The sequence below is a fragment of the Schistocerca gregaria genome, chromosome 1 (genome assembly GCF_023897955.1).
Source record: "Schistocerca gregaria isolate iqSchGreg1 chromosome 1, iqSchGreg1.2, whole genome shotgun sequence".
NCBI classification, from domain to species: domain Eukaryota; kingdom Metazoa; phylum Arthropoda; class Insecta; order Orthoptera; family Acrididae; genus Schistocerca; species Schistocerca gregaria.
In genome coordinates this window covers 523511481-523655659 of record NC_064920.1, presented here as the reverse complement: position 1 = coordinate 523655659, position 144179 = coordinate 523511481, and the positions used below count along the sequence as shown (strand labels likewise).

General features: G+C 41.8%; 1 protein-coding gene across 1 annotated transcript; it reads right to left on the bottom strand.

Annotated features, from left to right (window-relative positions):
* Window positions 1-30955: 30955 nt before the first annotated feature.
* Window positions 30956-123482, bottom strand: LOC126356315 (uncharacterized). The gene is made up of 7 exons (XM_050007320.1): window positions 123228-123482; window positions 118281-118430; window positions 87550-88031; window positions 73035-73134; window positions 60837-60950; window positions 33946-34101; window positions 30956-31015 (listed from the first exon to the last, which is right to left on the bottom strand). The coding sequence occupies exons 1-7, from the start codon at window positions 123480-123482 to the stop codon at window positions 30956-30958; spliced, it is 1317 nt and encodes a 438-aa protein (XP_049863277.1).
* Between the last annotated feature and the right edge of the window lie 20697 nt (window positions 123483-144179).

The window sequence follows — 144179 nt, the reverse complement described above, 5'->3', positions numbered from 1 at the left end:
CGTCCTCCAGAGACATACCGTGCCTAATTCCGTCCAACTGGCATGCCATATAGTTAAAATCTCCAGCTGGTTTAGGCCGCCCTACCCATAGTACTTCAAACGTTCTAAGTTGGGGAGAGACTCGAAGGCGTTGCTGGACACGGCAGGGTTTGTAAAACACGAAGCCCAACAGTAGAAGCTCTCACCGTGTTCAGGCAGGCATTATCTTGCTGAAAAATAAACGCAGGATGGCTTTTCCTCAAAGACGGCAAAATTGGGCGAGGAATATCGTCGACGTTCTGCTGTGTCCCAAGTGTGGTGCAGATTACAACCAAAGGGGTCCTGCTCTGAAATGAAATGGCGCCACAGACCATCACTCCTGGTCATCGGACAGTATGGTGGGTGACAATCGTGTTGGTATCTCACCTCTGCCCCCAGATTAAATCTCACTGACTGCAATACTTCTGTATTCAGTGATGACTCCCGCTTCGAAATGAGTCCCGATGACTATCAGATAAGTGTGATGCTGTCGTTAGCAGTGTTCCATTATGCGCCATGAGTTTTTGCCATAGCTTTATCACGCTTTCGTACCTTGAGACGATGCCAATCATGGCTGTAGATTTTATTTTCCTCTTTTGTTAACTTCAAGAAGACGTATCAGTCTGAAGGTGATTATTACAACTGCAGCAATTACTCAATAAAACATTGCTACCGATGACAGATTGCTGTGGTTTTTAAATAAATGCATTTACATACGTACGGCGTCTACAAATTTTATTTCTCATGTATTACGATTCAAAACATTATTAAAAAGTGTAGTAAAATAATAAAGTATCTACTTACAGCGCACGATGACCACAAAATAATACACCTCTTTCGTTCATTTCAACATGACGTGTACATACTTCGCATCTTTTCACGGTTTCATGAAATACAATTCGCAGGTGTTATGGTGTGATTAGGGACACAGCGCCACGGATTTCAGCTGTCAGCTCATCAATGTTAGCCACGTTTCTAGTGCAGTCTGTTGATTTAATAAATCCCTTTACAAAAAAGTGTAAGGGGGTATTGTCTGGGGACCTGGCCACCTCGTCGTATCCACCGGTTGGGAAACACTCCATTCAGAAAGTCCCTAACCGTTATTGCATAGTGGCAAGGGGTACAATCATGGTGGTAAACAACTGTGTCTAAGATACCGTCTTTTGTTAGTTGTGGACGCAGAAATTCCGTCAGCATATCCAAGTAACCGAGAACATTAACGGCTTTCTCTTTGAAAAAGAATGGTCAATAGATCTTTGTCCGTGTGACTCCCAACCACACACTGGTCTATGGAGTGTCGATGATACGTTCAAGGAACTAAGTTGGAGGTTTTATGCAACTGTTTTCCAGTTAATGTGTTCACTAAACAACACGTGTGAAAGTAAGTTATTAGTCTCCACGTACTCTAACAAATCCATGCACATCGCCATGGGTTCCATTACAATTACCAAATAAGCAGCAACCAGTAGCAAGATCATGTTCTCTTTACTTACTTTTGCAAAATATCATGTTTTCTTTATTTACTTTTGCAAAAGTAGATAAAGAAAACATGATCGTGTGACTGGTTGCAGCTTATTTGGTAATTTTATCGTTTACGGTCGCTGCACAACTTGGGAACCATATGGAGCCCACCATTCAGCCACGCGTTCCGTCATGGAGTTGGTGCAACAGTTGCAAATGGCATGCAAGCTTCTTCTAGGTGAAGTTCAGCATTCTGAACACTGTTGACCTCAGAATTTGCAGTTGACGTGAAATACAACGACAGATTTGGGACACCGTTCAATAGACTCCCGTATGGCGTGAATGTAGGCAGCCCTTGCGGAAGGCCAACCTGTTCGAGACTAGTCAGCAGCAGTGCCTATTCGATAAAACTTATTCAACAGTTTCTGTATACTTTCATTCTCTGGCCCATCATTCCTAAATTTCCGTTGAAACCGTCATCCCAACTCTTCGTTCGGAACACACTGCAGACACAATACGACAACGGCAATATTTTCAGGAAACGTCAATATACTACTCCGTGATCAACTTTTAAGAGAAAGATAGTTATTAAGTTATTGGTAACACGAAATAGTTATATTTACTATAAAAACGGTGACTGTTTTGGGCCACAACTGTCGTCATCTTCAGACCTACAAGTCAAATACAAAGTTTGATCAGAGGGCTACATACATTAAAGGAAATATATAAAGGTACAAAGTTATAAAACGATGAATTACCAACGAGCAAGAACCTCCTTCTGGTGGTAAATCGCTACTGGAGAAACCAGTGCACGTCTTACTATATATACTGGAGGCTCCGCCCGCTTCTAATAGAATGATGTCATCGCTAACCAATGGGTTATAGGTCGATTAACAAGGTAAAATTTCTTAGTTAAGGAGGTTCTTGCTCTTGCTCATTGGTAATTCATCGCTTTCTAACTTTGTAGCTTTATATATTTTTCTTTGTATTATTTGACTTGTAGGTCTGCAGATGACCACAGGTGTGGTCACAACCGGTCACCGGAATAAATAATTTGTGATCAAATAATAAATATTAGTAATGATATTGATCACTGTTTGCTCCCACAATGTATTCAAAAGTAACGAAATAGTTAGTTACTATCTGAACACCCTGCACTATTTTTAAACTACACTTAAAATGACTTCCCACGAAGCAGTAACGAAATTCATCTCACATCAGCGACTAACAATTAACAAGTGTTGTTACATAAGAACGCAGCTTTTAAAACCAAACACAGGAACGATACCTAAGGAAAAATTATACGAAACGTAATGTTTAGCAAAATATATGAGTGTTGAAAATATAGGAAAATAATCATTTACAGACCTTCTTCCCCGCATTTGTTTTAAACAGTCCCGTAACTATTTTATGGGTGTCTGCTAGGGAAGATCATCACATGTCTGCTAAGGAAGATCATCACATTCTTTTTAAAAAAAAACTTGTCATTATTTTAAGGAAGACCAATAATCATTAAGTATTATTACACAGAAGCCCCCCCCCTCCAAAAAAACTGGTATAGGTATGCGTATTCAAATACGGAGATACGTAAACAGGCAGAATACGGCGCTGCGATCGGCAACACCTATGCAAGATAGGTGTATGCCGCTATTGTTACATAAGTTACTGCTGCTACAATGGCAAGTTATCAAGAGCATCTCCGAGTGTGAATTTTCCCGTACGACCATTTCACGAGTGTGCCGTGAATATCAGGAGTTAGGAAAAACATCAAATCTCCGACATCGCTGCGACCGGAAAAAGATTTTGTAAGAACGAGACTGAAAAGAATTGTTCAACGTGACAGAAGTACAGACCTTCGCCAAATTGCTGCAGATTTCGATACAAGTGCAAGCATGCGAACCATTCACCGAAACATTATCGATATGTGCCTTCTTGACTTGATGACTGTGCGACACAAATCTATACGGCTCGCCTGGGCCGTCAACGCCAACATTGATCTCCTGATAATGGGATCATGTTGGCTGGTCGGACGAGTCTCGTTTCAAATTGTTTCTAGCTGATGGACGTGTATGAGTATGGAGACAAATTCATGAATCCTTGGACCCTGCATGTCAGCAGAGGACTGTTCAAAGAGGCAGAGGGTGTGTAATGGTGTTGGGTGCGTATAGTTGGAGTGATATGGGACCCTTGATACGTCTAGATGTGACTCTAACAGGTGATATGTACATTTGCTTCCTGTCTGATCACCAGCATCCATTCATGTCCATTGAGCGTTCCCACCGACTTGGGGAATTCCAGCAGGACAATGCGACACCACACAAGTCATGATTACTACAGAGTGGCTCCAGGAACATTCTTCTGTTTTGAACACTTCCGCTGGCCACCAAACTCCTCAGACCCTCCCATTACTGAGCATACCTGGGATGCCTTGCAACGTATTGTTCAGAAGAGACTGCCGCCCATTCATACTCTTACAGATTTATGGACATTCTTGCAGGATTCATGATGTCAGTTCCCTCCAGCATTACTTCAGACATTAGTTGAGTCCATGCAGAGATTATTTTGTTTGTAAGCAAAAAGTAAATGCTTAAACTAAAATACCTTAGAATTTCTTGTATGCAAAATGTGAACACAAATTACATCGCACTATTTTATTTCAGATATTTAGGTCATTTGCAGATGTCCCTCGTTATTAAAGCCAAACAGGAACTCAGTTCACCACACATACCTGAGGTCTTATTTTGACGTGTACACCACACGCACTTTTTTATAGACACAGTGTCTATAACAACATTAAATTATGTAATAATACCTATCATATTAAGCTATCTATTCAGATAAAATTCTTCCACCTGCCTGTTGGTAGCACTATTGTTGACAAGTATGTTAGTGTAACAGTTATCACTGTAGCTCCCTTGTACTAAAGACTCAATCTTATCTTCTATCAAATTTCAATAAGTGTTGCTATTGCAATTACTTGGCCTTAACAAATTGATCCAGCTCATTTAATTCCAAGAACAGAAGAGTGTTGTCAAACATCAGATATTAACTTGCTACCTGAATTTCTTCCATCACACGACTTTTGTGTAACACTGATATATTCAGTTCCTGAAATTTGTTCAGTAATCTAATAAACAATTTAATGCTGTAGGATTAATTGCGACTGAACTGTCTGCACTTCTTTCTCTTCATAGTGCTATTTTAGTTTCCTGAATGACAACAGAATAGATGGTTTACACTGGTTGAATAAGCTCGTTTTTCGCATATGTCAGCACTGTTTCATTCTTCAGATTGTTCATGAATGTTATCATATCATGTGTGACTGTTTTCATTTAAGGATTTATTTGTTCCATTTGCATGTGTTTTATCTAGGTTTTTGTTCATTTGTTTCAAATGCTGCATAATTAAATAATTGCTATCAGCAAGTATAACAGTAGACTATCTCATTATGAGCTCTGGATTCATAATCCAAGAATTTGACTTCATATTCTTCATTGTCAGCGAGTTTCATAGTTCAGTATTGTTGCCAATGTCACCTGTTGCATGTCAAATATCTGGTCTAGTTTATTAACTGTTACCTCCTCTTTCAACTATTGAAACACTGCTAACAAATTTGTCATCAATTGTACACTAGTACTTCACACAGGAAAATGTACAAAATTATATAATTATAAAATCGTTTATAGTTCATCCAGCTAAAGTTCACAGTATTCTCAGTTTTATTACCTTCAACATTATGAAAGATGCTTTTCAAAGCCCCACAGTAAATTTTAATTCAAATTAACTGTATCTTCCTGTTGGAGATTGGACGATGATTATGAGTATTTTTTTTCTTAATCTGTAGCCTATAGCCAGCAGTGGCATATGTAACATTGCTATGAAGACATTTGTGGCAGAGTGACATATACTACTCCTCCCCATGTCTTCTGATATGGCAGTCTCTGATCAGCTAATCAAATATGTCCCTTCAGCAACTTATTACAAAACAGACAATAAAAGATTTAATCTAAAACAGTTAATGATGGATAATTTTTGTCACTGGAACTGTTTCGTATTCGAAAACCAGTTTATGCTACACTTTGATTTATAAGAACACTGTAGGCAACAATGCATAATGAATTTCTTCACACTGCAACTTCAGATATAATGAAGATGATGTGTGCAACATTAAACCAAATATAATCTACAGATAGATGCAATTGCATTCTGGTTAAACACAAAATATAGTGGAAGGGTGTAAGCCATGGGCACATTTTCAATGGGCCACTCCAGTAGGATGCCAGAATTGGGTTTTCGATGTACTTATTGAGGCATTGCATTACTGGCCTATTTCCTGTCAAATGAATCACAATACGTTATCAGTTACTAATAATAATATTAAAAGCCAAATCATAGACATAATTTTTCCTAGATGTAATGGATAAAAATACAATGTGGTCTTCTACCATAGGACACAGCTTAAAATAAGTGGACAATTAATATACTATGAACAGACCTCACTGAACATAGACACAGGTATAATGAACTGAACAGCCAATAAACATACATAAAAGAATATTTTCTGGTTAACAAATTAGTCCTAATATTCATTTTAATAAACATTTAAAACTAACGTATTACTATTCATCTTTCGGATTTGCAGTGCTCATATTTCTTCTATTCTTGCAATTAAAATTATTGAACATAGTTTCCACCATTTTTTGCAAAACAATGATTTTTTGTTACCCAACCCACTGGTTTTGTTTATTGGACAAGTCTAAAAGTAAACATATTTTAGGTTATACCTTACCTAACAAAATAAGGCTTAAAAAAGTTTTTCTTTATTTCTGTTCTTACCTTGATTTTACATTGTATGGTTTTGCAGGATATTCTGTATGATGTCCTGCGCTAATACCTTCTCAGCTGCAAACAGTATTCTGCAAATGTGAATTTTATCAGCGACTTCACCTATCCCTAGATTTTTAAAAACGTGATTTTGGTGTGGCAACATGTTTTGTGTATATATTAGTGGTTACTCTCGTTTTGTTGTAACTGATCCTTCTTATCTCTCTTTCTGTGGGCAATGCACACCCACATTAAGTGTACATTGTGTATTTTCGGTTTCGAAAACGCGTTGTACACGATGTTGTTGCGTGTCCTAACCCCACCTGTGTTCATTTATTCCTGAGTGAATTTGGCAGGGAATTTGAAATTTGTTACTTCTATCTCTCTTCTTCTGTGTGTGTGTGTGTGAGTGTGTGTGTGTGTGTTACATAAAGAAATAAAAAATTTACACCCAAAAATTTTCTTAACAATGCCAACAGAAACAGACAATACACTAAATTTTCCTGATCTCACGATTTTTTGATTGTTTCTTGCAAGAAAATAAGTTACTTAGCAGATGTTACATCAATTATGGTGCAGCGAATTTCATTGTTCCAGTATTTAAAATCTAAAGTGTAACTTTCTATCAAACACCATTATTTATATGATCAGGAATCTTTACAGTTCTCTTTCTTCTTCTTTCAGCTCCCCCACTATTTGGTGCCACAGCTATGAGTATATTATTCAAGAATCAAAATTTCAATGTCTCTTTCTTTGATCAATCAGTAAGGCTGATTCCATTCTGTATTAAAATTTACATTGAATCTTTAGATGCGCAACGTTTTTGTTTAATTTTACCAGGATTTTTGTTGGTTGATGTATTTTTTGTCATAAGACATAGAAAATGTAGTAGTTTAGAACATTAGGAACAGTTTCCACTATATTTTAAATTATGTTAACCTGTATGAACTAATCACACATTTACAGTGAATATGGATGTTGTTACAAAAACATATTATGAATCAGCAATAATAATAATTTCTGTATCAGCAAGTATTAAGGACATTACCTTGTCAAGAACACTTTAAATAACTAAATTTAAGTTCAATTTCCTGTTGTTGTAAGCATTGATGTTGATTTTATTGTTTCCAATTGGGCAACTAACAAAACTATTATTAGTAAATTCTTTTCTTTCTATTATCTTCTAAAATGTTAATTACGTTATTGCATAATTCGATTGTTTACTTTCTATAGTAAAAACATTTGTAAATATAAGAAATGTTAATTGTTGGTACACTTTACTAACATGTTTGACTACAATTAATGCATGGTTAAAATCTAATTTGCAGTTGTCTGTGTTGGATTAAATTTAACATTTTATCGCTCAACATTTCTTAGGATTGGTTTCTATACCTCAAGAATATTAAGATTATCTTTATACTTATAGCTCAATAAATATATTTGAATTGGATTAATAACTTAAATTGATGAGAATATCATATCAAGTATTAAGATGACACAGAACAGTTACAGACAAAACAATCATATTTGCCACCAATATAAATAAATATGTGTGTTAGAATACTGTAGTATCGTTTCCTGCCCCACCACAGTATCAACAGTCACATCTCTCTGGAGCATAGAGAATATGATAAATGTAAAACGGAGTTAGAGCTCTACATTGGATGCCATATGTAATTACCACAATCGGTTCCTGCAACTTCGAAAACTCGTGCATTTTCTTGAAAACTGGTCAAACAGTGCACTACAAAAGTTGTGTACTTTACAGCAATTTCAACACATCTACGAAAAGTGGGATTACCACATTCAATTGTTGCAGTGTCTAGATAACAGTGAGTGACACCATGATGCTTGTCGAAACGAATAATGTGGACTTGATCCAAAATCAACGACTAGTCCAATTCAGAGACCTAAATGTTATGAGTACGTGAAATTTACCTATGGAAGTACTTCGGTTCACATGCCTTGTCCAGAGATCAACAGCTATGTCTGCTGTGAAATGGTTACACATGTACTCGTAAAAATTAGTAGCATTTGTTGGATGCAATAATGCTAATAGCGGGAGCCTGTGCCGACAATCAAAACAACGTTAACAGTGATTTGGTGTGATTTAGGTACTAGTAATAGAAGAGAGTGACTAACCAGCATGGAAAGAGATTTCAGAGTACTGCAAGTAGACCATGTGGCTGAGTTACTGTTTATAATTTACATCTACTGTTCTATCAAGACACTTGTGATCAGTCCAGCCCACATCAACGTCCTTGACTGGTAGAATACGTTGGTATCTTTACCAGATATTTGTTGTCGCAACTGTGTGTATGCTCCCTTAACCTAATTAGTGAACTTATGTCAAAGTAGCGTGCAAGTCACCGACAAGAAATTCGAAGAACGCATTACTGGCATTGTGCCAGAAGAAAATGCTTGCATACGCCATGTGGATGAACTGTGAGAAGACGTAAGCAAAAGACGATCACTTGTTAGTAATGTCAAGGAGGAATTCGTGTAATAAATGAAGAACAAAATGGAAACTCTATTACGAGTGTGGAGAAGGGGATATGCGGGAGGAGTTAACAGGAAGCAACTTGTTAGGAACGCAAAATCAACAAAGTCATTATCGATATTAGGAATTTTATAAAATTTGCTACAAATGGAAGACGAAAGCACATAGATTACTTAGATCAATTCAAAGCTATGCAACCTGAACTATGGAACGTACAACGGTAAATCTACTTCGTTGCATTTATAATTGAGGATGAAGTTGGTACTTGGAGGAAAATGAGTGGAAAAATATCGGAAATGCGAGATTTATTCTCATTATGAAAAGTAATTCTTAAGGCAGTATTATCCACTATGAAGCAGAACGACCGTCAGAACATTTCTTACGAAGGCGGAAGATTCGATAGAGGACGCGACCGAAGTTTAAAGTCCTTCCGAAGTTACTACGAAAGGAACTTTTACTTTTGGACGAACTAATCAGAACAGAGCCGATAGTATCTTTGATCAAACGTAAACTGACGGTATCAGGTCAGGAAATGTTATTGACGATACCCAAGAGCAATCTGAAAGAGATAAAGTTTGGGCAACTGGATAAGTTGTATGAGTAATGCGGAACCGAAGAGTCAGAGTATGTTCAAGGACGTCAGGAAAAAACCAGAGGAATACTGGTACATGACTACATAATGATTGGTGGTACAATGGCCAATAATAGAATCGAGAAGACGGCAAAAGGTTAGAATTTAGTAAAACACGTCGCAGAAACCACGGTACGAATTGCGGCACAACATAGGACGTTGAGCCACCTCACAAGGTACAGAACGTAAACTACGACCCTGGAATGCTGCGGCGTGACTGAAGTAAGCAACACTAGGCCGAGTTCCGGATGAGGTCTGGTTGGCAAGAGATGAGACAGAACAACTGGTTATGACAGTACGCAAGGTAGAAAGCGCAACTGCTCTAACTGACAATTTGGAGAGCCGCCTGGGGTTACGCAGTTTTTAAGAGGTGTCCACTCATTCCGATTAATGCTATGTCGCATACACATGTGGCTGGACCAGGAAGAAAGATATCACGACTTCCAGTGAATGGTGCATGTCTTACGGGGGCTGTTGATATAAAGAACAATATTAGTAACGTCCAGATATTGCTTGGAATAAGTCTGAGAGGAGAAGAATTCTATATTGACGATAGTTGTAACTAGGCCAGGACCGCCAATAATATTACGCACTGATTTGTTTAAGGAGAAGAATGCTAGTCTGAATTTGGAACAGTTTGTATAGAGAGGTTCAGAAGAAAACAAATGAAGCCATTACTGAATTTAACGGAGAGTATACAGGGTGGTCCATTGATCGTGACCGGGTCAAATATCTCAAGAAATAAGCGTCAAACAAAAAAAACAACGAAGAACGAAACTTGTCTATCTTGAACGGAGAAACCAGTAGGCGCTATAGTTGGCCGCTAGAAGGCGCTGCCATAGGTCTAATGGATATCAACTGCATTTTTTTAAAAATTGGAACCCCCATTTTTTATTACATATCCGTGTAGTACGTAAAGAAATATGAATGTTTTAGTTGGATCACTTATTTCGCTTCGTGATAGATGGCGCTCCAATAGTCACAAACATATGGCTCACAATTTTAGACGAACTGTTGGTAACAGGTAGGTTTTTTAAATTAAAATACAGAACGTAGGTACGTTTGAACATTTTATTGTGGTAGTTCCAATGTGATACAAATACCTTTGTGAACTTTTCATTTCTGAGAATGTATGCCGTTACAGCGTGATTATCTGTACATACTCATTAATGCAATAAATGCTCAAACTGCTGTCCGGCAACCTCAATGCATTTGGCAATACGTGTAACGACATTCCTCTCAACAGCGAGTAGTTCGCCTTTCATAATATTCACACATGCATTGACAATGCGCTGACGCATGTTGTCAGGCGTTGTCGGTGGATGATAATAGCAAATATCCTTCAACTTTCACCACAAAAAGAAATCCCGGGAAGTCAGATCCGGTGAACGTGCGGGTCATGGTACGGTGCTTCGACGAACAATCCAACTGTCATGAAACATGCTTTTGAATACCGCTTCAACCGTACGCGAGCTATGTGGCGGACATCCATCATGTTGGAAGTGAAACATCTTGTAGTAACATCGGTAGAACATTATGTAGGAAATCAGCATACATTGCACCATTTAGACTGCCATCTATAAAATTGGGGCCAATTATCCTTCCTGCCATAATGTCGCACCATACATTAACCCGCCAAGGTCGCTGATGTTCCACTTGTCGCAGCCATCGTGGATTTTCCGTTGCCCAATAGTGCGTATTATGCCGGTTTACGTTACCGATGTTGCTGAATAACGCTTCGTCGCTAAATAAAACGCATGCAAAAAAATCTGTCATCGTCCCGTAATTTCTCTTGTGCCTAGTGGCAGAAATGTACACGACGTTCAAAGTCGTCGCCATGCTATTCCTGGTGCATAGAAATAAGGTACGGGTGCAATCGATGTTGATGTAGCATTCTCAACACAGACGTTTTTGAGATTCCCGATTCTCACGCAGTTTGTCTGCTACTGATGTGCGGATTAGCCGCGACAGCAGCTAAAACACCTACTTGGGAATCATCATTTGTTGCAGGTCGTGTTTGACGATTCACATATGGTTGAACACCTTCTGCTTGCTTAAATAACGTAACTATACGGCGAACGGTCCGGACACTTGGATGATGTCGTCCAGGATACCGAGCAGCATACATAGCACACGCCCGTTGGGCATTTTGATCACAACAGCCATACATCAACACGATACCGATCTTTCCCGCAATTGGTAAACGGTTCATTTTAACACGGGTAATGTACCACGAAGCAAATACCGTCTGGCGGAATGTTACGTGACACCACGTACTTATAAGTTAGTGACTATTATAGCGCCATCTATCACAAAGCGAAAAAAGTGGTCCAACTAAAACATTCATATTTCTTTACGTACCTCACGAATATGTAATAAAAATGGGGGTTCCTATTTTAAAAAACGCAGTTCATATCTGTTTGACCTATGGCAGCGCCATCTGGTTTCCCCCTTCAAGCTAGACGAGTTTCATTCTTTGTAGTTTTTTCGTTTGATGATTATTTCGTGAGATATTTGGCCCGGTCACTATCAATGGACCACCCTGTATATTATGGAGGTATCAATAGTAATTAAGTTTTAATCATGATAGAATACCGCAAAGCCAGACGGAGCAGCATTATGCAAGAACCAGAGGAGATGGGGAGGAAAGGTGGACATAGACTAGAACGGAAAAACCAAGAAGTAATGAAGGGTCTGACAGAAATTCTGCGACGGCATAAACAAGTTTTCTATAGTGATACCGCAGTGTTAAATATGGCACATAGCCCACTCCTCTCAAGTAACACCAAGGGGACCGCAGAGCTTAATGTCACCATTACACGAATGGATCACCATCAACAGTGCCACAAGCCCTCATTTCAAGAGAGACTGCAGGGAAATCTGGAATTTAATCCAGGATATTGGCGCAAGAACTGATGAACAGGGGCTTTAAGCCGCCTTATCTTCTGTCCTCTGTGCCATAAAGACAAAGGGAAAATTGTCAGCAGAGCATGATATACCCTGCGGTCTCCCATCAGAACCTGGTCAGGTCCGATGATGCTTAACTTCTGTCTGACAGGAACTGTGTATTCACCTTGGGCACCCATTTACAGTAACTGTGGTGTTAATTGGACAATAAAAATTTGTCTTTTCATCTTGCAAGTTAATTACTGCACAGACGCCTTACTAGATGGGTAGGTGCCTTGCAGGTGTATCAGTTTAGCGTTATTTACTGACCTGGGAGCTAGAGAAGGCTTGCCAGAGGGCCGTATGAGGATCCTGCCATAAACACTAAATTAGTACGAAAGAAACTGAGAATTAATCTGCTAATAGGGGTCCCATACAGACATATGTGATGAAATTGTTTACTAATATCCTAAGAGAACAATATGAAGGTTAAAGCGTAGTACAGATATGAAGAAGAAAAGAAACAGAGGAGATATTATTACATCTTCAAAACATTCCTTAGCGATTGATGAATGAATCAACACAGCAGCAGATTGTACATTCTAGGACCTGCAATTGAAAAATTGGTGTGGTACACACATTTCAATAACGCCTACTTCGATGCATAAATTTTACAGAAGCTCAGAAGAGAATGTATATTTTTTGGTGTGAGTAAAAAGATTCGTAGTATGATGTGATGTATGCCAAAATATGAAGACAGCAAGGACCTATGAACTCAATAGCACCTAACGGCATCAAGGATACTGTGGCTTTAAATTTATTTAATCCTTTACCTAAATTTCATGGAAATTTGGCACATATCATGGTGGTACTGGATGTTTGTACGAAATATGTGAAATTCTATTGTCTGAGGTGAACTAATAGCAAGATGTCGTCAACAAACTTGGAAAAACCATTGCATCACAAATGTATACTAGACTAAACAACTTTAACTGGCAATACTGTACACTTTATTTCAAGAGACTGAAAACAGATGCTACAGGTGAACAACAAATAACAAATTTTGATAGGAGAAAATCAGAGTGCCTCTAATACAAGCGTGGGAACTAGGAAGGAAATGAACTGCATGCATCGGCTATGTTGGCACAACATACCCAGCATGTATAAGGAATGTTTAGAAGTCTTTGTAGGTGTGATCAACAGCATACAACACACACCAACGAGAATCGAACTACGTGAAATTCTGCTTAATCAGCACATGAAAGTATGTTCATAGAGGTCTCGAGTAATACTCCCACTATAGATAGAAAATGGGAGGGAATTTCCAGGAAAGTGGGACAACTGGCCCTCTTTAAGCGCTCCCGCCACCCCATTCCCCTTGAAAATGTCAGTGGTTAGCACTGTCTTCGTCAAGAATTACCTGTAAAAGTTTTGAAAGCAAATACGTGACTTTTTATTTAATTACTCACTTGGAGGCCTTTTGTTGTGCCCTTTGTTTGTTTTACTTGTCGTATTGATAAGAAAATTGATTAAAGTTGCAATAGTTGTATTTCTTACGGTGGGCTGCGCTATAGGTATACTGCTGCTATGGAAACATTAAGTGAGCAGACCCAATGGAGAAACGCAGTACTGGCTAGTGCAGCCCATTAAATATGCTTTAGGGGACCATGTGTTAACTAAAATTCGTAATCACATGAGCAACGTGAATGAAGAGTTACAGAATTTCAGCATGAGTACAAGGGTCCATATCATATTATAAGCATCGAGTGCGCGAGTACAGTGTTACACCTCCACCAAGATTAAGTTTCATATTAATTGACGAGCTTCAATAAAAATAGATACAGAATCATCATTAGACAATTTACATATGCGGCGGGTCGTTATACACGATGGTTTCTCAATAAAGAAATTAGCAGACGCATCACTATTCACTATGAGTCAACTTCTCACTGAGTAATCAAAAAGGCCGTGTAAATTAGAAAATCGAGTGACGGCAAAATCTCCAGATCTGTAAGAATAGGTCTTAGGGTAGCATCTATACGAACAATACCAACAATCAACCAAGCTTGTCCAGGATGGATGTCAATACCTGTCAAAGCAAAGTCGAATCGTCGACCACGAAAAATAATCTGTCAATGCAAAACATCAATAAGAATAGCAGCATCCACATTTCTATTATACTCTGGCTTAACTGTAAAGAAAGTCTCGTACATAATACATCTGCAGACACGATGTATACTAGTACGTTGGAACAGCATGTCGAAGACTGAGAGCCGTCTCAATAGCGTCATTACTTATACAGCATTGTGCAAATAGCTTAGCCATCATTTGGAGAACATTAAGGCATAATGACTATAATGTTCGTTTGCTATAAATATATAGTGTTCACAAATATTTTGTTCACAAGGCATTTGCTTTTCTTACAACTAGTGGGTTAGTATTTATTACTATCCTCGAGACAAGGACATGCGAATAGAGCGCTATTTTATTTTTACTTATAAATTTGTCTTGCCCTAGGTACTCTGATTACTGATTGTATTTTTTGTTTACATATATAAGATATATTTCATATACGTATGTTGTTTTGAGGGAGCCAGATCGTTGGAGTTCACATGGCACTTAATATTTTACAGTATTTATGTACTTTAGTTATTACTTCTTCGATATATAGATTAATTATTATTGTATTTTGTATAATGATTCAGATATGCGGTGCACCCAGGTTAATTTGATAATTTTCTTATGCTATTATATTTCTTGTGTTCATACCTAAAAATTTCTGAAATACAATATAATGGTAACTACAGCCGGACGTAAGCTAGTAATATGATGTGCAGGCTGGGCGTAGGTCTGTACTAATGAGGTACGACACGCTTTTCGTAAACACCATAGGCGGACTACTGTGAAGCAGAGATGCCCATCTGATGAGTGGATGTTGCAACTGCAGAATGCTGTAGCAGTTCCTACTGAGTCAGAACCCAGCATTTGTATTATTTGCATTACGCAACATTTTGTAGAAGTTGATAGGTCTTAGCTGGATTTTGTTTCACTTGTCGTATTGAAAAGAAAACTGATTAATGCTATAATGATTGTGTTTGTTATGATGGGGCGTACTAAAGGTATACCTCATTACATGAATGAATTCTATTAACATAGATTATATTTTTACATTTTTGTATCTCTTGTGTAATTTTCGTGGTACGACATTGTGGTCATTATTCAGGCACAATGGCATACGTAGGACCACATATCCAACCTCCACATTTTCATTACCACAAGGACTGTGATTTCTTGTTTTCGCAGTTCTCTTCGATAATTCGGAAATATTTCTGCATGATAAGTAAACGTATCGTAACATAATTGCCTGCCTCACAGTAATGACATTCGCCTCTTCCTAGAGACTGAAGAGCAGCAGAATTAAATAAAAACAAGAAAGAAAAAAACAGAGTGTTGTGAGTGAAGTTGGCCATTGATGCCACGTGGGTTGCAGAAGCAAAAATTGGTTCCTTTTTTCGTGAATAATTGTCAAGTATTTCACACTAGGAGTTGTGCGCAATGCAGCAGTTTCAACAGAATCCGTAGCAGTGAAATATTATGAAAAGTGTAATTTCCTCTCTTGTGTTTCGTGTTGTCAAGATAACTATCAGCTGCCTCGTGATGGTTCTGGAACCAACAACGGTGGACATTACGCAGAGTCAGTGATCATACTAAGTCAGAGATATTTATAATATGAGTAGTTAGAGTTTACAGAAGGTATACTTTGGTCCATACGTCTTTTTCAGAGACCAACAGCCATTCGGACTTCCACTCGTGAAAAACTAGGAGCATCGTTGGAATGAACTAATGTTAGTTACGAGAAACTGTGATCACCATCACAACTCTCTGAACTCTGAGTTTTTGTGATTTTCATACTAGCAATCGAGGACAGTGACTAGCCAGCAGGAAAATAGGTTTGAGCGTACTGTAGGTAGAACGTGTTTTTGAAGTACTGATTATAAGTTACAACATTTGTGTTGTCAGTCCAGTTGCAAACAGTGTAGCCTACATTGCCTTTGTTATTGGTAGAAATTTTCTGGAATTGTACCAGATATTTGTTGTCCTCATTGAGCACATGCTCCCCACCCTTAAGCGAAATGGTGAACAATTCCGGGAGGATATCTTAGCTAGTGGCTGGAGCGTCAGGCCGATAAATACAGATAGGAAGTACTTGCGACCAAGGCACGCAGTCGTAAATATTGTGATCCACTCGCCTTTGCTGCGTAAAGTTACAGTAGATGCAGCAGTTGCATGTGAAAGTGTAAGGTGTTTAAGCCCTCTCCCTCTGCAAATGAAATAGGCGACAGAGTAAAGTGTTACCCCACACTGATCTATAATTATTTTTTCCTACAAATTGTCAAGCTATTTCTTTACCTATGTAATCTGCCACATGAATAAGAAAATTGTTAATAAGCACTAACAATTGTTTATTTATAACTTTGTCCCCACTATTGAAGGTTACGACAATGGACAACCACAGAAATTTTCCAGCAGAGTGGCAAGGCTCTATAATAGTCTTCATCAACAATTACCTGAAAAGTTTTGAGAGGCAATATGCGGCTTTTACTACCTTAATTCAGAGACTAATATACTGTTGTTGTTGTGGTCTTCAGTCCTGAAACTGGTTTGATGCAGCTCTCCATGCTACTCTATCCTGTGCAAGCTTCTTCATCTCCCAGTACCTACTGCAACCTACATCCTTCTGAATATGCTTAGTGTAGTCATCTCTTGGTCTCCCTCTATGATTTTTACCCTCCACACTGCCCTCCAATACTAAATTGGTGATCCCTTGATGCCTCAGAACATGTCCTACCAACCGATCCCTGCTTCTTGTCAAGTTGTGCCACAAACTTCTCTTCTCCCCAATCCGATTCAATACTTCCTCATTACTTATGTGATCTACCCATATAATCTTCAGCATTCTTCTGTAGCACCACTTTTCGAAAGCTTCTATTCTCTTCTTGTCCAAACTATTTATCGTCCATGATTCACTTCCATACATGGCTACACTCCATACAAATACTTTCAGAAACGACTTCCTGACACTTAAATCTATACTCGATGTTAACAAAGGTCTCTTCTACAGAAACGCTTCCTTCCCATTGCCAGTCTACATTTTATATCCTCTCTACTTCGACCATCATCAGTTATATTGCTCCCCAAATAGCAAAACTCCTTTACTACTTTAAGTGTCTCATTTCCTAATTTAATTCCTTCAGCATCACCCGACTTAATTCGACTACATTCCATTATCCTTGTTTTGCTTTTGTTGATGTTCATCTCATATCCTCCTTTCAAGACACTGTCCATTCCATTCAACTGCTCTTCCTAGTCCTTTGCTGACTCTGACAGAATTACAATGTCATCGGCGAACCTCAAAGTTTTTATTTCTTCTCCATTTTTAATACCTACTCTGAATTTTTCTTTTGATTACTTCACTGCTTTCTCAATATACAGTTTGAATAACATCGGGGATAGACTACAGCCCTGTCTCACTCCCTTCCCAACCACTGCTTCCCTTTCATGTCCCTCGACTCTTATAACTGCCATCTGGTTTCTGTACAAATTGTAAATAGCCTTTCGGTCCCTGTATTTTACCCCTGCCACCTTTAGAATTTGAAACAGAGTATTCCAGTCAATATTGTCAAAAGCTTTCTCTAAGTCTACAAATGCTAGAAACGTAGATTTACATTTCCTTAATCTAGCTTCTAAGATATGTCGTAGAGTCAGTATTGACTTTCATGTTCCAATATTTCTACGGAATCCAAACTGATCTTCCCCGAGGTCAGCTGCTACCAGTTTTTCCTTTCGTCTATAGTGAATACGATTTAGTATTTTGCATCTGTGACTTAATCAACTGATTGTTCGTCAATTTTCACATCTGTCAACACCTGCTTTCTTTGGGGTTGTAATAATTTATTCTTCCTGAAGTCTGACGGTATTTCGCCTGTCTCATACATCTTGCTCACCAGATGGTAGAGTTTTGTCAGGACTGGCTCTCCCAAGGCCGTCATTAGTTCCAATGGAATGTTGTCTACTCCAGGGGCCTTGTTTCGACTCAGGTCTTTCAGTGCTCTTCACGCAGTATCGTATCTCCCATTTCATCTTCATCTACATCCTCTTCCATTTCCATAATATTGTCCTTAAGTACATCGCCCTTGTATAGACCCTCTATATACTCCTTCCACCTTTCTGCTTTCCCTTCTTTGGTTAGAACTGGGTTTCCATCTGAGCTCTTAATATTCATACAAGTGGTCCTCTTTTCTCCAAAGGTCTCTTTAATTTTCCTGTAGGCAGTATCTATCTTACCCCTAGCGAGATAAGCCTCTACATCCTTACATTTGGCCTCTAGCCATCCCTGCTTAGCCATTTTGCACTTCCTGTCGATCTCATTTTTGAGACGTTTGTATTCCTTTTTGCCTGCTTCATTTACTGCATTTTTATATTTTCTCCTTTCATCAATTTAATTCAATATTTTTTCGGTTATCCAAGGTTTTCTACTAGCCCTCGTCTTTTTACCTACTTGATCCTCTGCTGCCTTCATTACTTCATCCCTCAAAGCTACCCATTCTTCTTCTATTGTATTTCTTTCCCCTATTCCTTTCAATTGCTCCCTTATGCTCTCCTTGAAACTCCGTACAACCTCTGGTTCTTTTAGTTTATCCAGGTCCCATCTCCTCAAATTCCCACCTTTTTGCAGTTTCTTCAGTTTTAATCTACTGGTCATAACCAACAGATTGTGGTCAGAGTCCACATCTGCCCCTGGAAATGTCTTACAATTTAAAACTTGGTTCCTAAATCTCTGTCGTACCATTATATAATCTATCTGAAGCTTGTCAGTATATCCAGGCTTCTTCCATGTATACAGTCTTCTTTTATGATTCTTGAACCAAGTGTTACCTATGATTAAGCTGTGCTCTGTGCAAAATTCTACCAGGCGGCTTCCTCTTTCATTTCTTTGCCCCAGTCCATATTCACCTACTACGTTTCCTTCTCTCCCTTTTCCTACTACCAAATTCCAGTCACCCATGACTATTAAATTTTCGTCACCCTTCACTATCTGAATAATTTCTTTTATTTGATCATACATTTCTTCAATTTCTTTGTCATCTGCAGAGCTAGTTGGCATATAAACTTGTACTACTGTAGAAGGTGTGGGCTTCGTTTCTATCTTGGCCACAATAATGCGTTCACTATGTTGTTTGTAGTAGCTTACCCGCATTGCTATTTTTCTATTCATTATTGAACCTACTCCTGCATTACCCCTATTTGATTTTGTGTTTATAACCCTTTAGTCACCTGACCAGATGTCTTGTTCCTCCTCCCACCGAACTTCACTAATTCCCACTATATCTAACTTTAACCTATCCATTTCCCTTTTTTATTTTCTAACCTACCTGCCCAATTAAGGGATCTGACATTCCACGCTCCGATCCAAAGAACGCCAGTTTTCTTTCTCCTGATAACGGCGTCCTCTTGAGTAGTCCCCGCCCAAAGATCCGAATGGGGGACTATTTTACCTCCGGAATATTTTACCCAAGAGGATGCCATCATCATTTAATCATACAGTAAAGCTGCATGCCCTCGGGAAAAAATACGGCTGTAGTTTCCCCTTGCTTTCAGCCGTTCGCAGTACCAGCACAACAAGGCTGTTTTGGTTATTGTTAAAAGGCCAGATCAGTCAATCATCCAGACTGTTGCCCCTGCAACTACTGAAAATGCTGCTGCCCCTCTTCAGGAACCACACGTTTGTCTGGCCTCTCAACAGATACCCCTCCGTTGTGGCACCTACGGTACGGCTATCTGTATCGCTGAGGCACGCAAGCCTCCCCACCAACGGCAAGGTCCATGGTTCATGGGGGGGACGAATATACTATAGACGCTAAAAGTAAACAAATAATGAAGAGTTATACTAAAGTTGAGAGATAACCATGGCAGCCTTCCTATTGTGACTGAGAGCAACCATTTCAGGCTTACTATTGTGACTGAATTGAAACAGCAAATGTTTGCAAACTTCGTTTACTTTCGTATCAGAAAATAGAATACTGGAAAACCAAAACTTCACACATGAACGAGATACTATTCAAAACAGATAAAATGTGATTTTTGTTGATTGTAGTCACAACACTCATTTCCTCCATTATTCACATGAAGGCTCTCAAAAGTAGTAAAGGTTTATGGGAGGTATGTACCAAGCAACCTTTTTTCTTGTTGATTGGCTGTGGTTAGTTATATTATGGTGGCAGCAGTTGCCTACCTTTTTGTTTTTTAATGAAACGTTGAAAATATCATATTTTGTAACTGTCACCTGCCACCCACTACTCTTTCAGTGGCTCTATATTGTTCTCCTTCCCAAAAACAAATACAAACAAGCGTTTGTAGAGACGCAAAAGTAGATAAAAATAGTGCCATGCTACAACTTTTAAGTTAACGTCAAAACAATGCTGACACTCAAATACGTTTCCTATAGATGTGTTTCTTGTTACAAGTTAAAACGAACAAGCGGCTATAACAGCTTTGTATGAATACATTATATATTAGTCTACGTTAAATTTATTTTCAACAACATTAAGGAACTCATCAAAATTTTAACATAAGTTACGGTAAACGTTTTCAGAGTAAAGTAATGACAATAAAATACTAAGGCACGCTTGGGTATTTTAAGATCTGACGAATTTTTTGGTTCGTATCAGGGTCTCTATAACTTTCATAAGAAAAAAATGGCCACTCCTGTCACCAATATCTAAGTAAGGCGTCCTTGTTGACACTGTGTTATAGCACTATTTTCATCCGAGGAAAAAAACGTAAATGTGTTAACGCATAACAAAGCACATAGCTTACATATGAGACGTTGTTGTTGTTGTGGTCTTCAGTCCTGAGACTGGTTTGATGCAGCTCTCCATGCTACTCTATCCTGTGCAAGCTTCTTCATCTCCCAGTACTTAATGCAACCTATATTCTTCTGAATCAGTTTAGGTATTCATCTCTTGGTCTCCCTCTACGATTTTTACCCTCCTCACTGCCCTCCAATACTAAATTGGTAATCTCTTGATGCCTCAGAACATGTCCTATCAACCTATCCCTTCATCTAGTTAAGTTGTGCCACCAGCTTCTCTTTTCCCCAATCCTATTCAATACCTCATCATTAGTTATATGATCTACCCATCTAATCTTCAGCATTCTTCTGTAGCACCACTTTTCGAAAGCTTCTATTCTCTTCTTGTCCAAACTATTTATCGTCCATGATTCACTTCCATACATGGCTACACTCCATACAAATACTTTCAGAAACGACTTCCTGACACTTAAATCTATACTCGATGTTAACAAAGGTCTCTTCTACAGAAACGCTTCCTTCCCATTGCCAGTCTACATTTTATATCCTCTCTACTTCGACCATCATCAGTTATATTGCTCCCCAAATAGCAAAACTCCTTTACTACTTTAAGTGTCTCATTTCCTAATTTAATTCCTTCAGCATCACCCGACTTAATTCGACTACATTCCATTATCCTTGTTTTGCTTTTGTTGATGTTCATCTCATATCCTCCTCTCAAGAGACTGTCCATTCCATTCAACTGCTCTTCCTAGTCCTTTGCTGTCTCTGACAGAATTACAATGTCATCGGCGAACCTCAAAGTTTTTATTTCTTCTCCATTTTTAATACCTACTCTGAATTTTTCTTTTGATTACTTCACTGCTTTCTCAATATACAGATTGAATAACATCAGGGAGTAGCTACAACCCTGTCTAACTCCCTTCCCAACCACTGCTTCCCTTTCATGTCCCTCGACTCTTATAACTGCCATCTGGTTTCTGTACAAATTGTAAATAGCTCTTCGCTCCCTGTATTTTACCCCTGCCACCTTTAGAATTTGAAACAGAGTATTCCAGTCAATATTGTCAAAAGCTTTCTCTAAGTCTACAAATGCTAGAAACGTAGATTTACATTTCCTTAATCTAGCTTCTAAGATATGTCGTAGAGTCAGTATTGACTTTCATGTTCCAATATTTCTACGGAATCCAAACTGATCTTCCCCGAGGTCAGCTGCTACCAGTTTTTCCTTTCGTCTATAGTGAATACGATTTAGTATTTTGCATCTGTGACTTAATCAACTGATTGTTCGTCAATTTTCACATCTGTCAACACCTGCTTTCTTTGGGGTTGTAATAATTTATTCTTCCTGAAGTCTGACGGTATTTCGCCTGTCTCATACATCTTGCTCACCAGATGGTAGAGTTTTGTCAGGACTGGCTCTCCCAAGGCTGTCAGTAGTTCTTCTGGAATGTTGTCTACCCCGGGGCCTTGTTTCTACTCTCTTTCAGTGCTCTGTCAAACTCTTCACGCAGCATCGTATCTCCCATTTCATCTTCATCTACATTCATTTCCATAATATTGTCCTCAAGTACATTGCCCTTGTATAAGCCCTCTATATACTCCATCCACCTTCCTGCTTTCCCTTCTTTGGTTAGAACTGGGTTTCCGTCTGAGCTCTTGATATTCATACAAGTGGTTCTTTTTTTCTCCAAAGGTCTCTTTAATTTTCCTGTAGGCAGTATCTATTTTACCCCTAGTGAGATAAGGCTCTACATCCTTACATTTGTCCTCTAGCCATCTCTGCTTAGCCATTTTACATTTCCTGTCGATCTTGTTTTTGAGACGTTTGTATTCGTTTTTGCCTGCTTCATTTACTGTATTTTTATATTTTATCCTTTCATCAATTAAATTTATTATTTATTCTGTTACCCAAGGATTTCTACTAGCCCTCGTCTTTTACCTACTAGGTCCTCTGCTGCCTTCACTGCTTCATCTCTCAAAGCTACCCATTCTTCTTTTACTGTATTTCTTTCCCCCATTCCTGTCAATTGTTTCCCGATGCTCTCCCTGTAACTCTGTACAATCTCTGGCTCTTTCAGTTTATCCAGGTCCCACCTTCTTAAATTCCAACATTTTTGCAGTTTCTTCAGTTTTAATCTGCAGTTCATAACCAATAGATTGTGGTCAGAGTCCACATCTACCCCTGGAAATGTCTTACAATTTAAAACCTGGTTCCTAAATCTCTGTCTTACCATTATGTAATCTGTCTTAAACCTGTCAGTATCTCCAGGCTTCTGCCATGTGTACAACCTTCTTTTATGGTTCTTGAACCAGGTGTTACCTATGATTCAGTTGTGCTCTGTGCAAAATTCTATCAGGCGGTTTCCTCTTTCATTTCTTAGCCCTAATCCATATTCACCTACTATGTTTCCTTCTCTCCCTTTTCCTACTACCGAATTCCAGTTACCCATGACTATTAAATTTTCGTCACCCTTCACTATCCGAATAATGTCTTTTGTTTCATCATACATTTCTTCAATTTCTTCGTCATCTGCAGAGCTAGTTGGCATATAAACTTGTACTACTGTAGGTGGCGTGGGCTTCGTGTCTATCTTGGCCGCAATAATGCGTTCACTGTGCTGTTTATAGTAGCTTACCCGCACTCCTACTTTTTTATTCATTATTAAACCGACTCCTGCATTACACCTATTTGGTTTGGTATTCATAACACTCTATTTACCTGACCAGAAGTCTTGTTCCTCCTGCCACCGAACTTCACTAATTCCCACTATATCTAACTTTAGCCTATCCATTCCCCTTTTTCAATTTTCTAACCTACCTGCTGGATTAAGGAATCTGACATTCCACGCTCTGATCCGTGAACGCCAGTTTTTTTCCTCCTGATAACGATGTCCTCTTGAGTGGTCCCCGTCCGGAGATCCGAATGGGGGACTATTTTACTTCCGGAATATTTTACCCAAGAGGACGCCATCATCATTTAATCATACAGTAAAACTGCATGCCCTCTGGAAAAATTACGGCCGTAGTTTCCCACTGCTTTCAGCAGTTCGCAGTACCACTACAGCAAGGCCGTTTTGGATATGTTACATGGCCAGATCAGTCAATCATCCTGACTGTTGCCCCTGTAACTACTGAAAAGGCTGCTGCCCCTCTTCAGGAACCACTCGTTTGTCTGGCCTCTCAACAGATACCCCACCGTTGTGATTGCACCTACGGTACGGCTATCTGTATCGGTGAGGCACGCAAGCCTCCCCACCGACGGCAAGGTCCATGGCTCTTGGGGGAGATATGGCACGTATGGTAGCTTAAACCATGCCAGACAGCGTGATCAGACTGATCCGCATTTAGTTGAGGGTTATAACGTTCTTCCTTCGAGCCCTTCAATTACGTGATTCTTACATGTAAATAAAACAAAGTATAAGAAAACACAAAACGCTTTTGTTTACTCGACAGTGTGAATGAATTCGCCCGAAGAGTGACAGATAGCCAGACGTAGCTTGGCGTGCTACACATCGTATTTATGCTGGTGTGGCAATTTCCTGTCATATGAACCCTCTGGAAGAAGAGATGAGCATCTGTTGCAGGTAAGCCACAATAAGATAAAAGTAGGTGGACAACAGATACAAACCTTATTTTGAACAATACATATTTAAATAATCATCATGATTGTATACAAGTTTCAGTAGTTGTCCCACCTTAGAGACAGTTCAGTACAAGGAACACACCGAAGACATTTTTGTTTTCAGAATCTTATCTGGCACTGCCTTGCGATTATTGAGCTTCTGTTCCTACTGACATTGCGAAAAAATATTAGTACTTTTCCACAATATTATATCTCAAATTCTATTCCATTTCGTTGATAATAATGACTTTGGCCACGTAACTGGGAGCTGTGGTACGCAATGACAAAAAACATTTCTAAATATTTCAGTACATTTTATACATTTCATTTTAAATGAATTTTCAGAACTAAGAACGGAGTGAGTTGCGTACTATTAACAGAGGTTACTCCCAGTGTGGAGGAAGGGAATACAGATCCTTGTCCCACCATCCTCTTCGATTCTTGCCAAGATCACTTAAAGCTATTGTCGTGAACTGCACGAATGGTTTCCGTCAGTATACTTGCTCTATCCGTGATTGTAACGTTTCTGTAATGACTTTATCATCTAGAGAACATTAAATTGGAATATGTACTCTTTCTCTTTTCCAGAAACAAGAAATAGTTTTTTAGTGAGTTAAATTAAATTGCGTGCATGTATAGAGTTTGCTAAGTAACAATACGCCTTTGATGCTATGTACCCATGCGCGTTGTTGACACATATGGTGAGTGTAACGTGAAAAATTATTCCGTTACATATGATTTATAGGTGTAAATGGGGAGACTATTTTCAACTTTTTGTGCATCATCATATATGGTATTTGTAGCATACTGCACACTAGTCTAATATACGGTGCCTATAAAGCTGTTTTCTCGGGACGCTAGACAACAATTCAAGCAAATCGTATCAATGGAGTTTATGACAGTAAGTTGAATTGGCAATACGTAACTTTACATGTTCACATTGGTGTGTCGCAAGCAAATGGCGACATGCAAATAAGCAATGTCTCTTCGGTATATACAGTTTAAATGCAATCAAAACAATTCAGTTGATAAATCACTGTTGTAGTGTTCGTACGACGGCTCTTGTTCCAAGGCGCCCTCGGCTACGCTGGGTGGCACTTACGCACCTTTTGTGTAGATGCCGCTCCAGTCGTGGCGTCGTCCTAGTCAGCGGCGAGAGTTTCTTTTGCTTGTCTTCTTGTTTTCCAAGTCCCACCTTGGCGGCAAGGTTGCGGATTCTTGCTAGTTGGGAACATTTGGAGCATTATGGACAGAGCTCTACAACCAGCTCGGGATTTTGACGATCTAACACAGGTGGAAAGAACTCTGCCGCCATATCCCACAGGAGCACATCCACCAACTCTGTTAATCATTGATGGATGGGATAATACCGTTGAGTAACAGCCTCGTGGTGTTGTTCGTGTGCGGGAGGAATGCTCACACAATGAAATACTCGGTTGCAGGCCACGTGCGCTAATCTGTTCCGCTGTACATTCTGCAAGATAATACAGAATCTAGCCGATGACGGATTGAGTCATTGCGTTTCGATGAATGCCCCTTTTATTGTCCTGCATCCCGTATTCACGTAAGTTCAGTACTGGATAATGTCGTGAGGACTGCCTGCGTATTGAACACTGGTCGATCCACGTTGTGTGGGCTATGGACGGCTGCTCGGTAGTTATAAGACAAAGAAGCTGCCAAACACTCACCTAAAGTTGTTGATATTAGGCGGTAGCAAGAGCCCGCAGTCACCATACCAGGGAGGGATGCTATACATAACTGTCCAGTAACCTTTATTGTAACTACTCATCTGTGTGAATAATAGCTTCAATATAGTGTATAATTGTAAGGTGACGGATCTGTAGACACAAGCTTTATTTCTATCAACAGAATTTGAACTGTCATAAATAAGTGTGAATTATGATAAGGTATTATAGTGTTATCGCTTTGTTCTAGTGATACGAATATTTAGTGGTGAAATGGCAACAAACTAAAACTTCACAGAATTTTATTCATTAATCATGTTCGATTTGTCAATATTTCACAGGACCATGTAGGTGGTTTGCCAGATTTGAACAACCAAGAAGACTGCCATGCATGTTGTAACCAAAAGGACACAGCTGATATCATTCTTACTGCTTTACTCCAGTCTTTCTAGACTTACATAGTTAAAGCAGCATGTATTCCTCGCAAAGCATCCTTCTTATCTACGTGACACTGCTTTTAAAATGATACTGTGACACAATTTTAATTTTTAATGAATCCTAATCCTCCTATATTTTTTGCTGAAGTCAGTGAAGGGCTAATGAGAGCAATCACACTCCTGCTCCACCTGCCGTGGACTATCATTTTAGTTACTTATTTAAAATTAAAAAAACAAACTTAAAAATGTTTTCTCTTCCAATACTTGGTACGGAAATGTTAAAAACACTATTAAGTAATAGACTAGTTGATGAGCTCTAAATTAGTGCATATCAAACAACGTGTCGATAAGAAACGAGAATACCGTAAAAAAAGAAATCGGAGGCTGGTATTTCACGACGGTATTTGAACTTACGTCCAGTGGTATAATCTACTTCATGTAGCTGTACAACTTTTATGACCAATGTAAAGAGGGTGTTACTATATTCGTTCCCCGAATATTATTTCACCTGGCAAACGGTTTGGAGCAATCTTTTCATTTCTTCTTTATCTGTAGTGTACGATGTTTTGTCTTATTTGGAGAAAATGACAAAAAAGCTGATGAAAATTAGAAGAAAACTTGAGGATTTGATATCTGATCTGGCTTTGAATTGTTGTCTCCGACTTAATACACGAAAGGAAGAAGCGGTTGGCTACAGACTGGTGTTGCAATTGTCGTCGTTGGAAAGCTGGACAGGATCAGAAATGATTAGCAAGCAAGTTAACACAGTAAACAGAAGATTTACCCAACCTTTATCTCTCCAAGCTTGTAAGGACTCATTACAGATAACGCAGCAAGAAACAGAGTCAAGTTCTCTGTGCCCAATAAGGAAAGGAAGAGTCTCCCTGCAGTACAGCATGAACGATGTCTGCTTAGCATTGTGTAGCAAAGAGGCTCCAAGTGCGCCGGGCCATCTGGCTTCCGTCGGCCCTCCTATAAAGTGGTGGTAGTGGCCGCTTATTGTACAGAGCTGCTGAAGGAGTGGCTCAGTGAACTCGCACCACAGGGTCTGCCACATCCTGCACAATCTCTATTGGCCTCTGACAGACATTTGCAGTTCCCTTGCCAATTTTCTGAAGCTATGTGGTGGTATCGATACGTGATAGTACAGGAATGCTACTAAATTTCTCCAGAGAAAAAGTAATAAACGGAAGTTTCAGTAGGAAATGTGTTTTTACCCTGCTTTTAAATCTGTTAGAATCGACTATAGTAATTGCTACTGCTAGTAATTATTGTTTCTCGTATTCGGAGACGTTGATGAAATGTGGACTACATTGTTGTAGAGAGCCTGCTTCTTTTGTGTTAGCGGTGAAACTACTTGTGTCCTTAGCAAACTGGTGACAATAGAGGAAAGAAAATTCTCAGTATTGTGTCCAATAAGTGAAATAAAATTTATTCTTGTCAAATTTTGTTCAATAAACAGTTGTCAACTAACTAATGAAGTAATTTTGTACCAGTGAGAGGTATCAGTTGTGAACACATAAACATGTTCTATGTGATATTTCACTTCTCGAGTTCAGTACGATTTCCTTTAGCCCATAACTAGAGCAGTTCAGGTCCTATAGGCACTATAACTTTCCCTGACACGAGCAAACGCCGGTTAAATATTTCTGTTATTTTACTAGGAAATTGTCGCACTGCTGATCCATCGCTCATTCAGCGCTTGTCTTCCATAGTATTTGTTTTGCTATTACTTGCATCAGCACACATTTTCGGACACCATCGCTGTAGCCTGAAAATTAACGATACTCCCAAATCATTGTCATTGTGGTTAAAAACAAGAACAACAACACAGTTTTACCATAACCATTCCATTTGGTACTTATTGGTGTTTTAGAGCTATGTTCTGAAATAACGTGCACACGTTGTCTCCTCTGGTCGTGATAAATAGTTGGGGTGTGACACCCAAGTGTTTTATTACGTGCTCCTTCCAGTCGCAGAGTGTGCGGAACAACTACGCTGCAGAACACTGTAAACACAACACAACCAGAACGGTGATGCTGAGGTAGGATTTCGTCTGACCTTTCGGCGCCCCAAACTGCAGCGCACGAAGGGCTTAGTTGCGTATCTTCTCACAGAACTGCAGCACATTTGTATTTCCGTAAGGCGTTAATGCAGTTGATAGCATCGTGGTAACACAAATATATACGTTGTACATACTATTGGTTATTTCTCTAACACACGACTGAGCTTTTTCGGATATATTAGTACCCATTCATCTATTTTTACCCCAAACGAAGACTCTCAGTTACCTTACTGCGAAACCTGAGGCGAAAGTTTGCAGGGCTGTTGAATGCACGCCTTCTATTCCGTCAGCGTTCAGGAAGTTTCAGTTATTGCGGTCTTCGTCTCCCTGGCTTATATTTCGCGCATGTAGGTCTGCTTTACAAACCAAAGAGGCACACATACTAAAATGAAAATATTTACAAAACACTGATTTCTAATTACGTCTTGCTTAATGCCTCTATGAAACATCAGTGTTTGAAACTATTTCCTGAAAAGGCAACTTTTCGTTACTTTAACTGCCTCACACACAGATATCGATGACATACCTATGGACGCAGAATACGTAAAATAATACGGAAATACACAGAAGAGCCGAAGAAACTGGTACACCCGCCTAATATCAGGCAGGGCCGCTACGGGCACGCAGAAGTGTAGCAACATTACGTAGAATGGACTCGACTGACGTCTGAATTAGTGCTGTAGGGAAATGGCACAATGAACCTTACAGGGCTGTCCATAATTGCGTAAGAGTACGAGTAGGCGGCGATCTCTTCTGAACAGCACGTCGCAAGCCATCCCAGATATGCTAAATAATGTTCATGTCGAGGGAGTGTTTAAACTCAGAAGACTGTTCCTGGAGACACTCTATAGCAATTCTGGACAGAAATTGCTCCAATCTGTTGGAATGGACAATCGGCATCAATGGATGCAAGTGATCAGACAGGATGCATACTTACGTGTCACCTCTCAAGACTCGTATCTAGACGTATCAGGGTTCCCATATCACTGCAACTGCACACACGCCACACCACTACAGAGCCTTCACCAGCTTGAACAGTCCGCTGCTGACGTGCAGGGTCCATGGATTCATGAGGTACACGTCTATCCACTCAATACAATCTGAAGTGAGACTCATCCGACCAGGCAACACGCTTCCAGACATCAACAGTCCAATGTCGGTGTTGCCGCACCCACGCGAGGCATGAAGCTTTCTGTCGTGCAGCCATCAAAGGTACACTAGTGCGCCTTCGGCGCCGAAAGCCCATATCAATGACGTTTCGTTGAATGGTTCGCACGTTGACACTTGTTGATGGTCCTGCATTGAAATCTGCAGCAATTTGGCGAAGGGCTGCACTTCTGTCAAGCTGAACGATTCTCTAGAGTCGTCGTTCGTCCCGTTCTTACAGTATCTTTTTCCAGCCAAAGGGATATCGGAGATTTTATGTTTTACAGGAATCCTGATATTCACGGTCACTCGTGAAATTGTCGTACGGGAAAACCCAAGTTCATCGCCACCTCGGATATGTTGTGTTCCATCGCTCGTGCGCCGACTATAGTACCACGTTCAAACTCACTGAAATCTTGATAACCGATTTAACATCTCCGCCAGAAACTTATCTTATATAGGCGTTGCCGACTGCAGCGACTTATTCTGCCTCTTTACGTACCTCTGTATTTGAATACGTATGCCTATACCAGTTTCTTTGGCGCTCCAGTGTACATTTCACATATGAACCATATGCTTCGATTTCATATTAATTAAATAATCCTAATCAGTAGTTCAGAAGACTATGATACAAGGATTGAGTGATATCTATCAACAGAGACTTGCTTTACGATCTGTTATTAACAGAAGCTTGCTTTTTGTTTATAGTTAACGTTAAATTATGCCAGTACAACTCTTTCTGCAGGTTTCTTGAAATGGGCAGGGTACTCGGAGTGTTCTTCAAATTTGTCTCTTCGGTGCCGCTTCATTCGCTTCTATGCACGTGATAGAGCATATTCAATAAACCATACGTTCCGTTCAAGACCTGTAAAGAAAGCAAATTAATTGATATATTGCTATCATCACGTGACTCATACATGAAACCCGAAAAACAATTGGTCTTTATTATATCTATGTTCGTTACGAAACAAACGGTACAAGCTTTCAACCTTCTTAAAACCATACTTATGTCACCAACGTACCCAGAACCTTCAAGTAAGAAAACGATTGTCTCTGGTAAGTGCACTTCAAACGCTAGAGGACATTTAGGAATTTTAAATTAAGCCATTTATATTTGCTAAATTTTACTGGAACGTGACTGTATCAATAACTCATCTATGTGCACTTAAACAATATCGAAATGTTTCATACACAGCATGTTGCTGATGTCAGGTTTACTATTTCTACGAACGTGTAGGGACCGTAGTTAGTCCGTTCGGTACTGATTTGAGTGGAAGTAGTTCAGGAGGTGAACCGTTACACGTTTACAGGTAGATGTGTCCACTTCACCGTTTCTTCGGCGAATGAGTGATAACAATCTACTGTGAGTGTGACAATTACACTACCGGAAAAAAATTAGTACACCATTTTAGAAGTTTCCAATTAATTCAGATTCATTATTGCAACAGTACATATGGAGTACACGAAATTATTACGTTTACGGATCAATACCATAACCGGTTCTGAGGCACCACTTATCGATCCATGTTGAAACACCCACATCAGTACGTGTTTTAGCCTCCACGGTAGGCAATACAGGAGCTGACTTTGGCATCCACAGGTCGTACAGATGGTGCATACTACCCTGGGCCACGTCATGCATCACCTGCTCTACCTGTTCACGTAGTTCTGTAAGATCTGTTGGTTGACGAGTCGCGCGCTTCTCGTCCCATTGTATGCTGCAGTTCTGGACTGAAAGTCTGGAGATCGTGCTGGCCAGTGAAGTCGCTGTATGCCTTGCAGAACACGTTGAGTTTCACTTTCAGTGTGTATTATCCTGCTGGAACAACACTTGTTGCTGCAAGAGTGGCAAAACATCGTGTCTAGCAACATACTGCATGTACCTAGCGCTACTTAGCACGGGTTTGCGTCCCTTCCAGAAACACCAAAGAGTTCTAAATTAGCGCACCCTATACCATAATGTGTGGGTGGGGCAAGAGCGTCTTGGACGATCGCACTATACGAGACAGCGCTCATCAGGTCTACGTCGTACGCGTAAACGACATCACTTGCGTGAAGGCTCCCGTCTGGGGATACGCTGCGCCCACACGCCTACACCGTCTGCAGCTCATACAGAACAAAGTACTCAGAATCATACCCAATGCTCCGCGATATACACGCAACGCGGATCTTCACAGGGAATATAGGCTAGATAATATCTTGCAGGTATTCCAAAAACTCTCCACATGACGAGACACTCGAGTAACCCGTTTGTGCATTCTCTGGGTAACTACGACCACAACCATAGATGGAAACATAACAGACCAAAGAACTATTAGCAAGATGCTAAACATCTATGGCCCACAGCACGCTAACACGACAGTACTGGCAAGCCCTGCAAAATAGCTACTCGATCCGTCGAAAACCAGGCAATAGCAGGGAAACCGTACTGTACACAGCACGCAAACCAGCCACACACACCCCCTACACCGTGATCTGATCTATGACCGATCACCCACTAATGTATGACGACCTGAACTGTTGCAGGGGCGCAGCAGCTGCAGCAGGCCCTACAACGAGCACCCGCAACGACAAAGGTAACGATGCACGATACCTCGCACTAACATAACCACACCTTGCAATGCACTGTCGTAGCTAGCAAGCCGCTACTGCCCTTACTGCTCGTCCTATTGTCGCAGAGGTTTTTTTCCCTTAGCGATTGCCTTGGCACTTTTTCCCCTCTGCCCTTACAAACCGCTCCCCTTCGATCGCTTTCGTCCACTTTCTGTCTCCTGATGGACCATGTCAATGAGTAATCCTACCCAGACGCATGGACAACATCACAGCCAGCATCCTGTGACTCATAATTTGAAAACTAGCGTGTTATACGTAGGTGACAGTAGAACTTTTTGTTTCGTCACCACATTGATGTGGGCGTGGTGGGGCCCCATACTATTGATATTGACTGCGTTAAGGCAGAATCTGCCTTCATCGCTGAAGACCATAACACTCCATTCAATCTTCCAAGCGATCCTCTGACGGCACCAGTGGAATTGTGTATGTCGATCCCGTGATGTGAGTGGAAGACAGCTATAGGTATGCGTGTCTTAGTCCCACTGCTAACAATCGGTTTGCAACAGTTCGTGTTGACACGTCTGGGGTTAGAAGCCCTCTTCTCTGTGCTGTGGTAGCTGTATGACCTGGCACTGCTGATCTAACAATACCGCGCTCCTGGCGGACATCTGTCTAGATCCTCGTCTACAGGTGTCGTTGCTGCATGTCCAACAGATGAGGCAATTCTGCAAAAGGACCATCCCACTATTCGGAAGGCAACAATCTGACCCCCTCCAAACTCGCTCAGTTGGCAATAGGAGGCACGTCTGCGTGGCATGATTGCTTGCCTGCTTCACATATTTGCACCACACAGAGCCTTCTGGATGTGAGCACTGCCTATAAAAAGTAGACACACATGGCGCTCTGGTAGTTATGCCATTAGGCAATCTGTCGGCGGACGACGTCTACTATGCTCCAGGTGGCATAAGACGTCATCGGAGCAAAATCTACACCGTCTTTCCAGGTGTAACTAAGGCTTTTCCGGCAGTGTACTACCCCTTTGACGCACTAACTAATATGGTGCCTATGACCAGTGCTGCCATGCAGTTTCCACGAATTATACACACTCGGCGTCTTTTCTTCCGCTGATGGTCCGCATCGCGTTCAGCTATAACAAGTGTTACTATTCACCGTATCAGTAATTTCGCTGTAAACAGCTGTAATCGACAGTTTTTACTAGATCTACGTTAGTTCTTGACTCACCTGAAGCAACATCTGCTTGGACAGCTTACACGTCTTGCCCACCGTTATCGCCACCGGACGCACAGTAACCATCATGAAGATGACCATGCTACGTTTGAAACGAGCGTCACCATCGACCCAGCCGCTGCTGAAAGCGGAGTAGACCAGCCTCTCGCTCTGGAACAGGTTCGTTAATCCTGTTGCGAATAGCAACGACTATACAAGGAATATTACACTTCCATGTCTTTGCAAAAGGGGTGCAAACACTGTAAGCTCTATCATTGTGACGCCTATTCTCAACAAAGGGTAACAAAATAAAACAAATCTGGAAGGTTTGAGACAACGTCATCTAAAAGAAAGGCAGTGTTATAAATCGTGACAGCATAATAATATGTGAAAGTGTTGCACCTCATTTTACTGTATGGCAAACAAAGTTGTCGGTAACGAGGAAATTCGCTACATATCGGCCAGAAGTAGACTCCAGATGAAGTGGGTCTTTTAGGAAGATATTTTCTATCGCACGAGCTTTCCAGGTAACTGTCATCTAAGGTTGGCCAATGCCCTTGCTGATGTTACAGTTGCATTGTGCGGAGTCTATGGAACTCAATTAAGAAATATGGTGCCGAGTGCAGCAAATTTTTCCTTGTGGGAAAGCTGCGGTTGAGAGGGCCTAGAAAAGGCGACTGCCAATGGGTAGCCCCATGGTGGTACTCTTTCACATATGGTACGTGTCTCCAAGTACTCTCTGCGCAAAACTGAGGCGTTCGTGCGGCCAGCAAGATCCACAGATCTGTCCCCGGTAGAAATGTGGGGGAAAATCTCGGACATCAACTTCCATTACCAGTATCGAGGACATCAAGAACCAGCTATGGCAGTCGTGGTCCAGCTTGTCTCAGGAGAGGGCACAACGGCTTTATGACATCCTCTCCAGCAGACTCAGCACATGTATGCAACCTAGAGAAAGAGCAGCGTCATACTGATAAGTGGGCTCTTCCTGCCAAGTTCTCTGTACGGCTGACACGATTTTGTAATCACTGAACTAATATCGCGTAACCTCTCAAGCTTTTTAGTTCCGTTTCCGCCTCTCCCTCTGAATGATTCTTTTTTTTTTTTTGTCAGACTGTGTAATTAGGAAGTGAGCAGCAAACGTGATTGAAAACAAACTGAATTTTCGATAACATATTGGAGAGGGGCTTATTAGCGCTGAAATATGTTTCTAGATGACGGACAGCCTTAGTAAAAGTGGTGCATACTGAAGTAACTTACCAACTGGACGCTAGTCCATTTATAGGAACTGAATAAATGTTGTGCAGTTGTTCTATTACCATTCATGCGTTCATGAGTTTCGTTCCAGTAGTTGGTTTACCCCAGTGTTTTAAGCTTTTGTCCATGGTTCTTCTTTTTTCCAACTGATAACCTGCCTGTATTTCACTGATACAGAGAACGATCTTAGATTTTCGTGTTCATGATAGTGTGTCGTGTCCACAATAATCTGAAGGCCAAAGAAAGGTTTGGAAGGGGATAAGCCTTGCTCAAGAGGTTTTCAAGAGGCTGTCGAATCTTCATTAAAGGAGAATGTATCAAAGGCTGCCTTACAGTAGATTTCTGATGCCTTCGACTTATCGCGCGAAGTGGAGGTAATGTTCGAGAGAGAATACGATGTGGTAGGGAAGGTATACACTCCTGGAAATTGAAATAAGAACACCGTGAATTCATTGTCCCAGGAAGGGGAAACTTTATTGACACATTCCTGGGGTCAGATACATCACATGATCACACTGACGGTTCCACAGGCACATAGACGCAGGCAACAGAGCATGCACAATGTCGGCACTAGTACAGTGTATATCCACCTTTCGCAGCAATGCAGGCTGCTATTCTCCCATGGAGACGATCGTAGAGATGCTGGATGTAGTCCTGTGGAACGGCTTGCCATGCCATTTCCACCTGGCGCCTCAGTTGGACCAGCGTTCGTGCTGGACGTGCACACCGCGTGAGACGACGCTTCATCCAGTCCCAAACATGGTGAATGGGGGACAGATCAGGAGATCTTGCTGGCCAGGGTAGTTGACTTACACCTTCTAGAGCACGTTGGGTGGCACGGGATACATGCGGACATGCATTCTCCTGTTGGAACAGCAAGTTCCCTTGCCGGTCTAGGAATGGTAGAACGATGGGTTCGATGACGGTTTGGATGTACCGTGCACTATTCAGTGTTCCCTCGATGATCACCAGAGGTGTACGGCCAGTGTAGGAGATCGCTCCCCACACCATGATGCCGGGTGTTGGCCCTGTGTGCCTCGGTCGTATGCAGTCCTGATTGTGGCGCTCACATGCGCGGCGCCAAACACGCATACCACCATCATTGGCAACAAGGCAGAAGTGACTCTCATCACTGAAGACGACACGTCTCCATTCGTCCTTCCATTCACGCCTGTCGCGACACCACTGGAGGCGGGCTGCACGATGTTGGTGCGTGAGCGGAAGACGGCCTAACGGTGTGCGGGACCGTAGCCCAGCTTCATGGAGACGGTTGCGAATGGTCCTCGCCGATACCCCAGGAGCAACAGTGTCCCTAATTTGCTGGGAAGTGGCGGTGCGGTCCCCTACGGCACTGCGTAGGATCCTACGGTCTTGGCGTGCGTCCGTGCGTCACTGCGGTCCGGTCCCAGGTCGACGGGCACGTGCACCTTCCGCCGACCACTGGCGACAACATCGATGTACTGTGGACACCTCAGGCCCCACGTGTTGAGCAATTCGGCGGTACGTCCACCCGGCCTCCCGCATGCCCACTATACGCCCTCGCTCAAAGTCCGTCAACTGCACATACGGTTCACGTCCACGCTGTCGCGGCATGCTACCAGTGTTAAAAGACTGCGATGGAGCTCCGTATGCCACGGCAAACTGGCTGACACTGACGGCGGCGGTGCACAAATGCTGCGCAGCTAGCGCCATTCGACGGCCAACACCGCGGTTCCTGGTGTGTCCGCTATGCCGTGCGTGTGATCATTGCTTGTACAGCCCTCTCGCAGTGTCCGGAGCAAGTATGGTGGGTCTGACACACCGGTGTCAATGTGTTCTTTTTTCCATTTCCAGGAGTGTATAATACAAGAACAGAATGTTCAGACGCTTGACCACGCTAGCATCGCAAGCGCAGACATGTACCAATATCTATCTTTTATTGTCAGAGTTACCACACTTTTTAGCTTTTATTACCTATGTAGAAATGCTCTTTTGATACACTTTTGGCTCTTGAAATAACTGCAACCAGTTAATTGTAGGTGCAGTGAGATTATTCATTTTTATAGCTAATCGTTTTGAACTACAGGTCGACAAATAACACTTCGTCGATGTTTCAGTAAAGATATACATTTTTTTAAGCTAATGAACCGTATATGGAACGTAATCCACGTAAACAGCTGAAACCCTTTGATATTTTAATCAATGATCATGTCAGCCTCCAGCTGAAAGTGGTTGGTGCAGTCGGTGACAAACTTTGCAATCTCGCTCACCTCAGTGTTAAGCGCAACTGCACAGTTGTACCGGCTAATAACACATCATAACTTGCAAGAACAGCTACCAACATATCGTCTATAGATGTGTTCAATAAACTAGCGAGAAAACGCTATTTAGAATGTACAGTACCAATACAAATTACTTAAAACTTAAAACTTATTATGATAACGTTATCAGGAAGGACTTTTTTAATAAAACAAAGTACCCCAAATTCCACCAATCATCAGTTTCGGCATCGAAACGGTCTGTCTCTGCATTCAGTCGACATTCACACTGAAGTAGCGTTACAGGACAACCAAGAAAGTATGAAAACGTAGATACATAACAAAATTGAGTTAACAAATATTTCAGTGCCACAATAATGTCAGTACAAATGACAAAAGTACAAAAAGCAGACACCAAGAAGTGAACAGTTCAGCAAGTTTTTCACCTTTAGATCAACTGACTACAGAACCACGGTAACGGTAAAAATGTTGTCTTAGGTCTTCTTTACAGATTTTCGATGTCTTGCTAGTGGTTTTTTCACAGAAGAGGTGAAAAAAAATGTCTCCAGCCAGATGAGAACGGAAAACGAATCTACTTTTCCGCTTGTAAGGTTAACAAAAAAAAAGAATGGTTCAAATGGCTCTGAGCACTATGGGACTTAACATCTATGCTCATCAGTCCCCTAGAACTTAGAACTACTGAAACCTAACTAACCTAAGGACAACACACAACACCAAGCCATCACGAGGCAGTGAAAATCCCTGTAAGGTCAACACTTTACCACTATGTATACAACCAGAGTTAACTGCCGTCCCTTATTGACCCAATGATAGCCAAGACAGAGAATTGGTAAGGTAAGTGGTGAAGTACTCCGTAGTTTCTATTGGAACGAGCTTCCTGGACTGAAACCATATATTTACTACCTGTATGTCATCCTTCAAATGAGGACAGTTCAGAATATTTAATCTGAATGACAAGAATATTGTGCATGAATTTAGCCGGGTTGTTCCGAACCAAATAAGGAAGGAAATTGACGATCACATAGTCACCAGACGTATTCTATTGTTTTACCAATACTCCAGACGACCACTGAAAGGCAGCTCACGGCTTCTAGGGCGACGTGAATCTTAATCTGGTTAGCATCGGTGGAGCTCGCCCCTCGAAGACGGTGTCGGTGGCTGCCACTGCATTGACAGGGGGCACAAATACCTAATATGGGGCATACGATAAAGCCAAGTGGACAAATAGGCATGGAGATTAGACACCTCAATGTTTAAACCACTGTGGAATAAAATCAAAATTCAGGTATTGGTAAGGCAATGAATTTAAATGAAATGAGCTTGATGAAATAAATTAAACATTTGGAAATTAATCCTTAATGATGTTAATAGCATGTTCAAATCCCATCTTATGATTTTTTTTCTTTTTTTGTCATTTAAGTATGTGTGATCAATGACATCAATATTTTTGCGGCATCGAGAAATGCAATGGAATAAGCAGTTTAAACATTATTAAATTTAAATTTTACAATCACAAATCTTATGTAACCTATGTAACTAATAGTAACTGCAAACGAGAAACATAGAAATTCTAGAACATAAATTTTTCCTTTTAATGTTATACTTCGACAGAGCCATTGTACTCCACAGGGTGGTATCTATCATAAAAACGCTCAAGGCATAAGAAGTCGAAGCACCACCAACAACGTGCGAATTCACGTACGCTACAGTCACATTTTTTAATGTGAATATTATTAGAAAAAGTCACTTCGTTAAAGCTCTGAATACCTCGAAATTTCGTGATAATTATATCAAAGCATTTTCTCGAAATCTGAAACTGCAGTTTATTATATTAATTTCATCACTTCTGCTTATGGTTGCAGTTTTCTGTGTGATGAGAACTGGTCAGTTTTGTTTTGTAAAGGGCGATTGTATTTCTTCACCTTCCAGTAAAAGTATATATTATAGTATTGCCAGAATGACATACTCTTTGACGGAATTGCTTTTAAAGAAACACGTCGATATTCCGCTTTCATCGATAATCGGAGCATAATATAAGGGTGGATAAGCTTTCGCCAGTCCATGAGTCGATAATATAGAGAATGTCGTTATTTCACCTATGAGCTGATTCGTTGCCTTACCACTGCTTGAAATTTCTATGCCCATTTGCTCTTTTTTTCTTTACTGTGATTTCATTTCCCTGCCCCATATGGGCAGGGGAGTGCTGGCAGCGGCACAATCCGCCGCTCTTCAGCCAAGTGATACAGTTAATAAAAGAGAGGAAACACGAGACATATAAAAGGCGATGAAGGGGGACATCAGAACAAAGTAAGATGAGACTTTGGGGTTACAATATACACATACACAGAGACTGTCACGTGGGACAGTTAAAAATAAGGTACACATAAAGTCAAAAAATACAGTGAGCGATGTGTGTAGCATATAAAAAAGCAGTGAGAAAGTCACATGCACAAATTAAAAGTGAGCCACAGTATTAAAACACTCCAGAACGATGGCACATAAAAACCACTGTACGAGACAGACCACATACTTTGAAGAATAAATACTTCCAGGAGAGATATGCGAAGAGTGAGGGGGCCCGAGAGGAGAAAAAAAGGGGAGAGGAATGTGAGGCAGTGGAGGGGGGCTGTAAAGAGTGGGATGAAAAGGAATGGGGCAGCAGGGAGCTCTTCAAAGGGCAGGAGACAGACGGTGTGGGAGAGAGAAGGCAGGTCAGAAGACAGTGCAGAGACACAGAAGGGGCGCACTGGAAATGGATGGGGGTGGAGAAGGGAGAAAAAACCACTCAGAAGAAGGGGAGGAGTGAGAGGGGTAAGAAGGTGTTTGAGTTGTTAGGAGGGCTAGATATCAGGGCAAAGCTCAGCATCTGGGAGGGGTAGGTGCTGGAAGTTGCATTGGGAGAGGAGGTGGAGAGTGTGGAGATGAAGAGAGAGTGGGACAAAACATTAAAGGCGTGGCATGGGCTTGGGGTTGAGAGGATACAAGATACCAGGGGGTGAGGGGGATCGGATATGCAGATGATGTACAGGGTGTGGATGTGATCCAAGAAAAGGAGAAGATGTGGGGAGGGGATGAGGCCATAGACGATCCATGTGGGGGATGGGAGGCGCATACAGAATGCATGGCTTTCAAGGATTGGGAGGGCTTTACAGAGTCTGGGAGGGGCAGATATTTGTCCTTTTAGTTTTATCCTATTTACGTGGCACTCAAAATTTTAGTTAAGCAAGAGCCGATAGGAGATATGATGATATGCAAACTGTACTTTCGTACTTCTGGATCAGTATAGGGTAATGTCGCCAGCAGCACAAAATGGTATAATGGGAGGAGGACTCCTTACGAACGTGAAGGTAGGGGAAAAAATTGTAACAGTGAACAGTTAAGTGATAGGGCTATTCTTATCAGAATTGTCAGAAAACCAACACAACGATAGTTCAGGTATACATGCCAACGTCACAAGCTGAAGGCGAGAGAGAGAATAGCATATGATGAAATTGAAAGGGTAATTATTCCTCCATGACTACTAGATTTTCATCTCTCTGTACATACATCTAATAGGCATGGGGGACTGGAATGCAGTCGTAAGGGAAAGAGTGGAAGAAATGGTTACAGGAGAATATGGGCTTGCAACAAGGAAGCAGAGAGGAGAAAGGCTAATTGAGTTCTGTAACAAGTTTCAGCTAGTAACAGCGTACTCTCTCTTCAAGAATCACAAGAGGAGGAGGTAAACTTGGAAAAGACAGGGTAATACATGACCAGTTACATTACATTGTAGTCAGATAGAGGTTCCTAAATCAGATACTGGATTGTAAGGTGTACCCAGCAGGAAATACAGACTCAGATCACAATGCAGTAGTGACGAAGACTAGGCTGAAGCTTAAGAGATTAGTCAGCAACAATCAATAAGCAAAGATATACTAAGACATACTAAGAAATGACGATATACGCTTGAAGTTCTTTAAAGCTATAAGGAATAGCAATAAGGAATAACTCAGTAGGCAGTGCAGTTGAACAGGAATGTACATCTGCAAAAAGGAGGATCACTGAAGTTGGAAAGAAAACCATAGGTGCAAAGAAGGTAATTGCAAAGAATCCATGCATAAGAGAAGAAGTACTTCACTTGATTAACAAAAGAAATAAATAAAAAAATGTTCAGGAAAATTTAGGAACACGGAAATAGAAGTGGGTGACAAATAAAATAGATTGGAAGTGCAGGAAACATAAGACGAAACGTCTGTATGAAAAATGTGAAGAACAGAGAAATAAATGATCGTCAGAAGGACTGACTCAGCATATAGGAAAGTCAAAACAACCTTCGGTGAAATTAAAAACATGGGTGGTAACATTAAGAGCGCAATGAAAATCCCACTGATAAATGCAGAGGAGACAGTGGATAGGTGGAAAGGAAGACTTGTCTGATGTGCTAGAAGAAGAAACAGTAGTCGATTTAGAAGAGATAAGGATCCATTATTAGAATCAAAATTTAAAATTTTCAGGATTTAAGATCAGATAAGGCAGAATAGATAGATGATATTACATCAAAATTTTTAAAATCATTGAGTCCGGTGGCATACCATCTGGCTTTCGGAAAAATATAATCCACACAATTTCTAAGACAGCAAGAGCTGAAAAATGCGAGAATTATCACACAATAGCTCATGAATCTAAGTTGCTTGCAAGAATAATATACAGGAGACTGGAAAACAAAATTGGGAATGTGTTATATGACAATCGGTTACGCTGTAGGAGAGGTAAAGGCGCCAGAGAGGCAATTCTGACGTTACGCTTGATAATGAAAACAAAGCTAAAGAGAAATCAACAGAGCTTCACAGGATTTGTCGACGTGGAAAATGCGTGCGTAATTAGTGCAAGATGTTCGAAATTCAGAGAAAAAAATAGGGGTGACATGGGTAATATACAATATGTGCAAGAGTGAAGAGGGAATAGTAAGAGTGGACTACCAAGAACGAAGTGCTTGGATTAAAAAGGGTGTAAGAGAGGGATGTTGTCTGTCGCCCCTACTGTTCAATCTGCACATCGAAGAAGCCATGATGTAAATAAAAGAAAGGTTCAGGAGTGGAATTAAGATTCAAGGTGAAAGGATATCAATGATATATTTCACTGATGAGATTGCTATCCTGAGACAAAGTGAATAACAATGACATGACCTGCTGAATGGAATGAACAGTCTAATGAGTACAGAATGTGGACTGTGAGTAAATCGAAAGAAGACGAAAGTAATGGGAACAGCGAGAAACTTAACATCAGCACTGATGGTCATGAAGTGGATGAAGTTAAGGAATTCTTCCACCTAGACAGCAAAATAACCAATTACGAGAGGAGCAAGGAGAACATCAAAAGTATACTAACACTGACAAAAAGGGCGTTCCTCGCCAAGAGAAGTCTACTGGTATCAAACATAGGCCTTGATCTGAGGAAGAAATTTCTGAGAATGTACGTTTAGAGCACAGCATTGTGTGGTAGTGAAACAAGGACTGTGGAAAAACCGCAATAGAAGAAACTCCAAGCATTTGAGATGTGAAGTTACATACGAGTGTTGAAAATTAGATGGACGAATAAGGTATGGAATGAGGAGGTTCTGCGCAGAAACGGAGAGGAAAACACTGACCAGGAGAAGGAACAGGATAAGACACAGGGAATAACTTCCATGGTATTAGACGGAGCTGTAGAGGGTAAAAACTGTGGAGGAAGACAGAGATTGAAACACGTCTTGCAAATAATTGAGCACGTAATTTGCATGTGCTATTCTGATATGAAGAAGTTGAGACAGGAGAGCAATGCATCAAATCAGGCAGAAGACTGATGACTCCACACAGTTGATTTTAAACTATGTCAACCATTAGCTTAGAGATTTGAACTTTCAACATAGCTTAGTAGCGGATCACAATGCAATATTAATTTGGTTTCTTGTCGTCTGTGTGGCGGAGGGTAGTTTGTGTACCTCTGTTATTCCCCCTTTTCCTATCCCAGTCGCGAATGCTTTGCTTTAAGAACGATTGATGCTATCCCTCCAAGTTACCTCTAATTTCTCTAGTTTTTCCCATCACACTCGTTTCATGACAGGGTATATACGTAGTAGGATGGTATGTATTGATTGGCTTGGATGAAAAAAAAACTAGAAAGTTACTAGATCTCTCTATCACAATGTCATCAGAATGTCTGAAATCAGTTGACAAAATTGCACACACACAAGAGCAAAAACCATAAAATAATTATTTAAATTAAATTTGTTGTTGTCAGAAGTTGTTGTAGTCCTTTCTTCTGCATTCCTGCAATATGAAGACCTGTCTTGACACGCCGGTCCATTTCAAACTTTTTTTTTTACGAAACGTTGCTCTTGCAAATTCGACAGTATAAAACAATTCCTTCATATGTAAATGTGTCAGGAACGTCAGCTATCCACGAAACGACGTTTCTTTTTTCAGGTGGCATGGTGTACAACACGTTACAAGCTACACGTCTTAAACACGTTCAACCGTGTCCAAGTTAATAGAAAGCTTAGGAAGCTAAACTTAAACAATGGACGGGCGACTAAAACCTTGCGTAGTTTAATTTGATTGATGCCGACGCTTACGGTATGACAGTGGAGGGAATTAACCGGGAGCGCGGGCGCAGGAGCATTGACTCTGTCTGCCTGTTCCTGCACCTCTTCTGCAATGACTTCGCTAGGCAGTGGCCTCTCGGATAGATAGCACGCAGTTCTTGGTGGCGGTCAATCTGTCAGACATCAATACTAGATCGAGCTAGGGAACACCCGTCTAAATTTTGAAATATTGTAAACATAAAGCGAAAATATCCATCGACACTAGTTTTTAGTTAAAATATGCAATAACCGGTGAAAAGGAGCCATATATGCAAATGTATATGCAACTTGTAAATGCATTTAATCCGGTCTCTAGTTATAGCAATACTTGTAAAATTTAAAACGGAAAATGTGGGGCACATGCAACAGATAATAGTACGGAGCGTAGAGAGTAGCTGTCGTTGAGAAAAATCACACTACAATTGATATCATTTCCAGTGCAAAAAAAATGGTTAGTTACTTAGGTGAGGTATTCATGTTCCAATTATCTATTACATTCGCTGCATGTTTTTCTCTTTAATTGGTGCTGTCATACCAATTAAAAAATTACAAGAACAAATTTTCAGGATTATCTGTATGGGTTTAGGAATCTGTGTAGGACTAGGGGAAATTACTACACTTTTAACCTATTTTAAAAACGTGTTATGAACAATTCTAAATACAAGAAGTACACAACACTCTGTAGGCTTGGATAAATGTAATTAATTATTCTCACGCTGAAAAGTTAGGTCCCTGTCAGCAGCTGAAGGAATTTTGCAGAAACCGAGCATTTTTTAAGGTTCACAAAAAACTTTATTACTACGCTCTCAATTTTACCACATAGAATATTTTACACTGGAGTACGCGAATCATATTAGCTTAATTTTTGGGTTGTATTTAATCGCCCTATTACTATTGCAGTAAGTGAATAACGCCAGAAATTAGGCTTCGAATTTTGTTTACAGTATTCAGCTTAGGTATTACTTCAGAGCAGAGAAGCGCGTCTTTAACATTTCAGTTTTAACAGTTGTGTGGCAAAGTTTCGTATAATTTCTGTAGCACCTTCGAGCATTAATTCCTAATAGTGACTAATAATACATATATACATGTAACACATAAGACCCTTAATCCTTCAGATATCAACTGAAATGTCACCTCTGCCAGTTTGCAGAACCACCTATTTTAATTATGCTGGTAAATCTTAAACTGTGGTTCATGGTGTGGGTTCCTGTAGTCATGTCCTAGTTCATGAACCACGGGCAACATATGTGTGGCCAAGTAAGTGGTTCCGACAGTCGGGATACCAGTTACTTTGGAATAAGGCAGGGCATCTCGGGCATTTTCTGAGTCGTGGTCACCTTTGTGCTCATACGGCAAAGACTACCAAATCCACCGGTTAGTCCCTCAACCGTTAGGGGTAATACCCAATGGGACTCGGGGCAAGTAAGGCTAGCAACCTGCTTCCCTGATACTTTAAATATGATGCTGGCAACAATCAGAGCAAAATGCCTCGGACCTTTGGAGGTGACGGAGTCCCACCTGTAACTGACAAACAAGGGACTCCTAAGATACGACGTGGCAAACAAATGGTAATGAGATGGGGGGATACACTCCTGGAAATGGCAAAAAGAACACATTGACACCGGTGTGTCAGACCCACCATACTTGCTCCGGACACTGCGAGAGGGCTGCACAAGCAATGATCACACGCACGGCACAGCGGACACACCAGGAACCGCGGTGTTGGCCGTCGAATGGCGCTAGCTGCGCAGCATTTGTGCACCACCGCCGTCGGTGTCAGCCAGTTTGCCGTAGCAAACGGAGCTCCATCGCAGTCTTTAACACTGGTAGCATGCCGCGACAGCATGGACGTGAACAGTATGTGCAGTTGACGGACTTTGAGCGAGGGCGTATAGTGGGCATGCGGGAGGCCGGGTGGACGTACCGCCGAATTGCTCAACACGTGGGGCCTGAGGTCTCCACAGTACATCGATGTTGTCACCAGTGGTCGGGGAAGGTGCACGTGCCCGTCGACCTGGGACCGGACCGCAGCGACGCACGGATGCACGCCAAGACCGTGGGATCCTACGCAGTGCCGTAGGGGACCGCACCGCCACTTCCCAGCAAATTAGGGACACTGTTGCTCCTGGGGTATCGGCGAGGACCATTCGCAACCGTCTCCATGAAGCTGGGCTACGGTCCCGCACACCGTTAGGCCGTCTTCCGCTAACGCCCCAACATCGTGCAGCCCGCCTCCAGTTGTGTCGCGACAGGCGTGAATGGAGGGACGAATGGAGACGTGTCGTCTTCAGCGATGAGAGTCGCTTCTGCCTTGGTGCCAATGATGGTCGTATGCGTGTTTGGCGCCGTGCAGGTGAGCGCCACAATCAGGACTGCATACGACCGAGGCACACAGGACCAACTCCCGGCATCATGGTGTGGGGAGCGATCTCCTACACTGGCCGTACACCTCTGGTGATCGTCGAGGGGACACTGAATAGTGCACGGTACATCCAAACTGTCATCGAACCCATCGTTCTACCACTCCTAGACCGGCAAGGGAACTTGCTGTTCCAACAGGACAATGCACGTCCGCATGTATCCCGTGCCACCCAACGTGCTCTAGAAGGTGTAAGTCAACTACCCTGGCCAGCAAGATCTCCGGATCTGTCCCCCATTGAACATGTTTGGGACTGGATGAAGCGTCGTCTCACGCGGTGTGCACGTCCAGCACGAACGCTGGTCCAACTGAGGCGCCAGGTGGAAATGGCATGGCAAGCGGTTCCACAGGACTACATCCAGCATCTCTACGATCGTCTCCATGGGAGAATAGCAGCCTGCATTGCTGCGAAAGGTGGATATACACTGCACTAGTGCCGACATTGTGCATGCTCTGTTGCCTGTGTCTATGTGCCTGTGGTTCTGTCAGTGTGATCATGTGATGTATCTGACCCCAGGAATGTGTCAATAAAGTTTCCCCTTCCTGGGACAATGAATTCACGGTGTTCTTATTTCAATTTCCAGGAGTGTATTAATATCAATGGGGGCTACTCTGGAAAGACGTTAGAGCTGGCAGAGGCTGCAAGTAAGATGGGGCTGGACATTTTAGCTGTTAGTGAGATTCGGGTAAGGGGTGAGAAAGAAGAGGAAGTGGGAGAATACAAGGTCTACTTGTCAGAAGTCAAAGCAGAAATAGCACAATGGAGTGTAGGGCTTTACATCAGGAAAGAAATGGAACCCAGCGTAGTTGCAATAAGGTATGTAAACGAACGACTGATGTGGATAGATTTGACAGTGTCAAGCAAGTAATTAGGATTGTGTCAGTATATTCGCATTGTGAAGGGACAGATCAAGATAAGATGGATAGTTTTTATGAGGCACTCAGTGATGTAGTTGTTAGAGTAAAGGACAAGGACAGTGTTCATGGGTGATTTTAACGCCAGGATTGGAAATCGAACAGAAGGGTATGAAAAAATTATGGGTAAATTTTGAGAGGATATGGAGGCCAACAGGAACAGGAAACAACTCTTGGATTTCTGTGACGGTATGGGCTTAGTAACCACTAACTCCTTTTTTAAACATAAGAACATACTTGGGAAGGCAGGGGAACCAGGTCTGTCATTGACTAGATAGTAACAGATCAGGAATTCCGGAAGGCTGTGAGGGACACACGTGTATTCAGGGGATTCTTTGATGACACTGATCACTATTTAATCTGCAATGAAATTGGGATTGTGAGGCCAAAAGTGCAGGTGGTCAGGTCCATATGTAGGAGGTTAAGAGTGGGGTAACTTCAGGATAAGGAAATCAGGCACAAGTACATAACAGCGATCTCAGAAATGTACCAGTTAATTGAATGTAGTCAATTACAGTCATTGGAAAAGGAATGGACAAGGTACAGGGACACAGTTCTAGAAGTGGCTAAAGAATGTCTTGGAACAGTAGTGTGTAAAAGTAGGAAGCAAACAAAACTAACGGGGTTCCATTAAAAAAACGTAGGTTTATGTTAAAAAACATACTTCCGTGCATTTTTTATGGTTTGTATTAACCAATTACACTAACCCCACTCCTCACGTTCGGTCTGTGGAATCGATTCGTCAGTATTTGATGTGGTTTACGAAATATATCCAGCGGTAATGTTAGGTGACTCACCCTGTATAAAATACAATAAAAATAACATCTGAAAACTTCAGTTAACAAAAAAATGGGTTCATTACGAACGAGGTTTGACGAAACGTAGAAGTTCAATATTAAGCCGTTAAGGACTTAACTATGAAAGAAACACTTTGGTATCCATCATTGCTTTGCCTGTACAGGATTTGAATCCATAATGAAAAACATGTCTTCATTGAACTGGCCGAGTGTGATACTGGACGCCTCCAATCCTAATACACTGAAGCGCCAAAGAATCTGGTATAGGCACGCATATTCAAATAGAGAGATACCTAAGGCAAGCAGAATAAAGCACTTCGGTCGGCAACGCCTATGTAAGACAATTCTGGCGGACTGTTAGATCCGTTAGTGTTGCTACAATGGCAGCTTATCAAGATTTAAGTGAGTTCGAACGTGGTGCTATAGTCGGCGCACGAGATAGCGATGAAGTTGGGATTTTCCAGTACGGCCATTTCACGAGTATATCGTGAATATCCTTCCCATGAACAATGGGTCTTGCTGTTGGTGGGGAGGCTTGCGTGCCTCAGTGATACAGATGGCCGTACCGTAGGTGCAAACCACAACGGTGGGGTATCTGTTAAGAGGCCCGAAAAGGGGCAGCAGCCTTTTCAGTAGTTTCAGGGACAACAGTCTTGATGATTGACTGATCTGGCCTTGTAACGCTAACCAAAACGGCCTTGCTGTGCTGGTACTGCGATCAGCTGAAAGTAAGGGGAAACTACAGCCGTAATCTTTCCCGAGGGCATGCAGCTTTACTGTATGGTTAAATGATGATTGCATCCTCTTGGGTAAAATATTCCGGAGGTAAAATAGTCCCCCATTCGGATCTCTGGGTGGGGACTACTCAAGATGACGTCGTTATCAGGAGAAAGAAAACTGGCTTTCTACGGATCGGAGTCTGGAATGTCAGATGCCTTAATCGCGTAGGTAGGTTAGAAAATTTAAAAAGGGAAATGGATAGGTTAAAGTTAGATATAGTGGGAATTAGTGAAGTTCGGTGGCAGGAGGAACAAGACTCTTTGTCAGGTAAATACAGCGTTATAAATACAAAATCAAATAGGGGTAATGCAGGAGTAGGTTTAATAATGAAGAAAAAAATAGGACTGCGGGTGAGCTACTACAAACATCATAGTGAACACATTAATGTGGCCAAGATAGACACGAAGCCCATGCCTACTACAGTAGTAAACGTTTATATGCCAACTAGCTCTGCAGATGATGAAGAAATTAATGAAATGTATGATGAGATAAAAGAAATTATTCAGGTAGTGAAGGGAAACGAAAATTTAATAGTCATGGGTGACTGGAATTCGAGAGTAGGAAAAGAGAGAGAAGGAAACATAGTAGGTGAATATGGATTGCGGATAAGAAATGGAAGAGGAAGCCGTCTGGTAGAATTTTTCACAGAGCATAACTTAATAGCTAACACTTGGTTCAAGAATCATAAACGAAGGTTGTACACATGGAAGAATCCTGGAGATACTAGAAGGTATCAGATAGATTATACAATGGTAAGACAGAGATTCAGGGACCAGATTTCAAATTGTAGGACATTTTCAGGGGCAGATGTGGACTCTGACCACAATCTATTGGTTATGAACTGTAGATTAAAACTTAAGAAACAGCAAAAAGTTGGGAATTTAAGGAGATGGGACGTGGATAAACTGACTAAACCATAGGTTGCGCAGAGTTTCAGGGAGAGCATAAGGGAGCAATTGACAGGAAAGAAATACAGTAGAAGAAGAATGGGTGGCTTTGAGAGATGAAGTAGTGAAGGCAGCAGAGGATCAAGTAGATAAAAAGACGAGGGCTAGTAGAAATCCTTGGGTAACAGAAGAAATATTGAATTTAATTGATGAAAGGAGAAAATATAAAAATGCAGTAAATGATGCAAGAAAAAAGGAATACAAATGTCTCAAAAATGAGATCGACAGGAAGTGCAAAATGGCTAAGCAGGGATGGCTAGAGAAAAAATTTAAGGATGTAGAGGCTTCTTATTTCACTAGGGGTAAGATAGATACTGCCTACAGGAAAATTAAAAAGTCCTTTGGAGAAAAGAGAACCATTTGTATGAATATCAAGAGTTCAGATGGAAACTCAGTTCTAAGCAAAGAAGGGAAAGCAGAAAGGTGGAAGGACCATATAGAGGATCTTTACAAGGGTGATGTACTTGAGGACAATATTATGGAAATGGAAGAGAATGTAGATGAAGGTAAAATAGGAGATACGATACTGCGTGAAGAGTCTGACAGAACACTGAAAGACCTGATTCGAAACAAGGCCCCGGGTGTAGACAACATTCCATTAGAGCTAATGACGGCCTTGGGAGAGCCAGTCCTGACAAAACTCTACCATTTGGTGAGCAAGATGTATGAGACAGGCGAAATATCCTCAGACTTCAAGAAGAGTGTAAAAATTCCAATCCCAAAGAACGCAGCTGTTGACAGCTGTGAAAATTACCGAACTATCAGTTTAATAAGTCACAGCTGCAAAATACTAACACGAATTCTTTACAGAAAAATGGAAAAACTGTTAGAAGCCGACCTCTGGGAAGACCAGTTTGGATTCAGTAGAAAAGATGGAACACGTGAGACAATACTGACCTTACGACTTATCTTAGAAGAAAGATTAAGGAAAGTCAAACCTACATTTCTAGCATTTGTAGACTTAGAGAATGCTTTTGACAATTTTGACTGGAATACTCTCTTTCAACTTCTAAGGTTGCAGGGGTAAAACACCGGGAGCGAAAGGCTATTTACAATTTGTACTGTAACCAGATGGCAGTTATAAGAGTCGAGGAGCATGAAAGGGAAACAGTGGTTGGGAAGGTACTGAGACAGGGTTGTAGCCTCTCCCCGATGTTATTCAATCTGCATACTGAGCAAGCAGTAAAGGAAACAAAAGAAAAATTTGGAGTAGGTATTAAAATCCATGGAGAAGAAATAAAACTTTGAGGTTCACCGATGACATTGCAATTCTGTCAGAGAAAGCAAGGGACTTGGAAAAGCAGTTGAGCGGAATGGACAGTGACCTCAAAGGAGGATATAAGATGAACATCAACAAAAGCAAAACTAGTATAATGGAATGTAGTCGATGCTGAGGGAATTACATTAGGCAATGTGTCGCTTAAAGTAGTAAAGGAGGTTTGCTACTTGGGGAGCAAAATAACTGATGATGGTCGAAGTAGAGAGGATATAAAATGTAGACTGGCAATGGCAAGGAAAGTGTTTCTGAAGAAGAGAAATTTGTTAAAATCCTGTATAGATTTAAGTGACTTGAAGTCGTTTCTGAAAGTATTTGTATGGAGTGTAGCCATGAATGGAAGTGAAACATGGACGATAAATAGTTTAGACAAGAAAAGTATAGAAGTTTTGGAAATGTCGTGCTACAGTAGAATGCTGAAGACTCGATGGGTAGATCACGTAACTAATGAGGAGGTTTTGAATAAAATTTGGGAGAAGATGAATTTGTGGCGCAACTTGACAAGAAGAAGGGACCGGTTGGTAGGACATGTTCTCAGGCACCAAGGGATCACAAATTCAGCTTTGGAGGGCATCGTGGAGGGTAAAAATCGTAGAAGGAGATCAAGAGATGAATAGGCTAAGCAGATTCAGAAGGATGTAGGTTGCAGTAGGTACTGGGAGATGAACAAGCTTGCACAGGATTGAGTAGCATGGAGAGCTGCATCAAATCAGTCTCAGGACTGAAGACCACAGCAACAACAACATCGGCAACATCAGGAATCCGATAAAACATCAAATCTCCGACATAGCTGCGGCCGGAAAAAGATCCTGCAAGAACGGTACCAACGACGATTAAAGAGAATAGTTCAACGTGAGAGAAGTGCAACAATTCCACAAATTGTTGCAGTTTCAATGCTGGGCCACCAACGAGTGTCAGCGTGAGAAAAATTCAGTGACACATTATGGAGATCGGCTTTCGGAGCCGGAAACCCACTGGTCTACCCTTGATGACTCCACAACACAATGTTTTACACCTCGCCTGGGCGCGGCATCACCGACATTGGACTGGGTATGAATGGAGACATGTTGTGTGGTCGGACGAGTCTTGTTTCAGATTGTATCGAGCGGCTGGACGTGTGAGTGATATGGAACCTCTGATACGTGTACATACGAATCTTGACAGGTGACACGTACGTAAGCCTCCGGTCTTATCACCTGCATCTATTTACAGCCATTGTGCATGCCGACGGACGTGGGCAATTGGAGCAGCACAATGCGACACTCCACACGTCCAGAATGGAACCAGGAACACTCTTCTGAGTTTAAACACTTCCGCTGGCCACTAAACTCCCTTGACATGAACATTATTGAGTATATCTGGGAAGCGTTGCAACATGTTGTTCAGAAGAGATCTCCACCCCCCCCCCCCCCCCTCGTACTCTTACACATTAATGGACAGTCCTACAGAATTCATGGTGTCAGCTAACATCCAACACTATTTCAGACATAAGTCGAGTCCATGCCGCCATGTGTTGCGTCATCAGTGCTCGCGGGGGCTCTTCACGATATTAGGCAGGTGTACCAGTTTCTTTGACTCTTCAGTTTATAAACTCTCTGCCACAGGTTGTCAGTATCTTGATACTGCACGCTGTAGATCTAAAGGTGAAAAGCTTGCTGAAATGCACACGTGTTAGTGCCAGCTTTCTCTGCTTCTGTCATCTGTTTTGACATGATAGTGGCAATGAAATAGTTGTAACTGTATTTTGTTATGTTTCTACCCATACTGCTACCTTCGCCTACTTATGGTAGTCCCCCAACGCTTCTTCAGTATGGCTGTAGACTGAAAGTAGACAGGCCGTTTCGAAGCCAAAATTGAGTATTATTTTGCTAATTCGTGTTGATTCCTGATACTTTGTTTTATTAAAGAAATACTTTTTTCTGAACTCTGTCGTGGTGAACTGTACTTAATATTTATTAGTACAACGCATCTAAATGACAATTACATACTCCCCAAACAGTACAATAACGATCTCGAGTTTTATGTCCTACATCCCGGAACTTTTACAAGAAAGGAAACAGGAACTACTTACGCAAAGAAATGCATCTCTTATAAACAAAATCTCAGATATAAAATGATATACAAGCAATGTTATATTTTAATAAATAATATAAGTGGCTACAACGTATCTGACATCACTGCTTTGGTTCAGAGGAAGAATGAATATACTACCGGTAGCAACAACGGGTTTCAAAATAATTTCGATTTCATACTGAAGCGTTATGAACACCATGACGCACTAGAGTTCGCCCAAGAAGTTTATGAACAACTGTCTCCTTTTTCAGCATAAGGATATTTCTCTGTTACACATTCTAACAAGCTATTAAGACTAAGGAAATTTACTTTTTTTTATCACCACCGCCTCGTGTAGATATCTCTCAACATAGCTTCTTCCAGCAGTGCCCTCTTGTTGTTCTTATTGAACCAATATTTTCTGGGTAACATTGCCCTCGCTTGGTTCTCTCATAGCATTTCTGCTTCTCTGAATTCATTGGCTTGTAACGATGTACGCTATACAGGAATGTTTTGGTCTATAATTGTATGTCATTTTTATCGCCATCCTTAAACTTTACCCACAAGAATACTTATGGCTGGAATAACTCAGTTATTTTCTGTAATGACACTATCTAAATAACTTTGCTTAATTGTGGAGTTACCTTAAAGTATTTTTACCCTAGAATCACCCCCATTTTTTGAGGCCTTCATTGGTTCATTTTCAGCTTCCGTTCTTCGAGGGCGGAGGAGAAACTCTTGAAAATGCTCTCTGCAGGAGACTGTCAACTTTATGTTATCATCTGCAAAAATTAGGCACTGTGTTATTTGCTATTCTTATTTACGCCTTACTGTCTTGAGCCTCAAATTCACTGCACTTTCTTTCACAATTAGGTTGAGTAATTAAACTGAACTATTAAATGAATGTATACAACGACTGTACAGTAGAAGCGAACGTATATAATAGTGGATTACTGTAGGATATGACACTGCGAATAAGCCGCCTGGCCGAGAAGGCGCGCAGCAATGTAAATTTTCCCGTCGCCAAGAACTCCGTCACGCCACAAAGTTTTAATTTTTTGCTAGTAGACAGCATACAGTTTAGATCAGGACATTCTGGTTTGAATATTTATATCGTTCAGTAACTTTGCGGCGAACATGATTTCTAATAACAAGTCTCTGTAAACACATCAACTTCATAGAGAAATTTATTTATGTTTAATAGCTTGCGGTCTCAGAGTACAGCGAGAAATCTGCACAGCAACTTTCAGTGTTACTTTATTCTCCTTTGGTATATTTTCAATCAGTAGTGCCGTTTGATACCTTATACCTATTTTACAAACGGTACTTTATGGATAGGGACTGTGCTTGTTGTGAGAGGACACAAGGAGAGTTGGCTGCTGTCCGTAAACAGTTGGACGCTGCGTTGGCTACCGTGGACAAGTTTCTAGCTACTGCTCAAAGCTGAGGCGATGTCAGAGCGCAAGTGAAGAGACGTGCAACACCTTTGGTGCCACTGGAATCCCCTGATGGCCTGGAGGTCTCTGCGGCTTCTGATACACAACACCTGACCCGTCCGTCCTCACTCCAGAGTGGGTGGCAGACAGTGGTGGGTTCGTGTATCACTGGGCGGAAGCCCAAAGGGGTAGCAGGCCGTGCGGCTGGCTGCCTACGTCTTACAAGGGAACCTCCCCATCGCACCCTCCTCAGATATAAGTTGGCACAGTGGATAGGCCTTGAAAAACTGAACACAGATCAATCGAGAAAACAGGAAGAAGTTGTGTGCAACTATGAAAAATATAGGCAAAATATAAAAACTGAGTAGTCCATGCGAAAGATAAGCAACATCAAGGGTAATCTGATGTCAGGAGCGCCGTCGTCCCGTGGTTAGCGGTAGCAGCCAAGGAACGTGAGGTACTTGGTTAAAGTCTTCCCTCGAGTGAAAAGTTTACTTTCTTTATTTTCGCAAAGTTATGATCTGGCCGTTCGTTCATTGACGCCTCTGTTCACTCTAATAAGTTTAGTGTCTGTGTTTTGCGACCTCACCGCCAAACCGTGCGATTAGTAGACGAAATGACGTGCCTCTCCAATGGGAATCGAAAACATTTGATCGCAAGGTCATAGGTCAACCGATTCCTCCACAGGAAAATACGTCTGATATATTCTATACGACACTGTTGACGGCATGTGAGTCACATGACAGGAATATGTTGTCGACCCACCTAACTTGCACACAAGGCGAATGGGTAAAAAGATTCTTCTACCTTGCCCCACTTAGATTTTCTTGTGGATGTGATAATCATAAATTAAATAAAATTAATTATTCTCCCTCGATGGAAGACTTGAACCAGAGACTTCTCGTTCCGCAGCTGCTCACGCTAAGCACGAGACCACAGCGCTCGTGACCTCATATTACCCTTGATGTTGCCTATCTTTCGCATGGAATACTCAGTTTGTATATTTTGCTTTTTTTTTTTCATAGTTCCACACAACTTCTTCCTGTTCTCTCGATTGATCTGTGTTCAGTTTTTCAATGTCTATCCACTGTGCCAACTTATACCTAAATCTAAGCTTGGTGCGATGGGGAGGTTCCCTTGTTAGCAACAGGTACAAGGAGCTTCCCAGTGTTGATGATAAGTCTGAGGAAGCACCGGATGCCTCTCCTATTGCGCCAGTGGTCGATTTTCCTGCCCAGTCCGAACAAGTACAGAGGGTGAGTATGTTTGTCATTGGTAGCTCCAATGTTAGGCGGCTGATGGAGACCCTCAGGGAGATAGCAAGCAAGGCGGGAAAGAATTCCAGTGTCCATTCGGTATGTCTGTAGGGCGGTCTCATCCGTGATGTGGAGGAGGCCCTGCCGGCGGCTGACGTGCTCACTGGGTGCAACCGCCTGCATGTAGTGGCACATGTCGGCACGAAAGACGCCTGCCGCTTGGGTTCTGAGGCCATTCTCGGCTCCTTTCGGCGGCTGGCTGATTCAGTGAAGACAACTAGCAACGCACGCGGGGTACTGACTGAGCTGTCTCTTTGTAGCGTCGTAGGTAGAGGAAGGTATCAGTGATCATTAGGCTGAGACAGCATCTGTGATGACGTGTAATACAAGGAATGTTAAGAAAGGTAGGAAGACGTGTTAGCTCAGCAAGGCTGACAGGACACAAATTTCAGAATATCTCAGCACTAGTCAGCATTAAATATTCGGAGATGAGGACGAAGATGTGGAGAACAAATATAAAAAATTCAAAGGCATCTTTCAATATGCTCTAGACAAGTATGTTTGGAGTAAGGTTTTAAATGACAGGAAAGATCTACCATGGATTAATAGTTGTGTTAGAAAAGCGCTACGTAAACAAAGAGCCATCTCGACTTTTCGGCATAGTACTGTGTGATCAGACTGTTACAGTTGGAGGAAATGCAAAATTAGAACTCTAGACTAAAAGAATTTTTGTTGTTTGCCGTCAGATTACGTGGGAGGCGGGAAGGTAGTAAAATTATTCAACCGCAGTTTCTAAACTACAGCGATCCTCCATTTTTAAAATCTCCACTGCAGGGTGACCCTTATGCAAAAGAAGTTTTCACATAGTAATTAATGGGAAAATCACATAGCTATAACTAACTTTATAGCATCTTCTGTTCTGTTGGTCATCCCTTAATTCGACCAGAAGCGGTAGAGGAGCTCCGTACTTGGCGGTAGCGAACTGATTTGTACGATATTACAGTACGTTTCCGGGCTGGGCATCGCATTATTTTGGTGCACAATTGTGAGGGATGGGTTTCGGGCCTCAGCTGTGACATCCTGTTGCAATTGTGAGATACGCTACAGCTCGCACCCCGTAAGCCATTGATATTACTCTCTCACACACATTAGATACACATACACATAAGGTAGTAGTCCTTCATGTTCCTATCTGGGTTGTACCGTCTTAAACATTGAATAAAACTGTTCGGTTTCGAGCATAATTTTGGAAGTTTTCCTTTCCAAATAAGGTCAACGCCTCCAGTAGCAATATTCCCGGTTGGAAAACCTATCGCCGCTTAACCGAAAAGAACCTGGTCCTAATATGGAGCACATTTCAAACATTTGTAGAGCTATGTATTGCAGTGTTAAGGTATCGTCGCCTTATTGCTCTCAGTTCTGTCTCAGATACAATTTACTTGCTGCGTCATTGCGCATAGAGAGCGAGGTGGTGCAGTGTTATCACACACACTATAGCCTCGCAAGTGAATGGGCGACGTGTCAAACCCCTGTCATGATTTCCATAAATCGCTACAGGAAAATGCCGGGATGGCTCCTTTGAAAGAGCACGGCCTATTTACTTTCCCATCCTCCCTCAGCATGGTATTTTGCTCCGTCTCTTATGATCTTGTTATCAACGAGATGTTAACTCCAATCGTTCTTCCTTTACTTCGCAGTTTGAATATTTTCAGCTATGTGCACTTCGTCGATATTTTAGCGAGTGGATCACTATACCGAAAGATTCTTTTTCTTCTATAATTTAATTTTTTTACAAAGTATGCAAGACGTTTCTTTATAGGTAAGATTCCTTTCTGACGACTTTAAAAATTTTGTTGCTGTTGCGTACCGCCCGTGCAACATCCACGTAGTGAATACATGTATTCACCTTAGTCAATCTTAGTGATAAATTTTCATTATATTTTTCTGTTTTGGTTCATTATAAATTTTGCCAAAAGACGCTTAACATATTCATCTGCAGACTTCAAAGACGTGATTGCTTTGAGGAAAGATATTGTGTTGGATATGTGGGCAAATTTTTGTAAACTGACTCTAAGTAGAAAGGGTGTCGTCTTCATGTATGTGTTTGACCTGTGAGTATAATGACCATATTTCTGAGGTATTTCCTTACATTTTCGATGGTGAGCCTTCAAAAACACATTTAATGGCTTTCGACTGAAGCTGTGTGCGAAACACTTCACGTAAGTAAACTGAAACGGCCAGCGGATTGTACTTTTTAAGACAGCTAAAGGTAGAAAATGGTTCTTGTCAGCATTTTTTAAGTTGTCACTAAGTTATATCAAACTATCCTTGCTGAGTGGAAAATATTAAGTCAGCAAATTTTTTATTGCATCTGTCAAGTACTTGCAACAAAGAAAATTTGGAAATTTGCGGTAAGGTCTTATGGGATCAAGCTGCAGAGGTCATCGGTCCCTAAGCCTACACATTACTTATCTAACTTAAACTAACTTATGCTGTGGACAACACACACACACCCATGCCGGAGGGAGGACTCGAACCTCCGATGGGAGAAAAAGGTTCACATGGCTCTAAGCACTATGGGACTTAACATCTGAGGTCATCAATTCCCTAGACGTAGAACTACTTAAACGTAACTAACCTAAAGACATCACACACACCCATGCCCGAAGCAGGATTCTAACCAGCCACAGTAGCAGCAGCGCGTTTCCGGACTGAAGTGCCTAGAACCGCTCAGCCACAACAGTCGGCTCGACTGGGGTAGCCGGACGGAACATGACAAGGCGGCCTAGACCGCGCGTCTACCCCGCGGGACTAAGACAAATAAATTCTAAGAAAATTTCAACAAATAAAATAACGGATAACATTAAAAAATACACTCCTGGAAATGGAAAAAAGGACACATTGACACCGGTGTGTCAGACCCACCATACTTGCTCCGGACACTGCGAGAGGGCTGTACAAGCAATGATCACACGCACGGCACAGCGGACACACCAGGAACCGCGGTGTTGGCCGTCGAATGGCGCTAGCTGCGCAGCATTTGTGCACCGCTGCCGTCAGTGTCAGCCAGTTTGCCGTGGCATACATAGCTCCATCGCAGTCTTTAACACTGGTAGCATGCCGCGACAGCGTGGACGTGAACCGTATGTGCAGTTGACGGACTTTGAGCGAGGGCGTATAGTGGGCATGCGGGAGGCCGGGTGGACGTACCGCCGAATTGCTCAACACGTGGGGCCTGAGGTGTCCACAGTACATCGATGTTGTCGCCAGTGGTCGGCGGAAGGTGCACGTGCCCGTCGACCTGGGACCGGACCACAACGACGCACGGGTGCACGCCAAGAACGTGGGATCCTACGCAGTGCCGTATGGGACCGCATCGCCACTTCCCAGCAAATTAGGGACACTGTTGCTCCTGGGGTATCGGCGAAGACCATTCGCAACCGTCTCCATGAAGCTGGGCTACGGTCCCGCACACCGTTAGGCCGTCTTCCGCTCACGCCCCAACATCGTGCAGCCCGCCTCCAGTGGTGTCGCGACAGGCGTGAATGGAGGGACGAATGGAGACGTGTCGTCTTCAGCGATGAGAGTAGCTTCTGCCTTGGTGCCAATGATGGTCGCATGCGTGTTTGGCGCCGTGCAGGTGAGCGCCACAATCAGGACTGCATACGACCGAGGCACACAGGACCAACTCCCGGCATCATGGTGTGGGGAGCGATCTTCTACACTGGCCGTACACCTCTGGTGATAGTCGAGGGGACACTGAATAGTGCACGTTACATCAAAACCGTCATCGAACCCATCGTTCTACCATTCCTAGACCGGCAAGGGAACTTGCTGTTCCAACAGGACAATGCACGTCCGCATGTATCCCGTGCCACCCAACGTGCTCTAGAAGGTGTAAGTCAACTACCCTGGCCAGCAAGATCTCCGGATCTGTCCCTCATTGAGCATGTTTGGGACTAGATGAAGCGTCGTCTCACGCGGTCTGCACGTCCAGCACGAACGCTGGTCCAACTGAGGCGCCAGGTGGAAATGGCATGGCAAGCCGTTCCACAGGACTACATCCAGCATCTCTACGATCGTCTCCATGGGAGAATAGCAGCCTGCATTGCTGCGAAAGGTGGATATACACTGTACTAATGCCGACATTGTGCATGCTCTGTTGCCTGTGTCTATCTGCCTGTGGTTCTGTCAGTGTGATCATGTGATGTATCTGACCCCAGGAATGTGTCAATAAAGTTTCCCCTTCCTGGGACAATGAATTCACGGTGTTCTTATTTCAATTTCTAGGAGTGCAATAGTTGCAGACAGCTTCTCCCTGTGGCGCCCTGCGCAACACCCTCCTAATTTACGGTGAGTTCGTCGCCAAGGAAACGTTACGTAAACTTCGTTTACTCAGCCACGGTAAAATAAGAACAAACTATATTACCTTTCCATGCTAAACAATTTGCTCACAGTTGTACAACATTTTTATTGAACGAAGACTTGCACAACAGCAGTCGCTATACTCTACCACGGTTTTGTTCTCTTAGCCCCATCATCAGGCGTATCTGAAATGTAGCAGAAGTCAAACATTATGTCAAAGCCTAAACCACTTGTAGGCAAACATATGTCATAGGCACGCAGTCAAATAACATCCCAAATTGAGGCATTTGATGGTCCACCCACGGTACATGTATGCCTTACAGTTGTTTGAGCATGAACATGACGTCCTACTACTGCTACATACACCTGATGATGGGGCTTAGACCCCAAAAACCCTGGAGGTGTATAACGACCTCTGTCTTGAAAGACTTCGGTCAATAAAAATGTTTTACAACTGTGCCCGAATGGGTTTACCATGAACAAGTTGCAGAATATTTGCGGTTGTCTCACAAATAAAAAAATATATTACAATTACTTAAACACTTACCTGGTCGGTCATGATGTGTCCATAAATGCAATAAATTACAGTTTCGTACAGAAGGGCAGGTATTGAGAAAAACGCATTCAGCGCTTTTCCTATGTTTCCCTCTTTCTGCAGCAGCTAAATAAAAAATGTTTACATGTCAGTAAATACGTTCCAATAAATTCCAGAAGGAGTCTGTAGGCTATCCTCGATAATACAGAATTATAGTGGCTTCTGTGCTACAACAGAACAGGCAAAAACACTTACTGAATAAGTAATACAAAAGTCAATATTAGACATTCGTGATTGTGTAACTTTCTGAAGTGCAGACTAGCTACGAGAATACAAACAATAAAAGAACAGTAAAAAAAAAAAACAGACGGAGAAATATACCAATGGGAAGAAAGGATTAGTCTGCATCTGGTTTCTGACATCATGTCTATAACTACGTCCAAACTCTGTAAATCATTGTGAATTGGCAGGGGGACTTTGTACCGTACGGTAAGGTTTCTTCCCGATTTACTCGAGTACGTAGCTAGAGCAGGATGAGAGTTTAAACTCCCTTGTGTAGGTAGTGTCTCAACGTGTCAGACAAGTCTTCCCCCTCATAGAGGGCTGCAATGTACGCTTTTCATGTCTCCTCTCTCCCCTCTGTACTTAACAGCGGAATTTCCTTTGCACTTTAATATCATCACCCTTGCGTTTAACTTCACCGAAGGTCGTTTTGAGTTTTCTATACATTAAGTCAGTCCTTCCAACTATTATTTCTTTTCCAGTTTCTTCACATTTTCCATACAGTCGTTTCGCCTTAGCTTCCCAGACCTTCCTATCTCTTTCGTTCCTAAACGTCTTCTATTTATGTATTCCTGAATTTCTCTGAACTGTTTTGTACTCCCTTCTTTCATCGATAAACTGAGGCTTTTCTTCTGTTACACACGGTTTCTTCGCAGTTATCTTCTTTTTATCTATGTTTCTCATTCCAGTTTCTGTGATTCTCTTCTTACAGGTCTCATTTCTTTTTTAACTGAACAGCCTACTGAATTATTCCTTAGCGCTTCATCTATGACTTTAGATAACTTCAAGCATATCTCTTCATTCCTCAATAGTTTCGTATCCCACTTCTTTGCGTAATGGTTCTTCCTGACTAGTCCCTTAAACTTCAGCCTACTCTTCATCATTCTTAAATTGCTATCTGAGTCTGTTTCTGTTCCAGTATCTCATTTCGGAATCTCTCCCTGAACATGATGCAATCTAACTGTAATCTTCTTGTATCTTCTGGTATTTTCCAAGTATACCTCCTCCTCTTGTGATTCTTAAACAGACCTTTCGCTATGAGTAGCTGAAATTTGTTATAGAACTCAGTTAGTCTTACCCGTCTCTCATTCATAACCCCAATCCCATTTTCTCCAGAAACAATTTTCTTCTACTCCTTCCCTACAACCGCATTCCAGTCCCCATGACAAATATGTTTTCATCTCCCTTTAAGTACTTAATTACCCGTTCAATATTCTCTTATACGTATGCTGCCTCTTCATTTTCAGCTTGCGAGGTCGGCATATGTACCTGAACTATCGTTGTCGCTGTTTGCTTGCTGTCGACTCTGACGAGAAAAACCCTGTCACTGGACTGGCTGAACTGTGCACTGTAACACATTCTATGCCTCACTTTCATAACGAATACCACTCCCCTTGTGGCATTTTCTGCTACTGTTTATATTACCCTATACTCATCTGACGACAAATCCTTGTCTTCTTCCCATTTTCCTTCACTACCCCCACTATATCTTTGCATTTCCCTTTTCAGATTTTCTAGCTTACCTGTCATGTTCAAACTTCTGATATTCTACGCCCCGACTCGTAGAACGTTATCATTTCGTTTGTTATTTAATATTTTTCTCATGTTCACTCCCCTTTGGCAGTTACCTCATGAGATCCGAATGAATCGGCCGGAGTGGCCGAGCGGTTCTAGGCGCTACAGTCTGGAGCCGCGCGACCACTACGGTCGCAGGTTCGAATCCTGCCTCGGGCATGGATGTGTGTGATGTCCTTAGATTAGTTAGGTTTAAGTAGTTCTAACTTCTAGGGGACTGATGACCTCAGTTGTTAAGTCCCATAGTGTTCAGAGGCATTTGAACCATTTGATCCGAATTGAAGAATAGTCTGGAATTTTTTACCAACAGAGAGATCATCATGGCCGTTTCTTAAGAACAGGCCACATGCCCTGTTGATACACAAAATTATCTTTAACGCGCTGGTTTTTTTGCCTTCTACATACTCATGCCATTGACCATAGCTGATTCTTCCGCATTTACGGGGAGTTTCCCAGCCCAAGGGCAAGAGAGGGCCCAGAAATCCTATCGGCTCCTCCGCCCTCTTTGACAATGCCTTCGGATGACTGAGCGTCACTGCTTATGCCGGAAGAACGGGTATGCCACTGGCGGAGATTTTTATTCATAATTTAAGCGGTGACGGAGTTCGAACCTGGGATTGAGAACATTTTGTTCCACTAGCAGCTCTTAATACTCATAAAGGTCCTTAACGTATTTCCCTATATTCAGCATGCAGATTCTTACAGCTTTGCACATCATCTAGCCATTTCCGCTTTGCCATTTTTCACATGTTTTGGACGTATGTACTCCCTTTCCAAGTTACCTTTACTGCATTTTTATATACTTACATCAGTGAAGTGTAATGTCTGGTGCATTATCCAAGACCGTCTCTTGGGCATTGTTTCTCTGCTTAATTTACTGTATTATTCCAACATTCGAGGCTACTCACCTTCTGTTGTATTTAATCACCTTCTGTTGTATTCCTTGCCCATATTTCACTTCGTCATTGGCTAATTTTCCCTTTGAGATAGTCAATAACTTCCAGTTATTAAAACTTATCGAGGTCTCATCTCCATAACTTCCTGCTCTGCTGTCAGTTTTGATCTGCAGTTTATTACAAATAAATTATGGTTACAGTCACCTCTACTTCTGAAAATGTTTTGAAGTTTAAAATCTGATTTCTAAATGTCTGTCTTACCGTGTATCAGAACCCGTCCAACGCCTCCAGGTCTCCCACGAATGTAACCTTTTATCATTATTGCGAATGATTAATATGTGTACCATACAAAATTCTTTCTTCCTCTGTCTTTCTTCTTCTCGATTCCTTTTCTTTCCGCTTCCTTTTACTGTTATCGATTCCAATCTCACAACACAGTCTCAGTATGCTGAAAAATTTCTCCTGTTTCATCATAAAGTCTTTTAATCACTTGTGTTTTTTAATCTCTTCATCACCAGTGGAGCTATTTGATACATATACACATGTACTACTATAATGAGTCGTGACTTCATATCTATCTTGAAAAAGACAATTTGATAACTCTGCTATAGAGAGTAATTTATCTTCACTATCAGATCTACATTTGCTTTATTCCTGATCAGTATTATGTTGACAACTTTGCGATCACTTGTTCTCCCTACCATTGCTCTACTCTAATTACTGTTTTATACCTTCATTTTTCTTTTCAAGTTCTCTAACCTACCTGCCAAATTAAGGGATTTAACGTTCGACACTCTGACCCTGTAGAAATTTTTTTTTTTTTTTTTTTTTTTTTTTTCTCATAACAAGGTGCTCCTGAGTGGCCACTACCTGGAGGTCAAATGGGGATTGTTTCACGCTTGGCTTACTTTACCCAAAAGGATGCCTTCATCGTTAAACGATGCCATAGGAAATATAACTTTATTGACAGTCCTGCCACATCACCCTCACAGCATGGACATGTTGGCTAACGTCGTAAGGGCAAGTCAAATTATTATTATGAAATGATAATTAAATCTCCATCCTAACTGCCAACAGGCGTTGATATACATCACTGGGGACCTGTTGAAAATTTGTACCCGAATGGGACTCGGATCCGAGATCTAACCCTTACATGGCAGACGCTCTATCCATCTGAGCCACCGAGGGCACAGAGAAGTGTGCCTGCACGGGTTATCCCTTGTACGCTCCCCGTGAGAGCCACATTCCCAACACGTCCACACCACTACATTCGTAGAGCGCCTAATAGATATGCGAACTCACACGCTATGCCTCAACTCGTATGGACCTTGGTAGATTAATCTGCCACGAATAATGAAAGTGATGGGCAAACATCTATTAGGCGCACTACGAATATAGTGGTATGGACGTGTGGGGAATGTGGGTGTCACGAGGAGCGTGCAAGGGATAAGTCCGTGTAGGCACACTGTCCTTTGTGCCCTTGGTGGCTCAGATGGATAGAGTGTCTGCAATGTAAGCAGGAGATCCCGAGTTTGAATCCCGGTCGGAGCACACGTTTTTAACATGTTCCCAGTGATGCATATCAACGCCTGTTTGCAGCAAGGGTCTCGATTTAATTATCATTTCATTCTAAAGAATTTGCATGGTCATCAATGGTATGTGTTCTTTCGGGAACAGATACTACCTTCATATAAAATTACTATTACACGTTAGAAAAATACTCTCTTATTGATTAGATGCAGGAGTGCTGTATTATAAGTCTTTACTTTTTTCTCAAACTTCTCTGTATCTGTAATAGATATTTATTGCATGGAAGTTCATTGTATTGTTGTATCCTCGTGTGACAGATTTGTTTTTCACGTTTGTCAGGATGTAGGCTGTAAAGCGATTTATAATGTATGATTTTTGGAAGTTTTTCTCCCTAGTTTCGTCTTTACGAAATGCACATGACAGGCAATGAATTCCGCTAAAATGTAAATTCTGAATATTCCACAATTGGGTCTTCTTTAGGGTATCAGAAAGCAGTGTTGCGACTTATTCACTTTCCTTCATGTACTTCAGTGTAATAAAGAGCGGAAAATTTTTTGAGTCACAGAACGTGACTAATAAAGGGTACCGCAGGGATCAGTCCTACAATCCCTGCCATACAATATACGGTGACGGAAATGGAAAGAAAATGGTTCAAATGGCTCTGAGCACTATGGGACCGAACATCTGAGGTCATCAGTCCCCTAGAACTTAGAACTGCTTGAACCTAACTAATCTAAGGACATCACACACATCCATGTCCGAGACAGGATTCGAACCTGCGACCGTAGCAGTCCCGCGGTTCCAGACTGAAGCCTCTAGAACTGTTCGGCCACACCGGCGAGCGAAATGGAAAGAGATAAACCACTAATACGTTGACTGACTGCTGCCGACTTCAGTACTCTGAAGGCATGGAAAAAATGGGAGCATCGTACTGGCAGATCGCTGTAGGGCAATGATTTCAGGACGAGAGGTGAGGAGATACGCCTAGGACAAAAGTTTACGAGAAAGCGTAGGCGCGATCTTTCCAGGAAGATTACACCGCAGGCATAGGTGTGTCTAAATGGCTCTGACGAACGGATGTATGACGACAGCTGAAATACGGGCATTATGAGCAGAATGTCGTCGCGCACCGTTGGTAACAAATTACTTTAAGCCGGACGGGGATCTCCAGTTACCATGAGTTACCGCTGACACTATAACACAGACAATAGAGACCTGCGTGGTGTAAAGCCAGAGTGACAACTAGGACGTTGGCTGGCATTCTGTGCTGTTCAACAGTGAGTTTCGCTTCTGTTTGTAGGGCTCAGATGAATGTCATTTATCAGCAGCAGCTGGTGGAAGGTCACTGGAAATGACTATTCTCAGGACCCATTACTCTATAGCTATTGGAATCAGTGTGTGGGAACTACAGTCTACAGGACTGATATGGTAACTGTTGAAAGGAAGCTGCTTATTCGTCATCAAGTAGCAAGAATGGGGTATCCTGTTATCATATCGGTCCCAGAGCAGGATAATGCAAGACCCAAATCTGCAGCTTACATCGCCAACGGCTTGAGGAATACACTGTTCACTGAATGATCTGCCTTTTCTACTGATTTGTAACCCATACAGTGGGAAGTCGTAATCTTTCATACGAAACTCTAACTAGCAGTCTACAAGAGCTGGAGGCTGTTTGCTTCCATGCCACAACCCACACCACCTTGAGACGATTGTGTTGCATTAAATTCCAAACGTCTTTGCGGTGTCAAATGCAATGAGGGTACACGAGTGTTGGTGGTGATCTGGCCGTTGGATGTAGACGTTAAGCCTGATAATCCCATTGGTGGTATTCAGGAGAATTAGGCTGCGTTCTGGCTGTGGTTTTCGCTTTCTCCCTTCTCACATCATTCTACAACACGAATGTGACACCACACGATGAATACACTAATTATTGTCACCTACATCACCTACACTCAACTGATACAATTAAGATACGGCACACGCCTTACAGAAAGAAGCCATTGTGTATGGAGGTAAAAAATCTTTCCGATTAGGCGGCTCAACAACATTCCAATGTCTTCCAGGTGAAAGTGCTACACAGCTCTGTTTCTTTTTCTATAAGAAAAATTTCTACATAATTTCCTCATTCATAATCAATTTTTTGTTAGAGGCTTCCTGGTGTAAATCTCTTTAATGGAAGATATATTTAACGTATTTTTACTGAAGACTATTCACGCTGAACTGTCAAAGTTGGAATGTGATAAGACCGTTACGGAGGACAGCGGAGCCTTTCTTCCTCTTATCAAGGTGGCGTAGTTACTCTCCCACTCGTGCGTTGTAAGTTTGATGGGCTGGTAGGGACTACAGAGGTGGCCGGAGCAGAATAGACATTGTTCAAGAAACTGTTCATTATTCATAAAGTAAGACCAGATACAGATGGATGTCCTCGTCCAGTGGGCTCAGCCTGTCGTTGATCCACGGCGTCATCTTAACGATTCAGCGGCAGTGGCCGTTTACAAAACTCACGCACGCTGGTGGGAGTCAGTCCGCTGCCTCAGCGCTCAGTCGCAGCAATCTGGAGCTAGCTCAGCCTTTGTTACAGCCCAAAGCGACTACACTTAGCAAATGTGTCGGTATGTGTGCAGAGGCTTCAATGGATTCCAAGGTCAGCCCGACGGCGTCAGTCTTGGTCTCCAAGAAGCACGGCTGGTGACTGGCAGGAGGAGGCTATTGATCAACACTCAGACTCTGCTGCACTCTTCACAGCTTGTGGGTAGCTGTTTGGAGCACCCTCGCGCTGTGATATTTCTCTGTTTGGCGACAGTGTATGTCCAGTCGATTCAGTCAATCCTGTGTCGATACTTCGTTACTAGAGTGGTACCACACGTTGATGTAAAAGTATGGGGCGGTTTTCAGGTAGGCTTTGTGGCGGTTTCCGTACGGTAACTACGTCCAAAATTGGCGTTCGGGTATGCCATCTACATGGTAACATATCTTCTCCCTTCGGAAAAATTCGTTCTCTAAGTTGCTCAATCGACAGTGAGCTAGAACAGACAGCCAGACACTTTTAAACACGACAAATCTCTCAGCAGTTTATATAGTACTAGGTACTGGGTGATTCGGAAAACTATATACATACACATTATGACAGGCTATATTTTGACTAGAGTGGTTACTTTTGACCACCTAGTCACACTTAGGTTCACTTTCCAAGTAGTCCACTTATTGTTTCAGGCAACAGTTTCTGTGTTGTTCAAATCGAGTCTCTAGGAAAGGCTGGCCTATAAGACACTGACAATACAAAAAATCAGACACCCATTCAGTGGCAGCATCAACCCGCCGTGTAGACGTTGGGTGTTAGGATTCCGAGAGGTGTTGTACAAATATGTAACCGCAGCACCACACCCGTTTGACCTATCTGAAACTGCAAATTCTGTATACACGCTTTATTCCCAATAACATATTTCATCGAATTAATCGATTACCTCTTTTCATTGTGTCGTAAGATTTGCCACTAAAGTTATAACAATTGCAATTTGGCCAGGACTTAAACTACTTACAATAAGAATGCTAATACATTCACTACGATCACACTATTGATCATGGCACTTGGAGACACAACGCCCAGGTCTCTCAACTTAACCTCTCATCCCAAATATAACCGTTCTGCGTATCTTGTGATTATCACTGACGTATATCACTATCCACAGGCAATCTATCAGCTTCAATGTGTGCAACCGTATTTCGAGTCATTAGTAACAAGCACTCTTTCAGCTTCAACCTGTGCTGTTACGTCAACTGCTTTCTCCTTGTTACATTCTTTCCTTGAAAAAGTTGCCAACTTTCCCATAATGACGCACTTGATATTTCCCAACACTTGTTCCGACTCTTAGACAGATCCTCTGCCAACACGCCAGCTGAACTTGGAGAGACCGGCGGCGACGGCATCGTTGCCATGACGGATCTCGCATCCGGGTAGCAACACAGCGTCATTCTGTGCTGTTCTGGGATACACGTTGCAAAGACAAATAAATCTTAAAATAAAACACTGCTGCAATTGCGAAATACCTATTGAAACAGTGGGTCTGTTTTTTATTAGGTAAAAGCATCACTGATAGAAGTTGAGGGAGTGCAGTGTAGATACAGAAAGGAAAAGAAAAGCTCCGCACACGACTGAAGAACTTTGTAGACATCAATCCACATATCTGACTACGCAGATCTCTGCATTCATCTTAAATGTGTAGCCTACACGACAATACTTTGAGTATCCCTGTTTATTATTTACTCTCGCCTACACTTCCCCAACGTACACCCAGTTTCATATACGACATAATTTTCTCTGGAGTATTCTGACACAAACAGAGAAGAAAGGAGCGGATATTTAATCAGAAATGTCGGCCATATATAGAACACACGAACGCCTAAAGTTGGTACAGACTGCTACCTACTAATGGTGGAGATGATGACATCGGCTGTAGACTGATGCCGGTTTTTATACCAGATGTAGCGGTCCGGCCTAATACGACATCTATGAAAAGGAGGGGAGCCGTTCTTCCGGCTATCAGGATGGTTTTGTTGCTCCCCATCCAGATCTTCTAAGCTCAGTGTTCTGGAGGAGACGACTGGAAGTAGTCGGAGGTGAAGAGAGACGCAGTTCAGTAAAATTCTGTATTATTCACCAAGCTAGACTAACACAGTTGCACGTCCTCGTCTGTTGGGCACAATCTGCTGTCCATCCACGGCGTCTTCGAATCGATGTAGTTGTTTCTACATCTTGTAATAAAGTTGATTATAGTGATATAAATTTACTATCCAATCTTGGATCATATAAAGTGAACGGTACCGCGGTGAAGACGTAAATACCAAAAATTCGCTACTACATACTATGCAAAAATGTTTAAATGTTAACTTTTATAAATATTTAGTGTGATTGCAACGATGAGTACATACTTTTCAAAAAGGATAAACAATAATTTGTGTTTTATTTATGAAATGTATGCCCCAAAGATTATTTTTCATAAATAGATAGATACACTATAGTACGTTATTTGCTACTTGTAGTTAAAGTGTACCTTTGCTCTTTTGGGGAGTTGTTTGTACATGTCGGAAGTGCGAGGACGGAGAAGGAGTTATGTATGCTTTACTGATTTGTATTGTAAAGCGAAATGACTGAAAATATACGTGTAATTCTGCAGAAAGTCCACCAGTTTTCGCATTGTTATTGAAGTAGCTACCCGATCATCTTCTAGACAATTATAGACAGATGAACCACAGAAAGGAAGGGAACAACGAGACATCAACATACAACAAAGATGAGCTACAAAAAAGATTATTATTACCAGAACTGGTTATTAAAATTAGACTCCTCCCCCCCCCCCCACGACACTCACTGCTGTATGTCACTATGTCACTATCTCAATGTGGCAAGTGCTGCGAAAAGTGGTTCAAATGGCTCTGAGCACTATGCGACTTAACTTCTGAGGTCATCAGTCGCCTAGAACTTAGAACTACTTAAACCTAACTACATCTACATCTACATCTACATGACTACTCTGCAATTCACCTTTAAGTGCTTGGCAGAGGGTTCATCGAATCACAATCATACTATCTCTCTACTATTCCACTCCCGAACAGCGAGCGGGAAAAACGAACACCTAAACCTTTCTGTTAGAGCTCTGATTTCTCTTATTTTATTTTGATGATCATTCCTACCTATGTAGGTTGGGCTCAACAAAATATTTTCGCATTCGAAAGAGAAAGTTGGTGACTGAAATTTCGTAAAAAGGTCTAAACGAACACCTAAAGCTTTCTGTTCGAGCTCTGATTTCTCTTATTTTATTTTGATGATCATTCCTACCTATGTAGGTTGGGCTCAACAAAATATTTTCGCATTCGGAAGAGAAAGTTGGTGACTGCAATTTCGTAAAAAGGTCTCGCCACGACGAAAACCTCTATGCTGTAATGACTTCCATCCCAACTCGTGTATCATATCTGCCACTCTCTCTCCCCTATAACGTGATAATACAAAACGAGCTGCCCTTTTTTGCACCCTTTCGATGTCCTCCGTCAATCCAACCTGGTAAGGATCCTACACCGCGCAGTAATATTCTAACAGAGGACGAACGAGTGTAGTGTAAGCTGTCTCTTTAGTGGACTTGTTGCATCTTCTAGGTGTCCTGCCAATGAAACGCAACCTTTGGCTCGCCTTCCCGACAATATTATCTATGTGGTCCTTCCAACCTAAGGACATCACACACATCCATGCCCGAGGCAGGATTCGAATCTGCGACCGTAGCGATCGCTCGGTTCCATACTGTAGCGCCTAGAACCGCACGGCCACTCCGGCCGCGAATATGTAACCAGCCGCCCAAAATTACTAACTTAGTCCAAACATAACTAAGTTCACCATTGCGCAATAAGAGGGTGGGACGGCCAGAATCTGAGAGATTATTAAAATCTCGCACCTGTCGCATGTGACTGACACTAGTAGCGCCACTATGAAGATGCAAATGAGGTTTCCTTTAAATACACACTGAACTGGTCGCGAGCGTCAGTTAGCATTGGGACTGGGCTGGATGAGTTGACGTTAGTCAAAGGATGCCTTTAAAGTGACAAGGGCGCCATAAGCAGCACATCATTTTGTTTGAACGAGGTTGTGTTATGGCGATACGAGAAGCTGAATGTTCCTTCAGAGGTATTGCAGAAATACTTGGCTGAAATCTAGCCACCGTATATGACTGCTGGCAGCGGTGGTCACGCGAAACAGCAGGAAGATCGGGCTCCGGAAGGCCATGTGGCACTACCGAGATGGAGACCATCGTGTTAAGAGAATGGCTCTCGCGCATCATAATGCATCTTCAGCAACAGTTTGAGAATCAGTTGGCATCATAGCGGCAGAACCAACTGTTGCAAATCAGTTTCCTCAAGGACAGCTCCGAGCAAGACGCTCTTTAGCACGCATTTCACTGATCCGAAACCACCGCCATTTGGGACTTCAGTGCTGTCAAACGAGAGCCGATTGGAGGGCAGGGTGGTGTTCTCTTGTCTGTTGTTTTTCTCATAAAAACTGGTTCGGCGTCGGTGGCAGCAATGGCACAGTGTTTGCTAGAATTAGACCAGCCAAGGGCCTGCAAACAAACTGTCTGCGTGCTGGACACACCGGATTTACACCTGGAGTTATGGTCATGGTTGCGATTTCATATGTCAGCAGGAGCACTCTCGTTGTTATCCCATGCACCCTGACTGCAAATATGTAGGTCAGTCTGGCGATACGACCCGCTACTCATGTATAGCATTCCACTGGTGTTTTCCAGCAGGATAACGCTCGCTCATATATCGCTTTAATAACCCAACATGCACTGCAGAGTAACGACATATTGCCTTGGCCTTGTGGATCACCAGATCAGTCTCCAATCGAGTACTTATGGCATATAATCAGACGATAGCACCAGCGTCATCCACAAACAGCGTTAACCACATCTGTATTGAGTGACCAAGTGCAACAGGCATCGAACTCCATCCCACAAACTGACATCCGGCACATGTACAATACAATACATGCACGTTTTCGTGCTGGTATTAAACAATCTCGTGGTTTCAGCTGTTATTAATAGACCAGCAGTTCAGATTTGCAACGGATTGTTTCGCGCTCACATTAATCTGTGATCTTGATATATTAATCACATAAATACGTTACTTAGACAAATGTATTCCTGGAATTTCATTACTTGACATTAATTATTTTTTGGTGTTGCAGTTAGTTTTTTCCGTCAGTGTACACGTCATTAGGCCAGTGCTCGTAACTTGCAACTCACTTCTCCTGAGTCGGGTCCCATTCAAATCTCTCAAGTAGTTTGTCCAGCATCTCAAAAGCTTATTTAAAAATAAGCTCAAATACATGCCATGTTTAATTTTAATGACTATAAAAGTAATGAAAGAATCTACTTACTACGCCTGCGACAAATAAGCTGGAGCAGAGGTTTGCCATGTTGACGAATAAGAGACAGAATATGGACACATTCATTGCTGACTGCAACAGAGACACAATTCTGTAACAAAATTAGCAACACGTTAGAATTATTACTTTCTTATATGAAACTCCCTCTACCCTACTACCCATTAATGTCATTTTCTTTCATTTTATACCCTTATTATGTAAGAAGATTTTCATTTGTGGAAGAAGTCACTGAGCACTTTTGATAATGTGCTATAATTTTAGGCACCACTGTAAAGCAGTCAAATTTTCCAATGTCCATTCCTTCACTGATGATCTCGAACTCGTCTGAAATATTAGGAGATTCCATCCAATTAATACCAATACCACCCAAAAGGGTTTTACAATTTTAAGTATTTTTCAGAACTATCAGCTGCTTCTTTTCCAGCTTTACTTACGACTTGTACATCAACGTACTATTTATAGTATATCAATGCTGCATGCACACCCATTTCCTTCGTAGTTTTCACTTTGGTGAATTTCTTGTTTCCTTTTCATTGCCTTTTTAAAAAAATCTAGAAACTACAATTTAGCAAAATAGCTGAGTAACCTCTCGAAAACCAAAAAAATAGAGACGCATATGTATGTGAAATGAACTTTCTATCACAAGCTAAGTACATGACTATACACAAATCATTATGATTACAGACCTGTAAATGTTGTTTAACAATCATAATACTGAACAGGGTGAAGTTCCGACAGCTGCATTCAAACATTCTAGACTTTGTGGCATAGGATAAAATCAGGGAATCTGCACCGCACGCGTTATTTGCTCGTCTACAAACTGTCATTTGTAATAGCTGGACACTGAAGCAATAATTGAAGAAGTGACCAGTGCCAGAGATATCGACATGTTAAAGAGTGGCGCCTCTTAGGATTCAATGCTGCTGAGAATGGACTATCTGATTTCGAGATGGCTGAAGAAAGGAATAAAGTCACCAACCTTGTTCTAAGAACTATCTGAGCAACTGCCTCACGTGGTTCAGAAAATACAGATCTGAGATGATGAGGCAGGGATTTGAACCGTGGTGACCGCGAAAACCAGTCCAGTACCACAACAATAGCAAAACGTCATACTTGAACTAAAAAGAGCATGAGGTAATGCAACTTTACTGCAGCATACTTGCCACTTTGTATTTTCTACCAAACTACAGTACTGAGAAAAGTTTTCATGATATAACTATTCGTGATTTGCGTGGTCCTTTACTGCTTGTTCAGTAGGGAAACGTAATCGTTCCCTTTAATAGCCCCCCTTTCAAAATAAAAGCAAAAGTAAAAAAGTACATTCAAATTTATTTTTAGGAATGTTGTTGTTGAAGATGAACTTTTCGAAGAGTCATTATACATCTTCTTACAAAAAGGTACAGCCAAACTTTCAAGAAACATTCCTCACACACAAATAAAGAAAAGGTGTTATGTGGACATGTGTCCGTAAACGCTTAATTTCCACGTTAGAGCTCATTTTAGTATTCGTCGATTCACCGCCAGTTGGCCCAATTGCAGGAAGGTAACTTTGAATTCGGTGCTTGTGTTGACATGCGACTCATTGCTCTACAGTACTAGCATCAAGCACATCAGTACGTAGCATCAACAAGCTAGTGTTCATCACGAACGTGGTTTTGCAGTCAGTGAAATGTTTACAAATGCAGGGTTGGCAGATGCCCATTTGATGTATATATTAGCAGGGGGCAACAGCCGTGGCGCGATACGTTTGTATCGAGACAGATTTCCAGAACGAAGGTGTCCCGACAGGAAGACGTTCGAAGCAGTTGATCGGCGTCTTAGGGAACACGGAACATTCCGACGTATGACTTGCGATTGGGGAAGTCCTAGAACGACGAGGACACCTGCAAAGGACGGGGCAATTGTTCGTGCAGTTGACGATAACTCTAATGTCAGCGTCAGAGAAGTTGCTGCTGTACAAGGTAACGTTGACCACGTCACTGTATGGAGAGTGCTACGGGTGAACCAGTTGTCTCCGTACCATGTACAGCGTGTGCAGGCACTATCAGCAGCTGATTGGCCTCCACGGGTACACTTCTGTGAATGTGTCATTCCTCATTTCAGTGAAAATGTTCTCTTTACGGATGAGGCTTCATTCCAACGTGATCAAATTGTAAATTTTCACAATCAATATGTGTGGGCTGACGAGAATCCGCATGCAATTGTGCAATCGCTTCATCAACACAGATTTTCTGTGAACGTTTGGGCAGGCATTGTTGGTGATGTCTTGATTGGGCCCCATGTTCTTCCACCTACGCTCAATGGAGCACGTTATCATGATTTCATAGGGGATAATCTGCCTGTGCTGCTAGAACATGTGCCTTTGCAAGTACGACACAACATGTGGTTCATGCACGATGGAGCTCCTGCACATTTCTGTCGAAGTACGCTTCTCAACAACAGATTCGGTGACCGATGGATTGGTAGACGCGGACCAATTCTATGGCCTCCACGCTCTCCTGACCTCAACCCTCTTGACTTTCATTTATGGGGGCATTTGAAAGCTCTTGTCTATGCAACCTCGGTACCAAATGTAGAGGGTCTTCGTGCTCGTATTGTGGACGGCTGTGATACAATACGCCATTCTCCAGGACTGCATCAGCGCATCAGGGATTCCATGCGACGGAGGGTGGGTGCATGTATCCTCGCTAACGGAGGACATTTTGAAAATTTCCTGTAACAAAGTGTTTGAAGTCACGCTGGTACCTTCTGTTGCTGTGTGTTTCCATTCCATGATTAATGTGATTTGAAGAGAAGTAATAAAGTGAGCTCTAACAACGAAAGTAAGCGTTTCCGGACACATGTCCACATAACATATTTTCTTTCTTTGTGTGTAAGCAATGTTTCCTAAAAGTTTGGCCGTACCTTTTTGTAACACCCTGTATAGCTGGAAAATTGATGTGCCGGGAGTACGCATTTAATCTCGCGAACTTCCCGCGGATTTGGAATCCCTCTGGCCGCCAGTAGGGGGCAGGACGGAAGAGATGGTGGTTAAGGGCTGCGGCGACATGGAGGAAAAAAGATGATGATGATATTTAGTTTGTGGGGCTATGAACTGCACGGTTATCAGCGTCCGTGCAAAGTCCCACTTTTACACAGTCCAATTTTGTACACAGTACATTAGAGCTACTGTCACGAATGGTAATGATGATGAAATGATGAGGGCAACACAAACACGAAGTCCCTGGGCAGAGAAACTCCCCAACCCGGCCGGGAATCGAAAGCGGGATCCTGTGATCCAGAGTTAGCAACGCTCGCCGCTGGACCACGAGCTGCAGACGAAGAAATGAGAGTGTCACACCGGCGGCGAAGAGTGCAAATAAGGCGACGTATTGTGGCAAAGCATCTGCCGTGGCCCGTAAGCAAGTGGGGTGGCTTGGCTCGCTGCGGGTTTGACGGGGCAGAGTGTTGGTCGCACCCGTGAACACTGCTCGTTAAAAGCAACTTCTGCAGGGCGCACAGTATTTGGCGTGTCCTCTGTTATCGAAGTTACGAGCAGTTTGTGTCCATTTTGGTGTCGGGTTGGAGTCCGGTGTTACCTTTGCAAATACTAGACGTCGTGGCGTCTGCTGCATGATTCCCGTGGGTTTCTGACTACGAGTAATCTTCGTTACGTCCTTCTCTTCACGCTATCTCAGCAAGCGTTTGTCAATAGGCGCTGAATTTTACGAGAAATCAAGGTGAGCTTCCGACGTCACTTGGCGTCACGTGGCGGCTATTTTGACTCCGAGTTCTGGTTCCCCGTTGTTATATACATAAATGCGTTATTTATTTTGTCTGGTACTACTTGGGTTCAGTTCTGTCAATTGTGTACGCTTGTAGCTGCCACTATTCCAAACTGGTTTCAGAATCTAAGGGTATAGAATGCAGATTTAATGCTTCTGACTTGCTAATTGTACTTTTTACACAGTGAAAATTATTTAATCCAGCTACCTTATTTATGAGGCATGTCTATAGTTACTTGTTGGCTAGTATCACGAGCTTGCTCGAGCTGGTTATTAAATTTTTTGCACAACTAAAAAAAAAAAAAGAGAGAGAGAGAGAGAGAGAAAAGCTAAAGAAAAATTATATGCCTCAGTAGTCAAGTCAAAGTTTCCTGCATAAAATCATACTTTTCTGCATTTGTAGTATGTTTACTTTTTACTAAATAATCAACGAGTTGTCTTTGTGTTACAGGATAAGTGATTGCATCTCTTGTTTAGTGTGGTCTAGTTAAAGATGCCTGTGTACCATGACTGAAAATTCTAATGAAGTTTTCTTGTACTGTGGCAGCGGCAACCTCCGTCCTATGTTAGTACAAAAGGAGGAGTTATTGCTAGTTGCCTCTGCCGCCGCCTCTATCATCATAAATTTGAGCCACATTGGTCAGTCATTTTGGCTACTTCGAAGGCAATGGCTTTTCATAATTACTGACAGTAGTCGATGGTTAATATTTGTAACATATTCATTTAATCATATGTTCTGCTGTTTCTAATGTTAATGCATTTTTACCTCATTTAATATGTTTTACTAAAAGGAAGTGATGCTGTACTGTTGCCGTTTTGAGGTGTTTGATTTCAGTTGTGTTATTGAATTTTAGTCTTTTCAGTTCTGCAGGCCATTTGTTAATGTTATTCTTGGATTTTTGCTTTTTAAAAAAAATGCATTAGTGTTTTTACAAACGTTAAAAAATTCATTACGGTTCAGTACGCTTCCACTCAACACCAGCTCCCTACCGCATCTCAGTTGAATAATTCTGTTTAATATGGATTACTTTGATCACGCTGTCTGTTGCTTTTTTCGGATATAACAAACGTTTCGGATGTAACAAACGCTGAGACTGAATAGTTCCATTTGTAGTGCTAGAAGGCTAAACTTGCCATGTAAATTGTTTTGTCTTACTATATTTACATTCTTGTCTTTGAGTTTAATCAGTGTAGAAGGCATAGTAATTAAGAATAACTTTCACATGGATTATAGCTTTCTTCTGCCGACCTCTTCAGTACCATAGTCCATTCAGCCTAATCAGTTTTTAAAAATAGCTTATTTCATTATGTTTTATCGGCCTACAGCTGCAATCCTACAGTATAAGAAAGATCCCTCAAATCTGCAGTGGCTCGGCGCTACTGCTTCACGCGTCTGGTTCAACAAATAACGCTATTTTGTATACATCGCTATGGTAACACCACAGAGTTGTCACAGCTCTATATCCGACTACTACTTTCGCCTACAGCAGTTTGTGACTCGCTGTTTAAAGCTGTGAACAGAGCTGATGTTCTTCTTTCGCCTACTCCACTACAACGTTTCTGTCTTCAAATTATGTCCAGGGTAACACAATAAAAATCAGTTTACGTAAATGGATTTTTCAACTTCTTTAAGTTGAGGCCAAACAGAAACAGTTCCTTTACCAAAAATCACAGCATGTCGAGAGGACATGAAATACTAATAAAATAATAATTATTGTATATCAGCTATCATTCACCATGTCTTTAAAATTATTCTTGAGATTCTTTTCTTACATAGGCACCTCTTTTGTGACTAACTAAACGGAATGAAGGAAGGGAGATTAGGGCTTAACGTCTTGTCGATATCGTGGCCATTTGAGACGGAACACAAGCTCGGAATATTTCAAGGATGGGGAAGGAAATCGGCAGAGTCCTTTTGAAAGTACCATCCAGGCATTTACCTCGGTCGACTTAGGGAAATCACTAAAACCCAAATCTGGATGGCCACATGCCAGTTTGAACTGTCGTCCTCCAGGATGCGAGTCCAGTCCGCTAACCACTGTGTCATGTCGCTCGGTAGCAGCTAAATAATTTTTGAAGGGTTGGCCGTTGATTTTTCTCTTCTTTTGTGTATGGAGAATCTAAAGTGGCAAAGTGTACGAAATTGATTTTTAACACGTACGTTAGAGATGTGGTGACATAATTTTGAGCAGTTTTCAGACGAGTATTTCATGCGTTCGCCAATTTTTAAAAGTTATAAGCAAATCTGAGGCAGGTTTCCACTGAATTTTTAAATCATTTTATTTCCATGTGTTCTTTATACTTTTCACAATCCTCTCTTTACATCTTTGCTGAGGTAAAGTGTTTTTTGATAGAGTGCTTCTTCTAATATAATTTCGTAATATTTACACCTCATGTATCATAAGTATGCCTTCGAGCAGTTCTGCTACTGTGGAATTAAATTTGTGGAATGTTATGATGTACACTTGTGTGTTTTTATGTGTTCTGGTATCATTATATTCTTCAGTTCCGTTTTGTTGCTCGTGTCTGTCTATGTTTCGGAGGTGAGTGACATTTCATTTGTAGTCAGGAACGTATGGGAAAAACAGTAAGTGAGGATAAACAGTTATCTTTGATCAAGCAAGGAGCTTTGTCCTCGGCAGTGTATTTTTTAGTGGGTATATTTTGGGTGCTTTCTTGAGTATGCACATTAATTTGAGTGTTTTTGTAGTGACTATGTTCTCCATTTTAGTGACTGATCAATAAAAGAAGAGGCATGTGACAAGAAATTTGGATATTGTAGTATTCTGGTTTCGATTTCTATAAATATCTCAGCTTGGTGGCTACTTAAATTTACTTCCTGATTTACATCTAGTATTCTTCAGCGCACAGCCTTTCTATATGGCACAATTTTTCTGTAATCGAATGACAGCTGTGTTCTATAAAGGTTTTTCGTTCTTAAGATTTTCATATGTTCTTCCAGTATCACTTTTTCGTTGATGTTCTGAAAATGTTATATGACTGTTTATGTATTTCCACTTTTTGATGTATTCTTTGTGTTCCCAGTGTCTTGCATGTTTGTCATTGCAGCCTATACATATTTGATCCTGGAACTCGCCAGGATTTGATGTTGTTTTGCATAGAGGTGACTCGATTTTGTTTCGTGTTCTGTATGCTACGTGTAAGCCTGGTATCTTCCATGTTTTTCGACTTGTCATCTATGCTTGTGTTCTCTATTCGTGTGTGACCTTAGTTGCAGACCTTCAGCTTTCTTATTTTCTTCTGTAGTGTGTCTCCAACAATGGTAGTTTGGTTCTTTTTCCATAAAACTTGTGCAGTATTTTCTAATTTTCTTCAATGTAGTGTGTTTTCATGCATCGAGGTGCATGGATTTGAGGTTATTTTGATGATCGTATATTACTTCCTTTGCTGTTGTCTCGTTTCTATATGCGTCAGACTTGTGTTTGCTGTACCACATCCTTAAATTTAAGTCCTAGGAAGTTTATTCCTTTTTGTGCCATTTTGTGAACAGCGTATTATATATCTTATGCTCTATTTGATCATCACAATCATAAGACGTTCTGCCTGTTGGCAGCTTCCTGTCATTATTACTTTCCCCATCTGCTCCCGTTCCAGGCCAGCGGCTTCATAGTTTGGTGTCTTCCATTTTTCATTTGATTCTTTTTTTATCATTCCCGTTCCTGTTTTGCTCTATTCTTCCATGCTCTTTCGATATCTGTTAACGGTATTGATTTTCCTCGCAGTAATGTCCCACCCGTTCAAATTTCCTTTTCTTAAGCTGTTTTAGGTGCCTTCTTTCTTCCGTTACCGTTTTCAGTATTTCACTGATCCTCACTTTATCCATCTCCTCACTTTATCCATCCACTTCATCTACTCCATAATCCCCCAAATCTACACCACTAACGCTTCAAATCTGTCCCTTTCTCTATTTCATTCCTTAGCGTCGACAGCCATAAAGAAAAATAATTCATATAAAGCATTTAACCAACATTTTTCTTGTGACCCGGAAATTATTAGAAGAACTTTTTTCTTAACTCCAAACCCAATTCCCTGCATAAAAAATGGCATCATGCTGTTTTGTTTCGGATTTTATTTATGCTCATATAAATGTAGTTTCCATTTTCTGGTGGACCATTTATTTACGTCGTCCAAAAACCTGCCACAGTGCATGAAATTACATATTAAGTGTTCCTGAAACAGTTTGTAAGGTACATTCTGTACCACTAGCTCCATTTACTGCCACTTCCTGTTCCATGCACTGATGGTAGGTCGGAAAAAGGACTATCAGTACACCTGTATTTGAGCCCGTATTTTTCTAATTCTAGCGTCATGGTCAGTACACGGAATGTGTGCCATTATGCTTTAGGCAGAAGTTACCCTTCAGTGGGATCACGTGGAGAAGTCCCTCATGGAACATGCCTTTACATTTACGTTTAATTAAACTCGCTCAAACTCGCAAACTATTCAGTGTAGAAAGATTGGGGTTTATAACACTGTGTTGCCGAAAGCGCTGCATTAAATATTCATTTTAGTCTTGTTGACAGCAAAAGCGTTGAAAAATGATGTACAGAAAGTTTATAAAAATGCTTTTTCTGAGGAAGTATGAAACATTTTCGGCACTCAATTTAAGTGACAATATTAAGTGAACGAAATCTTCAGAATAAATTACACTTCCATCTAATCAAATCAGGACCTTTAATCCATTCCTGTCAAAGGTATGTAATACTTTGCCATAGAAAACAATATTTTGGGGCATTATTAACAACGTCACTAGAAACAGAATTGCGTAGTCTTATTTTTATATTTTTTCTTGTATTATGACAGACTTCAGTCCAATCGGAATATGATTAATGTGGGGGTTAATATAATTATTTAGTTGTACTTATGAAAACATTGACAACATGTATCCAAAAGGCGAAATTTTTATGACACACCATTGTTTTACGCACAGAGACATGAGAATTTCTCGTTCCGGGACACATTATACTGATGAGCGAAAGAAACTGGTACACCTCCATATTATCGTGGAGGGCACCCACGAGCAGACCACGTGGAATGGCTGCGACTAATGTCTGCAGTAGTGCTGGAGGGAAGTGACACCATGAATCCTGAAGGTCTGTCCATACATCCGTAAGAGTACGAAGGGGTGGAGATCTCTTCTGAACAGCAGGTCTCAAGGAATCCCATATACGCCCAATAATGTTCATGTCTGGGGAGTTTGGTTGGCAGGGGAAGTGAACTAACAAGAGTGTTCCCGGAACAATTCTGTAGCAATTATGGACGTGTGGGGTGTCCCATTGTCCTGATTGAAATGCCCAAATCTGTCGGAATGCACAAAGGACATGAATGGATGCAGATGATCAAACAGAACGCTTACGTACGTGTCACCTGTCAGTGTCGTATCTAGACGTATTAGCGGTCCCATATCACTCAAACTGCACACGCTCCACAGCATTATAGAGCCTTCACCAGCAAGAACAGTCACCTGCTGACATGCAAGGTCCATGGATTCATGAGGTTGTCTCCATACCAGTACACGTCCATCCGCTCAATATAATTTAAAAGGAGCCTCGTCAGACCAGCCAACATGTTTCCAGTTGTCAACAGTCCACTGTTGGTGTCGACGGGATCAGGCGAAGCTTAAAGCTTTGTGTCGTGCAGTCATCAAGGGTACACGAGGGACTTTCGCCTTCGAAAGTCCACGTCGAGGATGTTTCCTTGAATGGTTCGGACGCTCGCACTTCTTGATACCCGAGCACTGAAATCTGCAGCAATTTGCGGAAGGGTTGCACTTTTGTCACACTTAACGATTCTCTCCAGTCGTCGTTCTTGCAGTATCTCTTTCTGGCCGCAGCGGTGTCAGATATTTTGATGTTTTACCTGATTCCTGATCTTCAAGGTACTCTCATAAAATGGTCGTACGGGAGAATCCCCACTTCATCGCTGCTTCGGCGACGCTGTGTCCCATTGCTCGTGCGCCGACTGTAACACCACGTTCAGACACTTAAATCGTGCCACTTCCTCAGCCCACTGCCCGCCCCTCCTTGCAGATTCGTGCCAGTAGATTGTAGAGTATGGGTGAGTGTGGTCGATGTGTTTTTAGTGCAGTGTTATGTTTTTGTTGTAGGGTGATAATGATGATGATGGTGGTGATGATGATGATGATGATGAGAAGTGAGAAAGTGAAACCCAGGGCCGGCATATGGCCTACTCCTTTCGAATAATCCCAGCACCATCACCGATCTGAATATCCCCACTCAAGGAATGGATCAGCATCAATTGTCAAATGCGGTCACTTCATGAGACTCTGAGGAGAGATTTAGAATTTAACGCAGGATATTGGCACAAAGATTGGTGATGACCAGCTTAGCGCTTTTACCCTTCCTACCCTTATCTCTGAGACCACCACGGCACAGGCGTGCGCTAGCAACCTCGCCTATGAAGTTGGGAAATTTTACGTGATATCATGTTTGAATATTGTTATTTACACGCAGTTTTGATAAACACTGGCTAGTGCACTCCTCTGTTTAGGGTGCATTAACACGGGCTGTATCTTACGACGCTGTTGCTACGATAGTGTTACCGTCAAATTTGCTGCAATTTGGCACTACAATATTTCTGTATGGCCGGGCAGTATTTCTGACTGAGCAGGGTACTTGAGGTAATTGCTGACTCCGATGTGTTACCGGTGTTTTCCACTGCATTAGCGATGTTTCAGTTACACTTGAAGAACGATCATGATATTATGAGGTTCTTTTGTGACAGAACTGGCATTGGTAATTCTGCAAATGAAAAGAATAGGTGTTGTAATTTACAGAACATAAAGACATTCTATTTTATTACTTTGGCAGGAAGTTCCTTATGAGATCTGTGACCATCTTTACTACTCAATTGAAATACACTGGTCTTGGTCACTAACAGACTTTTCGTAAATATCACATTTTGGGGTAACCCTTTCATATACATCTACATCATATTCAGTGAGCCACCTAATGATGTGTGGCGGAGAGTACTTTCCGTACCACTATCTGATCCCTGCAACGCTGTTCCACTCGCGAATAGTGCGTGGGAAGAATGATTGTCGGTAATCCTCTCTATTGCCTCTAATTTCTCGAATTTCCTACTCGTGGTCAGTACGCGAGATGTACCAGGGGGGGGGGGGGGGGGGGGTAATATGTTGTCCGACTCTTCCTGACAAGTTCTGGCCCGAAATTTCAGTAGTACATCTCTCCGTGATGTGCAACGTCTCTCTTGTAAATTCCGACGGTGGAGTTTGTTTAGCATCTCCGTAACCCTCTCTCCAGCTGAACGATCCGGTGACGAACGCGCCGCTCTTCTCTACCTCCTCTGTCAGTTCTACCTGGCGGGGATTTCAGATAGCTGAATAATACTCAAGAACCAGGCGAACAAGCGCCTGATAAGCCACTTCTTTCGTGGATGAGTTTCATTTCCTTTAGATTCTTTTTGACGAATCTGAGTCTAGTATCTGCTTTTCCCACTATCTGTTTTATATGGTCATTCCACTTAAGGTCGCACGATATAGTTACGCCTAGATATTTTACTGCGGATGCTGTCTCCAGCAGTTTGTATCAATAGTGTAGCTGTACAGTAGTGGGTTTCTTTTCCTATGTATGCGCAATATGTCACATTTATTTACGTTCAGGGTCAACTGCCAGAGCCGGCATCATTCATTAATTCTCTGCAGGTCGTTCTGCAGTTTCATACTATCTTCTGGCGTAGCTTCTTTGGTATAGACAACTGCATCATCTGATAATAGCCTTAAGGATCATCCGACTCTTTCTGCTAGACTATTTATGTATATATTGTAAACAGCAACGGTTCTATCACACTTCCCTGTGGTACTTCGGATTTTACATTAACATCCGTCGATTTAGTTCCGTTAAGTGTGATGTGTTGAGTTCTATCTGCAAGAAATCGCAGGTCTGCTCCGATACTCCGTAAGCTCGTATTTTTTTTTTTTTATTAAACGGCGATGCCTTACTGAAATTAAGGAACACGGCAGCAACCTGAGCGCCGTTGTCCACTGCGCTGTGCATCTTGTGGAGGAACAGAGCGAGCCGAGTTTCGCAGGATCTCTCTTTGCGGAATCCATGTTGATTTTTATAGAGCAGATTATCGTTTTCCAAGAACATCATAATTCTTGAGCATAAAACATGTTCCATAACTCTACAATAGATTGAAGTCAACGATGTAGGTCTATAATTGCGTGAATCTGTCTTCAAGCCTTTCTTAAAAACCGGACTGACCTGCGCTATTTTCCAGTCGTTAGGTACCTGCTCAAGCGATCTATGACAAATTACTGCTAGAAAGGGAGCAAGTTGTTTCGCATGATCTTTATAGAATCTTACAGCTATCTCGTGTGGTCCTGAATCCTTTCTGCAATTAAGCGATTGTAACTGCTTTTCAATTCAGCAATGGGCTATATCAATATCTGCCATTTCGGTTTTCGAACGGCGATTGAAAGGAGGGACAGTGTTACGATCTTCCGCGGTGAAACAACTTCGGAAGACCAGATTCAGTGTTTCGGTCTTCACTCTGTTATCTTCCGTTTCGGTGCCGATGTGGCCGATGACAGAAAGAATAGATGATTTTGACCCAGTTACTGATTTTCCTTATGACCAAAATCTCTTAGGGTTTTTACTCAGGTCGGCTTACAACGTCTTACTTTCACAATCACTGAACGCTTCTCACATTGCTATCATTACGCTCATTTTCGCTTCGTTCAGATTTTTTTTTTTTTTCAGCTATGTTTTTACTTCTCTTGAATCTGAGATGAACTGCTGTTTGTTTACGTAGGGTTTCTAACACGGCTACTAAAACATGGTGGTTCATTCCCATGCCTTAAAACCTTACTCGGAACATACACATCTAGGACATACTGAACGATGCCATTGAATTTTTTCCATTTGTTCTCCACATCTCTGTCCTCATCACCCAACATTTGATGCTGACTGCTGAAATATTCTGAAATTTGTATCCTGTCACCCCTGCTGAGCAAATATTTCTTCCTACCTTTCTTAATATTTCTTATAGGACCCGTCATCAGATGCTGTCACATCCTTGTGACCACTGATACCTTAACTGGTTCGATAGGTTCAGGTGTGTTTGGTGCCAGGAGATCTAAGACGTTACCCTCACAAATTGGTTCTCTAACTATATGCTCAAGGTAATTTTCAGCCAAAACATCGAAGCAATGCCACACGATTCCCTGTCTCTGGCACCATTTTTGATGGCATAACACTCCCAATCTATACCTAGCAAGTTGAAGTCACCCACGGCATGATCAGGAAAATTATTAATGATATTCTGCAAGTTCTGTCTGAAGCGCTGTACAACTATAGATCCTTCCCCAGGTGGTCTATAAAAGTGAAACAACCATTAGATCATCGCAGAAAGTAAACAATTTTGCCACAAAGTGGTGTCTGTCACAGTATGCCTCTGACCATAGCCTAATATGTATAAAATTATTTATTGTAAAAGAAGCACATTAGAATAAAATCACATCTGCTACGTTCCAAGATGAAGATTTTGAAAAGCACAAACAATGCTGAAAGCAGTGTTATGTTGCACAACAAAATTACAAATAGTGTTACACATGAAGGTTGTATAAAGACAGTAGTTAGTGCAGATCACAGGTAGTTAATATACAGAATGCAAATTTCAATAAGTGTTATTGTGTATCAGTTCTACCTGTTGTAGTCCTATCAGAACGTACGCCACCTGCTGGCAAAATTACTTACTTTGTGTCATTTCTTACCGATTGTTAGTCTTATACTGGTGGCCTGCCGGAATGTGCATAGAAATGGGGCCTACATTTTTTTTGAAAGGTTCTTCAATTACATCATTGACATAAGTGTTTTTAAATTGCATTTGCTGTCTTACATTTCATATTTATACCACAGATGTGATTATGCCAATCTCCCAAAACGCTTAGTGAAGAGATGTTAATAAAAATTATTTTGATGACCAAGGATAGTTTATGCCCATTCAATGACATTGTAGTCTTCTGTGCAATTTTTGAGAACGTTGGTACCACAGCTGTTACAGAACTTGTCTCCAGATCATCAGATGTAAGGAATCGTTATCTATCGATAACTAAAATTTTTATAGGAGAATTCCACGAAATTTTATAAAATAGCTTTTGTATTCAGTTCACAGTAACTTCCTTCACACTGGAGAATATCTAATATACAATTAGTAGCTTTGAGAGGGATCATATGCCTAGAATTATCTTAATGTAGACCACCTTAATATCAGTATTATTGTGAACTCATCAAAAGTTAGGGAAGTTACACTGTTCAGTCAAAAATTTCACTTTGAGTATAGTTAACATAATTATGTCCGTCTCAGTTATCATCTTCATTTTCTCTGTTCAAGATCAGCTGATATTCACATGCTGAAAGTAGTATTCCAACTGAAGCTTCTAGTTTGTTTTGTAGTGATGTTTAGAGTACTGGATATTTCTTTAAAGTTAATTAGTGTTGTCTGTTATGTGACACTAAATTCTATACAACTTGATTTTATGCCTGTAAGAGACATTGATGTGCATATGTTCCTTATCTTGTCCCACCAACAGTCACCATATGAAAAAGGAATTAAAAAGTAGTTATTGTTCTACTTTGGGTACTTACAAAAAAACTGGACAACCGGAAGCTAAAATGAAAAGAAAAGATAGTGAGAAGTTCAGGAGCATCTTTATGCATGATTTTTTCAATGCTAACCTTAGAATTGCCTGATGGTGATGCACATTCTTCACCAATTGCTGGTGAAGCCCCTCAAGTGCGGCGTTAGTTGTCAAAGTTGGTTCACCAAGGTTTTGGCCGCTGTTAAGTAATGTCAATCGTCTGCCATTTCTTTTACGTCTGTCAATAAATCCTTCTCCCTCAGTTCTCGTCGTTTGCAAATTAATGAATTCCATGGCTGAAAGGTTGTCATTCAGAACTTCTAACTCCGCTGCCACCATCAACATCATATGAACAAAGAAAATGTCTATGCTTAGGCAAGACTCAGTTATAACCGTAACAGAGAAGGATTGGGCGACATACAGTAACTCAAATGTTGGTGATGCGTAGATGTCAGCAGGTAACCAGGCTGGAACTGGCAACTGCCGCTGAGGCTCTTGCTGGTCCGGGTCGGTCTTAGTGATGATGCGGGACAGCAGTGGGCAAACGACCCAACCAATCACCGCCGCTATCGCCACCATCTGCCCAAACAAAGAAACCACTGCACTGTAACGCTATGAGGAATTTTTAGAAACAAGTGCTATTTTGGAGGGTGGCCAGAAACTATGGGACACTGGAACGATTTACTGTAAAACTGTTCAGTCCTTTTTGACTCTGATCATAAGTTTTTCTCATCTCCTGGAGAGCATCAGAACAAGTTTTTACCCGCTTATGATGACCACAGTCTTTCGCCATACCGCGGGATTTATGCTGTGTTAATTCGATCCCTGGTCGTCGACACACATGGGCAATAATCTCCCACTGGATATTAATGAAACAGGATAAGAATATTGCCTGAATATTGCCTGACTGAAACTTTGACTGGATGTTGGCACATGGTTGAGTTATTTAGTGATACAATATTGCCCATAATAGCTGGCATAAGTTGGTTACTTGGAAAGTTTCAGTCGCAGCAACATATATTTATCATTTGTTCCAAAGATTCAGACGATTTAAAAGTGAAAAACCCATAGTTCTAAATTTATTACCAGTACCACGATGTCACGTCAGAGAAATACTTTCTAAATAATTAAAAAAAAAACATTGAAAAAACCATGAAAATATAGACTTCATACTGAGAGGCTTTATTGATGTGTATATCTACATTATTTTAGCATAAAATGTAATAAACATCTACAGTACCAGTAAACTGCGCCTAGCATTCACAAGAAAATTATTTTCCTGACACATAGTCAATCCTTCTTAAATGAAAATGAAAATCCCCATTCACTTCTTATTAGTGATGGTGCAGTTATATGTAGTATTTCAGAATCTTTTAATTTCCTAGCACCGTATTTGGCAATTATACACTACCGCTCGTTCACAGAAAGATCCGAACCTAAAGACTCGAAAAGAGCTCTAGTCACACCAGTCCCCTAAAAGGTAAGTAGGAGTAATACGCTGAATCACAGGACCATATCGCTAACGTCGATTTACAGTAGGGTTTTTGAATACATACTGTATTCGAACATTGTGAAGTACCTCGAAGAAAACGATTTATTGACACACAGTCAGCACGGATTCATAAAATATCGTTTTTGTGGAACACAACTAACTCTTGATATCCATGAGTAATGAGTGCTATCGACACGTGATGTCAAATTGGTTCCATATTTTTATATTTCCAGAAGGTAAGATCTTCTCAGGTAATGTTGAAAGGAAAGTGCGAGTAATAGTTGAGGACCAATTGGATGAAAATCAGTGTGGGTTTAGGCCTCTTAGAGGTTTTCAGAATCAGATCTTTAGCTTACGGCAAATAATGGAGAAGTGTTATGAATGGAACAGGGAACTGTATCTATGCTTTATAGATCTAGAAATAGCATACGACCGGGTTCCTAGGAGGAAGTTATTGTCTGTTCTACGAGATTATGGAATAGGAGGCAAACTTTTGCAAGCAATTAAAGGTCTTTACATGGATAGTCAGGCAGCAGTTAGAGTTGACGGTAAATTGAGTTCATGGTTCAGAGTAGTTTCAGGGGTAAGACAAGGCTGCAACCTGTCTCCACTGTTTTTCATATTATATATGGATCATACGTTGAAAACAGTAGACTGGCTGGGTGAGGTTAAGATAGGTGAACACAAAATAAGCAGTCTTGCATATGCGGATGACTTAGTTGTGATGGCAGATTCGATTGAAAGTTTGCAAAGTAATATTCAGAGCTAGATCAGAAATGTAAGGACTATGGTATGAAGATTAGCATCTCCAAAACGAAAGTAATGTCAGTGGGAAAGAGATATCAACGGATTCAGTGCCAAATAGGAGGAACAAAGTTAGAATAGGTGGACAGTTTCAAGTACTTAGGATGCATATTCTCACAGGATGGCAACATAGTGAAAGAACTGGAAGCGAGGTGTAGCAAAGCTAATGCAGTGAGTGCTCAGCTACGATCTACTCTCTTCTGCAAGAAGGAAGTCAGTACCAAGACTAAGTTATCTGTGCACCGTTCAATCTTTCGACAAACTTTGTTGTATGGGAGTGAAAGCTGGGTGGATTCAGGGTACCTTATCAATAAGGTTGAGGTTACGGATATGAAAGTAGCTAGGATGATTGCAGGTACTAGTAGATGGGAACAATGGCAGGAGGGTGTCCACAATGAGGAAATCAAAGAAAAACTGGGGATGAACTCTATAGATGTAGCAGTCAGGGTGAACGGGCTTAGATGGTGGGGTCATGTTACACGCATGGGAGAAGCAAGGTTACCCAAGAGACTCATGGGTTCAGCAGTAGAGGGTAGGAGGAGTCGGGGCAGACCAAGGAAAAGGTATCTGGATTCGGTTAAGAATGATTTTGAAGTGATAGGCTTAACATCAGAAGAGGCACCAATGTTAGCTCGGAATAGGGGATCATGGAGGAATTTTATAAGGGGGACTATGCTCCAGACAGAACGCTGAAAGGCATAATCAGTCTTAAATGATGATGATGATGATGATGATGATGATGATGATGATGATGATGAGAAGGCTTTCGACACCGTTCCTAAGAAACGTCTTCTATTCAAACTGCGTGCCTATGAGGTATCGCCTCAGATGTGTGACTGGGTTCATGATTTCCTGTCAGAAAGGTCACAGATCGTAGCAGTAGAAGGAAAGTCATCGAGTAAAACAGAATTAATATTCGGCGTTTCCCAAGGAAGTGTTATGGGGCCTCTATTGTTCGTGGTCTATATTAAAGACATAGGAGACAATCTGAGTAGCCGCCTTAGGTTGTTTGCAGATGATGCTGTCATATACTGTCTTGTGAAATCATCAGATGACCAAAACGAATTGCAAAATGATTTAGATAAAATGTCTGTATGGTGCGAAAAGCGGAAATTGTGCCTGAATAGAGAAAAGTGTGAAGTTATTCACATGAGCACTAGAAGAAATCCGTTAAATTTTGATTACGAGATAAGTCACACAAATCTGAAGGCTGCAAATTCAATTAAATACTTAGGGATTACAATTACAAATAACGTAAATTGGAACGATCACGTAGATAATGTTGTAGGTAGAACAAACCAAAGACTGCGATTCTTTGGCAGAACACTTAGAAGGGGCAACAGGTCTACTAAAGAGACTGCTTACACCACCTTTATCCGCCGTATTCTGGAGTATTCCTGTGCGGTGTGGCGTCCGCATAAGGTGTGACTGACGGATGACACCAAATAAGTACAAACAAGGACAGCTCGTTTTGTATTATCACGAAATATAGGAGATAGTGTCACAGACATGATACGTGACTTGTAGTGGCAATCATTAAAACAAAGGCGGGATTAGCTGCGATGGGATCTTCTCATGACATTTCAATCACCAATTTTCTCCTCCGATTGCGGAAAGCATTCTGTTGCCACCCACCTACATAGGGACAAATGATCATCACGATAAAATAAGATAAATCAGGGCTCACACAGAAAAATTCAAGTGCTCGTTTTTCCCGCGCGCCATTCGAGAGTGGAACGGTACAGAGACAGCTTGAAGGTGGTTCATTGAACCGTCTGTCAGGTACTTTATTGTGAATACCAGAGTAATAGCGTAATGGAGATGTAGAGTTAGATGTAGATGTCCTCCTCATTCACTTTCTAATATTCTCAGTTTCTTTATAACAATAGGAAGATTACTGAAACATAAATTTTTTCTGGCAACGTAATGGTGCTAGGATTACGGTGCAGAAGTCTGAATGTTTGATGGACAAGTCCGTTAATAAAGTGGTTGGCATTAACTATACCAAAGTCATCCCTCGAGTAAGCAAAATGATTATGTTGTTTTACATGAAAACAAACTTTCTCACATCGAAGCACTACTCTACCATGGTGTTGAATACACACGGGAGTTTTCTTAATTAAGGAAACCACCGTGGTTTATAAGCATTGTGTCTACTGGAAATCTATTATTTCTGGATGTATTAGTATCATTGGCACATACTCCATCACTGTGTACACACTGTCGCATTTCCTCACCTTTCTCTTAATGGCAGAAAAATGTCTGTCACAAGGCAGGAAGGAATGAACTTTCAATGGGGAGTAATGACTTATGGAACGAAATTGTTGGTCGACTGGCACAAGAAGTATTGTCACTATCGTATTATTTCTGTTTTGGGCAGAATGTTCGTGTGAGAATAAATGTGAAAGTCTTAGTACGGTTCTAGGAATATGTTTAACAGTCATTCAAAAGTGAACATACCTCACCAGTTTCGTAGGCGATCAGTGAAATTCGTGTTACCAACAGCTGACGCCGACAACACTCTACTGGTAATACACTGTTATATTAAGAAACCCTGCAAGCCATTGTATTACAGATTTTCAAAACCAAAGCAAGTATTTACTATCCCCTCATGACCATTATATACAGCACAGTTAGCACATTTTTGCAGGTTCTACAAATAATTCTGTATATACCATTCCACTTTCGTCCACATAAAATGGAGTTACCAAACAGAGTGAGTTAAATGTCTTTAAAAATCAACAGTTTATTTATCTTAGTGATAAGCTCCAGGACAACAGCGTACCAAACCAGATGACCATCTACAAGCCTGAGGGAAGTAGAAATAAGGGACATTTACAAAGGGAATCTCTACACAAAACAGAGAACAGCATGGGGGAAACTGAGGTTTTATCTGACATTCAGAAACGCATTTTCGGAACTTCCTTATGAAGTGGTGTTTCCGGGAACTTTAGGGAATGTCGATGACTTTGATGTTGATTAACTATCAAGCCACATGACAAGCTTTTCTCAAAAACGTACCCTTCCCCTACTGAAAGAGAGAAGCGGTGAAGATATGAGTTGAAAAAGAATGTTATCTAGGACAGTAATATGAGTTTCACTCAGATTTAACGCCAACTGGTTCCGACGTAAGCGTTTAATGCCCGCTACTTAAATCATTTGCTAAAGAAAGATGTCTGGGTATGTGTGGGAGAATGAGAGGTAGCTTTCCAGATTTTGAAAACAGAGTTAGACAGTAGGAAAATACTGTATCATCGAGATTTTAGTGAACCATTGTTATATCATCTACATCTACATCTACATTTATACTCCGCAAGCCACCCAATGGTGTGTGGCGGAGGGCACTTTACGTGCCACTGTCATTACCTCCCTTTTCTGTTCCAGTCGCGTATGGTTCGCGGGAAGAACGACTGTCTGAAAGCCTCCGTGCGCGCTCGAGTCTCTCTAATTTTACATTCGTGATCTCCTCGGGAGGTATAAGTAAGGGAAAGCAATATATTCGATACCTCATCCAGAAACGCCCCCTCTCGAAACTTGGCGAGCAAGCTACACCGCGATGCAGCGCGCCTCTCTTGCAGAGTCTGCCACTTGAGTTTACTAAACATCTCCGTAACGCTATCACGGTTACCAAATAACCCTGTGACGAAACGCGCCGCTCTTCTTTGGAACTTCTCTATCTCCTCCGTCAACCCGATCTGGCACGGATCCCACACTGATGAGGAATACTCAAGTACAGGTCGAACGAGTGTTTTGTAAGCCACCTCCTTTGTTGATGAACTACATTTTCTAAGGACTCTCCCAATGAATCTCAACCTAGTACCCGCCTTACCAACAATTAATCTTATGTGATCATTCCACTTCAAATCGTTCCGCACGCATACTCCCAGATATTTTACAGAAGTAACTGCTACCAGTGCATGTTCCGCTATCATATAATCATACAATAAAGTATCCCTCTTTCTATGTATTTGCAATACATTACATTTGTCTATGTTAAGGGTCAGTTGCCACTCCCTTCAACAAGTGCCTATCTGCTGCAGATCTTCCTTCATTTCGCTACAATTTTCTAATGCTGCAACTTCTCTGTATACTACAGCATCATCCGCGAAAAGCCGCATGGAACTTCCGACACTATGTACTAGGTCATTTACATATATTGTGAAAAGCAATGGTCCCATAACACTCCCCTGTGGCACGCCAGATGTTACTTTAACGTCTGTAGACGTCTCTCCATTGATAACAACATGCTGTGTTATGTTTGCTAAAAACTCTTCAATCCAGCCACACAGCTGGTCTGATATTCCGTAGGCTCTTACTTTGTGTATCGAAAGCCTTCCGGAAATCAAGAAAAGTAGCATCTATCTGGGAGTCTGTATCTAATATTTTCTGGGTCTCATGAACAAATAAAGCGAGTTGGGTCTCACACGATCGCTGTTTCCGGAATCCATGTTGATTCCTACAGAGTTGATTCTGGGTTTCCAAAAACGACATGATACTCGAGAAAAAAACATGTTATAAAATTCCACAACAGATCGACGTCAGAGATATAGGTCTATAGTTTTGCGCATCTGCTCGACGACCCTTCTTGAAGACTGGGACTACCTGTGCTCTTTTCCAATCATTTGTAACCTTCCGTTGCTCTAGAGACTTGCGGTACACGGTTGTTAGAAGGGGGCAAGTTCTTTCGCGTACTCTGTGTAGAATCGAATTGGTATCCCGTCAGGTCCAGTGGACTTTCCTCTGTTGGGTGATTCCAGTTGCTTTTCTATTCCTTGGACACTTATTTCGATGTCAGCCATTTTTTCGTTTGTGCGAGGATTTGGAGAAGGAATTGCAGTGCCGTCTTCCTCTGTGAAACAGCTTTCTAAAGGGTGTTTAGTATTTCACCTTAACGCGTGTCATCCTCTGATTCAATGCCATCATCATCCCGGAGTGTCTGGATATGCTGTTTCGAGCCACTTACTGATTTAACGTAAGACCAGAACTTCCTAGGATTTTCTGTCAAGTCGGTACATAGAATTTTACTTTCGAATTCACTGAACGCTTCACGCATAGCCCTCCTTACGCTAACTTTGACATTGTTTAGGTTCTGTTTGTCTGAGAGGTTGGTGTGAATCTCTCTTTGCTTTCGCAGTAGTTTTCTAACTTTGTTGTTGAACCACGGTGGGTTTTTCCCGTCTCTCACAGTTTTACTCGGCACGTACCTGTCTAAAACGCGTTTTACAATTGCCTTAAACTTTTTCTATAAACACTCAACATTTTCAGTGTCGGAACAGAAGTTTTCGTTTTGATCTGTTAGGTAGTCTGATGCATGTGGATATAGGATAAGCATTATGTTTTCTAAGAGGTAGAGACGGAAGGTTTGAAGAGACATCACGTTATTGATTTCGCCAGTAGGACCTCTACAGGGGCAGAGCCTATTATTATTTAGCTGAGCAATAAGCACTTGCAAACATATTTGATTTCGAAAAGTTTGAAGAATACTTGATCGAGAACATACTTGTAATATTGAAGTATCATAAGGCCTTGCGTTTCTTGAAAAGAAGTCGCTTGAAGCTTTCTAGAAATGCCCAGTGGGCTATGATACCTTCAACAGTTAATATACAAATAGATTACACGAAGCTTTCAGATAATTTCATTGCAGATACATTGTCAGGGAGGCCTAGATTAGAGCAAGGATAGAGGTACGTAATTCTACCAGATTAAATAAAAATCCCATATATGAGCGGAACATAAAATCAGATGACTATAAGACAAACATATAGGGAATTACGCAGGAAATAGGAAACGATGTTCCGAAATTCCCGTTGCAAATTTCTAGGACTTGCAGACGAGAGTGAGTACATTATGTTTTGAACAGGAACCTATATCTGGAAACATACTGTTTCTGTTACATGGCTGTTTCATGTCAGATGTTTTACTCAGCCATTTATGCTTAAGGAATTTAATTAGATGCGGCCCAGTACAGTTATTACTTGACATTTGGAAAGGAAACATAAAAAACATCCATTTATAACTTAAGGAAGTTTTTTGAATTAATACTTAAACATTACGTGTTGACATTATTCCAAAACAAAAAGAACATAGCGTACTGTTAGTACAGAAACTAATTTTTAAGCGTTAATACAAACAAATATGCTGTAGAGAGAAGGATCGATATTTAACGCAGGCAGAAGTTACTTGTGTGCGTCATTTGTACGGGAAGTCTGAGAGTAACTAGGATGTTGTAGGAGAATCTTCGCACAGATAGATCTTCCGTGAGATGAAAACCGTGCGGAACGGTTATGTCTAAAGGGAATTCCAAAAGTACTTGTAAGCGAAAGCTTCCGCAGCAGTTGCCTTAATCAATAAAATACTTCTAGGTACGTGCCCGCGTTGTTAATGCGTAAATTTCGGCCACTATTGCTACTGTACTTCCTCAGACCGTTTTTTCTAATTGCTGAATGAGAAAAGTTTTGGTTGTTATATAATGGCGGAAGAGGTTGTAATCGTCAACTCTTGGGTGTTGAGAATTAGGGGTTGTGGTGTCCTTCATTCGGTTTTTCCATTATTTCTTATCATTGGTGGAAATAGATTCTTTAACCAAGAGGGCATAGAGGAGTAGCGATGAAGAAAATTTGACGACTGAGCTGCAAAACGTCAGGTCCGTTTTGGGAGCAAATAACAATGTCATGAAGATTACAGATAAAACTACGGAGAGAAAGGATTAAGGTAATAGGGAAGTGCAGAAGGAAGAGCAAAACATAGCCCTACAATCATATGTTCATGTCTTCACTGAATGTGTGTGCAAAATTTTCTGCGGAGTAGATATCAAGCCGATTTTTCGAAGCAGCGGCTTAATAACGAATGTCCTCGACTGAACAGAAGATGCAGTTGACAAACCACACGCTACTGCAGTTTACGAAATCGCATGCGAGGGTGAAAGACAAAATGGTTCAAATGGCTCTGAGCACAATGGGACTGAACTTCTGAGGTCATCAGTCCCATGGAACTTAGAACTACTTAAACCTAACTAACCTAACAACATCACACACATCCATGTTCGAGGCAGGATTCGAACCTGCGACCGTAGCTGTCGCGCGGTTCCAGACTGTAGCGCCTAGAACCGCTCTGCCACGTAAAGACCTTTCCAAGTAAAACAATATACCAAGTCACCGTGGCTAAACACTAGAATGAGTGTGGCAAAAAGAATTTCGAGAAATCCGCTTACTGGCGAAACAGCCTCCTACACAGTGACAATTACTACATAAAAAGAAACTTAAATTAGTTACAAACTACGGCGTGCACACACTTTAATCAAAAAGGCAACGTCGCTACAAGTATTCAGATTTACGTTATGATATGTTCGATATGCCTGCTGTCTTTGGCGAAGATATGGTGCAGACGAATAGCGAAATTCTGCATGACCCGCCAAAGTGAGGGGACATCTATGCTGTCGAAGACCTCATCAATGACTGTTTTCAGCTCAGTAATGGTTTTGGCGTTATTGCTATATACCTTGTCGTTAATATAGTCCCTCAAAAAGGAGCAGCGTGTTTAGATCCGGAGAATATGGCGGCCAGCCGAGGTCCAAACCAGTGGCCTTGCACACGACACAACCAACCACTCAGTTTGAACGTCTTAACACAAACTGTTCAAAAGTTTTATTTCATATAGTTCAATAGTTGTCACCCTGCATGTTCAGAAGAAAGATTGGCAGTAGAAATAGCCAAGCGATCCGCTGGCATGAATAGAGAGGACGGGTACAGACTCCCAGCATCGGAGTAGCAGTAACAGCGCTATGGAACGGTAGCTCACGATAAGCAACACCCAGTGGCATGGGCAGGGGGGGGGGGGGGGGGGGGGGAGGGCTCAGTGACCGCAGGCAGACACAGTACTGACACCCCTCAACCGGCACCAGGCAGCAATTAAACAGCGCTACGTTGCACGTTAACAATGCGGTCATACACCCACAAGAATTTTATTGATGTAACGGTTTCCTGCAGTTTCTTAAACCTTCAGGGTAAGAAAAATTTACTTTAATAACATATTTGTAAAGATAAAGGACGGCAGAACCCAGTGAGTTTGTTTCCTCTGTTGCTTTAGTATGTTTTGCTTTCTTCTGCAACATTGAATATGTTTAACGTGACTTACAGAGTGGAAGTATTTGTCTAGTGTACTGCTAGACTGCCTAGGAGGCAGATCACGTAATCAATATTCCCCTGAAAATAGATACATTAAAAGCACACACTTCACTTCCTCTTGGTTACCTTTTCTGTTACATCTTCACCAATGTTTTTTTCACTGTCCACATTTCCATCCCGATGCACATCACTTTCTTCTCTAAATCCTCCGCTTTAGTTTCATTGGCGTCCTCTCTTGCGTCTCGCACAGGTAGCGCCATTAGTTCAGCGACTGAAAATAGCGACACTACCGAGTAAAAGAGGTTGCAGGGCACGGTAACTTACCTGGGAAACTACCCACCGCAACCCCGTCAAATACACTCCTGGAAATGTAAAAAAGAACACATTGACACCGGTGTGTCAGACCCACCATACTTGCTCCGGACACTGCGAGAGGGCTGTACAAGCAATGATCACACGCACGGCACAGCGGACACACCAGGAACCGCGGTGTTGGCCGTCGAATGGCGCTAGCTGCGCAGCATTTGTGCACCGCCGCCGTCAGTGTCAGCCAGTTTCCCGTGGCATACGGAGCTCCATCGCAGTCTTTAACACTGGTAGCATGCCGCGACAGCGTGGACGTGAACCGTATGTGCAGCTGACGGACTTTGAGCGAGGGCGTATAGTGGGCATGCGGGAGGCCGGGTGGACGTACCGCCGAATTGCTCAACACGTGGGGCGTGAGGTCTCCACAGTACATCGATGTTGTCGCCAGTGGTCGGCGGAAGGTGCACGTGCCAGTCGACCTGGGACCGGACCGCAGCGACGCACGGATGCACGCCAAGACCGTAGGATCCTACACAGTGCCGTAGGGGACCGCACCGCCACTTCCCAGCAAATTAGGGACACTGTTGCTCCTGGGGTATCGGCGAGGACCATTCGCAACCGTCTCCATGAAGCTGGGCTACGGTCCCGCACACCGTTAGGCCGTCTTCCGCTCACGCCTCAACATCGTGCAACCCGCCTCCAGTGGTGTCGCGACAGGCGTGAATGGAGGGACGAATGGTGACGTCTCGTCTTCAGCGATGAGAGTCGCTTCTGCCTTGGTGCCAATGATGGTCGTATGCGTATTTGGCGCCGTGCAGGTGAGCGCCACAATCAGGACTGCATACGACCGAGGGACACGGGGCCAACACCCGGCATCATGGTGTGGGGAGCGATCTCCTACACTGGCCGTACACCTCTGGTGATCGTCGAGGGGACACTGAATAGTCCACGGTACATCCAAACTGTCATCGAACCCATCGTTCTACCATTCCTAGACCGGCAAGGGAACTTGCTGTTCCAACGGGACAATGCACGTCCGCATGTATCCCATGCCACCAAACGTGCTCTAGAAGGTGAAAGTCAACTACCCAGACCAGCAAGATCTCCGGTTCTGTCCCCCATTGAGCATGTTTGGGACTGGATGAAGCGTCGTCTCACGCGGTCTGCACGTCCAGCACGAACGCTGGTCCAACTGAGGCGCCAGGTGGAAATGGCATGGCAAGCCGTTCCACAGGACTACATCCAGCATCTCTACGATCGTCTCCATGGGAGAATAGCAGCCTGCATTGCTGCGAAAGGTGGATATACACTGTACTAGTGCCGACATTGTGCATGCGCTGTTGCCTGTGTCTATGGGCCTGTGGTTCTGTCAGTGTGATCATGTGATGTATCTGACCCCAGGAATGTGTCAATAAAGTTGCCCCTTCCTGGGACAATGAATTCACGGTGTTGTTATTTCAATTTCCAGAATTGTATTATAGTAGCCGTCCCAGTGGATAGTCCGTCAAATACTGAACACAGAGTTCCCAGGTTCGATTCCCGGCGGGGTCAGGGATTTTCTCTGCCTCGTGATAGCTGGATGTTGAGTGATGTCCTTAGGTTAGTTAGGTTTAAGTAGTTCTAAGTTCTAGGGGACTGATGACTACAGTAGTTAAGTCCCATAGTGCTCAGAGTCATTTGAACCATTTTGAACTGAACACAGATCAAACATGAAAAAAAAATAGAAAGTGTACCGAACTACCAAAATATAAACAGTGAACGGTCCAAGCTCAATATATGCAATATCAAGCGAATGTGAGAAGCTACGGCGTCGTAGTTATGTGGTCACGGCATTAGACTGCGAAAGGGAAAAACCTCTGTTCAAATCTACCTAGTGATTCTTTTCTTTTTTTTCAAAATTATGAACTGTCCTGCCGCTCATTGACATGTCTGTTCGCTGTATTCAAATTCGTTTCTGTGCCCAGTGTAACGTCCATTTACAACAGCGAGGTGTATGGAAAGAACCTCCAGACATACGTACCTCCTATTTCTTCTACGCAAGTATACTACCACATGTTATGACTTTTGCGTTCCATATTCGAAGTTTTCTCTCTTGAATTCCTTTGTTATAACTGAGTTCACGGTCGTTTAATTGTTCTTTTCAATTCTCTGAGTGGTCTATGGGGAATCTCACGTGCTCTCACTATTCAACACATTATTTGTCACGGTAATACATCCTTATATTTCATAACCAACGCTTTTGTTGTTGTCTTCAGTCCTAAGACTGGTTTGATGCAGCTCTCCATGCTACTCTATCCTGTGCTAGCTTCTTCATCTCCCAGTATCTACTGCAACCTACATCCTTCTGTATCTGCTTAATGTAATCATCTCTTGGTCTCCCTCTACGATTATTACCCTCCACGCTGCCCTCCAGTATTAAATTGGAGATCCCATGATGGCTCAGAAAATGTCCTACCAACCGATCCCGTCTTCTACTCAAGTTGTGCCACAAACTCCTCATCTCCCCAATTCTATTCTATACCTCCTCATTAGTTATTTGATCTACCCATCTAATCTTCAGTATTCTTCTGTAGCACCACATTTCGAAAGCTTCTATTCTCTTCTTGTCTAAACTATTTATCTTCCACGTTTCACTTCCATACATGGCCACACTCCATACAAATACTTTCAGAAACGACTTCCTAACACTTAAATCAATACTCGATGCTAACAAATTTCTCTTCTTCCGAAACGCTTTCCTTGCCATTGCCAATCTACATTTTACATCCTCTCTACTTCGACCATCATCACTTATTTTGCTCCCCAAATAGCAAAACTCCTCTACTATTTTAAGTGTCCCATTTCCTAATCTAATACCATCAGCATCACCCAATTTAGTTCGTCTACATTCCATTATCCTTGTTTAACTTTTGTTGATCATAACCAACGTATCGTATGACAATTGTCAAGATTACACAAGGAGAACAGGCACATCAATGGCCAGACAGATAGTTCATAAATTTGTGAAAAAAATGGAGATTTGGACACGGATTTCCCAGTTTGCAGTCCAACACCATGACCACACAACCACCACGACGCCGCTGCTGTGGCTATGCGTTGGATGTTGCACATCGTGAGCACTCCTGGTGACTCACCTTGTCCCTCCAAGTAGAGGCCCAAATGCTTTTATAAGCAGCGGTCGAAAACTCCACTGACAGATCACTTGCAGAAGGAAGACTGTTAATGGTTCAGATGCCTCGGAGAACTATAGGACTCAACATCTGAGGTCATCAGTCCCCTAGAACTTAGATTACTTAAACGTAACTGACCTAAGGACATCACACACATCCGTGCCCGAGGCAGGATTCAAACCTTGGCCATCTTCCGCAGAAGCTGTTAACATTTGTTACCATAGGTTATCTGTCGTGATCACATTGCAGTCTACTCAAGACAGGTAACCTATATTAACATAAATTGATTTCTCCTTACACGTTTCGTCATTAGTGTTGTAACTGCCTTTTTGTCACTGACGCCCTTCTCTAAGATGTTTCTTAAGTTCTTAAGATTTTCTCTGCTAGTAACCGGATCTAGGACGTTGTCCCAATGCATTGGCTAAATAAATGTATTTTTGAAGCACTTTTCTTTTAGGAAAGATAGTTCGGGAAACTTTCGTCTTTGGCACCACTTTTAATCACAGATCTTGAGGTACATGGTATATAAACGCATCTGATTACCATTGTGAGCCACCTCTCTTGCTTATCCTCACACAGATTATTTCAGTTTCAGAATCTGTAACAATTTCATTGATATTATGGAATTCCTTACGGTGATAAAAGGCCACCACCACTATCCCAAATTCTTCCTTGCGATTTATATAATCCGATCTGAGTTTACGATTTCGCTGTTATTCAATTCCTGTTTTCACAAACTTTCTGTTCCTAATGGTTTGTAGGCATTACTAGCTTTAATAAATTTAAATTCTCGCTTGATCTCCACTATACTCGGCAACCCTAGTAGTCACTTAGTCACTTGCTTTGTGTACGACTGTGCTGTTGGGATGAGACCTACAATTCTCTATCCTATAACCGAAGACCAGGTATCTGCATCCGAAAATCGGTTCAAATGGCTCTAAGCACTATGGGACTTAACCTCTGAGGTCATCAGTCCCCTAGACTGAGAACTACTAAAACCTGACTAACCTAAGGACATCACATATATCCATTTCCGAGGCAGGATTCGAACCTAAGACCGTAGCAGGAGCGCGGTTCTGGACTGAAGAACCTAGAACCGCTCTGCCACAGCGTCCGGCTCCGCATCCGAAACCGTAACGGATTCGTCTAAGACTCTAGTTTAGAAGTTTCACGCGGCTCCTGATCAGAGGATCGGTATCGATCCTGGGTAATATGAGTCAACTTATGAGCGTGCGTAACAAGCTGTCATCATCTATGTAGCAAGCCGTCTGAAGGAACCAAGTATGACCCTGAAACCAGGTGGAAGGTTACGCTTGTGGCAATGTGTGCGTTTGGGTTCTATAGCACTCCGTCTTCAGGCCACAAGGGGCCTGTCGGGACCATCTGACCATCATGTCATCCTCGAGGATGCGGATAGGAGGGGCATACGGTCAGCACACCACTCTCCTGGTCGTTATAATGGATTTCTTTGACCGGAGCCGCTACAACTCGGTCGAGTATCTCCTCAATTGGTATCTGAGTGCACCCTGAAAAATGGCAACAGCGCATGGCGGCTGGATGGTCACCCACCCAAGTGCCGGCTACGCCCGAAAGCGGTTAACTTCGGTGATCTCACGGGAACCGGTGTATCCACTAACCACTGCGGCAAGGCCGTTGCCTTTGGGTTCTATAGCCACCAGCATAAACTCCTCCAAATCTCGAACGAGATCTCCTGGGAAGCATTAAATCCCAATGTGTTTTCGGAAGAGTTCTACCCCTTATGAAGTATACACAATTTTACACCTTGCCTTAAACTACAGTATGGGCACTCCACCGTAATGCGACCTGAGGGAAAGAAATGGGGTTCCGCGTTTCACCCTTTGCGACGTTCAAGAGAAATCGTGTGAGAAGTTAACCTGTGACAGGACAGCACTACAGAAACCAAAACCAAAACAACTTGAACCATCGTTAATTAAGCATGGAACTCCGAAACTCACCCATCATTTTGTAGAATGGATTGTTACACAGATCCCGGGTCAATAGTTTAAGCGGGGGCCGACTTGGAGCAGCAGAGGCACCACACAACATTTTAATTTCCACTGTCTATACTTTTACAAATAAATTTATGAAACTTTGTCAGTTTGACCAGGAATGATTCAGGATTCATACTACTGGTATTGGAAGTTCAAACAAAGTAATTCTTGTTTATGTTAAATTTCGTCGCTTTTTCACTTCCCTTTGGCTGCATTTGTTGCTGTAGATAGACTTGTCTTCATAAGTGAAAGAGATTCTTCGATGAATTTTGCGTAGCATACAAACTATACTTACAGGTCTATGAAACTATAGAATTTGTTTAATTTATGAAAAACTGAATGAACTGTTACATTCCTAATTTCATGTTTCAAAAACACTCAAATTTTATAGTTAATAATCTCAGTTTTTACCACAGTTTTTAATAGATTTGGAAAATTGTAGAGTTTTCCGTTAAGGAGTTTGAAAGTAACAGGATATTCATTTCGGAAGTTACATGCAGCTAAATACAGAAATTTGAGTTTTGCGGAAAATGGCCTTTAATGTTTCTGCTTGTATTTCGCGTTCTTTTAGAACTTTCCAGCACCATAAGTAGGTTATTTTTCATTTTCTAAATCAGTTTTCTTCCTTTTCACATTCCTATGAAGCACTCTTCTTGATTTTATAAGCTCGAAAAATGATTTATCTGCTTTCACTACACGCTCTCTACCTATTATATACAAAGCTTTGATGAGGTTCTCTCCGAGCTGAATTCCCATAATCTCTCAAACATATTTCCTACCTTGCACACCATCATTAGAACATGAAACAGCATCATAAACACCAATAGAAAGTGCATTCACTCCCACAAAAATGGTTTTTGGCAAGTTTTCCCATACACATTTGCGTTTTGGGTACCGCCATGAGGGCATTTCTACAATAATTTTTGTTTTCAAGGTCCCTGATATAGGTTTTATGGCTTCCATTACAGCAGCTGGTAAAGAATTCCGGTAATGACATTCCTCGCCGCCAGCAATTGACCTTTGGTAGCCACACCATGACTCAATTCCTTTTGGGCACAAGTTGTGGGTAGGATTATTTTCTGTGGGCATTTTGTGGACGTATAAGGCCCAAACGGTTGAAGCAGTGAATTATAGGCGTATTGTGCGACAGTATGCTGCAAATGAACACAACACAGGCAAATGAAAGTCGTTTCGAAATTCACATCACCACACTGCAAGCCTTTCAAAACAGAGAACAAACAAAATCAGCGATAGCAGCAGAGAAACTATGGACATCAATAGTCCCTTGTTTCACATATGACAATACAAATACAAACATTCGGCTTCTACAGATCGAAATACACTTACGTGGTGCTGCATTTTGTTACACTTAAGACCAAATAATGTGCCTTAAAATCTGTCAAATATATATGTTTTACACATCAAACTATTCAGGAAGACGTGCGCTATAAAATAGGCATATTTTTAAAAAAATCTATTTTTTTTATTTTTGTCGTCCTGCCCTCCATAGGAGCCACAATTGTGTAAACTATACTCTAGTTGACGGGTGCAACTTCATTAGATAGAGACCGGTCGCATAATTGTCTGATATTTACATTTTACAGAGGTATGTTCCTTCAGTGCTATGAATTATAATACCATTCGGAACTGTGTGGATTTATATTAAGTAATCTGACGGCAGAGTGTGGAACAGCCAGTCTGCATTATTTTTCATTCGAACCAGACTGATAATCTGTTTAAATAAGAACAGGACAGATCAGTTCGTGCTCATGAAAAATTAAAACAATTTTCTCAACAAGTTATCCATATTTAAAAAACAACGTATAGGTGGTGACGATTGCATTGTGTTACTGGAAGTACGTATTTTTGGAATTATTGATTTTACACTTGTTTTTATTTCGGAAAACCAAACCACAGATCATACTGGATGATTATTTTCCCGGAGTGTCATCGCGCTTGCGGCAATAGAATGTGGCGTTCATCACAGCGTTCTATATACGTGTTTCAACATGATTCAAATGGCTCTGAGCACTATAGGACTTAACGTGTGAGGCCATCAGTCCCCTAGAACTTAGAACTACTTAAACCCAACTAACCTAAAGGCATCACACACATCCATGCCCGAGGCAGGATTCGAACCTGGGACTGTAGCAGCAGCGCGGTTCCGGGCCGAAGAGTCTAGAACCACTCGGCCACATCGGCCGGCCATACGTGTTTCGTGGGTCTTACTGCCAGCGCTGTGTTGTTTTGATGTACTGAGGCCTCGTCTGGGTGGTTGGCTCCCCGTCTTCCCAACTACATTTATCTGCACAGTACCACACTTCACAACCTAAGTCCGTCGTTAATTTTTTTCGCGCTGCTTATGGTTACACATGTCTCACCAAACAATTGTCTTTGTTACAGTTGTGAACTATGTTCGTCACCAGCGTTTACTCGGTAAGTGTAGGAAGGATTGTGGCACGTTGCTTCCAAATACCAGACAGCGCCCTTTTTTTTTTTTTTTTTTTTTTTTTTTTTTTTTTTTGAGTGAATAACAAGTTTACTCCGTCTACACATGAGCAGTTCTCGCCTGATAGCCGTGTTTGGTGCACTAATGCCTACGGGTGTAGCCATCGTCTAGCAGTCCCATTCACAAGCGGCACTGAGGTCCGCACTTCAATGATTATTGCCCTTGACCCAGCTAAACAGCGACACAAAGGTCTTTGCTCGTCTTTTGACAGCACTACTTAAGACGACGACCTCTCATTTTATGTCCTCCGATCAGACGCCGCGAGACGGAGCGTAAAGCATTCAGACAGCGTTCTGCCACTTCAGGGATCCTATATCCATCGCTCGTGCTGGACGTTTCCCCTCGGCTTTGGCGTTATCAGACTTCAGCCAGGTGTTTGATCCGGTCGAACATTCTGCTGTACTCCATTGCATGGGATACCCAGAAGCTACTGTCGAGGCGGTCCAAGTCTCCCGGGTGGAGCAACATCCCGGGTGCCATATAGTCGTTAGGTCACGTAACCAATCCTTGTCAGGTGCTCGATGCAAAAGAGGTGACCCCTGTCGGCGCTGCTGTACATCTTTGCCATAGAACCATTTTACGTGGCCTGTGACAACGTCTGACGAGAACGTTGCTGGGTAGATATCGATTTTGCTGCACCGCCTATGCCGACGATTTGGCCCTCTGTCTTCAAAGTGCCGACAACTCCCACAAAAATTTCGAGAAGTGCAAGATTTGTCCAAGGCTACATGGGGGTTCCCCGGACTTCACTCCATAAGTTAAAAAAACTAAAACTGAATAAAACACAACATGTGCACTAAAAAATTATACTCCCTCTCCCCTTTCTCTTCCCCTTCTCTTAGTTTAGGTAGAGCTTTTGGGATATGTGTACTTAGGGGCCAACGCCTAAACTGGCACAGATATTATTTTTTTAGGGTCAAAGTTGTGGTGGCAAAAAGACCTATTTCATGTAAGTTCCTCTACAATCACGAAAGTGAAGGGGTTGGGGAAGAGGGGCGTAACACCGAATTAGGCAAGAAAAGAAAAAAAGGATTAGCGTCTGTGATTACTAATAAAAACGTCCTCAGCCCAGAGTCAGAACCCCGCCACTGCTTAAATTATGAATAAAAATCATCGGGAATGGCGACAAAAGACTTCCAGAATCGGAAGTCACCCTCATTTTGCCAACGGCCTTGTAAAAGAGGGCAAAAGAGCGAAGGGAGATTGAGACTACTCTCTTGCCCTTGGGGCCCTAAAGGCGAAATAATCAGCAATGATCAACGGTTTGCTGATGCAGAAGGCAATGCAAACTACTGCATTAAAAACATGTACTGTGTGTCCATAAGACTTGTGACCTGTAACTGAAAAAAGTATCATGTTGATCTCTCTATTGGTAAAAGATTCCGGCCTAGGTCCCCGTTCGGATCTCCGGGAAGGGACGGCCGAGGGGGAGGTGACAATGACAGAAACAGGACACAACTAACGACAGGATACGAAGAGATAGAGAGAGTACGTGAGGATACTGAGAGAATAATTTAGTATGCGAATAATTTAGTATGGATTGTGGTAGCTGGGGAAGGAGTAAATGAAAGGGTTACGGGAGAATATGGACTTGGTACTAGGAAAGACAGGGCAGAAATATTGATACCCGCAATAAATTTCAGCTAGTTAACAGCGAATAATCCATTCAAAATTGACAAGAGGAGGAGTCATACTTGGAAAAGGCCGGGATTTACTGGAAAACTACATTTAGATTACATGTCAGTCAGGAAGGGACTCCGAAATCAGATATTGGATTGTAAGGTGTACACAGAAGCAGATATAGTCTTAGATTACAATTTAGTAGTGATGAAGGGTAGGCTGACGTTTACAAGATTAGCCAGGAAAAATCAATGAACAAAGAAGTGGGATACAGATGTACTAAGAAATGAGGAGGTTCGCTCAAAGTTTTCTGATGCTATAGATACTGTGATAAGTAATAGTGCAGTAGGCAGTTCAGTTGAGGAGGATATCTCTAAAAAGCCCAATCACTAAAGTTTGGAAGAAAAACATTGGTACAAAGAAAGTAGTTGCGAAGAAACCATGGTTAACACAATAAACTCTTCAGCTGATCGATGAAGAAAGTACTCAAACGATCAGACAATTTCCAGAATATGGAAATAAAAGTCACGTAGCTAACGAAGGGAAGCGAAGATGAAATGGCTGCAGGAAAAACGTGAGGAAGCCAGAAAAGAAATGATTGTCGGAGGTATTGACTCGGCATATAGAAAATTGAAAACAACCTACCGTGAAACTGAAAGGAAGGGTGACAACATTAAGAGTGCAACGGTAACTCCACTGTTAAAACCAAGGAAGAAAGGATATAAGTGGGAGGAGTGCATTGAAGGACTCTAAGAGGGGAAAGATTTGTCTGACGACGTGATAGGAGAAGAAACAGGATATGATATTCAAGAGATACGGGATCCAGTATTAGAATCAGAACTTAAAAGAGCTTTGAATAACTTACGCTCGAATAAGGCTGAAGGGGTAGATAACATTCCATCGTTGCGGGAAGTGGCAAGAAAACGACTATTCGAGTTGGTGTGTAGAATGTATGAGTCTCACGATATAGGATCTCCCATTCGGAAAAGCACCATTCACACAATTCCGAAAATTGCTGACAAGAATAATATACATAAAAATGGAAAAGGGAATTGAGGACCTGTTAGATGACAATCAGCTTTGCTCTAGGAAAGGGAAAGATACCTGAGAGGCAGTTCTGGTGTTGTGACTGATAACGGAAGCTTGATTGGAGAAAAATCCAGGCAACCTGGAGAAAGGTTTTTACAATTTAATATGATGCAAGATGTTCGACATTCTGTGGAAAATAGTTGTAAGCTATGGCGAAAGGTTGATAATATACAATATGTACAAGAATCAAGAGGGAACAACGAGATTGGGAGACGATAAACGAAGTACTCTAATTAAAAAGAGTGTAAAAAAGGGGTACTGTTTTTCGGCTCTCCCGTTCTGCTGTATATCGAAGAACTAATGACGGAAGTACTCAGTGGAATCAGAATTCAAGGTGAAAGGCTACCAATGATACGATTCGCTGATGACATTGCTGTCGTCAGGGAAAGTGAAGTACAATTGGAAGATGTGTAGAATGGAATGAATAATGTAATGAGTACAGAATATGGATAGAGAATAAATCAAACAAAGATTAAAGCAATTAGAAGCAGCAAACAAGAGAACAACGAGAAAATTATCATCTTAATTGGTAATATCAAAGAAGTCAAAATTAAGGAATTCTGCTATCTAGGCAGCAAAATAATTCACGACTGAGGAGCAATGAGGATATCAAAAGCAGAATGCCGCTAGCACAAACAGGACTCCTAGGCAAGAGAAGTCAACTAGTATCACACCCAGTTCGTTTTTAATAAAAAATTCTGATAAGTGCGTTTGGAGAACAGCATTGTACGGTAGTGAAACATGTATTGTGGGATAACCAGGAAAGAAGAGAACCAAAGAATTTGAAATGGGATACTACAGAAGATGTCGAAAAATAGATGGACTAACAAGATAAGAAGTGAGGAAGTTCTTCACAGCACCGGCAACGAAAGGAATATATTCAAAACACTGACAAGCTGATGATGATGTTTGGGTTGTGGGGCACTCGACTACGAGGTTACCAGCACCCGCACAAATTCCCAATCTTTACTCAGTCGAATCTCACGAGTTTCGCGAATGATGATGAAACGATGAGGATAACAAAACACCCAGTCCTTCGGCGGAGAAAAATCCGCAACTAAGCCGGGAATCTAAGCCAGGATTCCGTGATCCAGAGGCAGCGACACTAGACACCTCTTCTTTTTTTTGTCGTAGTGGAAGTCAGAAGACATCCGTTGAAGGTTGTTGTTGATCTCCTCAAGCAATTTTTTTATTACAGAGATCGCCCAGCTCTCTGACCGAACACGCTGAACTACTGTGCCGGCGTCACTAGTCACCAGACCACGAGCTGCGGACTCTGACAAGGAAAAGGGACAGGATGGTAGGACATCTGTTATGACATCACGAAGTAACTTCCATGGTACTAGAACGAACTGTAGAGGGGAAAAACAGTGTATGCCGTACACCCTACAAGTAACTGAGGACATAGGCTGCAATTGCTACTCTGAGATGAAGATGTTGGCACAGGAAAGGAACTCGTGGAGGACCGCGTGAAACCAGTCAGAAGTATGATGACTCAAAAAAGAAAGGCCTATCATCAACGTACATGACCTGGTGGGGAAAATATTACGAACAAGTAGATAGAGTGATAATGGGTTCCCCCCCCCCCTCTCCCAAGTCGCTCCGGACATCTTCTTGGAAGCTTTTCAGCAAACAACCATAGCCTCAGCATCGTTACGCTCCCGATGCTGGCTACAGTACGTAGATGATTTATCTGTTACCTGGACACAAGGAAAGGTGGACTTGGGAAATTTCCTTCAGCATGTAAACAGCCTGCATAAGGATATACAGGTCTCCCACGATACTGAAACAACGGAGTGTTTACATTTTTTGACGTGGAGGTATATAGAACTCCAGATGGTTCACTAGGACACAAAGTATACACGAAACCAACTCACACAGATCGGTACCTGCACGCAGAGATATGGTTCAAATGTCTCGAAGCACTATGGGACTTAACATCTGAAGTCATCAGTTCCCTAGACTTAGAACTTCTTAAACCTAACTAACCAAAGGACATCACACACATCCATGCCCGAGGTAGGATTCGAACCTGCGACCGTAGCAGTCTCACGTTTCCGGACTGAAGCGCCTAGAACCGCTCGGCCACAGAGGCCGTCTCCCGCTTACACGCTTCACCCAGCTCAGAAGTATTCAGTTCTGCACATACCAACTGCCCGTGCCCATTGGGTAAGTGGTACTAAGAACATAAAGGAAGAAATAAGGAAGCTATACCACACGTTTCGCGCCAACGGTTCGGATAACAGCGTTATAAGAAAGGCGACCAAAGCTAACTAAAATAAAACAAGGGAAGAGGACAAAGAAGAAACTGATCCACTTGTGCATTTACCATACGGGAAGGTCGTCAGCAGTCACAGGATCCACATGATAGGTTCCCCCAAGGATGTAGTCAACAATCTAAATATGTAAGAGTATAAGAACTATGTTGTGAGTGCGAAGCTGGCTACATAGGTAAGATACGGAGACCAATTAGCACACGAGTAGCGGAATATGAATGCTACGTGCGATTAGCACAGCATAATATATCGGCGGCGGCGGAACACCACTGCGCCTGTGGACAGCCAATATTGATCAAGGAAGCCAGTGCCCTGTACGAACAGTCATGGTGAAATTATGAAGCAGCCCGATGGCATCAGTAGAGAGGAAGGCTACAAACTTCCGACGCCCTTGTTACCAGCTATCCCAGTCCAACGGGCCGGCAGCGGTTGCGCGGCAGAACCCTCACCTCACAGGGACCCGTCATCCTAAACAAACAGCTACATGGGAACCGTCTGTGCATTTCCATGCACACCAAAAAGAAAACGTACCCACAAGAAGCCGTGTGTTGATTTGCACACTGTCACCTAACACTGACAAATCGACTAGTTCACCAATAGCTTCTTTCCTACCCTGAGACTTCCATCATCACTAGCCTATTATATTCTAGGGTCATTCAATTTTCAAAAGTACGACTTATTGACACAATAAATACAGTCATCTTTCCTTTCCCAAAACTAGTCTTGCCCTGAGGGAGTAAATTGTAATATGGTTGAGACGTAGGTTTTAAAATTATAATTAAAATATTTGATATAAGGACGCGGTACAACATCCAGAAGACTTTTAATCAGCCAGTCTACACAGTGTTTCATAGATCGAGGATATGTGACAAGCTATGATAGCTTGCCAGTCGAATGGGAACATTCAAAGATTATCTGGTGTTCTTTGAGAAGGATCGGTTATGTACCGAGACAAGGTTCAAGGTTCTATCTCTCAGCCCCCCCCCCCCCCCCCCCAAAAAAAAGTCACCAAGGAATCAGTATTCATTACAGTCACGCACAAAACACACTCACAAACTTAACTCTACAGCTAAGAAAAGACTGAAATAGTCGTCCGAAGAATGAGGTGCCAAAGTAAGGTTGGTACCCCGCAAAGCAACCTCAACAAAAGGTAATCGCTACAAGCCACATACATCGACGAATGATCAACACCGGCATAGCTCCGCCGAAACAGGTCTTCTTCTCAATGGCGAGCACAGTACCCCTCAGTCCATACCGCGATCATCGTCTAAGACGACAGAAGCACAAGTGAATGATCAATGTTTTAGGCGGGATTCTCTATGAATGTTATTGTCAGCTGAACTCTAAGTGCGATACTTGTATTTTGTTTGCACCAAGTGGTACGTTTATGTTCAGAGACAGCTGTGAATACTCATAAGATTCCTGTGGGAATGGTATGTACGAAGTTGAGCAATTCATATTACCTATGTTGTAATAAAGTCAATTAATATATGATACTGCGGGAAGAATTTGACAAAGCACAGAAAGACCTAAAGCGAAACAACGACCCGGGAGTAGACAATATTCCATTAGAATTACTGACAGCCTTGGGAGAGTCAGCCCCGACAAAACTCTTCCATCTGGTGAGCAAGGTGTATGAGACAGAAGAGAAACCTTCAGACTTCAAGAAAAATATAATAATTCCAATCCCAAGGAAGCAGGTGTTGACAGGTATGAAAACTTTCGAACTATCAGTTTAATAAGTAACGGTAACAAAATACTAACACGAATCCCTTACAGATGAATGGCAAAACTAGAAGAAGCCGACCTCAGGGAAGATCAGTTTGGACTCCGTAGAAAAGTTAGAATACGTGAGGAAATACTGACCCAACGACTTATTTTAGAAGATAGGTTAAGGTAAGCCAAAGCTACATTTCTAGCATTTGTAGACTTACAGAAATCTTTTGACAATGTTGATTGGAATACTTTCTATCAGATTCTGAAGGTGGCAGGGGTAAAATGCAGGAAGCTTAAGGCTATTTACAGTTTGTACAGAAAAGAGATGGCAGTGTTAAGAGCTGAGGGACATGAAAGGGAAGTAGTGATTCAGAAGGGAGTGAGACAGGGTTGTAGCCTATCTCCGATGTTAGTCAAACTGTATATTGAGCAAGCAGTAAAGGAAACAAAAGAAAAGTTTGGAGTAGGAATTTAAATCCATGGAGAAGAAATAAAAGCATTTAGGTTTGCCGATGACGTTGTAATTCTGTCAGAGACAGCAAAAGATCTCAAAGAGCAGCTGAACGGAATGGACAGTGCCTTGAAAGGAGGACTTAAGATGGACTTCAATAAAAGCGAAACGAGAATAATGAAATGTAGTCGAATGAAGTCAAGTGATACTGAGGGTATTAGATTAGGAAATGAGACACTTAAAAAAGTAAACGAGTTCTGTTATTTGGGGACCAAATGGCAAGGAAAGCGTTTCTGATGAAGAGGAGTTTGTTAACAGCGAGTATAGATTCAAGTGTCAGGAGGTCTTATCGGAAAGTATTCGTTTGGAGTGTAGTCATGTTTGGAAATGAAAAATGGACGATAAACAGTTTAGACAAGACGAGAACAGAAGCTTTAGAAATGTGGTGCTACGGAATAATGCGAAGATTACATGGGTAGATGACGTCACTAACGAAGAGGTACTGTATAGAATTGGGGAGAAGAGGAATTTGTGGCACAACTTGACAAGAAGAAGGGATTGGTTGCTAGGACACGTTTTGAGGCATCAAGGGATCACCAATTTAGTATTGGAGAGTGGTGTGGAGCGCAAAAATTGTAGAGGGAGATCAAGAGATGAATACGCTAAGCAGATTCAGAAGGATATAAGTTGCAGTAGTTATTCGGAGATGAAGAGTCTTGCACAGAATAGACTAGCATGGAGAGCTGCATCAAGCTAGTCTCTGGACTGAAGACCACAACAACAACAATATTTTGTATGTTATAGTATCCACTCTGACTCCTCCCATAGAAAACCAAAAAATCCACCGTTGTATCGACGAGTGTGTATCCGTCTAGTACAACAGTATCTCATTTCTTCGGTATGTTCCACGAATAAACACAACTGACATAGCACTAAATTGTCTGTATTATACTCCTCGTTTCGTCTTCGATACCATACAACAACGTCTTCTGCATCTAAATACAAGAGGGCGGGGCTGCATGGATCCCATGGGATATATTTTCTTCTTCAGCTCTCTCTTACTTCCGGTAATCGAAACTTTTTTCTACGAAGTCCTGCAGTAAACCTCAGTGAAAAGCGACTTGCTGCCATTGTTTGTCGTAGTTGATTTCAGAGGCATCTGATCCTCGAAAGATTTTTGTTGTTGATACTCCAAGCAATATGCTTCGTTTTGTAGCTGATACTTAGTTAAATGTAATATCAAAAATGTTCGCTCTGTGAAATTCTTGATAGTCTCACATTTTACACGATCTGTCTAAGAGTCTGTTACAAAGGACAGTTTAAAATACATCTAATTGTGACGCCGAAATCTTAACTGTGATACATCACATTATTACCACATCAACAAAATCATTTTAATTGTTATTAACGATGCAGTTGCGTATTTGTTTGAATACGCTGTCAATTTTTAAAAAGCCTGTTGTACGAGAGCCGTCCAATAAGCAATGAAACACTCTTTCTTTCTCGGCCGCGCAATTTGCTGTGGGACATCTCGGAATATTCCTACTTTAGTCAGTAGTTTCATGAAGTTCCGATGAGTGGTGGCGCTAAACGTTCCCTTAAAAATAGCGTCTGTAGCGAAAGTGCATTGTAAACAGACAGCTGTCATTGAGTTTCTTTTGACGGAAAATCATAACATAGCGGAGATTCAAAGGCGCTTGCAAAGTGTCTACGAAGAGGCAGTGAACAAAAGCAAGGTGAATCGTTGGGAGAGGCGTCTGTCATCACCGCAAGAAGGTGCGCAAACCTGTCCGACCTTCCGCGTGCCTGCCGGCGAACACGGCTGTGACCTCTGCAGTGTTGGTACGTGCGGACACTCTCATTCGAGGTGACGGAGGAATCATACTCCAGAACCTCGCTGCAGAAGTGGACGTCTCTCCTGGTCGTGCTCACACAATCGTCCGCCAGGTGTGGATACCCGTTGGGTTCCTCGTCACTTAACAGGAGACCATAAAGAGTAAAAAGATCGTCTGTTTGGCCCAATGAAGGATGACTACATGGGAAGCAGTACATGGATAAAGGCGAGTTTACAGGGGCAGCAATAGGCGGCCATACAAGCCCTCCACGTACGGAAGCAATAGGCCGTCGTATTGACCGGAGATTAAATTGTATCCATAAGATAGTTGAATTATATGGTGTATTGGAATCTTGAAGGAAACCTACCTGCATTCAGAAAAACAAAATATGATACATGAGACTTAGATGCTCATTGTTGTTGTTGTTGTCTTCAGTCCTGAGACTGGTTTGATGCAGCTCTCCATGCTACTCTATCCTGTGCAAGCTGCTTCATCTCCCAGTACCTACTGCAACCTACATCCTTCTGAATCTGCTTAGTGTACTCATCTCTCGGTCTCCCTCTACGATTTTTACCCTCCACGCTGCCCTCCAATGCTAAATTTGTGATCCCTTGATGCCTCAAAACATGTCCTACCAACCGATCCCTTCTTCTAGTCAAGTTGTGCCACAAACTTCTCTTCTCCCCAATCCTATTCAATACCTCCTCATTAGTTACGTGATCTATCCACCTTATCTTCAGTATTCTTCTGTAGCACCACATTTCGAAAGCTTCTATTCTCTTCTTGTCCAAACTAGTTATCGTCCATATTTCACTTCCATACATGGCTACACTCCAAACAAATACTTTCAGAAACGACTTCCTGATACATAAATCTATATTCGATGTTAACAAATTTCTCTTCTTCAGAAACGCTTTCCTTGCCATTGCCAGTCTACATTTTATATCCTCTCTACTTCGACCATCATCAGTTATTTTACTTCCTAAATAGCAAAACTCCTTTACTACTTTAAGTGTCTCATTTCCTAATCTAATTCCCTCAGCATCACCCGATTTAATTTGACTACATTCCATTATCCTCGTTTTGCTTTTGTTAATGTTCATCTTATATCCTCCTTTCAAGACACTGTCCATTCCGTTCAACTGCTCTTCCAAGTCCTTTGCCGTCTCTGACAGAATTACAATGTCATCGGCGAACCTCAAAGTTTTTACTTCGTCTCCATGAATTTTAATACCTACTCCAAATTTTTCTTTTGTTTCCTTTACTGCTTGCTCAATATACAGATTGAATAACATCGGGGAGAGGCTACAACCCTGTCTTACTCCTTTCCCAACCACTGCTTCCCTTTCATGCCCCTCGACTCTTATTACTGCCATCTGGTTTCTGTACAAATTATAAATAGCCTTTCGCTCCCTGTATTTTACCCCTGCCACCTTTAGAATTTGAAAAAGAGTATTCCAGTCAACATTGTCAAAAGCTTTCTCTAAGTCTACAAATGCTAGAAACGTAGGTTTGCCTTTTCTTAATCTTTCTTCTAAGATAAGTCGTAAGGTCAGTATTGCCTCACGTGTTCCAACATTTCGACGGAATCCAAACTGATCCTCCCCGAGGTCTGCATCTACCAGTTTTTCCATTCGTCTGTAAAGAATTCGCGTTAGTATTTTGCAGCCGTGGCTTATTAAACTGATAGTTCGGTAATTTTCACATCTGTCAGCACCTGCTTTCTTTGGGATTGGAATTATTATATTCTTCTTGAAGTCTGAGGGTATTTCGCCTGTCTCATACATCTTGCTCACCAGCTGGTAGAGTTTTGTCATGACTGGCTCTCCCAAGGCCGTCAGTAGTTCTAATGGAATGTTGTCTACTCCGGGGGCCTTGTTTCGACTCAGGTCTTTCAGTGCTCTGTCAAACTCTTCACGCAGTATCGTATCTCCCATTTCGTCTTCATCTACATCCTCTTCTATTTCCATAATATTGTCCTCAAGTACATCGCCCTTGTATAAGCCTTCTATATACTCCTTCCACCTTTCTGCCTTCCCTTCTTTGCTTAGAACTGGGCTGCCATCTGAGCTCTTGATATTCATACACGTGGTTCTCTTCTCTCCAAAGGTCTCTTTAATTTTCCTGTAGGCAGTATCTATCTTACCCCTAGTGAGATAAGCTTCTACATCCTTACATTTGTCCTCTAGCCATCCCTGTTTAGCCATTTTGCTCTTCCTGTCGATCTCATTTTTGAGACGTTTGTATTCCTTTTTGCCTGCTTCATTTACTGCATTTTTATATTTTCTCCTTTCATCAATTAAATTCAATATTTCTTCTGTTACCCAAGGATTTCTAGCAGCCCTCGTCTTTGTACCTACTTTATCCTCTGCTGCCTTCACTACTACATCCCTCAGAGCTACCCATTCTTCTTCTACTGTATTTCTTTCCCCTATTCCTGTCAATTGTTCCCTTATGCTCTCTCTGAAACTCTGTACAACCTCTGGTTCTTTCAGTTTATCCAGGTCCCATCTCCTTAATTTCTCACATTTTTGCAGTTTCTTCAGTTTTAATCTACAGGTCATAACCAATAGATTGTGGTCAGAGTCCACATCTGCCCCTGGAAATGTCTTACAACTTAAAACCTGGTTCCTAAATCTCTGTCTTACCATTATATAATCTATCTGATACCTTTTAGTATCTCCAGGGTTCTTCCACGTATACAACCTTCTTTCATGATTCTTAAACCAAGTGTTAGCTATGATTAAGTTGTGCTCTGTGCAAAATTCTACTAGGCGGCTTCCTCTTTCATTTCTTAGCCCCAATCCATATTCACCTAATATGTTTCCTTCTCTCCCTTTTCCTACACTCGAATTCCAGTCACCCATTACTATTAAATTTTCGTCTCCCTTCACTATCTGAATAATTTCTTTTATTTCATCGTACATTTCTTCAATTTCTTCATCATCTGCAGAGCTAGTTGGCATATAAACTTGTACTACTGTAGTAGGTGTGGGCTTCGTATCTATCTTGGCCACAATAATGCGTTCACTATGCTGTTTGTAGTAGCTTACCCGCATTCCTATTTTCCTATTCATTATTAAACCTACTCCTGCATTACCCCTATTTGATTTTGTGTTTATAACCCTGTAGTCACCTGACCAGAAGTCTTGTTCCTCCTGCCACCGAACCTCACTAATTCCCACTATATCTAACTTTAACCTATCCATTTCCCTTTTTAAATTTTCTAACCTACCTGCCCGATTAAGGGATCTGACATTCCACGCTCCGATCCGTAGAATGCCAGTTTTCTTTCTCCTGATAACGACATCCTCCTGAGTAGTCCCCGCCCGGAGATCCGAATGGGGGATGCTCATTATGCTCATTATGCGTAAAGAATCACAATTAACTTTAGCTGAGGTTACGGTTGCCCTTGTTGTGCTAACCTGACAGTAGCAGTAAACGTTGTTTGAAAGCTTGTGGTACCGGTGGCGCGTCAGTTGGTTGTTGTCTCCCCGGCAGAACTGCAGCCTGATGTCCTCCAGGAGTCCCACAGTCTGTCGCAGCGTGCCGCCCTGTGCCATGAAGAGGGACGCCTACGGGGAGAGAGCACTTGCAGCATTACTGCTGATTCTGTAACAACAACACCAGAACCTCTGATTGTAATACACAGCAGTAGGGTTAAATCACTTGTGAAAAACGTCTTGCTAAAACGCAAAAAATTTCTTGGCGACTCTACAGGTCAACAACGTCGCACGGGACGTTCGCAACAATTGAGCGCTGGAACGTCGCTCTAGACGCTAGATTCTCGAAGGGTGGTCCCAAGAACGTCATAAGGTGGACAGGACACAACTAGAAGGGCTACAGAATGGTTTACCAGTAGAAAAACTTTCTCCATCTGCAAACAACTAAAAAAATTAGAGATCTGTGCTCAACCAAAAATATTGTTCGGTAGCTTTTCTGCAGTAAATAAATAACGTAGTTAATGTTAGGATTACCGAGCGTATTGACAGAACTGGTGGTTCAACAAACATAAATTAATGTGTAAGAGAGAAACTGGGAGCCTACAACTTATCTTAGCTTTTTTGTTTGTTTGTTTGTTTTGCACATATTATAATTGCACGTCATCCATTGTTAGTCCATTCTATATGCTACACCCTTATAGAATATAAATTACATTTCACAAGTAGTATAATTACTCAGCTGAGTAACTTCTGCAGTTTCACGTTACAAAAGCAGTTACTTTTGATGTAAGTTCAGTTAAGATGCACAAACATAAAAAACAGGTCATTATTGTTGTTATTTTGTACTCAATAGAACGTTCATCATCATGTTCAAAGGCAAGACTCTCCTGTTATTATTGATAAATACGAAGACTGTTCATAAATGACGGAAGTATGTATAATGTAAGGTCGAAGAAGTAATGAAGCAAAGAAATGTCTGATATATTTTTGTTTTGTGTTTTTTGCACATTACCTTGTTTTCAGGAAATTGCTTTTTCTAGAAGTATATGAGAATTATCTATAGTTTTCTTCATTTTTACTAAATCATCCCTCTGTTTCACATTATTAATCAACAATTTTCGAATAAAAGCTCACTTAAACACTGACAGTTTCAACTGAACAAAAATGTTGCACGGGTATTGCAGCCTTTTACATATCGCAATTCAGTTCCTAGACGGTTCAACCACCTCTGATTGCTGGGAGAATCTAGTAAGACACTGATCATAAAAAAATAACTTCCGGTAGGTATGCATCACACCTAAAGTACAGGTAACGTTAGTACGACATTAACTGACCAAAGATACTAGGACATCTACTGTAGTCTATGCTTACATACGATGATCTGTGGTAGCCTAAGGTAGTATTACAACTCTACTGCTGATCTATAGTAACCTCTGGTGACCGGGAGGCGTTATTATAGCGACTTAGTGATGTTTTCAGGCTGTGGAAGGCGGAGGGGTTTGAGGGAGGGGATTGGAGGGGGCATTCTCAGTGTGAGTCACAGTAGAACGTCCATTATCCTCCCCCTGCCGCCCCATGGCACACGCACGCCACTGCCGAGCTGCCGACAACACTAACCGTTTGCATTCTGATACTGTCACTTGTGTCAAATTTGCCACATAAAATAAAGTTGCAATATCAAATGCCTTGTATAACGGATAAATACAAGATCAATAAAAGGTTAGAAGCACGTGAATCTGCGTCCATCCACATTATTTAATGAGTACAGTTTCGGTAAGTCGATAATTACTCGCATAAAATTACAAATGACGAGCATCGCAAATGACAATCCGAGCTTGACTCTAATGATGTATCGACAGGTCGTAAAACTATGAAGCACGGCACTGACACGGATATCTCCGTTTACGAGTTGTTTAGACGGAAAAAATCACAAATAGAACCCAAAACGGCAATTCCATTTAATGAAAATCTTGCAGGAGCGTCAGTTTTAAAGCAAGTACGGGCTGCTTAAAGCAGTTAAACTTTCAAATACAAGGAGAAATATGTCTGCAGATTCTAAAGTAGCTGATTCTTTCAAAATCAAACTATCTGAGGGAGAAGAATATGTTCTGGAAAACGTACACAATGCTAACGAAACTGGGCTCAACTGGAAAATTCTGCGAAGAAAAAGCCCTGCTTCAAGTCGCGAATTTGCTAACTTGATCCTAAAATAATCGAATGTATTATGGCTGGTTTAGCTTGCGCTAACGTTACTCGTAGCCACCGACTGCATGTATTCTTCATCGGTAAAAGCAGTAATCTCGTTATTTCAAACACGTTAATACGTCTGCGATCCCTATTGTTTACATCTCACAAAACAGCGCCGGGATGAATAGAGCGATTTTCACGGAGTGGTTTATTGAAGGTTTTGTATCCTCTATAAAATCTCATTAGTTAAATAGTGGTAAAAAGGGAGTAAGTTTTACTGCTGCTTGGCACAAGACCGTCCCATCCGTCACTTAAACGAAAAGGATAATTTCATAAAAGTTAAGTTTCTTCCAACCAACCTAACGTTCTTACTACAGCCCGCGAATCAAGACGTTATTGAGACTTTCAGACAGTAAAACAGCAAAGAATTGTTGGGTGAGTTATTGTTAGAAAGAGTAGAGGAGGGAGAAGAAAGTCTGTTAAGATGTATTGATTCGAAGGATGCGTGCTACATGACCGGAGCAGCATGGGTCAATGTAAAGGAATAGAATTTGAATAAAGCCTGGGATAAATTTTTTAAGTATGGTGGAAAGCCTGGAATAAAATTTTTAAGTATGGCGGAAAATTCTCGAAGTCTATTTGAAAATAACAAACAGGATGATATGACTGAAACGATCAATATGCTAAAAGAACACAATTGCCCGGAATGTGGTGTAGGAGGCTTTCGAGAATGGGTGAGTGTCGACGGTGCAAATCCTGGACTCAAAATCATGTAGGATAAGTAAATAGTAAACTTCGTCACGGACACATGGAGGCCTTAGCAAACGCTACAGAAGAATTAGAAAGGTCTTGATCCTCGTATACGAACTCTACAGCCAGATAATAGCTGATATCAATGACTTTCCGAGAAGTAACGCTACCAACTAGTACTCCAGAAAATGGTGATGAACACGTACTGCCTGCTTCAGGTGAGTATACATTTTTGGTGCTGCCTAGCGATCATCTGAAACACAAGAATGAAACGAACAGCATCATGTATCAGACATGAAAGAAGTTCGTGACTTAGTGACTTACCTTCTCGTGAGTGAGTGAAATTGCTTAGACACACCAACGTTAACGATATTCTTAAACGTTAATTCTACACATATGTATCGTACATATAAAATTCATGTGTGTTATATATATTTTGCTTAGTATGCTGTACTATTTACGTTTCTGCTGTACTTGCGATTGTAATAATGAAAGGGATTAATGTTATTATAAAAACACGTAAAATTGTTAAATAAAACTATACAGTTCTATTATCCGAATAAACCGGTTTTCCTAAGACACATATCCTCCAACTAGATCGAATAATTGAGGCTCTTAAGTAGTCCGAATCAGGTTTCAAGGTTAAGGAAGATGCATATGGTATCCAGGGAGAGGGGTCGGGGATAAGAAGTCTAGGAAGAGCAAGCAGCAGTGACAATTTAGGCGTGGATAATATCAAAGGAGAACGATGCTGTATTTCCTGGCTACGCATAATTGGCAGAGAAGTAATGAAACATTGTTTGCAAATGTTTCAACTCATTATTCATGCACTTGGTGTTGTCGCCTTGAATCGAAGAATGCCTGAATAAAAGGTACAGAATAATTAGAAGGATCTTGATCTTGGAATACGAACTCTGTACCCAGGTAACACCTGATATCGAAAGATTTCCGACAACTAATCCTGCCCAGTGGCGACGCTTCATTCATGACCTAACATAATATTAATTAAGCTGAAGGGTTTGGAGTGATAATCAAAAAATGGTTCAAATGGCTCTGAGCACTATGGGATTCAACTGCTGTGGTTATCAGTCCCCTAGAACGTAGAACTACTTAAACCTAACTAATCTAAGGACATCACACACATCCATGGCCGAGGCAGGATTCGAACCTGCGACCGTAGCAGTCGCACGGCTCCGGACTGCGCGCCTAGAACCGCGAGACCACCGCGGCCGCCGAGTGATAATCACTGACCTACGCTATTGATCTGTAGGAGGAAAGGCAGGGGAGAGCGTCAGATCTTGGCAAGGCCCAAGTTCATTACGGTAGCTGTGGAAACTTGCTACCCAGAACTGCGCCACCCGGTAGTAGTGGGCAGACGACTGTCACATATTACAGGGCATTAAATGCTGCAAATAAACGCACGCAGCGAGAGAAGATGTATAAATCTCATCCTATAGCCATTACAGCGACGTGAAATTGGCATTCAGTTAATGATTTGGAAGAAAATAAAGATTCAATGAAGGTACTTTGTCTAAATGGAGTAAATTTATCACAAAATGTACGATAACTTTCAGTAGTCAGCCCAGTAGAAAGAGGCGCGTAAAATTGGAAAAACTCTACTTCCGCCAGGGTTCGGTTGTAGCGTTAGTGGGAGAGCATCTCAAAGGAATTTAACGAGTTTAATTTTCTTCTTTTATCGATCATGTATAGTCAACATGAACCAGGAAGTCTCTGCTTGTTCTGAAGTACCCACGCAGCCTCCGCTTCTTGCCACAAGAGGTGTTGAAAGGATGTTCCTGTAGTCAAAAAAGTCTTTTCTCGTTAATTTTTGACTAAACATTTCGCTAAGCAAAAAATATAACTGGAAATTTCGTCAGCTAATTATTTCTTATTTCAAGCGTTGATATTTCTGTACGCATCTTGAAGTATGTACGCCGTTGCATGAGAATCACAGCCACATACATGAAAGGTGGACTGTAAAGTAAAGTGTACCTTGCAAAAAAAACCAACGCAGATAGAAGCCATGAGGCAGCACAGCGTGATCTGCTCGAGTTCTTCCGGAGGGTCCATACACAGCCTGAGGACCACACACAGCGCCAGAAACGTGATGCAGGCGAGCGTCATACAAGCGAGCAGTCCGTTGAGGAGGCGGGCAGCACGACCTCTCGGCTGCCAGAGGCCCATCAGCCGCCGCAGGGTGGCGCCGGGACCCAGCAGCGAGTCGCTGTCCGGCGAGGGGAGCTCCATGATGGCTCCTGTTGAGGAACGCACAGTCTTCAAAGCCACTGTGCGGCTAGCAGTGTCCAGACCCCCTATGGCTGTGCATTGACTCCCTTCAATGGATTACTTTCTCTACTATCCCTTTATCAAGTGCCTTATTAGCATATAAAGATGTAGTTCACCAACATATTAATCGCTAACCAAACAATGTTGTTTGGCAGTAGTAGCATACGTCGGCCACTACATATACACCGATTAATCAAAACATTATGACCACTGCACACCACAAAATTAAATACTCTTAGTAGCGTTCTGGGCTCATTACGCTGTAAGGAAAGTATAAAACTGATGAAGAAATGAATGGGGAATCATTCTAGCAACGACACATGCAATAAATTGCGGATATCCACTGACAAAAGAGATTTTGACCAAGGGCAAATTGTGATTATTCCGTGACTGAGAACAGACAGCACTGAAACAGGGAATCAGGTCTGTTGTCCTCGTGCTACTATCGGGAGGCACTATGGAAAGAGATTCAAGGAATGTGATAGCACAAGTATTCGACAACGTGTCAGATGGCCATGGCTTACCACAGAACGTGGTGGTCGAAGGCTTCCCCAATTAGTAGGGTAGGCGGCAATCTATGCCAGACGTGGCGACAGATTTCAACGTGGGCGAAGGCACAAATGTTTCGGACAACACCATTCAGCTCATATCACTGTACCAGAGCTTCAGAGTAGACTTTTGTTTTTGAGTCACCAGTAGTCTGAATCGTTTGATGCAGCCCACCATGGATTCCTCTCCCGTGCCAACCTTTTTCTTTCACAGTAGCACTTCAAACTTACGTCCTCAATTATGTACTGAATGTATCGCAACCTCTGCCTTCTTCTACAGTTTTTGCCCTACACTGTTTTATGTACTTCCATGTAAACTACTCCCTAATGTTTTAAACAGAGCCGCGCGGGATTAGCCGAGCGGTCTAGGGGGCTGCAGTCATGGACTGTGCGGCTGGTCCCGGCGGAGGTTCGAGTCCTCCCTCGGGCATGGGTGTGTGTGTTTGTCCTTAGGATAATTTAGGTTAAGTAGTGAGTAAGCTTAGGGTCTGATGACCTTAGCAGTTAAGTCCCATAAGATTTCACACACATTCTTAGCAGATCTTTTTGTTAGTTCTTTTCCTCGCAATTATGTGGAGTACATCCTCATTATTTACTTTATCAGCCAACCTATTATTCAACACTTTTCTGCTGCACCATATTTCTTCATATATGCTTCTGTTCTCTTCTCTTCCAGTTTTTCAACAGTCCATGCCTCATTATAATGCAATGCTGTGCTCCAACCCCACATTCACATAAGTTTCTTCCTGAAATTAAGACCTATGTTTGATACTTCTCTTGGCCAAGAATGCCCATTTTCGTAATTCCTAGTCTCCTACATCTCCTCCTTGCTCATTCCGTCACGATTCATTTTGCTGCCTAGGTAACATATTTCCTTAACTTCATCCACTTCGTGATTACCAATGACGATGATAAGTTTCTCGTTGTTCTCATTTCTGTGCTTCTCATTACTTTCGTCTTTCGTTGATACTCTGTACTCATTAGACCCCTCATTCCATTCAACATACTCTGTAATATTCTTCACTTCCACTCAGGACAGGAATGTCATCAACGAATCTTATCATTGATATCCTCTCACTCTCAGTTGTAATTCCAAATCTTGACCATTTCTTTTACTTTCGCCACTGCTTCTTCGATGTACAGATTGAACAGTAGGGGGAAAGGCTACATCCTTGTCTTGCACTTCTTTTAATCCATACACTTCGATCTTAATCTGCCACTCTTATTGTCTTATTGCTCCCTATGCGCTCTTGTACATGTTGTAAATTACTCGTCTCTTTCTATAGCTTACCACTATTTTTCTCAGGATTTCCAACATCTTCCACCATCACACATTGTTGAAAACTTTTTCTAGGTCGACAAACCCCATAAAAGTGACTTAATTTTTCATCGGTCTTCCCTCTATTAGCAAACGCAACATCAGACCCATCTCTGTGGGGCCTTCACCTTTCTTCAAGCGAGGCTGATCATCATCTAATAGATCGTAATTTTCTTTTCCATTTTTCTGTATATTATTCTCGTCAGCAACTTTGTTGCAACAACTGGTAAGCTGATTGATTGTGCAATAACTTTCTCATTTGTCAGCTCTTGCAATGTTGCGAGTTGTGGAGTGATCCGCCATAATGTTCACGTAATCCACAACTGGCATGACGCCTTCGATTGCAACAACAGGCCCCAAGAAAGGTGAGGTGTATGTCCCACAGAACACGATACTGTCCCCGTTGGCCTGCCTTCGTGGCCCAGTGCGTTTCGAACAGCGGTTCACCTTGAACGACACCTATCTATCAACGTGGTGTAAAAATAAACGACCAACCGACAAGTTTCTAAGTCCCGATAATGCGGTGCGAACCACAGTCGTTGGATCAACATGGTAACACATACGGAGGGACAAACGTAGATACAACTGTGAAGAAACTATAAGTAACATAAGAAATACTTCAATTGATAGACAAAAGAAGGAAGTAGAAAAAGGTACAAGGAAAATTCGGGAATGAAAAAATACTTAGTAATGTAATAAGTAGAAAATCTAGAGAAGGAAAGACGTGACTACATGAAAAAGCGAATAAATCGAAAAAGAAATGATTGTTGGAAGCACTGACTCAGCATATACAGAAGTTAACACAACTTTCGGTGAAACACAAAGCAAGAGCGGTAACGTTAAGAGTGCGACGGGAATTCTACTGTTAAATGCAGAGGAGAGAGTGGATAGGTGGAAAGAGCACACATTGAGAGCCTCTGTAAGGGGGAGGACTTATCTGATAACACGACAGAAGAAGAAACAGAAGTCGACAGCGAAGAGATAGGGGATCCGTATTAGAATCAGAATTTATAAGAGCTTTAGAAGACGTAAAACAAAATAATGTAGTAGGGATAGATAACATTCCATCGGAATTTCTAATATTATTAGGGAAAATGGAAACAAAATGATTATTCACATTAGTGTGTAGAATGTGTGAGACTGGCGACATTCCACCTGACTTTCGGAAAAACATCATCGAGACAATTCCGAAGACGGCAAGAGCTGACAAGTGCGAGAATTATCTTACCATCACCTTAACAGCTCATGCATCCAAGTTGCTGACAAGAATGGAAAAGAAAACTGAGGATGTGCTAAATGACAAACAATTTGGCTTTGGAAAAGGTAAAGGTACGAGAGAGTCAATCCTCACGTTGCTGTTGATAATGGAAGCAAGAGTAAAGAAAAATCAGGACACGCTCATAGGATTTGCAGACCTGAAAAAGAACCTTCGATAACGTAAAATGGTGCAAGAAGTTTGAAATTATAAGAAGGGGTAAGCTATAGGGAGACACGGGTAATATATAATATGAACAAGAGACAGGAGGGAATAATAAGAGTGGACGACCAAGAACGAAGTGCTCGGATTAAACAGCATGTAAGTCAGGGATGTAGTCTTTCCCCCCTAATGTTCAATCTGTACGTCGAAGAAGCAATGATGGAAATAAAAGAAAGGTTCACAAGTGGAATTAAAATTGAAGGTGAAAGGATATTAAAGATACGATTCGCTGATGAGATTGCTATCCCGAGTGAAAGTGAAGAAGAATTACATGATCTGCTAACCGGAATGAACAATCTAATGAGTGCAGAATATGTATTGAGACGAAAGTAATGAGAAGTAGCAGAAATGAGAACAGTGAGAAAATTATCATCAGGATTGACGGTCAGGAAGTAGATGAAGTTAAGGGATTTTGCTACATAGGTAGTAAAATAACCAACGACAGATGGAGCAAGGAGTACATCAAAAGCAGACTAGCAATGACAAGAAGGCCAATACTGGCCGAGAGAAGCATTTGAGATGTGTTGCTACAGACGAATGTTGAAAATTAGGTGGTTCTGCTCAGAATCGGAGAGGAAATGAATATGTGGGAAACACTGATAAGGAGAAGGGACAGAATGATAGGTCATGTGTTAAGATACGAGGGAATGACTTCCATGGTACTAGATGGAAAAGTAGAGAGCAAAAACTGTAGAGGAAGACATCCAGCAAATAATTGAGGACGTTGGTTGCAAGTGCTACTCTGAGTTGAAGCGGTTGGCACAGGAGAGGAATTTGTACTGCGCCGCATCAAACCAGTCAGAATACTGATGAGCTAAACAACATGCCAGTTCCGCCTCGGTGCCAGTGATGCCCGTGTGTTGGCTGTAAGGAGGCCAGGTGAGTGCCTGTCTGTGACCTAGACACACTGGACGTGCATCTGGAATTATGGTCTGGGGCGTGATTTTGTATGACTGCAGCAGCACTCTCAAGAGTATTTCATACACTTTGGTTTCAAATTTATACTTCGATCCGGCGATTCGATCTGCCGCCTGCCATTCACGAACGACATTCAAGGGCGTGTTTTCCAACCGGGTAACGCTCGCTCACATACCGTTGTTGTAACACAATATGCTCTACAGAGTGCCGTAATGTTGGCTCGGCCTGCTCACTTAGCAAACCTGTCTCCAATAGAGCGCACAGGGGACATCATCGCACGACAGCTCCATCGTCATCCACAAAGAGCATTAGTCTTCCTGTACTGACCTGCCAAGTGGAACAGACGTGGAACTCCATCGCACAAAGTAACGAGTGGCAGATGTAGTACACGATGCATGTACGTTTGTACGCTTGCATTCAACAGTCTGGCAGGTTACACTGGTTACTAATGAAGCAGTATTTCACATTTACAATGGCTTTTGTCGTGCTCACATTTACATGTGATCTTGCAACGTTGATCGCTTAATCTCTTACCGAGACAAATTCATTCTAGAAATTTAATTATTCTATAGTAGTTATAACTTGGTGCTGGTTAATTCCCGTCAGGGTATGTTCGTTACAGCATAGGACAAATCGCTTTTGCGCTAGTCGCATTTTAGAAGTTTTTTTTTGTCTAATCAACTTCATATTATTTAGGAAGATTTAAAACTCTTATCATGTACTTTTGCTTTCAGGAGGCGCTAAAAATCTGTACAGTTCTAATGACCCTACATGTGTATGTAAATATGACCCCATCAGTTACTATGTGGCTTCATTTCTTTAAATATCATAGGATGTATATGACGAAACCACGTTGTAGGTATCCAAGTATGAAATTTAGATTTGCTCGTGTCAGAAGACAAAACGAACAAAAAAGTGTGTAAGATTCGAACGTACCAAAAATAGACCAAAAACATTTACTCATAAGAAAAGCCGAGTCCAGTACTGTGCTTCTGGAGTAGCTTCGAAGAACCCCTTCCATCCCCCTTGGTACACTTGAAGTGCATTTTCCCTCAAAGTATGAGCAACAGTTCGTTCTGGCGTGTTCAGTGACATAAAGGTGTCTGACCAAAAACCCGTTTTAGCTTATGGACATCTTCCGTGACACGTTCAGGTTTTGTTCAGTCTAACTCAGCCCTTGTGCAGTAGTTCCTCCTGTAAATACAGATTGTGGATGACATTCTTAAAACTGCAATCGACATCCATTATAACCTGCTTACTGTAGTCAGCCAGCAGATTCCCTTTACAACTTACCCCTAACGCTTCTCATCGTTACCAAACTAAGATTATGTAAGCCTCAAAATGTGTCCTATTAACCGACCAATTATTTTACCCAGGCTGTAATATTTCAGTTCAGTACCTCCTCATTAGTTATCGCACCTACCCATCGAATCTATAACATTCTTCAGCAGCACCACATTTTAAAAGCTTCTATCTCATCCGAACTGTTTGTCATCCTTACTTTACTTTCGTGCAATGCTACCTAGACTTGGCACAAATAACTTCGAAAAAGACTTTCGAATAATCATTTTAGAAGAGTTTTTCTTGCTATTGCAATTCTGCATTTTTTATTCTCTCATTCTCTGTCATCATCAGTTATTTTACTGTTGATAGAAGAAAACTAACTTACTAATTTTAGTATCTCATTTCTTAGATCTAATAATATGTGTTGCATCTGCCTCCTTAGGTGAGTGGTACTGTGTTTGCGTACCATGCAGCCCGAGTTCGATTTCCGGTGGGTTAGAGATTTTCTCCTCTCGTGGACTGTGTGTTGTGTTGTTCTCATTATCACGGCTCAATGTGGCGCCACATGAAATGTGAGTTGTACCCGACAGCCAAACTTCCCGGGATGGTCCCTCGCGGCCATAAATGCCACACGATCGTTTCATTTCTAGTCAGAATAATTTATCAGCATCGCCGCATTTAGTTTAGCTACATCCAGTCACTTTCTTGTAAATATTGTACAGTCTCTTTTTAAGACACTGCCAATTCCATTCAACTGATCTTAAGTCTTTAACTGTCTCTGACATAACTATAATATTATCATCAAACCTTCAAATTTTTATTTCTCTTCCCTTGATCTTCAATTCCCATTCTTAATTTCGGCTTCGTATCCGCTCCTGCTTTCTTAAGCTGCCGACTAAACGATCTCGGGGAGAAGCCTTCTCCACCCGCTTCTCAACTACTGTTTCCTTCCATGCCCTTCGACTTTTTAACTGTTGTGTTATGTCTGTGCACCCTGTATTCAATATTTCGTTCTCTATTTTATCTCTACTAAGTTTAGAATTTCAAAAGGTGTATTACACTCCACGCCGAAAAGGCTTTCTCTAAATACAAAAACACTATAAACGTAGTTTTGCTTTTCTTCGGTCTACCGTGTAAGATAAAACTGTTGCCAGCGTGCTCTTACATTTCTTCGGAACCCAAACTAATACTTCTCCAGATCGGCTTCTACCAATCATTCCATTATTTTACAAAATAATTCGTGTTATAGTTTTGACACGATGAATAATTAAACTGACTGTTCTCTAACGTTCAAGTCTGTCAATGGTTCGAGCGGTCTAGGCGCTGCAGTCATGGACTGTGCGGCTGGTCCCGGCGGAGGTTCGAGTCCTCCTCGAGCATGGATGTGTGTGTTTGTCCTTAGGATAATTTAGCTTAAGTAGTGTGTAAGCTTAGGGACTGATGATCTTAGCAGACAAGTCCCATAAGATATCACACACATTTGTCAATGTTTGCCTTCATTGGCATTGGAATTATAGCATTCTTCTTGAAGGCTAAGAATATTTTGCCTGTTTCGTTCTTCCAAGGGTCTTAATAATTCTGTGCGAATGTTGTCTTCTATAGGTGCCTTTCCACTTTGGTCTTTCAATGCTCTGTCAAATATTCTTGCAGTATAATATTTGTCATATTTCTTTCATCCACTTCCTCTTTCCTTTCCAAAATACTGTTTTCAAGTTCTTTTGTTTTGCAGTACCTGGTAATATGTACTGTTAAAATATTAGCGATGTCATGATGGATCCTTCTGGAAACCTTTTTTTTTCATTTGTTTCACTGAGGATCATATGATACTTTTTATTAAATAGTATGTTGTGAACTAACCTATCCGTAATTTGACAGTTTAATAAGTTATGGCTAGAGAGTACTGTCAGAAATTATTTACAGAAGAATGGAAAACTGATAGACGCTGACTCTGGGTAAGACAACTTTGGGTTTCTGAAAATGTAGGAAGAAGGCACGCAATAATTTACCTACGATGTGGTTTAGAAGATGGGTTAAAGAAAGGCAAAGCTTCTTTTATAGCATTTGTAGACTGAGAGAACGTTGACTGAAATACACTCTTTGAAATTCTGAAGATAAGAAGTGCAATAGTATCGAAGGAAATTGACGGAGATTCGAATTGTGAAATGATTTGGGTGAAGGTCACGGTTAAAGCAGGCTCAGACATGGTAATTGGATGTCTCTATAGGCCCCCGGGCTCAGCAGCTCTTGTGGCTCAGCACCTGAAGAATAATTTGGAAAATATTTCGAGTAGATTTCCCCACCATGTTATAGTTCTGGGTGGAGATTTTAATTTGCCGGATATAGACTGGGAGACTCAAACGTTCATAACGGGTGGCAGGGACAAAGAATCCAGTGAAATATTTTTAAGTGCTTTATCTGAAAACTACCTTGAGCAGTTAAACAGAGAACCGACTCGTGGCGATAACATATTAGACCTTCTGGTGACAAACAGACCCGAACTATTTGAATCAGTTAATGCAGAACAGGAAATCAGCGATCATAAAGCGGTTACTGCATCGATGATTTCAGCCGTAAATAGAAATATTAAAAAAGGTAGGAAGATTTTTCTGTTTAGCAAAAGTGACAAAAAGCAGATTACAGAGTACCTGACGGCTCAACACAAAAGTTTTGTCTCAAGTACAGATAGTGTTGAGGATCAGTGGACAAAGTTCAAAACCATCGTACAATATGCGTTAGATGAGTATGTGCCAAGCAAGATCGTAAGAGATGGAAAAGAGCCACCGTGGTACAACAACCGAGTTAGAAAACTCCTGCGGAAGCAAAGAGAACTTCACAGCAAACATAAACATAGCCAAAGCCTTGCAGACAAACAAAAATTACACGAAGCGAAATGTAGTGTGAGGAGGGCTATGCGAGAGGCTTTCAATGAATCCGAAAGTAAAGTTCTATGTACTGACTTGGCAGAAAATCGTAAGAAATTTTGGTCCTATGTCAAAGCGGTAGGTGGATCAAAACAAAATGTCCAGCCACTCTGTGACCAAAATGATACTGAAACAGAGTATGACAGACTAAAGGCCGAAATACTAAATGACTTCTTCCAAAGCTGTTTCACAGAGGAAGACTGCACAGTGCTTCCTTCTCTAGATTGTCGCACAGTTGAAAAAATGGTAGATATCGAAATAGACGACAGAGGGATAGAGAAACAATTAAAATCGCTCAAAAGAGGAAAGGCCGCTGGTCCTGATGGGATACCAGTTCGATTTTATACAGAGTACGAAAAGGAACTTGCCCCCCTTCTTGCAGCGGTGTACCGTAGGTCTCTAGAAGAGCGAAGCGTTCCAAAGGATTGGAAAAGGGCACAGGTCATCCCCGTTTTCAAGAAGGGACGTCGAACAGGTGTAGAACTATAGACCTATATCTCTAACGTCGATCAGTTGTAGAATTTTGGAACACGTATTATGTTCGAGTATAATGTCTTTTCTGGAGACTAGAAATTTACTCTGTAGGAATCAGCATGGGATTCGAAAAAGACGGTCGTGTGAAACCCAGCTCGCGCTATTCGTCCACGAGACTCAGAGGGCCTTAGACATGGGTTCACAGGTAGATGCCGTGTTTCTTGACTTCCTCAAGGCGTTTGACACAGTTCCCCACAGTCGTTTAGTGAACAAAGTAAGAGCATACGGACTATCAGATCAATTGTGTGATTGGATTGAGGAGTTCCTAGATAACAGAACGCAACATGTCATTCTCAATGGAGAGAAGTCTTCCAAAGTAAGAGTGATTTCAGGTGTGCCGCAGGGGAGTGTCATAGGACCGTTGCTATTCACAATAGACATAAATGACCTGGTGGATGACATCGGAAGTTCACTGAGGCTTTTTGCAGATGATGCTGTGGTGTATCGAGAGGTTGCAACAATGGAAAATTGTACTGAAATGCAGGAGGATCTGCAGCGAATTGACGCATGGTGCACGGAACGGCAATTGAATGTCAAGGTAGACAAGTGTAATGTGATGCGAATACATAGAAAGATAGGTCCCTTATCATTTAGCTACAAAATAGCAGGTCAGCAACTGGAAGCAGTTAATTCCATAAATTATCTGGGAGTACGCATTAGGAATGATTTATAATGGAATGATCATATAAAGTTGATCGTCGGTAAAGCAGATGCCAGACTGAGATTCATTGGAAGAATCCTAAGGAAATGCAATCCGACAACAAAGGAAGTAGGTTACAGTACGCTTGTTCGCCCACTGCTTGAATACTGCTCAGCAGTGTGGGATCCGCACCAGATAGGGTTGATAGAAGAGATAGAGAAGATGCAACGGAGAGCAGCGCGCTTCGTTACAGGATCATTTAGTAATCGCGAAAGCGTTACGGAGATGATAGATAAACTCCAGTGGAAACTCTGCAGGAGAGACGCTCAGTAGCTCGGTATGGGCTTTTGTTAAAGTTCCGAGAACATACCTACACCGAAGAGTCAAGCAGTATATTGCTCCCTCCTACGTATATCTCGCGAAGAGACCATGAGGATAAAATCAGAGGCATTAGAGCCCACTCAGAATCATACCGACAATCCTTCTTTCCACGTACAATACGAGACTGGAATAGAAGGGAAAACCGATAGAGGTACTCAGTGTACCCTCCGCCACACACCGTCAGGTGGCATTCGGAGTATGGATGTAGATGTAGAAGAAACAGGAAGAAAAGATTGTATGCAACTTGTACACAAACCGGATTTCAATTAAAACATTCGATGGGCATGAAGGGAAAGCAGAGGTTGTGAAGGAAGTGAGATTTTTTTGGGTATATCCATGTTATTCTGTCTGTAGATCAAAGGAGCAGTAAAAGAAGCTAAAGAAAAATTTGTAAAAGAACAGTTGAGGGGCAACAAATAAAAATTTTGCCGATGACATTGTAGTTCTGCCAGAGACCGCAAAGGACTTGGAAGAACAATTGAATTGAATGGAGAGTGTCTTGAAAATTGGATAACACAAGGGTAATGGAATGTAATCGAATTAAATCAGGAGACTCTGAGGGGATTAACTACTAAAAGTAGTAGATGATTTTTTTGCTGTTTCAGTAGTAAAATAGGAAAGATACAAAATGTAGACTGGCAATGGTAAGAAAAGCGTTACTGAACAAAGGAAATTTAAATTTGAACTTAAATTTTAGTGTTAGGAGGCCATTTGTGAAGCTACTTATCTGCGTGCAACCTTGTACGGAAGTGAAACGTGGACAACAAGCTGTTTACACAAGAAGATAAATGAGATGCTAGAAGAGGATACTGAAGATTAGATGGGTATATGGCGTAACTGATGAAGACTTACTGAATAGTAGTTCGAACAAAAGAAATTTAAAAACTTGTGATCAGGTGATACGACCCATTCTGACACATCAAGAGATCACCAATTTGTTGGAGTGAAGTGATTTTTTTTTTTGGGTGGGGGGGGGGGGGTAAAATTTGTAGAGGGAGATCAAGAGAAGAACAGAGTGAACAGATTCAAATGCATGTAGGCTCCTGTAGTTATACCGGGGTGTTCTCGAAGCTTCCAAAGGATAGAATAGCGCGCAGAGCTACATGAAGCCAAGTGTCTGGACCGAAGACCACAACAGCGACAATCACCTCCACAATCACATCTTAGAGTTAATGCAAAAACTTGTAGGTGAAGTGCGCGTTATCCAAAGGCAATTATTTTAAACACATCTCCTAACGAAAAGATTAATTTTGTACTACTTTCACCTGTGGCATTGATTCCCGTTGTAAAGTGCATGAAAATCCGTATGTAAACGACTACAAGGTGCGAGAAGTATTACGATAACAAGCCAGTCCATTACGAAAACTTTATTGAGATTTTCGATAACACGTCGGTGACTGCCCAGAACACGGGAAAGACGCTGAGACCTAGAAATTCCCTACTTTCTAATGGTAATAAAAGCTTAGTACCAGTGACAAAGCAGAGAAATTTGGCACCCCTTTTGTAGCAGTACTAGTTTACTCCCTCATTAAGACGACAGTTAACGAAAGTTGTTTGATACATATTTCCAACGTCAGAAATTACGTTCCCAAACTTAACATTGTTCGGTGATTTTGTTTCGACATATAGCACTATTACCTCGTGTTATTTCTCTGTAGTAGAAGCAAAAACCTATATCATTTCAGAATTACGTGTTACACGACAACATTATGAATCATAAGTAATAGACATCAGATTTGCTCATGTATTCTTCTGAAGCCGAATATTGCAACCAAGATTCGCCCACGTGAGCCAGGTGAATACTACAATTCCCAGAGACGTGTGTGTGGGGGGAGGGGGGGGGTCCTTCAGAAAGCGCCGAATCTGAGGCGCCCCGACTCGTGACGTACCTCTCCTGGCCGGTGGGCACCCTTCTGCTCCTGTGTCGGCTGTCTCCGCTCCTAACACGTCAACACGAGAAATTGAGCACCTTCCGTTATTTAAGACATTTTTCTCAGTCACGTGGACTACAGGAAATTCAAAGAATCGAGCAAGACGCTTTTCTAACAAAGTCAAATGCTTCATTCGAGGCTTCCAAGTATACCCTGAGCTTTCCCTCAGATATATCGTTTGCTGGAAAATTTACGAGACACATTCTTTATAGATACTGTTACCTGCAAACAGAAGTCTAGTAGAGTTATCAATGACTTTTCCTCCTCTCGGAGTAACACCCACCTAACAATATAATGTCACTCCTTAGAGCACACATTAGGCGTATCAGAGGCAAATTGATATTTGTTTGCTACGATGAGCTGTTATCAGCCTTTATTGGCCACTTAACTACGGAAGTGTGTTCTTCCATTATAAACGAGTATAAGGCTTCCGTGAAAAAGTCAGCCGACTGCACAAATCCCTCCCCGTACTTGCAGCGTGTACGTGCCGTCGGGAGAAATAAAGTCGTTCTTGGCGAGTGACGATGAAATATGCCCAGTAATATTTAATTTGATGGTTTCAGTGAGCACTAAAACTTAGCGTTTTAGACTGCCTAATTTGCATACAATAAAAATAGATTTTGGATAAAAATGAAAATGATAAAAAACAGACAAAGACGGCGCGGAAACATATCGCTCGATATTTTATGAAACTCCTAATTTTATTAGTTGCAGTGAACCTAATCAGCGTTACATATATCGCTACGAGTACCAATAACGATATTTAATACATGTACTCGCAATTGCGAGTACGGGAAAGCATCAACTGTGTAATGGAATGACGACAATCAAAATTGGTGCCGCCCCGGGACTCGAACGTGGATTTCCCGTTTTACGCGTAACCGCCTTGGCTATCCGTGCACGATTCATGGCCAGACCCAAACTTGCACATGTCGTAGTTCGTGCATCACAACCTGCATTTCTACAAGTTATATAATTCCCGTACAGAGGGAAGACATATTAATTGACAGTCGCTTCCTGGTAGTGGCAGAAAAATAACAGACTGTAGTACCTGTGTTGTTAAAAACTACGTGCAATATCGTAATATTGTTTGAGGTTTCGTTTTCAGCACTTCGCTAATGTTATTGGATCATTCCATAAAGCGCCCCTATTGCAAATAACTTCATACTCCATCTCAAGTGTAACTCGTAATAAAATGTATTGTTGCTGTCATTATGGTCTTCAGTCGGCGAGTGGTATGATGCAGCTGTCTACGCTACTCTATCCTGCGCTAGCCTCTTCATCTCTGAACATATGCCACAACACACAGCCATCTGAACTTGCCTACTGTATTCATCTCGTGCGCTCCATCTGCAATTTTTACCAACCACGCTTCCTTCTAGTACTAAACTGATAACTCCTTAAGGTCTCAGATTGTGTCCTATCAATTGATTCCAACTTTTAGTCAAGTTGTACCACAAATTTCTCTTCTGCTCTGTTCTTTTAAGTACATCTTCATTAATTACGTGATTTATCTAAAAAATGGATTAAATGGCTCTGAGCACTATGGGACTCAACTGCTGTGGTCATTAGTCCCCTAGAACTTAGAACTACTTAAACCGAACTAACCTAAGGACATCACACACATCCATGCCCAAGGCAGGATTCGAACCTGCGACCGTAGCAGTCGCACGGTTCCGGACTGCGCGTCTAGAACCGCGAGACCACCGCGGCCGGCGTGATTTATCTATCTAAACTTCAACAATCATCTGTATCACTATATTTCCAAAAACGCTTATTTTGTTTTTGTCCGAACTGCTTATCGGCCACGATTCACTTACGTACGACTATACTCTAGACAAATGCCTTCAGAAAAGATTCCCAAAACTTAAATTTATATTCGATGTTAACAACTTCCTCTCCTTCATAACTGCTTTTTCTGCCATTGCCATTCTACATTTTAGATCCCCTCTACTTTGGCCATCGTAAGTTATTTTACTGCTCAAATATCAAAATTCATATACTAATTCTAGCCTCTCATTTCCTAATCTCATTTCCCTGAGTATCGTCTTATTTAATTCGGCAACATCGCATTAATCTTCTTTTCCTGCTGTTAATGTTCATCTTACATCCTCCTTTCAGGACAATGTACATTCCGTTCCACTACACTTCCAAGTCCTTTCCTCTCTCCGACAGAATTACAGTGTCATCGGCAAAATGTTAAAGCTTTTATTTCTTCTTCCGAAACTTAAATTCGTTCTCCAAATTTACTTTAGGTTTCATTATCACTTCTTCAATATAGAGATTGAATAACATTGGTGATGTGCTGCGACACTGTCTCACGCCCTTCTGAACCACTGCTTCTCTTTCATGACCCTCGTCTCTTATAACTGCTGTCTGCTTTTTGTACAAGTTGCAAATGACATTGCGCTCCCTTTTTGTAACCCTGCTACTCCCGGTAATTTAAAGATATCTCCCAGACGTACGAATCTCGTAAGAACTCTGATTATCTGTATTGAATACCTCGCGTTCCTACGAATTACATATTTACTGCCTTTAGTATTATAAAAGCGTAGAAAAAGAAGGCCGGCAACGGAAATTTAAATCTACAATTTTCAGATAACTGCCACTCTCGAACTCATAAAGCACGTTTAGTTTCTAAGCATCTTTTTTGGCAAGCGGAAATGGATTTACTTCTCATAAGGTATGGTAGATTCAAATATTAATATACTGTCGGAAGCATTTAAGACAACTTTAACACAAAATTACTACGCGACTTCCTCACTCTGCTGGAGATTCTGCAGTTGACTGTCTGAAAGATTATTGGAGAAAACCCTCCATTCTCTGTCTCTAAACCTGGCAGAAAATCCAAAAAGTTTCTGGTCCTATGTGAAGTATGTTAGATGTAAAAAACAATTCATGCCTTTTCTGCGCGATAGCAATGGAGATACTATAGAAGACAGTGCTGCCAAAGCAGAGTTACTAAACACAGCCTTCCGAAATGCCTTCACAGAAGAAGACGAAATAAGTATTCCAGTACTGGAGTCAAGAACAGCTGCCAACATGAGTAAGGTAAAAGTAAATATCCTCGGAGTAGTGAAGCAACTTAAATCACTAAATAAAAGCAAGTCTTCTGGTCCAGATGGTATACCAACTAGGTTCCTTTCAGAATATGCTGAAGCATTAGCTCCATACTTTACAATCATATACAACCACTCGCTCGACCAAAGATCCGTACCCAAAGACTGGAAAGTTGCACAGGTCACACCAATATTCAAGGAAAATATTCTACTAAATTATAGGCCCATATCATTAACGTCGATATGCAGCAGGTTTTTGGAACATATGCTGTGTTCGAACATCATGAATTACCTCGAAGGAAACGGTCTATTGACACACAGTCAACATGGATTAAGAAAACATCGTTCTTGTGAAACATAACTAGCTCTTTATTCGCATGAAGTGCTGAATGCTATTGACAAAGGATTTCAGACCTATTCCGTATTTCTGGATTTCCGGAAGGCTTTTGACACTGTACCACACAAGCAGCTTGTAGTGAAATTGCGTGCTTATGGAATATCGTTTCAGTTGTGTGACTGGATTTGTGATTTCCTGTCAGAGAGGTCACAGTTCCTAGTAATTGGTGGAAAGTCATCGAGTAAAACAGAAGCGACTTCTGGCGTTCCCCAAGGTAGTGTTAAAGGGTCTTTGCTGTTCCTTATTTACATAAACTATTTGAGAGACAATCTGAGCAGCCGTCTAAGTTTGTTTGGAAATGACGCTGTCGTTTATCGACTAATAAAGTAATCATAAAATCAAAACAAATCGCAAAACGACTAAAAAAGATATATGAATAGTGCGAAAACTGGCAGTAGACCCCAAATAACGAGAAGTGTGAGGTCATCCACGTCAGTGCTAAAAGGAATCCGTTAAACTTCGGTTATATCAGTCAAATATAAGGCCGTAAATTCAACTAAATACCTAGGAATTACAGTTACGAACAACTTAAATTGGAAGGAACACACAGAAAACGTTGTGGGGAAGGCTAATCAAAGATTGTGTTTTATTGGCAGTACACTTCCTACACTACGCTTGTCCGTCCTATTTCAGAATACTGCAGCGAGGTTTGGGATGCTTACCAAATAGGATTGGAAGAGTACTTTGAAAAAGTTCAAAGAAGGGCAGCACGTTTTGTATTATCGCGAAATATGGGAGAGAGTGTCACCGAAATGATACAGGGGTTGGGCTGGACATCACTAAAACAAGGGCGTTTTTCGTTGCGACCGAATCTTCTCACGAAATTCAAGTCACCAACCTTCTCCTCCGGATGCGAAAATATTTTGTTCACACCGACCTACATTGGGAAGGACGATCACCATGATAAGATAAGGGAATTCAGAGCTCTTACGGAAAAATATAAGTGTACGTTCTTTCCGCCCGCTATACGAGACTGGAATAATAGAGAATTGTGAAGGTGGTTCGATGAACCCTCTGCCAGGCACTTAAATTTGATTTGCAGAGTATGCATATAGATGTAGATGTAGAACATTGTTCTACCTCTATTTGTTTTAAAATAACAATAATGTCTGATTTACACATGCATATTTCAACAGCTGTTTTAACTGTGTTTATTTATCACCATGAATATTAATTTCACAGATCTCAATTTTATTAGTTTGTTGTGGAAATTTTCGAAGTATTTTCTGTAGTGTAAACTTGTCAAGTATTACGGCCGTAAAAGAAAAGACGTTGAGATGTTCATTAGCCCTACACCTTCCTCATTCTCTTATGATATCCTGAGTCATGCTGTTTCCTCAGCTTTTTATTTGTTCTGACATTGTTGCAGTCCTCTCACCAACGTCGTAGATTGAAACATCGACTTCTGATTGGCATTCAGAAGCAGTGACCGTTCAGTCACGGAATGGAGCTATGATTAAATCACTGTACTGAAATGTAGACTAATAACAGAATTTTATGAAGTAAGGTTTGTGCATAGTTGCGTATGTTGACCCGTGTACCATAATAAGTCTATGTTGATTCGTGTGTAGTAGCAATGAGCTGAACGCAACCAAAAATGTTCAAATGTGTGTGAAATCTTATGGGACTTAACTGCTAAGGCCATCAGCCCCTAAGCTTACACACTACTTAACCTAAATTATCCTAAGGACAAACACACACACCCTTGCCCGAGGGAGGACTCGAACCTCCGCTGGGACGAACCGCTCATCGCCCAAGACCGCTAGACTAATCCCTTGCGGCTGAAAGTAACAGAAAGAGTTGGAAACAGCGCAGTATGTTGAGAATTAGGCTGACATTAATATTTGAAACAAATTACTGGGATGAGTCCATAATCATTATAAACTTCCTTGAACTATTAGGGCTGGGACGCCGTCTTAACAGCGACGTAGGAGAAGGCTGTCCGAAGTCAAGATGAAGCACCATTTCCTTCGTCTGGAGGTGGACTGAGAGTGGTGGCGGTGACTGGAATCAGGGTGTGGGTCTCTAGTAAGACATCCCTCATTGTACTAGATTTTCATTCGTGGTAGGGACAGAGATGTGGAGGCCACTGGGGTGGAGACAGTGGAAGCACAGCCTGGGCAGCGATGTGTATAAGCGGCACCATCCGTTCGTGGCAGGAAGCGATGAGTACAGGCAGCACCATCCGCTGGTATCTGGAATAGCTGAGACGGATCGTGTTGGCGACCGATGAATGACTGCCAATTCAAAGCCGCTTGCCTGGCCGCCGATACTGCAGATGGAAGGACGGTACTCTATCTGTAGCACCTAGCATGATCGACGTCGATGATGTGTGCCCACCTTGAGCGGTAGTTAGCGACAAGGTTGTTCACAAGGACTGAAGTGCAGCCGCAGGACAGCCACGCAGCTACCACTCAGGACTCGAGGGCATGTCCTACCAGGGAGGTAGACACTATCTGTGTGTAGTCGCCCCAGAAATAACTTGTCAATATTAAGATACCAGGTAGACCATATGAAGTCTCCTGTCCATTTGGACACCTGTACCTTCTGGGGCCTAATAACACCATAGGTGCCTGGCTGTGTTAGTATGTTCTCTGAATATACACTCCTGGAAATTGAAATAAGAACACCGTGAATTCATTGTCCCAGGAAGGGGAAACTTTATTGACGCATTCCTGGGGTCAGATACATCACATGACCACACTGACAGAACCACAGGCACATAGACACAGGCAACAGAGCATGGACAATGTCGGCAATAGTACAGTGTATATCCACCTTTCGCAGCAATGCAGGCTGCTATTCTCCCATGGAGACGATCGTAGAGATGCTGGTTGTAGTCCTGTGGAACGGCTTGCCATGCCATTTCCACCTGGCGCCTCAGTTGGACCAGCGTTCGTGCTGGACCGCGTGAGACGACGCTTCATCCAGTCCCAAACATGCTCAATGGGGCAGAGATCCGGAGATCTTGTGGCCAGGGTAGTTGACTTACACCTTCTAGAGCACGTTGGGTGGCACGGCATACATGCGGACGTGCATTGTCCTGTTGGAACAGCAAGTTCCCTTGCCGGTCTAGGAATGGTAGAACGATGGGTTAGATGACGGTTTGTATGTACCGTGCACTATTCAGTGCCCCCTCGACGATCACTAGAGGTGTACGGCCAGTGTAGGAGATCGCTCCCCACACCATGATGCCGGGTGTTGGCCCTGTGTGCCTCGGTCGTATGCAGTCCTGATTGTGGCGCTCACCTGCACGGCGCCAAACACGCATACGACCATCATTGGCACCAAGGCAGAAGCGACTCTCATCGCTGAAGACGACACGTCTCCATTCGTCCCTCCAATCACGCCTGTTGCGACACCACTGGAGGCGGGCTGTACGATGTTGGGGCGTGAGCGGAAGACGGCCTAACGGTGTGCGGGACCGTAGCCCAGCTTCATGGAGACGGTTGCGAATGGTCCTCGCCGATACCCCAGGAGCAACAGTGTCCCTAATTTGCTAGGAAGTGGCGGTGCGGTCCCCTACGGCACTGTGTAGGATCCTACGGTCTTGGCGTGCATCCGAGCGTCGCTGCGGTCCGGTCCCAGGTCGACGGGCACGTGCACCTTCCGCCGACCACTGGCGACAACATCGATGTACTGTGGAGACCTCACGCCCCACGTGTTGAGCAATTCGGCGGTACGTCCACCCGGCCTCCCGCATGCCCACTATACGCCCTCGCTCAAAGTCCGTCAACTGCACATACGGTTCACGTCCACGCTGTCGCGGTATGCTACCAGTGTTAAAGACTACGATGGAGCTCCGTATGCCACGGCAAACTGGCTGACATTGACGGCGGCGGTGCACAAATGCTGCGCAGCTAGCGCCATTCGACGGCCAACACCGCGGTTCCTGGTGTGTCCGCTGTGCCGTGCGTGTGATCATTGCTTGAACAGTCCTCTCGCAGTGCCTGGAGCAAGTATGGTGGGTCTGACACACCGGTGTCAATGTGTCCTTTTTTCCATTTCCAGGAGTGTAGTTGTAAAAATACCGTACCTAGCCGTAGACCATCATAAGTGAGCATAGGTAGAATAATTCTCCTGGCGGCTGTGGTCAGTTAAGGTCATACCTGCGTTACCTGTATATTAGATGTGTTGCATAACTATTGGGGGTCATCTCAAAAAGGGATCGCTTTCTTGATATATGCGATCGATGTCTCACTAGGTTCCCCTAAAAACGGGAAGCGGTAAACCGTTTAGAAACTCAGTGAGAATATACAAAGGCCCTCATAACCCGTGGAACACTTTTGTTCTGTATAGCTATCTTCCTGAATCTTACTTAAAAACAAACAGCATTTATTAGAAAATGAATTTGTAGATGTTTAATTTAAGTACTATTCGAAAATTATTGATTGTCACGTGAAACACAGGGTGTAAGTAGGCTGTTTAGGTTTTTACATTGGTAATGCCACGTTGTATGAAATACGCTGACTGCGCTGTGTGCAGTCTGTGGCTGGTTGGACTCATAGTTGGAATGTTTGCTTATGTGAGAAGTTACTATAAGCGGACTATCTGGGCGTGTGTCCGCCAGAAAAAGAAATTTTTATAAACACGGATTTCATAAATTGATTATATATATATATATATGACGACTTTTGGAGACTATTAAGGTAAATACATTGTTTCTTCTCTATCAAAATCTTTCATTTTCTAACTATGCCTATCAGTAGTTAGTGCCTTATTTTCCTGGCAGTTTTGGTGCTCGCTGTATTGCAGTAGTTCAAGTAACGAAGATTTTTGTGAGGTAAGTGATTCATGAAACGTATAGGTTATTTTAGTCAGGGAAATACTCATGTAGGGATGATTGAAAGTCAGATTGTGATGCGCTGAAAAATATAATGTGTCAGATTAGTGGTGAACAGAATAAGTAAAGAGATAAATGTCTGAGTAGGTTCAGTTTTGCTCAGCTGTTTGACAATCAAATAACGAACAAGTTTACCAGCACAGTCATTTCATAATTTTTCAAAGGGGACGTTTCAAGGGAATCTGTGGTAAAAATAAAGGAAATAATATAGATTCATCACAGACCGCTAGAAAACGCAATTTTTTCAACATAAAGATAAAAATAAAGAAAACGCAAAACAAAAATATATCGAACATTGTTTCAATACTTCGTCGAACTTATATAAAAGGCGTTTCTATCATTCATATACAAATTTCACATTTAAAAATAATAACAGGAATCTTTTGCATTTGATCACGGAGAAGAAC

Excerpts from the sequence above, each read along its gene's own strand:
- LOC126356315 (XM_050007320.1), bottom strand. The coding sequence starts at position 123,482 with ATGGAGCTCCCCTCGCCGGACAGCGACTCGCTGCTGGGTCCCGGCGCC. Across the intron at positions 60,951-73,034 it reads GCTTATTTGTCGCAGGCGTA|CTGCTGCAGAAAGAGGGAAA; the intron begins GTAAGTAGATTC and ends TTTTTTATTTAG. Across the intron at positions 31,016-33,945 it reads CCAAGCAGATGTTGCTTCAG|GTCTTGAACGGAACGTATGG; the intron begins GTGAGTCAAGAA and ends CTTTCTTTACAG.